Source organism: Pristis pectinata, chromosome 21 (genome assembly GCF_009764475.1).
Source record: "Pristis pectinata isolate sPriPec2 chromosome 21, sPriPec2.1.pri, whole genome shotgun sequence".
Taxonomy (NCBI): domain Eukaryota; kingdom Metazoa; phylum Chordata; class Chondrichthyes; order Rhinopristiformes; family Pristidae; genus Pristis; species Pristis pectinata.
Window position 1 is genome coordinate 31629482 of NC_067425.1, and position 144179 is coordinate 31773660.

The window sequence follows — 144179 nt, forward strand, 5'->3', positions numbered from 1 at the left end:
TGTTCACTTTTCCAACCAAGATGGATAATTTCATATTTTCCCACATTATACTCCAGTTCTGGATCTTTGCCCATTCTCTTACCCGACTGATAATCCTTTGTGGCATCCTTACCTTAATGAAGCACATGGAACTCTGGGCTTTATAAATAGAGGCAAAGACCTCCCAAGTCAAGATGTTCTGTTAGACCTGTACAAAGCACTAAAATGGCTCCAGCTGGAATATCGTGGCCAGTTCTATGTGCCACATTTCAAGAAGGACTTGAGAAGTATAGAGTTCGAATAGGATACAGAAGAAATTTACTGGAATGATTCCAACCAAGAGGGATTAGATATATAGATAGGTTGGAAAAGCTGGAATGATTTTCCTTACAGCAGAGAAATATGAAATCTGATGGAGTTATTCAAAACGTTAAAGGGTTTGGAGATAGAAATCTGCTTCTAATAATTGGAGGAGGCAACACGTTATGGTGATTGGCAAAAGAATCAGAACTAATATGAGGAAGATCTTTTGCATGCAAGTGGTTAGGATTCCAATTGAACAGCAGCCCTCAAAAAGAAATTGGATGAAGACTTGGAGGGAAAATTGAAATTGAGTGCCAATGTGTGGGATAACTTGGATTGTACCTTAAACGAACTGATGCAGATGTAATGGACTGAATAGCCTCTTCTTGTGTTGTATTGATGTGTGATTGAGCCCTTTTGCATGGTGAATAATTAATCTCTGCTCTATAGCCATTAACTATCTTCAAGTCATTTCCTTTGACAAGATGAATCACTCTCTGACTTTGCACAAATTGTATCTGTACCAGTTGGAGGCTGGTAAAGTATTATCAAAACTAATATTCGAGAATATATGTTGATTGACAAGATAACTGATGAGTAGTTTAGAATAACCCATGAGTAATTTGTAAGTGTCTGTGCAGGGACAAACCCTGTCCAGAGACTGGTGCAAATTCCCTGTTTCTTCTTTGAATAATGCCTCTGGAGCTTTTATGTCTCTTGAGAAGACATCGGCACTCCCTCATTACTGCCCTGGAGAGCCCAGCCAGATTATGTTTTTAGATCTCAAATGTGAGTGCTACCAGGAAGCGCAGGCTGTCATAGGTAGGTTGCTTAGATATGACATGTAAGCCTGGTTCCATAGCTAGCGGAAATGTTACACAAATGTGAACGTGGAAACATTAAAAGAAAGAATCAATTTACTGGCCCCTTATCAGTTCTCAATGGCAATAACAACTTGTATTTATACAGCACCTTTAAGGTTGCTTCACAAGAGAAATATTTTGACACCAAACCACAGAAAGATTTATTAGAGTAGATGACTAAAACATTCGTAAAAGAGGTAAGTTTTAAAATATATGTCCACATATTTCACTCTTCACCACCCTAAGCATTTTCACATTGTAGGAAACAGGGCATCAATTTCCTCATAGCACCATCGGACAGTTAATCTCTTCTTGTGACGTGGATTGAGAACTAACCATTAGCCAGGACTTTGTAACTTCACCTTTGTTCAAGGTACTGATGTGGCATCTTTTACACCCTCTTGAGAGAATAAGTTGGTCCCAGTATAATACCTTATCTGAAAATGCAACGCTACTTCAGTATTGCACGGGAATATCGAGCTAGAATTCTGCACTTGAGTCTCTGGAGTGTAATTTATGAGCTTGAATGTGATTTACCGACTCAGTGCAAGGGGAAGCTTAAAGGTGGAAAGAGAAGTAGAGAAGTCTATGTTTTATCATGCATTTCTCATATGTTTCTGCTTCCTTCCAGGACCAATGATAGGGTTTGCCCACTCCCCACCTCCTGACCACAGGCCGCCACATCCAATGAATCATCCCGCCATTTCGATTCGAGGTAATTAACTGTAGTGTATTTTATCAAGGGTTGGTGGTGGGGATGGGGATGGGGGGGTGAAATGGATGCTTTGGGTGGGGGATGGAAAACAAATCAAATAGGTTGCTTTCTCCTTCACTGTGTCACACTTGTGTGTTGATGATCCTGGACCCATTCAGGCAAGTGGAGAGTATTCCATCACACTCAGACTGATGGGAAGTCAGGAGGACCAAAGGACTCATTTTAATTTCAAAAATTTTACTTTCTTTACAAAATTTGCAAATATGTAATAAAGTATATTCATTTGTTTGTTATTCTTAGTACAAGACATATTATTCCATTTATTTTATTTCAATTTTCCTTAAGCAACTAGTCCAAGGGTTTTCTAACACAGTTCCAGCCCCTCAATGTCCCCTTCGAGCCTTTGTGGTTGCACCAAGCATCAGTGTGCCCCTCATCACATGGTGCTGGGCCAAGGTGATGTGCCAAGACATTCAGTCACGGTCAACTCCTTGGACTGGATAAATCAGCAAGTTGTGGGCGTGGGATACCAGGCCTCTGACTTGGTCTTATAGCCACTGTGCTTATGTGGCTGGTGCAGTGGAATTTTGTGGTCAGTGAAGACCCACAGGAGGTTGATGATTGTTGTACACACTTGTGTACTATTATTAATCATGATATTACGCTGCTAACCCTGTGTCTGCGTGGGTTTCCTCCGGGTGTTCCGGTTTCCTCCCACATTCCAAAGATGTACGGGTTAGGAAGTTGTGGGCGTGCTATGTTGGCGCCAGAAGCGTGGCGACACTTGTGGGCTGCCCCCAGAACACTCTACGCAAAAGATGCATTTCACTGTGTGTTTCGATGTACGTGTGACTAATAAAGAAATCTTATCTTATGTATGGCTGTGTCCAAATGCCTTGGGTCTCCTACACCTGTACTTTTAAACTGTAAATGTTGGAAATCAAAAAAAAACAGAGAATGCTGTAAACACCCAGCAGATCAGCTAGCAGTTGTGGAAGGGTCAGATGAAAGCTCTTCGAGATGGGACGTTAATAGTTCTTTTTTCTGCCTGACCTGTTGAGTATTTTCAACATTTGTTTTTATTCCTGTAAAAAATATACTTAATTGGCTGCAAACCTTTTGAAACATCCTAGGGTTATGCAGGTTGCAGCAGACATGACCAGCAACTGGGCTGGAGCGCCCGGACCGGCCCAGCAGCCGCAGCCTGCCGTGGGCTGGAGCGCCCGGACCGGCCCAGCAGCCGCAGCCTGCCGTGGGCTGGAGCGTCCGGACCGGCCCAGCAGCCGCAGCCTGCCGTGGGCTGGAGCGCCCGGACCGGCCCAGCAGCCGCAGCCTGCCGTGGGCTGGAGCGCCCGGACCGGCCCAGCAGCCCAGCAACCGCAGCCTGCCGTGGGCTGGAGCGCCTGGACCGGCCCAGCAGCCGCAGCCTGGAGCGCCCGGACCGGCCCAGCAGCCGCAGCCTGCCGTGGGCTGGAGCGCCCGGACCAGCCCAGCAGCCGCAGCCTGCCATGGGCTGGAGCGCCCGGACCAGCCCAGCAGCCGCAGCCTGCCATGGGCTGGAGCGCCCGGACCGGCCCAGCAGCCGCAGCCTGGAGCGCCCGGACCGGCCCAGCAGCCGCAGCCTGCCGCGGGCTGGAGCACCCGGACCGGCCCAGCAGCCCAGCAGCCGCAGCCTGGAGCGCCCGGACCGGCCCAGCAGCCGCAGCCTGCCGTGGGCTGGAGCGCCCGGACCGGCCCAGCAGCCCAGCAACCGCGGGCTGGAGCGCCCGGACCGGCCCAGCGAAGCCCCGCCCCTGAAACTGACACACCGCCGCTTGCAGCCCATTGGCCAAAGCCCTGCATGCGCATTCGGCGGCGATTGTTCCCCCTGCGGTTCCATTGGGCAGGGCAAAAGAGGGCGGGACCACTCCTTACAGCCTGCGACCGTGATTGGTCACCGCGTCCTCACCCGGAAGCGGGCGGCCTGTTTTGTTTTGATGTAGCGCTCCTGTGGGAAAGGCGCAGCCGCAGCCAGGTCCGGGAAGGGGATCCGGAGGGAGCGGCATGGCTTTCCAGGAGTGTTGGGAGGAGTGGGAGCTCCTGGATAAGGATTACCAGACGTTGCAGGTGAGGACAATGCGCCTCCTCCTCCCCGGGCCGCGCCGCAAGCCGCCGATCCGCTCCCTGACCCGGGATTCAGAGTCACTGAGTCATCGGTCCCGCCCTCTGCCTGTCTCCCATTGGTCAATCGCTGGAGTCCCTTCCTCCTGATTGGCCGCACTGCCGTCAGTCCGGAACTGTGCTGATGAGGCAAGGTTGCTGCCAAGGGGCAGAGTTTATGGAGTCTGGTTTTAGAGCTGCAACGTGTCCCATCTTTAAGGGGAAAGCAACCCCTCAAATACTTCCTCTCCCCAATACACTGTCGTGTCGTCCCATCTGTACAGTTCGTTTAAAAATGCACTTGTTTTAATTCAGCATAACTAGCAAAAACCTGCATTACTGTTAAATTTCATCCTCCATTTTTAGTGATAGCTATACTTTGCCTTTAATGAGAGTTGTTAACAATCATCTTAATGCAGACTTAAATCTTTATATTTTCCTATCTTTGTGCAGTGACTTATTTCTGTCAGAGGCATAGGCAGACTTGTAGGCAGGCAGGGAGTGTGACTGATTGAAGTGAATTATATTAGTGTATAATATAAACATTTATCGTTTAGCACTTATGATGTATGTTAATAAAAAGATTGTGGGGAAGAAGTTGAGTAAGATCCCTGTAAAGGAGAAAAGCTGGTTGGTCTAGTTTTTTAAAGTATCAATATAAATTTATCTGAAATGCCATTTTATATGTTATGAATAAATTTACATTGACTATGTACATCAACATCTACCAAATAACACATTTTTACAGTTTAACAATCTGTGTCTTCTAGTGGTACTAATTTTAGGGGCAAAAAGAACTCGCTGTTCTTCTTTGAATGACATGTCAACTTATTGGATATCGGTGGCCATTATGTGGTAATTCATTTCACAAATCTGTTATCCTGATTTCCCGACTTCCCCTTTGACATTAGACTTCCTTTCTGTATTGTGTATTTTCCTGAGAGGCATTAAATAATTTTGCTTCCATTTGACTGCCTGGGGATGAGGTGAGTTTCAACCAGGCTTCGATAATGGGATGAAGGGGAACTTTGTTGATTGTAGTCTCCCAGATAAATTTACTTGCATTCCTATTGCTGTTGGCTGCTATTTAGACATGTACACCTCATCATGCACATTTCATGTTGTTTACGTGAAAGTTCAATCATTAGTGTCACCTCAGTAGTAGAACTTTTGCATTCAAATTTGAAGACTATAGACTCAAGTCCTCTCGGACACCGATATAGACTGGTGTATATTACATATAGAGAACCACATTGAAGGCGTTGACTTTCATTGAGGAGAAATGTTGGTCATGGCTCAGACAAAGTTTTGGTGGAAAGTGTCATTGAATCTTTTACATCCACCAGTGTAAGCCCAAAAGGCAGCATCTCTGGTTGTGCAAGTCCCCTTCAGCACTGCACTAAAATGTCAGTTTTAATCTTATGCTCATGTTCTGGAATGTGTCTTGAAGCTACAAACTCCTTTAACTGTGACTAATCTTATTCAGGTCACAAGAAGGGCTTTCGTGTAAAATAGAAAGTATCAGACTTGCATAATAACAACTATCCTTCTGAAGCAGGACCTAAGGCAAGTTGCAAAGCAAACCACAGGAGCTTTGTGATGCCTCTTTTACTCTAGCCAGAAGTGCTTGAAGCTGCAAGTCCGAAATGGGAAACATTTGCTGCAATCTACTTGATTTAATGTCTAACAAACATGTGATAATGTTTGGGATAATTTGCCCCATCTTTAGCATAAAAGCAAGCTTATGTTGGATGTTGATTGTATGTTGGCAAGAGATCTGTGATCTCTCAGACAAAGTAGAAAACAGAGAAGGCAGATAACAGAGGAACTTTGGACAAGAGGTTGAGTTCGAGACTGAGAAGCTGCTAAAGTTCTGCATCTCTAAACACTGACAGCACATGCAGGAGGCACATTGGTGCTGAAGTAGAGGGCCAAATATCAGCTAAATTTAAAATTTAGCAGACAGCAAGTTTGAGATTTATTCCAAATTGTATTGAGTAAAAGGATGAAACTTGTGCAAGTTAAAGTCCCAAGTTGTGAAAAATTCTATTTCTCCCATTTTTCTTGTTCCTTTCATCGCTTTCCAACACCACTTTTTTGGGGGGGGGGGGGGGGGTTGGGGGGGAGCGGAGGACTTGCTTTGGTTTGAAGTTGAAAATTTTCCTGAAGGAAGATTTGTTTGTGTGATTTTGTTTTTGTTGTTTTATATTTTTGTTACCTGCTTCCTAGTAGTGAAGTATATCACACGTGTAATCAAGGTAAAGCTGAGAGATCACAGATCTCTTGCCAACATTCAATCAACATCCAACGTAAGCTTGCTTTTATACTTAGGATGGGGGCAAATTATCCCAAGGCTATATACAGGAGCATTATCAAATGCTTGCTGAGCCACATAAGTTATGTCAGTACGGGTTACCACAAAGGTAAGTCATTGAGGTTTTCAAGAGAGAGGAGGGATTGGTAGGGAACATTAGGACATTGCAGGTCTTGGAGTCTCAAACCAAGTGTGGTGGAGGAAACTGGGGATTAGAAGAGTGTGAAGATCATGGAAAATTGTAGGTGCACAAGAAAACTTGCCTTTTCCATTTCTCTGCACCACTTATTCATCTGTGGGTTGAAGTTAAGTTGTCAAGCAAAATGAAGGGTCTGCAGCTGGTAAGTTTACAATAATATTTTCACTTTCTCTGGATCTGCTCCTCAGGAAACACACAAGCTTTACAAGCAGCAGTTAGAAGAGGTCATCAAACTTCAGAATTCCTGCCTCAGTTCCATTCAACGTCAGAAGAAGAAATACAAGGAACTCTCCAAAAATCTTGGACGGTAAATAACGTTTTCAGTAGACTGGTTTGTTTAGCTTTATTCTCAGGTGTTCCTGCTTCCTTTTCTGTTTCATATAGTGTTGCTGTCTTCCAGGAGCAAGAAAGGAAACAAAGTTAAGTGTGAAAAGAACTTGCATTTGTACATTGTATTACACGTTCTCCCAAAGTCCTGGACACTCTATTCTACGTGTTTAAATAGTTGTGAATCTTTTAACATAAAGGAGAAAATAGAGTTGACAATATCTGTGTTCATTGAGGGATAAGTGTTTTCCACAGTGCCTTATAATCTTCTACATCGTCTCAAACTGTGGTGCAATCTGCCCTCTCAACGTCTTAGCCAAGAGACAGCACCTCCGTGTTCAGGCTGTACTACATTGTCAGTCTAGATCATGATCCAGGAGTGAACCCTTGATCTTCTGACTAAGACTGAGGATGCAGCCGACTGAGCCAAACATGTTGCTGTACTGTCTCAGTGGCCCTCCCACACTGCGGTAGGATCGGGCAGTGTTTGTCAACCTGATTCCTGATGCAATTCATGTTCTCGCAGATGTGAGCCGTTAGACAGTGAGGAGCATACAAGAGACACAGAGTTCATCAAGGAGTTGATGAAGGAAAGGCAAAACATCTTCTTTGAAATGGAAGCTTTTCTCCCAAAGAAAAATGGGTAAGCACTGATTACGGAGAACCTTTCTGCGTGATCCTTTGGGAATCGTGAGTGAGTTTGTACTGTGGGGATGGGGACCAGCAATCAGTCTCCACACAATGTTACTTCTCACTTCCGTGCTCACTGAAGATTGATCTGGGGCACACCCTTAAGTCCCGCAAGTATTTGCTTGGAACCTGGGCAGTTGACCAGCTGGAAAACTACATTAGAACAGATCATCTGCCAAAACATAACTTTTTAATTGAAAACTTCCACCACTTCTATTTTAGAAGCAAAGAATTGAAGTTAAACATTGCAATAGGGAAGTAAACCTAAATGTACCCAGGCCACAGCTTTGCATGTGTCATCCTTTCCCCTGAGTTAATGGGAAAATTTCCTCTTATTATTGATTGTAATGAACTTCCTGACCATATGAACAGGGGTGATTGGTCAGGAAGGGATCCCATACAACAGCTGGGAATTTCGGTCCACACACTAGGATTGCTGCCCAGTTTACTCGAATATAATGCACTTCACTGATCCATCTCTTGTGTTTGCAAGAGAGGAAAATCTACCAGCAAGGTCCTGTCCTTGTCAGTGTGAAAAGCCCCCTGTGTTCCAGAGTGGGGGTAAGGTGAGTGGGTGGGTGGTGTTGCAGATTCCTGGCGTCTATGCAGCTTTGAGAGCTGCTGTGGGTATCGCCAGTGTCTTACCCACGCGGTGCATTATTGGTTTGAAAGCTGTGTCACTGCTCTAACTACTTTGCCTCGTTTGAGGGCCTGTATTCCCAGACACCCACTGATCGTCTTCTTCTGTTGCAGGTTGTACTTAACTCTGGTACTGGGAAATGTCAACGTGACTCTGCTCAGCAAGCAGGCTAAGTGAGTATCTGCGGGGCCCAGATCTGGATTTGTTCATCCCTTTGAACTTGCACGTGACTTTCTGCTGGTTTTCCACACTCCTAGGTTTGCCTACAAGGATGAGTACGAAAAGTTCAAGCTGTGTCTCACCATCATCCTCCTCCTCATCTCCTTCAGCTGCAGGTTCCTGCTGAACTCCAGGTGAGGTGTTGGTTGGCACGTAGTGTTGCTCCAACAAGTGTGGGGGGTGGCTGTCAGCCCAACGCCTGCACTCCACCCCCTCCTTCCACCACCGCCTGTCGGTGAAGATTGATGCCGGGATGTGTCGGATCCGGTTACTTTTGAACCTGCAGGTTCTTTCAGGGGTCCAGGAATGAGTTGAAAACAACTTGGTGCTTCACAAAGTTTTGTTGGAAAAGTTTAAAACAAAGAAACAGTCACAGAGCACATGGCACTAGCTTTACTACTGGGAGATGAGCTGAGACAAAAGGAACTAAAGAACTAAAGGCCTGGAGCGGGGGGGGGGGAGGGCAAGAGAGCGATTAACAAAAAAAAACACATCTTATACCTGAGATGAGAGGTACTTCTTAGATAATAATAGTCCAGTCAGGAAACCTATTAGATACCTGTGGCTAAAACCAACCAATGAGAAAACACGTATTCACCTGGTGGACGAACCAATAAGCTAGGAAGTGGCCATTCCTTGTGCAGCCACTTGAGGTGCATTAAACACTATACATGTTTAAAAAAAACTACTTAAAACAGTCGAATCCAACAGTTGCTCAAGCGTCTGCTTAGATTCTGGGCTGTCGAGCAGTTGGAAAACAACATTAGTGCAGATTATCTGCCAAAACAGTTTTTTTTATTGAAAATTTCCGTCGCTTCCACTTTGGACGGAAAAGTTTGAAGTTATGCATTACAGTGGAGAAGATGCTGGAAGGAAACTAAATGCTCTTGGACTACTGTGTTTGTGTGTTTGTGTGTGTGTGTGTGTGTGTGTGTGTGTGTGTGGAAGGTTGCCCTCCCCCTTTGCTCCAACCCCCACCTCTCAAGCTGGAGGGGCAGCGGTTACTGGGCATGATTCCAGGCCGCCATTTGCTCCTTGGGCACCTCCTTCACGTGAAATGTGCAACAGTTTGGTTTCAAGCTGTGCCAGACCCCGTCCCTCGCTCAGCGTGGGTGCTATCCTCTCAACCATGCCCCAGGGCTGAAACGCTGGCAGACTTCGACCTTCCTAACTGTGGTAGAGCGAGGAAGGCTCGGGGGTGCAGCTGGTCGAGCTGCTGCCTCTAGCTGCATGATTCAACCCTGATCTTGGGTGCTGTGTGCAGCAAGTCCCCCCCACCCCCATGACCACATGGGTTCCCTCCAGGTGCTCCAGTTTCCTCCTGAGTCCCAAAGGCATGCTGGCAGGTTAATCGGCCACTCTTTGGTTTAGTTAAGTGGCAAAGATTGAGGGGAGTTGATGACTAGGTGTGAGACAGAATAAGCTGTATGGCTACAGGGGAATAAGGAGCAGAGGGAGTGGGACTGACACAGCTAGCATGGACCCAATGGGCCAAATGGCCTTCCGTGTCTTAGCAAATAATCCCTGCCACGATAACATCAGAACTTCACTAACTTGGTCGGCCTGGGGACCCAGCCTTCCTGCCTGAGTAGCCCTCTGGATAAACCTGCAGAGCTGTTGAGGGAGGTCTGGTACTGAGCGGGTTGTGTACCCTGGTTCAGTTTGTGTTCTGATGCTCCACAAACCCAGTGACACTCATTCAGATTTTACATGTACTTAAATTCTGCGTCTTCATTCAACCTGGTGACTCAGTTGACAGGGATATAGTGCAGGTGATTAACTTATTACCCTTCGGATTTATTCCTGTGCAGGGTGGCAGATTCAGTGTTCAACTTCCTGTTGGTGTGGTACTACTGTACTCTGACGATCAGGGAAAGCATCCTCATCAACAATGGATCCAGGTAAGGCCATCTCCACCCCTCTGAGAACTGCATGAAGATCTCCTGTTCTCTGCTGATACATTTCTCACCTCTTCTGTTTCACTGCCTCAGTTGTACCCTGGATAGTCACTATCGTGTTGCTGAACTTCTCGATCACTCCAAAGCCTTGCACCGCCCATAAACCTTTAACCTTCCTCCTTTCCCATCATGATGAAGTCAAGACTCTTGCTCTTCAAGCTCTCACTGGCATAGACTACCTGAAGAGGCAACAGCATTTGCCATCATTACACTGTGAAACTGACAACAACTTTGTACTATGTATAGTTTAACATAGGAATCCCAAAGTGGTTCAGAACTTCTCCGTACACCGCTGGATTTTGAATCCTTCTCCAGAGTAGTAAAAAAAAAGCAATTAACAACATTTTCATTTACAAGCTAGTCTCACTTTAAAGTACAGTGAAAAACATTGCACTTTTTTGAGTTTTCAATGGCATCCTTCTTGGCAAAGCTCTGGCCCTAAGAAACTAATTTTTTTGTAGGTGGACTGTAATTTTCTCCCAGTGCTACAGTACTTACTGGCACAGATTTTGCTAGTCAAACACTGAAGTAGGCACCATATGTGAAGGGCTTGAAAGGCAAATGGGCCTGTGGAACTGTGCTGAATAAGTCTGTGTACAGCTCAGTCCTGGTGAGATTCCCGAGGCACGCACTGGGTGGGGTATCGACTCTCACATCCCGCACCAGGTTAGGTTCAGTGCGGGATGTGTGACCCCACACTGGGAAGAAAGGAAGGGGAGGTAAAATGAAACAAAATAATTCTAAATAAAATAATGATTAAGTTTTATTTATTCTTCTGTAACAGTTTTTAAATATTATTGAAAACCCAAGACCATTATATTCCTTTGTAGTCCTGACGGCCAGCAAAGCTGGGGGCAGGGCTTTGGGTCAGAGCCTCAGTTGGAAGTCCTGCAGCAGCTCGGCACGTCCGAGGTACTTTGGCCCAGTGCAGTAGGCCCTCCGTGTCTGGACCAGGTACATTAGGGTGTGGGGTGATTGTGGGCAGTGAGCCTTGGCCCACTGGATTTTGAAATAATCTCTTTTTTCAAAAGTATGTTGGCTTCTAAAATAACTGCGCATCTTTTGCAAACTTTATTTCACCCAGTTAGTTAAAGATTGCACTTTTTCCTTCATGCTTTGCTGTCCATGAGAATTCCTCAATGTGATTGGTTGCTCAACCAGCTGAATGACATCGCTGTTGCTGGATGCCAGTGATCCCTCTTGCAGTGGGGCCTGATAGCTGTAGGTGTTGGTAACAGATCGCTAGGTCCTCAAGGCTGTGAGCAGACACTCACTTTGTCACTGAACACATCCTCCAGGTTATTGCGTCTCAACATCCCTTTTGAAATCTGCTGAGCATCCTGCTTATTTTTGAACTTCACTCTTGTATTGTGCGTCTTCTGCTCAGATTTTTGATTTTTTTAAAGATGTGGGGAAGTAAATGCAGATCTGGGTAGATTCATATAGACTAATGGGCAGTTTAAAACCTGTTGAAATCTCAGAAGCACGAAGGTTAACCCACCGGACCTCTAATCCAGCAGCCAGGACTAACGTTTGAGGGACACGAGCTGATCCTCTGTGGATGTTGTCCTTGGTCTGCACCTTTGGCATCGACAGGCCATCCTACTTGACCCGTTGCCCCTTTGACAGTGTGGCCCACAGCCACCCCTCCACTGGCTTCCAGCTGTAACTGGAGGTCACCGGTAATGGCTCCTCGTCCCATTCCCTCAACCTGGTGCCCTGCAAGGCCCTCTCCTTGTCCCTCTCCCATTTCCCGTCCTCAAGCTGCCTCTCAGCAATATCATTTGAAGATCCAGCGTTACCCACCGTGTGGACATTGATGCTCCGTCTCCACCCCACCACCCTCCATCATGTCCAGACTGTCAGAATGCTCGCCTGACGTCCAATACCGAGCGAGTCAAAATCCCCTTCGGCTGGACACTGGGAAGAGCAGATTGTCCACCCTCCCTAACATCAGCTTCATTCATTAGGCTCCACCTCCATCCCTTTCCCTGAGGTCAAATCAAACTGTTTGCAGTGCTGGTGTTTGACCTGAGACCAGCCTGGGACCCCCCCAACCAATCCATCACCCTGTTAAACCTCCTGTGGTCAGACCCTGTCTCTGTTCTCATTTGCTGCTGGAACTCTTATTCTGCGCTGAAGTGCTTGTTGGCTGCTCCTGTGCACTCCCAGCTCTCCTGCCTCACTCTGCCCTCTGTAAACATCCAAAACTCTGCTGCCCATGACTGTTTTCCAACTCGTACCTGGTCGTTCATTAGACTCGTGCTCACCGGACTTGTTTTCACCTCCCTCAGTGGGCCTGCCCTCTGCAACCTTTTGCTCACCTGCTGAAAGATGTGGCTCGGTGTTGTGTTTCCATTGTAAAGTCCACTGTGAAGCCTCTCGAGGTTCAAGCACTGGCCGTTGTGATTGTTAAACTGTGGAGGTATCACAGCCCGGTCCCAGTGCTGTCTGCAATTGGAGCATCTCCACCAGGGGCCGCTGTTTCACCGCTCTGCAGTCAGGTGTACCCCAGATGTTGTGCCTGACGCACTAGAGACATTACTGACAACTAGTGAACTTAGCTTTTATTCAAACACTTCAAAGACAAGTATTCACAAAGAGACACAAGAGACTGCAGATGCTGGAATATGGAGCAACAAACAATCTGCTAGAGGAACACGCCGGGTCGAGCAGCATCTGTGGGGGGGGGGGGGGGGGAAGGGAATTGTTGATGTCTCGGGTCGATACCCTGCCTTTACTCCCGACTTCCTCCAGCAGATTGTTTGTTATACAAGCACTCACAACTTGCACAGTATTATTCCCCTTCAAGGCCCGTTCAGTCTAGGACTTGAAGTTCCCTTGTCCTCTGAGGCCCAAACGTGGGGCATCTCCTTCTGGTCCAAGGTCCTCACACCGAGTTCCAGGGTTCGGTAAGGAGGTAAATCCTGTTTCCAAGACCCATCTCCCTCTTGTCCCTTCTGTTCTCCTCCATTGAGATGATGGCACATTGACAGTCCAGTCCTGCTCTGACCCATTCCATCCACCTTCGTCTCATTACTACTGGACTATTGGATGTTACATTGCCATCTTCACCTACCACTTTAATTGTGAAGCACCTTGGTTGTTGGTAGTGAGCCAATCAAGTACACCGAAGCACAAGATTCTCCTGATAGCTCAGCCAAGGCCTTCACGCCTCGAACTAGGAACCAGGTTAGCTCTTCTCCCTGCTGTTGATGTCCTGGATTCCAACCTCATTACAGCCAAATTGCCAGTGTCTTCGTGTGTGTCATTATTTGGCCCTTGGTTGTCCTTTCACTTGTGCTAGTCTGGTTTATCCTGCAATTGAGTCATTATCAGTTCCTTGCTGGTAATTACTTAGCATCTTCAGAGTACATTGGGGGGCCCTTACCCACATTCTGCTACTTGCCCACACACTAGGGGCAACTTAGTGTCCAGTTAACCTTCCAATCTTTGGGATGTGGGAGGAAACCGGAGCATGGAGGGGGGCGGGGGGAAGCAGGAGGGGTTGGTGGGGGGAGCCACTGCAGTCACAGATGGACCATGCAAACTCCACACAGACGGCACCCGAGGTTGGGATTGAACCTGGGTCTCTGGTGCTGTGAGGCAGCAGCTTTACTAGCTGCGCCACTGGAGGCCGGTGTTCTGCAGCCGACGGGTCACAAGCCTTCTGCGTAGCAGGGGACGGGCCGGTACGTGTTCAGTAACCCTGGCTGCTGCCCCACAAGTGCATCAGTCTGGGATCAACAGGTACAAATGGACAGGGAACCCAACCATAACAGCTCGGTGCTGCGGGGGCACGCCACTTCTGTGGAATGGCAGTTGTTGCTGAGGTTTTATCTTGCTATATTAATTAATTACGGTTCCACATTTTCCTCAGGATTAAAGGCTGGTGGGTGATGCACCATTATGTTTCGGCTTTCCTCTCAGGGGTGATGTTAACCTGGTGAGTACAGCTTCCTAAAGTGTGGTCAGATCGGAAGCAATTTCTCCGTCTCCTAATGCACTTCCCGTGGGCCACAGTGCCATTTTTTTTAAATGATGTGCCCCTCACCAGAGTGTGTGGCGGGGGGTAATGGGTGTGTTGACAGTGGGGGAGAGGAGTTGGGGTGTGTGGGGAGTGGGGAAGGGGTTGAGGTGAATAGGAGAGACACAGAGCAGTGTGGAGATCCTGCTTCTGCTTTCCCTCTGAGCTCGGGCTAGGGCTCGTTACATTTTCCCCACAATATCTACTTCATCCAGGAACAGTCTGACCAAAAGGATTTTAAAATTCTCTTCCAATCTCTCTGTATCGCTCAGTCTTTTCCCCTGTTTACTTGTCACTTTTGTGTCTGACTGTTTATCTTATTTACTGGTCCTTTCTCTCTCTGTCCTGATGTAACCCCGACGATTCCTCCCCCCCCCCCCCCCACAGATGCTGCTCTGTTGCTCTGTTTCCCAATCACTTATTTCCTGCACCATCTATCTCTGCCACTGTTATTGCTGACGATATCTGTGCAGGAGCAGGGGTGGATTTTGTGTACGATCCCTCAGTGACCTCGGGAGATAGATAGATTTCTTTATTGAATGGAGGGATGTACATCGAAACACACAGTGAAATGCATCTTTTGAGTAGAATGTTCTGGGGGCAGCCCGCAAGTGTCGCCACGCTTCTGGCGCCAACATAGCACGCCCACAACTTCCTAACCCTTACGTCTTTGGAATGTGGGAGGAAACCGGAGCACCCGGAGGAAACCCACGCACACACGGGGAGAACGTACAAACTCCTTGCAGACAGCGGCCGGAATTGAACCCGGGTCGCTGGCGCTGTAACAGCGTTACGCTAACCGCTACACTACAGTGCCTGCCCTATGACAATGTTTGTGCAGTGGGCACTGGATGCATTTGCTTCCACGTCCCCTACACTGATCTGGTGGCATGTGGAGCTCCATCAGCGGGTGATCTTGCTGGAGGGGCTTTAAATTTGTCCAGTCCATAAATTACAGGCAAAATCTTCACTGCTTGGGACCCATAGAACAGTACAGCACAGGAACAGGCCCTTCGGCCCGTGATGTCAGTCTTAACCATGACGCCAATCTAAACTAACCCCCTCTGCCTGCACACTGTCTGTATCCCTACATTACCTACCTGTTCCTGTGTCTATCTAAATGCGTCTTAAGCATTGCTATGGTATCTGCTTCTACCACCTCCCCTGGCAAGGTCTTCCAGGCACTCAACACTCTCTGTGTAAAAACCTGCCTCCTTTAAACTTTTCTCCTGTCACCTTAAACCTATGCCCTCTAGTACTTGACATTTCCAGCAAGGTAAAGAGACTCTGACTAACCCCCCCCCCCTCCCCCACCTTAATGCCTCCCATAGTTTTATATACAGCAACACAAAAGGTGCTGGGGGAGCTCAGCGGTTCAGGCCGCAACTGTGGAGGGGAGTGGAAAGTCGACGTCGGGTCCTGATGAAGGGTGTCCACTCAAAAAGTCAACTGTCCATTTCCCTCTGCAGATGCTGCCTGACCCGCTGAGCTCCCCCAGCACCTTTTGTGTTGTCTGGGTTCCAGCATCTGCAGTCCCGTGTGTCTCCATTCTCTCAATAGACGTGAGGAGAATCGAGGTGTACGGGAAGGTAGAGCTGAGGTACAAAGATAAGCCATGATCTTATTGAGTGTAACAGTTGGCAGCTGCTTCTGTTTCTTGTTCTTTGTGTAACTGGGCATCTAGTTAAAATCCTGGAGTCCTCTGTGTCCAGTTTTTACACGCTGTGCAAAATTACCAATTTAACTTTCTTGTTTTCAGGCCTGACTCGAAGATGTACCAGCTCTTTCGTAACCAGTTTCTCTCCTTTTCCATGTACCAGAGTAAGTACGTTATTGCTGCACACTGAGTGCCGCAAGATGTCCGACATCTCCGGTACCCGGTCCTTCTGGCCTGTTGAGGCCACCACGTGCCCACCATGTGTGCTGAACTTGAGTTCTTGCTGCTCTCTCATTCTGTGTACAGTTCCTGGGAGGCATGGGGAGTTGTGTCCGGAGTTGCGTGATTCAACCTGTGGCATCTGAATAAGCTGAATAATCCAGTTGAAGTTCATCAATTCATCCCTGCAAAATTGATTCCCTTTTAGAGACTCTTCATCCTATTTCTGAAACAGCCAGCTGCCGTTAGTAGATCTTCAGTGTGTTGTCACTCCTCGTAATCCAGTCATACAAACATACATTCAAACGGGTGAACGTACAAGTTGAAAGTGGCCCATTTGACCCCCTGAGCTTGTGTTGCCATTCAATAAGATCGTGGCTGATCTGATCGTTATGTTTCCACATACCTGCCAACTCCCCCAGTAATCCTTCACTGCTGTTCCTCTCTCTACCCATTCAGTAGCCAGAACTACTGTCTGGCTCCGTGTAGATGTGCTGTGTTTTCCTTTGTCTCTGTGAATGTCACATTTCTGGGGGATGTTTCTGAGGGGATGGGACAAGGTTATGTGGAACGTCAAGGCTGAGCCATGTAATTCTATGGATTCGACTTGATCCTTTAGCCGAGGCTCGTGGTGTGGCCTTTGAGCTCCTGACTGGAGGTCTGGCACCCACAGGTGACCCACAGTGCAGGTGACAACTCTTTGGGGACACGTAAAAGGTTCCGTTACACCATCGCGAAGAAAAGTACATGGATTCTCTCCTGTTGATTGCTCAACCAGAGTTGACCTGTACGATCGGTATGCAAGACAAGTTTTTCACTGTACCTCGGTACAAGTGACAATAATAAACCAATTCCAATAATTGTACAGGGCCGGATGTGGGACTTGCTCTGTGCAAGCTGTCAGCTGAGTTCCCTGAGCTGTGATAGTACTGTGTCTGTACATGGACTGATAATTTTATCTCTTGTAACATTGAAGCCACATGTTTAACTCGCTGTGTGGAAGGGGACTCAGAGACACTCTCCCTCATGGTACAGTGGTACAGTAGGACCTTTTAAACCATACTCTTTGCAGTAAAAGATACACAAAGGTTATATTTCTTGGCTGCCTGTGGTCCTGACCCATTAACTGCTTGTGTTGTGCAGGCTTCGTGCAGTTTCTGCAGTACTATTATCAGAGTGGATGCCTGTACCGACTCCGAGCCTTGGGGGAGAGACACAACATGGACCTGACTGTAGGTGAGTCCACTCAGCACCAGCTCAGGTAAGGGAGTCGGGGGAGGCTTGTGGAGGATAAAGGCAGTGGTAACAAGCTGAATACTGCTTGCTTAAAATCAGTGCAATTACCTCTGTTTTGTTTATCAATACATTTAATTAACTGCATTAACATTCAAAACGAATTTACACATTTTAGCGGCTAAATAATCTTTTGAGTCTCTGTGCCTCGATTGTCTAGATAAGGGTGGTGACTGGGAGTGATGATTTCACAGACCTGGATAAAACTCCTGGAATTTTGCCAATCACTTAATTGATCACTTTACATTTCTACCTAGTTCCTTTAGATAACATGACCTTATGAAGGAGTTGTATCGTGCACCTCGGCAGTAATTACTGTAGAGTAATAATTTAACCACCAGTTAACACCTTCAACCTGTTGCTAAATCTTAGTTCTGGAGACTATCTCATTTCCTGTATAATTCCTGGAGTCAAACAGCACAGAAATGGGCCTCTCAGCACACTGAGTCCACGCCAACCAAGCATCCCTTTACCCTGTTCCCATGTTCCCTTCAGCTTCCCCCCCCCCCGATTCTACCCGCTCCCCTAACACAAGGGGCAATTTACAGTGGCCCATTAACTTCCCATACACCCAGGGAGCTGGTAAGTTGGGTCAGGATGTGTGCAGTCGAACCTGTGGCTTCTTAATAAGCTGAGCACTCCCGTTGATATTGACCAGATCATCACTAGAAAGTCCATTCCCTTTTAGAAACTAATCCCATCTCTGAGTGATGGTCAACCTGCTGCCTGTAGGTCTTTAGCTAACAGTGAGTTCGGCTGGTGTGAACGTGTAAGTGTCCAGTGCAAGGACTATCCTGGGGCAAGGTACCCATCGCAGTTTCCCCACCAAAGGGCTGGTCTTGTGCTTGTCCTTGAGAGTCTGCAGTTGCGTGTCGAGTGAACCTGTCCCATTCTCTGCAACTCCTCCCGCCAATCCCTGTCCCATTTCCCCACACTGTGGATGTCACCGTTGACCTTGTTGCAAGACTGATGTCATTGGATTTTAGCGCATGAAGGTGAATCAACAACAGTGCTGAGGTGGAGGATTCAAAACAAGCCTTGTGCATAATGGCGTGGGTTCAAGGGTTTGCACGCTACCTCTGTCCCTGTTACATAATTACAGCCGGGAGCTGGTTTAGTACAAAATCAACATTTTATAGGCCACAGTCTCTGTGATGATACAAAAACAGAACTCTCTTAAAGACAGTATTGGGTTCAATCCAACATGAAGTGTGTTTTGGTTCTTGGTAAGAGTGAGCCCTTATCCAAGACTGACTGGGTTCTGGGGTTTGTCTTTGCAGAAGGATTCCAGTCGTGGATGTGGAGAGGCCTCACCTTTCTCCTCCCATTCCTGTTCTTTGGTCATGTGAGTCGTTTTGAAATATTTGGTATTGTTGGATCTGAAGCCAAAGCCAAGTCCCAAGTCCAGTCCCTGGTTGGCCTTGGCAGCAGGGAGATTCATCCAAGCTTTGGACAGGGTACATCGGCTGAAGTTGCCCCACCTGGTGGCCAGTGCTGGGAAGTGTGCTCCATGGCTGAGTCAAGATTGGACACATGACTCCATGGCCTTGTATACAGCCAGGGGCTGTGTCCTGCGGTTGTGCACAGAAAACAGTCACAGGCACAAAACTATAGAAGGTTATCAGCACTACAGAAATGTGTGAATCAATAGCTCCTGAGAGGAGACGGGAAACGCAACGAGAAACAATCTGCTGGAGGAACTCAGTGGGTTGAGCAGCACTTGTGGGAGGAAAGGAACTGGTAGTGTTTTGGGTCGAAACCCTGCATCAGGTGTTGGATCTGAGCCCCAAAATGTCGATCATCCATTTCCCTCCACAGATGCTGCCTGACCCGCTGAGTTCCTCCAGCATCTTGTGCTTTGCCCCCCCCCCCCAGCAGATTGTTTGTTGCTCCAGATTCCAGCATCTGCGGGCTCCGCTCTGGACTTTTGGGGTAGTATTTCAGCAACTCAGCTGAGTGCAAAGGATGTGGGTCCCATGTGTCTAAAAGGGGGAGGAGTCCCTATGTGCCACAGGTATCCAGGCCCTGTGTGCAGTCCCCTCCCAGTGGGGAGAAGTTGTAGGCCAACCCCAGAGCACTGCCAATAGGCCATCTGCTAACCTGATGCTTCTCTTGCTTTGCAGTTCTGGCAGTTATTTAACGCAATCACCTTGTTCAAACTAACAGACCATCCAGACTGTAAAGAATGGCAGGTAAGCAAAGCATGAGGGAGATTTATCCATGGGTTATATAGGGGAAACATTCTGTATACAACCTGAGCTCCATGCAGTGACTTCATAAATACTTTGAAACCATGCTGTAGGTTTTACTGTAATAGGGAAAACCTCTACCAATAATTTGGGACACAAGTTCAGAGAGTGCTACACAGTCAGTGGGTGAGGTCTGGTTATGGAAGACTTGCCTCTTTACACAGAGGGGTGGGAGTTGAAGTCTTAGACTATACATTTAGCTTTGTCCCAGCTTATTCCTCATTAAGACAGCTGAGTGTAATGTCTTGTGCTGGGTGTCTCCTCCTATTGTGAGGGCAGTAAAGCCAATGTTGTCACTTTCTGCTGCTAGTTACCGAAATGTTGAGAGCTTCTGTGGAAATATGGATGCCCTGACCCAGCACTCTCTTCTGGGGATGGAGATTACTGTTAAGAAACCACAGTGTAGAAATTATCTCTGCGATTTTTATCAGACAAAAATTTAACATCAGTTCAACCATCTCCAGTTCTGATGAAGGGTTGCAGGCCTGAAACATTCACTGTTTCTCCTTATACAGTTGCTGCCTGACCTGCTGAGTGTTTCCAACACTTTTTTTTTACTTTTGTACCATCTCTGGAAGATCTAAAAAGAGTAAAACATCTAAATGTAAAAGCAGTACTATGAGATTCTCCAGTTAATAACCTTCCCCCTCCCCACCCCCGTCCTACAATCACCATCAGTATTTTTTTGCACCATTAGCTTGGCGATGGATGTAGGATCTATCTCTTTAACTGGTCATTGACCACGGGGATTGTCACCAGCTTCTCTTGGTCCTTTAGCAAGATTCTATGTGAGAGACACTCAGCCTTACTACTAGCCCTGATGCACAACAGAAATAGAGGTGGCAGGAGCCTGGTTGGTAATGGCAGGGTTACAACTCTCACTAGTTCAATAACAGAAGGAACATTTGGCTGGAGTTGTGTCTGCTGCCCAGCTAACCCTGGTGATAGTGCACTGATGTCAATGTGGAGTATTGTGTGCAGTTTTGGTTCCCTCGCCTAGGAAAGGATATACACGTCACTTGAGGGAGTGCAGCAAAGATTCTCTGGAGTATAAAAGAATTAGTGGTGAGCTCATTGAAATTCTCAAGGTTGGATGCAGGAAGGGTGTTCTCTCTGGCTGATGAGTCTAGAAGCAAAGGTCAGAGTCTCAGAGTAACGGGTAAACAATTTATGATTCTGATGTGGAGACATTTCTTCAGGGGCTGGTGAATATTGGGAACTGTCTACGCTGGATGGCTCTGGTGACTTGGTCATTATTTTGAATGAACTCTGGGCCAGAGCTTTCTGTACATTAAAGAAATTGAGGGATGTGGGGATAGTGCGGGTAAATGTAGCCGAGGTAGGTCAGCCATGATCTCGAAAGTCAGAACAGGCCTGAAGGGGCAGATGGCCAACTCCTGTTCGTAATCTGTATTTTCTTGTATTCTTAAAACTGCACATTTTACAGAACATTCTAAGTAGTTAATTAAGGCAAATACCAGTGCGATTTCTGGGATGAGTAACACACAGAATAGATGCTTAATATAGTCTTTCAATCAATCTTCTGGAGGAGAAGACCCCTATAAACAACCACCTCCTGCCAGTGCCCTGGGTGAGTTGTCACTGGGTGTAGATGTATGAACCGTCTACCCACAAAGTGGCCCTTAGCCTTTTACTTGCTTCGTGAGAATCTTACACTGCAGGTCTCTTCTAGTGTTCTGCATTTGGTACTGGTAAGTGATTAGCTGGTCCCCTAGATACCTTCTGCAATGGAGAAGGCAAATACCTGACTGTTGTTGGGAAGTGCATTACTTTTTTCTCTGCAATGGGTGGTAGTGCTGCATCCTAGTGGCGCCTGAGATGTTTATGTACAGACTGTGACTCACTCGAGGCCAAGTGCATTGCCTTGCAAAGTGCCACAAGGTATTTCCAACAGACCTTTGTTCAGTTACACAAATGCAAATGCATTGTTACTTCATTTGGACAGCTGTTCTGGGATGGGGAGTGTGGCTGGGGGCCTCGGGTACAGAGTGGGGCTGCTTTACTTGCCGTGCATGAATTAAATATAATGCTTGAACGGTAACCCAACACTGAACAGAGCTCCGCTTGATTTCTGCAGCTGATAAACAGCTTTACTGATTTCAGTAGGGATCACTCCTCAGGCAGTGAGATTGAAGGGTCTAATGGGATCTTGTACACGAGTGAGAGTGAGCTGGTACACCTACTAGTATGAAAGTGGCCCAAGCAAATGGGTTGACAATGTTAGAGTCATACAGCACCAAAATGGGCCCTTCAGCCCACCATGTCTGTGCTGACCTGATATGATCGTGCTGACAAGTTGTCACTTTCACCCTGTTCATACAATGGCTCCTACTTTAACCCTGCTGCTTGTTCTCCCCAACCTCCAACTCCCAGTATCGAGGATAACTCGAGCCTGTTTCTGTAGCATGACAGAGTGATGAATGAATTAACCCCAATAAACAGAATTAGTTGAAGGTGCAGAGCTGCTTTTGCCTTCAAGGGTAGAGTTTTTTTAAGCCCCCGGTTGTAGCTTCAAAGGACATGATGTCTGTTTCCCCTCAGTTCCCTTCAGTCTAACCCTCTACACTCTCCTTGTTGCAGGTTTCCATGTGTGGCATTACCTTTCTCGTCCTCTTCCTTGGAAATTTCCTTACAACAGTCCGTGTCATCTACCAAAAGCAGAAGCAGAGAGAGGAAAAAACCAACAAACAACTGTGAGACAGGAGAGAGCGAGAGCTGATCCAGTGATTGTCATGCACCCGTTTAAATACACTGTGTTGTGTTGTAGCTTTTTCTTCACTGCCCCGCACCCATTCTAGCCAGGTCACACTACAGCTGGTGTGTGGAGTATATCAGTTCAGGAACTGACTCTTGTTTAAATGATCACAGAATAAAATTGTGCAGGCCCACTCAAGAGTACATCAGAAGTACAATCTAGTGTTTCTGCCACATTATTTATAGTTACATTGCTGGAGAAAGGATTGGCAGTGCTACTGTGTGGCTAGACTTAGCCAGCAATGTGTTTTCAGCCATTCCACATCCAGTACCATTTGGACTTCCACACGTGTGCATTGAAGTGTGAAGGTCCGATTCCAGAGCACCCAGCTTCCACCCCACCTCCAGACTTTCCTTCACTGTGGCACTGAGGAGAGGGGCTGGATGCATCTGATCTAGTTTACATTAGGAATGGCCAGGCTCAGTTGTTGGAATGGTGTTGCTGCCATGGACTTGAAATCTAAAGTTGATTTGAATAGATTTTAATGTCTCCTTCTGAGTTATTTAAAACTGTTCACAAGCACGTGATAACCTGGGGCACGTGCCCAGCTCTCCTCTGAGCACACTCTGCCTCAAGACACTTGGGTGCTAAGGGTTGGCTTGTACCTTTGTCCCTTTCTAGAAGGGTAGAGGAGACTAGGTGGTGGGCCAGTGCCAGGTTGTCTCCTGCACAAGCCACCTAATGCTGGAAATCTGACAAAAACAAACACTTGAGGGCAGGTGCACCTGTGGAAAGAGAAGAGTTAACATTGCAAGTCAATGGCCTTTCAGCAAAAGGGGACGACTAGATACTGCTTCACCTAGAAGAGGGAAGGCTGTCGCTGAGGGAAGGTCTCCTCAATGGATTAGGGGTTTGTAATTGCTGAGTGACCTAACAACCTTGGATACACTGGCAGATAGGTGGAGAAAGGATAGATGGGGAGAATTTAAGTACTTCATTATTTCACTCTAAATTAGCCCTTTCAAAGGTAAAAAAACAAATGGTCTTTGACGTAAAACTTAGCTGGTTCTCTCTCCACAGCTGAGTGTTTCTAACATTTTCTGTTTTTATGTTAAGTAATTTTTTTTAAGGAAAGGCCTGGATTTGCAGATCATGGTCAAAATAAAGATCTGGAGCTGAGGTTTTGTTAACAAGGTTCTTAGCTGGATTTTGATAATTTAATCAATGGTCAGATTCAAATAAAGACTTTTTTTAAAATAAAGAACTTCCTGGTTAATGCCTTTGTGATTTGCATTTGTATTTGCAAAACAAAAAAACCTTGCATTGATAAAGTACTTCAGCAGGAAGCTCTTTAGCTTTGTCTTTATTTATAAGCAGTAATTCTGGGAATTTCAACACCTTTTTGCTTTTTTGAATGCACCAACATGCCTGTACAACTAAAGTGTTTCAGCACCTCTTTGCAGCTGGCAGGCAGTGGTCTCTCTGGAACACCAGGTGCAATGGACACAATCTTGATGCCATCTTCATAGATCACTACAGCCACAAGCAGCCAGTGAAGTGGGTTACAGCACCCTGGGCTCCATGTGGTCAGTCAAGAAGTCAGTCAAGGATTTTTGTAAACATTTTAATCATTTTGAAGACAAATTACATGATAACAGGTTTACACACAAAGCCTTATGGAAACATTAGAAACCAGAGCAAGTGACTAAATTTAGAGAGGGATAACGATTCTACATTCAGTCAAGGGAAGAGATTAGGAAATTTACAATGAATGTTGTGCTTGTGTCTGGAAAAATAAATTCATTAGTAATAACATGACTGAGGCTTTACATTAATGTGTATTGGCAATTTCAATAGATTCTAATTGATGTACAAAAGGTTAATGAGCCCAAGGCCAAACAAATGTCTGGAATTCTACATTTCATACAGGGCCACTGTGGACAATGCATCAACAACATGTACATGTACCCCAACTGGCTCAGCATGACTGGCAGTACTCTGGTAACAGGGAAGTTATTTTCTTAGTTATCATTAAATTGGGTGCAGAAGGCCTACAGATACAAACTTGAGCTTCCCCAGTGAGCATTGGCAGCTCCCTCATAGATTTCTGCAGGCTGCATGTCTCATTCAGAATGAGCAGGGGGGGGGGGGGGGGGGGGGGAGGAGAACAGCAATGCTCAAACACTCAGACCAAGTCAGTCAAGTGGGCAGCTTTAGGTACCATAGCATATAAACCAATTGAGCAGCTAACCCCGACTTTTCACAAGGAAATGGACACAGTTTGGGTTATCTGCCTACAGTACTTGCAAAAAAAAAGGTAAAGCACCATGTGAAGAGTAGCATACACTGGCTGAGCTCCAGCTTTAAAATGAATGGACTTGTAGCCTGTGAAGTTAATTTTAGTAATTTGCTTTGCTGAGCAATGCCCTAATCTCCCAGTCATAGCCCGAACCAGCAGTCTGACTGCCAACCCAGCCTATGCAAGGTCTGGGATGACTCTGCTCATTAAGAGATCCAAATGCATCCTTCTACACCGTCCAGTCAAACAACATAATCAGAGCCTCAAAGTAATGAGGCATTCTGAACTAAATAAGGGATGTAGGTTATTTTACTGTGTACAACAAGCCTCAGTGGTCATATGCAAAGTTTCCTCCAAGTTCCCATTCATGTTAAATTGAAGATGCATTTCAGATGTTCACTTAGGGTTTGATTCCTAGTTCTTTAAAACCTCCAGGCCCACAGAAATCAAACAGGACAAGTCAATACAAACACCAGTACAGAACTAGCTGGGCTGAATTCCTAGGGTGTGTACAGATCACTAAATCCTATTACAATCTGAACATTGTAGTACTAGTAATGGGCATTTATTTGGGCCACCTCAAATTTTGTCTTTCATCAATCAGAAAGGGCTTAATTATTTATCTAGTTAGATTACAGCTGCAAGGTACTGGACAAAATTCTGCTCTGCATATTATTAAAGTATGGAAAGCAAGAAAAAATGACAATGCTTAAACCAATGTTTTAAACATTCATTGACAATTAAACAAATTGGGGCTCTTTTTTAGACCCAAAAAAATCTTTTAAAAAAATGTTCAAGGTAGATACCTCTGAGCAAGTCCAAAATTAGCTGCCATAAATGCAAGTTACAAGAGATTGAGCAGAAACTTTACTCAGACTGGTGAGAATGTGGACTATACGGATTTAAGATGGAGACCAATACACAAGAGGGTTATAGAAATATGTTGACAGGGTGAAATGCCAGCTGCTGACACACAAGGGTGCAATCACTGAATGGACCATGTATTCTACTGCAATACGATACAAGTTGAGCTTACTTCCTGAAGGATAGTTAAGGAAAGACTAAGATGCTGCAAACAGACGGCCAGGTTTTGTGTTCTCCAACAGCGCTGGTAGTGAGGATGGAGGGGCGGGTCTGTCCATCCTACTGGCTGTGCATATCAAATGGAGGAATAATTTTTTTAAAAAAAGCTCACTAATCCAACCATTTCAAAACAAAAAAATTAAAATCATTTACATTCTGCTCAAGAGTCATTAGAGATTGTACAGCTGCTTGTCACAATACTGCCAAATGTACTGTGCTCCTGTCACTAATTCAGGTCTACCTTTCACAGTTGACATCTGGAATGGAAGTCCACCCCCCCCCCCCTCCGTTTTGGCAGAAGATTTGGTACAAGACACCTTCTCATCCGTGCTTGCAGCAACCATTACGCAGGCAGAAGGCATCACCCCTTCTCATACACCTTTAACAATCAGCAGCCAAAAGTTTACAACCCCTCCTAATGCATTTCATGGCCCTTATTAGTTTCCTCCCCCTCAACCATCTTTCATCTCACTGTAATTTGATCAATTGGTTTGATTTTTGGTCCCTTTGAAATATACTCATTTGGTGCATGCTTAATTTAGTGAAGGTGGTTAACAGAATTGTTACCCTGGGAACACGGCCCATTTTCAGACCCACAATTTCCTACATTGTTGAAAATTGCATTTAGAAGGATTTCTGTGCAGTCAATGAAGTGTACAGTAATGGATGCATACAATTCTACTCATTGGGTCTTGCCTAATTAGATGTGGTATTCAATTAACTAAACCTGATCCCAACTATGAACAGATGGGTTACCACCCCAAAGACATTCGATTTGCCCAGTGAAGTTTTTTCAAAAATGAACACTACAGAATTCAGCCACCTCTTTTGCTCCTGGTTTCTTCAGTTACTGCATTCACTTTTTCCACCAGAGATTGCATCGATCAACTTTTTCCCCTCCATGTTCTGGAGAAGTTGACCACTGTCTTCATTAAAGTAAAACAGGAAAGTTTAGCATTCCTTGCCTGGTGATAGGCAGAAAGCTAAAACAGCACTGCTTTTTGGCACTTTTGAGAGAGAAACCTATCAGGTGCTAGGTGGTGGACAATGACAGGTTAGCTAATAGTCAAAGAATCAGCTAAGTATAGTATGTCTAATGCATGACAATCACCAATGAGAATTGAGGCAATATGAAAGACCATGGTAGAGCTCATTGAGCTCCACAAAATCTTAATACACATAACAAAAGGTTCAATAGACTTGCCAGCATGTTGAAGCACAAATAGGTACGATTCCATTCTTCTACACACAGAAAGGCTATTCAAAGAGCTAACCATTTTGTTTTAGTTCATCAACACAACCCACATTTAAAAGGCTGACCTACAATAAACAGACGTTGGTACAAGGCACTCATATGGACTTTGTTTAGTGAATGATCCTAACCTACAAAGCAAGTGCCTGTTCAACTTGAGTCACACACCTTTGATACTGAATCTACACAAAGCCAACAGGCTTGTTTTTTTTGTTGAGACAGGGTTGCAGCGCAAGTAATACTAAAGTGCTTGAGAACAAAGTGAGCACAGTTTAGAGGGTTAAAAGTTAGGTGTCCCTCAGTTCAAGTACCCGCGAGTGCAAAGTTACACCATTAAATCACAAACAACCACTCCAATCTGAAAGTTTATAATATTTTAAGATAATGAAATATTTAGTAATGGCAAAACATTATACATTTTGGTCTAAGAATTCTAGTTAAAATGGTAAATATTGGTACTAAATTTCTACAAGAATAGCAAATAAATAGTCAACCAGTCGCTGTTTACAGACAGTGTTCACAATAACCATTCCTCATCCCAATCATTTCATTAGTTTCCTGATGAAGAGTTACCAATCAGTTCAAAAAATGAGTGTCAATCAAGTCCATCCTTAGTTTTAGAAATATCCTATCTTTCTTTTAGAACCTCAATGCCCAAAAGGGGCTTAAACATTAAACCAAAGGACTGAAGCTCTGAAAACCATGACAACAATTTAAAATTGGAGAGACTGAGCAGAGGGTGCAAGATGCTGGTGTTGAGAAGTTAGAGGCAGTGAAAGAATGAGAAGTGGCCAGAACTTACCCTGAACGATAGCAAAAACGTGCACACAAAAATAGGACGAGTAATTCAAGGTCGAGACTCAGGCTCCTAGCCGTCAACTCTCAGAGAAAGTATTGGCAGAGACCCAATCACAGAGCTTCTTCTTTAAAAGGCAATTTGAAAGTGGGACAAAAAACACGAACATTTGATTCCAAAAGCTTCAATTTTAAAAATGGAATTGTTCCTCATTTGAGGAAAAGTATTTAAAACTTGACTATAAAAGTTAGTGCCTCTGAAGGTATTCACCAGTAAAAGATTACATGTGCAGCGTAAGATGTGAGCTGCAACAAAGAATTGTTTTTTGTTAAAAACTTAATGCTGCCAAAATTTTTTTTTAAATCCACTAAGAAATGACTGCCAACAGTGATGAACTAAATCTTGACCTGCTCTCTGATGTTTGCCATGTTTCACCCTCTCAAAGATCAGTGATTCAGAGATTTAATGTTTCAAAGCCAAAGTTGATTTTATATTATAAACAGAAAAATGTGGGAAATGCATCACAAGCCAGTCAGAGCGTGTATTGATGGGGCAGACTTTGGGCAATAACCTTCATTAGGATTGTGTCTGCAAATTTCATTTGTTGTTGCATCACTCCAGCCTTGCCACACTTCCATTCTACTTCCTTTTAATGCAAGGAATGGACTTGGGACTGAGATGCTTGTCAGAAGCCCTGGAGGTCTCTGGCATGTTCTGTTGAATGGACATCTTCTGTAAAAGTACTGTAGCAATGCAGTAGGGACTAACATCAGGTTACAGATTTTATGTTTGGAATGGGGGCTTCCAGGTTAAATTTTGGGTTGGATATTGCATTTGCTAGACTTTGCTATTCTCCAGTTGACTTCTTAAAAAGTTCCCAAAGAAAAATCCTTAATCTTATGAAGCTACTTAGGATAATAGGGAACAAAACATTAGAGACAACAATTCTACATTTCAATCTGAAGATTAGAAGCTAGATTAATGTTCATAGATCCAAGTACACTGTAAATCAGCATAATTTAGTAACTTTTCTATTTAGCCAAAGGGCGTTAAATAAAAATTTGCAGACTGTGCCAAATTGAAAGGACTGAGAAAGCTAAGTACTGCAATCTGATCACCTCACCCAGCACTCACTTTCCTCTCAAAAAGAGAAAAAGAACAAGGATATATAACTGAGTGAATGAAAAGGCCTGTGAAATGTGTGCAAAATGATTCTCTCTATAGAAAACCTGGAACTATTTTCAATGTAACTAGTCACATTTTCCCTATAATATCATTTATTTTTGAGACATTAAAAAATACAAGACCAATACAGGAGAAAGAACTACTCTGTAACTAGCCTCGGGAGTCGTACTCTACTGTGTGTGGCAGCAGACTGGTTAAACAATTCCCATTAAAAACAATTTTGCCAGAATTTGAGTACTTGTAATTCGGAATAACCTTTAAAAGACACCTATGTAAAGTATCTACTGTTAAGTATTGTATCAGTTCTGATGGAGCACAGCATTGAGTATAGTACAAAGCTTTTCCTCCACAGATTCCATATTATATTGTTAAAAAATCATTGCCTCATTGTTTAGTTTTAATGATCTTTGCATTGACTACTGTAAGTCACCAGCTGTGATCTACTGAAATTCTGTTCATTTGCACACTGCAGCAAAGGCTTACTGCCCCTCGTTTCCACTTTAACTCCACACATCCGAAGAGTAACGGCCTTTTGTCATCAGTTTCTTAATGTATTCAACAGCCTGCTCGTGCTTCATGTTTCCGAGTTCAGCGGCAATTTCATAGAATGTGTTCTGGACATCTCTCGCCATATTCTTTGCATCACTGAAATAAAAATAGGAAGACTTCCATTTACATTGTACTTTCCCCAGCCTCAGTAGATCCTAAATCACTTTGCAAACATTTAAATATTTTGTTTTAAAGTATATTCATCACTGTAATGTCAGACACATTATAAGCATTAAGCAAAGTCCAAAGAACAGCAAAATGATAAGTGACTTAGTGTTGCTAGCTGTGGGATAAATACTCGCCAGCACAGAAAGAAAAACTTTCATTCTTGCCCTATGAACTCAGTAACATTCACCATTACTCTGCAGTAAATTTGTGAAAGTGGTATCTGTTCCTCTCAATAAAAGAACTGAAGTTGCTGCCCAATTTGCCCTGCTCTCAAATGTATCAGAACCTGTGAGGTTCACACATTGAACTACATACAAGGACCCTCACTGCCCATTAAAAACACCAGAAGTTAGGAACTATACATTCAAGTGTCAGTCACTTTTGTAAGTGATTTTTAAGTTTTAATCTTTGTCAAAAAACCTGGCACTGGGAATGAACTTTTACATACTACTCTTCCCAATTAGCTATTGGAGTCTGAAGAAATATTTCCAATTTTGCTTCATCTTGCATCTCCTATGCCAAGTTTGCACCTCATAAATTTTGTTTTATATACACACAATTGAATATCATAACTTAGACTTTGACCTAGCTGCTGGCTAAGATATTTAAGTGGCATAACTTAAATATAATATAACTTAATATAACTTAAGTGGCACATTACTGCAACCGTTTCTATATCGAACTGTGTTGGTGGTATTGCCCCCTTCCAGGTAACTCGCGAGTACTCTGTCATGCTCCTGCCCTGTACCTTTCAGATGGTGGAAAGGCTTTGTCAGGAGGGGTCTTCTGTCATAGGATAACCCTGCCTCTGACTTGCTCCTTTAGTCATGGTATTTGTATAGCTGGTTCAGTCAAGTTTCCGGTCAATGTTAACCCGCCAGGATATTGGTGGTCCAGTCTCAGCAAAGTAACGCCACTGAATACAAGGGTAAGTGTCTAGACTCCTTTTTGTTAGAGGTGGTCACTGCCTGTCAGTTTTGTGGCACCAACATGACTTGCCACTTATCAGCCCATGACTCAATGTTTTCTAGGATATGCTGCGTGTAAGCATGGGTTGCTTCACTTGCTGGGGAGTTGCAAATTGTTCACTGACAATTGCACAACATTTATCTCCACTTCTGCCCTTATGAAAGAAGGGTGGCTGATGAAGCAGTTCATGGTCAGATGGCCCAACCAAGCACAATGTCCCAAGAACTCCTGCAGTGATGTTCTGGCGCTTGTGCTGATGGGAGTACGAAGAGGAAGGCTTCTCCCCCACTGCGAGGCAGCACACAGAGCATGGATGTTTGGCCAAATGCCCTGATACATGTTGTATATTCTATGTAATCCATATTGTTCCCCTACTTAAAACAGAAATATATCTAGAATTTCCACTGCTCCAGTCCAAGTGCGGAACTGCACATACCTTGCACGCTTCACTTACCCACAGATGTAAATATGCCCATTCTCCTTCTGGATCAGATTCCACACATGCTCTTTATTTTGTTTCAACAAATGTTGGACATACACCTAAAGTTTATTAATGGAGTGGGGGAGAAGAGAGGGGAGAAACAGTGAGATAAAATGAATCACCTAAAACACAATGTACAAATGGACACCACCACTGGCTCATCTCTGTCAAGGGTATCCACCCCTTGAATGATTCAACTTTTCTCCTCCAATACCTTATCTAAAAGCTTATTCCATCAATAACTGACATTTATGTAGAACATGAAACACTAAAACAAACACATCCCAAAGATATTTCACAAGGCCATTATTAAACAAAACATGACCAAAAGGAGAAGATATTAGGAGTGGTGGTTAAACATCTGGTCAAGGAGCTAAAGACGGTTAAGAGGTAGATATGTCTAGAGCTACTAATTATAGTAAGTGAAATTACACTTTCTGAAATTGTCCCAAACTTGGTTTTAACTAACTTCTCTCAACTTTTCAAATCTTACATCTGTGGTTGACCAAGCGATTAAGCTTTCAATTACCCTCTTCTATTCAAGTTAGTTTTCATCTACAAACACCTCTCTCATTTTTCATTGAGGAGTCCAAGTTTTTCTCACCTCTCCTCCACACAAAAAAAAAATCAGTCAACTGGGTTTCAGTCTTAGCCTCTGGGTTTGGGAAATGGCACTCAATGTTTTTTTGTGTGGAGTCAGTACTCAAGATGAAGTCTGAGACACCAGCATCCAACTTCAGCACAATGGTACTGATTTGCCAATATAATTCGGCAATATGTTTGTCTAATTTGCAGCAGGGGATAAATTTAGGTTTTGCGCTCAGACCTCAGCTTCTATTAGTTAAATACTTGCATCAAGTCTATTTTTTTTGTTTATCCTTATTTCATCTATCACAATTCTTTCTATATACAATCTGTACCTAGGTTCTTGAGTACCTTAATCTTTCAAGAGTTCCAATCATGCTTGTCAACACTTCTGTTCTGATTGGAAGCAGTGGTCATCCTCATCCCATTCCCCAAGATTCTGCTCACAAAACTCCAGGGATTTATGCTGAAACCCTACTTCCTACATTCAGTTTGCATTAGCCTCTGATCGATTTCATGGATGGGATCAGTCAAACACTTCCTTCAAAACAAAAATCTATTCTTGCCTCTTTCAATAAGCTCCTTACCCACCTCCAAATTTTACTTCAGATATTCCATACCTCAAGCCTTTCGTATGAAGATGCACAAGCAATTGATTTTAAAAAAAGCGATCAGTGGATATCAACAATGGAAAGAATACTTGATTTTCAGATATATAGGAGTTGCTTTGAGATTCCAAATACAGCTTCTTTAAGAATGTTAATTGAGGAGAACGTGATGTCATTGGCAAGGCTGGCATTTATTGACCTCTGAACTGCAGAGGATTTAAAGGGTCAACCATGTTGATAGATCTGGAGTCAGAGGTTAGCAGATTTCCTTCTCTGCAGGACAGTTCTGCACCATATGGGCTTTTAATGACAATTATCCTTACTTACACTAGCATTTTAAATCTCTACATTTATGTACAACCAGAATTTAAATTCCCTGACTGCCAAACTCATGCCTTTGGACCAAAGGTCCAAAAATCTGGCTGCTTGCCCAAGTACTCTGACCCTTAATGGCAACCAATCCCATAACAACTGTTATGAACAAAAGCACCAGAAGCAAACCCTGGGAGATAGCATGTTAAAGCTGAAGGACCCACTTCAACAGGAGCCTTAAATGAGAAGCATTGTTTTTAACCTGTTAACAGAATAAAATCAAACTCCCAAAGACAATTTCCAAACTTAGTATCACAAGGGTCTTAAATAATAATGGACTTCACAATTTCTTAACACATGGGGAGGATAAAGATCAAAAGCCCCAACTTGGTCTTAGTCCAATTTACCTTCTCCTCCTGGTCCCTGGAGAATGCTACATTAAGCTGAGTGAGGACACCATCCTTCTGGAAGTGCTCCAGCTCTTCCTGATACAGATAGTCTTCATTCTTGTGTCGGCAGCCGTAGTACAGCACAGTTTCACCAACCTCCTTCCCTGTAAAGCCAGGTGGACAGGTCTTTCATCACAAATGCCTTTCATGATCAGATATAAAAAGCCTGAAAAAAGATTGAGGTGCAACTGCATTTGAAGGAAAAGGCAGCAAAACAGTAAGCAACAACAGCAGAGCCAGTGACAGTAGACAGCAAGAGGCCTGGTGGAAGGTGAACAGTGATGGGCGAGAAGCAACTCCAGGCAGTCAGCTGATTTTGCTGGGACATTCAAAACTTATTTTGGATTGGGTTTGTGCTTATTTGTTTAATCTTTTAAATAGCTCAGTCACCATGGTGACACATGGATACTTGATCCAGAAGTGAAGAGGGATGCTGTGTGGCTTGGCATCAATCTCCCATCTGATGCAAATGAAAAGTGTCACAGAAGAGCAAGCCAGCATTTAAATGAATGATTAAGATGGTGAAATGAGTTATGTGGGAAAAGAGCAAGGGCAGTTCTAATGGAGAGAGCAGCACTCGATGAGCTGAATGCACCCCCCCCCCCATATTAAAATTTAAGCAGCATTCGTATGTTATTAGGTCCTATTGCAAAGCTCTCAGCTTGCGTGATATTGATTGGTAGCAGATTCTGTTACAAATGACTTCATACTGCACTGCATCACCTCGCTGAGGAAAAGCTTAGTATTTCACAAAATAAATTGCCCCAAGTCATGTCACAATCAGAGCAACCACTCTGCATACAGTAAGTTACGACAAAGAATGGGACAAGCACTCTTATTGACGGTGCTGATTAAGGAAAAAAAATGTTGGCAAGAACGCGGGAAGCACTTGTGGTTAATGTGGGCCCCCGACAGACTGATACAGGAGAGAATGCATGTTGGAAATAAGGAAATGGAAGAGAAATTAAATATTTCGTGTCCATCTTCAAGGAGGACAACACAGAAAACCTCTTGGAAACAGTGTAAAACTACAGGTCCAGAGTAAGCAAGGGCTCAAAGAAATTAGTATTAGTATTGGAGAAAATAGTAAGACCAAAAAAGTGTCACCCAGGAACCAGAAGCTGCATCCTAGGGCTTTGCAGGTGGCAGCTCTGGAGAAAGTGGGTCTCCTCGTTGCCACCTTCCAAAGCTTTATCGGTTCTAAAATGGTTCCCACAGATTAGAAGGCAGCAAATGTAACCCCACCATTCAAGAGAGGAGAAAGAAAACAAGGGACTATAGACCAGTTAGCCCAACATTAACAGTAGGCAAATTGCTGCAATATATATTACTAAGTAGTACTTAGAAAATATAGAGAAAATATTAGAATTAACATGGATTTATAGAAAGGAAATCACGATTGATAGATCTGTTGGAATTTGAGGTTGTTGCAGAACAGGCTGGCATATCAGGACCAGGTTCCACTGCAGATCATTAAACAAAAGTTAGAACACGTGGTATTGAGAGTAATACATTAGCACAGATGGAGAATTAGCAAATAAGAAAACTAAGAAGTGGGTCATTTTCAGGTTTGGAGACCGAGTAGTGGTGGGCTGCAGGGATCAGTGGAGGGTCTTGTTAATTTACAATGAACAGTCTGAATGAGGGGACAAAGCACAATATATCTAAATTTGCCAATGATACAAGGCTGGACAGAAGTACAGTTGCAGAAAGGCTTTGGGGCATACAGGCAGCCTGTGACTAGGCTAAGATGGACTTTAATATGGAGAATGCAAAGTCATCCGCTTTGGTAGAAAAAATTGAAAGTTTTTTTAAAAAAATGACAAGTTTGCATTCGAAAGGAACTTGCACACAAATCACTGCAACATGCTGGTACAGCTGTAAATCAGGAAGACAAATCAAATATTGGCATTTGTTGCAAGAGATCAAGCACAAGAATAGAAGTAAATGGCTCCAATTATAAGACCATGGTGGACCACACCTGGCCCATTGTGTACAGTTTGATCTTCCTACCCAAAGGAGGATATGCCAGTGATTGAGGGAGATGAGTAAAGGTTCATCAGCATGGATCCTGGAAGTGCAGGCTTGTTGTATGAGGAGAGGTTAAACAGACTGGTCCTTAATTCTTCAATTTAGAAGAATGAGGGCTAAATCTCATTGAAAAAAATGCTTATAAGGCTTCATGGGGTAGATGCAGAGGTACATCTTGAGTTGGGCATCCAAAATAAGGGGATGCCGATTCAGGACAAAAGTTTCTTCACCCAGATGGTGGTGAATCTTTAGAATTATCTAACAGAGCTGTGGAGGCTCAGTTGCTGAGTATGTTCAAAAAAGTGATCAATAGATTTTTAGATCTTAAGGGATATGGGGTAAGTGCAGGAAAGTGGTGCTGAGGCAAAAGATCAGCCATGATTGAAAGATGGAGCAGGCAGAAAGGATAAATGGCCATTTCCCGCTTCTCCTGTTCTAACTTCCTTCAGATAGTGCAATGAGGCCTCTAATGATCAGCAAAATATCCATCCCCTGTTTTAATATTTTCAAGGTCAGCCACAAAGACAATGCAGTGTTCCCTCAGTTCTGAAGTAATCCCGATCGAGATCGGGTGTTCCAGTTTGAAACTAGTGTCTTGTTAAATGCAAATCTTTTGATTCAAAGCAAAACTACCAACTGATACAAACAGATAGATTTAAGCGTCTAGTGTGAAGGCCGAGTAATGAAAGTGGCAAGCAGAATTCTCAGTAGGAAGAGAGTCATCTTGCGTCTACCCTGTTACATAAATGATTGAAAAATAAAAATCACATTTCAATGCACCGTACCCCACTTGGAGCTATCCTGCAGTGTGCCAATTCATTATAGCCCGTGGTCCTGGAGTATGAACACATGCAGGTCTTTAAGCCTCCTTGTACTTTAACACCCACTTGGGCCATGTACTGCTGTGCCAGGAACCTGGCACAGAGGCAGCTGATCTCCACTGGGACTCAGACACTAAGAAAACAGCATGGCCCTGTGTGGAGTGAACCACTGCGGCAAAGTGCAGAGGCTGCCTGTGAGGGTTGGTCCAGCCATTCAGTGCTGGGCTTGAGCTGCATCCTGACCAGTACAGTGGGTGTGGGCCATTAGTAGCAATGCTGTTGAGGGACTTTCCAGGCCTTAAAGTTACACCATGCACATCTCAGCCACACCAGCCTGCCCAACACCAGCTCTGCACACTGCCTTGGTAGCTCATTTCACAAGGCATGCAGTGATGAGATCAGGTTAATCACTCCTTTGTGGTGGGAGCTCCAGTGGAGGGGATCAGCATGCAGCAGTGGGGTTCTCAGCACAGTCAGCAACACAAATAATGCACGATGCCCCCATTAGCACAGACTGTGCAAGTGTTCCCACTCCTAGTGCTAAGGCAACAGCATGCAGGAGTGTAGAAGCATCAAGAAACATCTCAAAAGGAGCTAATAGGGATAAGGAATGTCACAACTGGCACAGGGTCACCTACAGTGCAGAAAGCACAGGTGTCTGCAAACATTAGAAGTATGATTTTGATCCTGTACCTTGCTGCTTCAGCCAGGCTCGTTCTTGAATAAAACCAATGAAGGGAGCGATGCCTGTGCCAGGTCCGATCATGAGAATGGGTGTGCTGGGTTTGTAGGGCAGCCGGAACTGAGATTTCCTTACGTACATTGGGACAGTGGGCTTGTGACCGTTATCCGTTGGCACTTTGTTGCGTAGCCAGGTTGTTGCAACACCTCTGTTGATGCGACCAGTTTTAGATACATACTCCACCACAACCGCACAGATATGAACTGAATTAGAGTGAACCTAAAAACAAACATTTTAAAACCATTTAAAAATACAACATTGAAATATGCACACTCATTAGCAAACCATACAAAATTAACTTACTAAATAAAGCGATGTTGGTTGGTATGGGATAAATAATCCAGTGTTGAACGTATGGAGTTTGCATGTTCTACCAGTTACTGTGGGTGCTCAGGTTTCCTCCCACACGCCAAAGGTGCATAGGTTGGTAGATTAATTGTCTACAGTAAATTACCACTTAGTGTAGGTGGATAAGGAGTTGATGGATGTAATAATAGCTTACAGGGAAACAAGTGGGGTAATAGAATTGCTTAGAGGTGGTACAGACCCCCTGGGTCAAATGGGCTCCTCCTTTGTAGTAAGGGAACACAAGAAATATTGGCCAGGGAAACAAATCCTTGGTGTTCAAAGTAATGCTGCAGGACCTATTCACCGAGAGAGGACAAACAAGACCTTAATTTTATACCATAAAGATACTGGTAAGTAAAGCACTCCCTGAGCAGTGCATTGGAGGGCTAAACTTGATCATGTCCTCAGTTGTCTGGAGGGAGGCTTGAACCCACAACTTTCCTCCATCTGGGGGTGTGTTGCTTTCATGAGACTGCAGGCAGAAGCACCCACCTTAGCTCCAATCATCTCTTCAGGTCACAGCAGGAAATTAAGGCAATCAGATATCCCCTTTGGCGTGCAAAGTTTCAAAAGGGGAGTTTTCCCAAACAAACGTCATTAATTATCATTCAGCTTCCAGTCCTGCAGAATAATGTTACTGAGCTGCAAATTCACAGTAATATTTCAGTCCTAGGTTACATGCAGTACCAATCATTTGACTAGATGAATTCAACTTGAAAGAATCATTATTCAAACAAAAATAGCTTTTACAAAATGATCAACTTGCTTTTTTTAAAAAAATAACCTGAGGTTTAACAGAAGCAGTGAAGGAAATGTACGTGTGATGGGGCAAGACTGTGTACAAGCTTTGTGTACAGTCTTAAGTGGGTTAACTGTTGCACAAGTAGCCATACATGCAGCATCCCATCCCTTAATCCTTTCACTACGAAACACTAGCCCAGCTCAATTTAAATGCAGTTGATGAGGCATTGCAATCAAAATTCAAAGAGATCGTATGTCCATGTATTTTTTGAAGTGAAGTTTTAAAATTGCCAATGTACTGCACAATGCCATGTAGTAACTGGCTTGCACATTATATTTTTAGCCATTTCTAAGTGCACAATATTCATTTGTCAAGGCTACTCAGCTAGTCTCACCTTTGAAGACGAAGCAATGGAGTAGTAGCGGGCCTGTAACCGGGGCAACAACTCGCAGAGATGATCAATCGGAGGGCGTAGAGATTTCAAGTCCTCTAGGATGGCCAGAATGTTCCTTCTGTCTTCTACCACCCACTTTAAGTATTGTGACTGAAAGACAATACACAGTCATCTTTACTATTGAAGAAAGCCCTCGTCTGAGTCTTACTGTGACTTGTAGAGGAATAGATAGAGTGGACAGCCAGCACCTCTTTCCCAGGGCACCAATGCTCAATACAAGAGGGCATGGCTTTAAAGTAATGGGTGGGAAGTTCAAGGGAGAAATCAGAGGAAGGTTTTTTTTTTACCCAGAGAGTGGTTGGGGCATGGAATGCGCTGCCTGGGACGGTGGTGGAGGCAGGTACATTGATCAAATTCAAGAGATTATTTTAAATTCCTTCCTATGCTTATCTAGTAGAGGGATATGTGGAAGGAAGGGGTTAGATAGTCTTAGGCGAGGTTTAAAGGTTGACACAACACTGTGGGCCGAAGGGCCTGTATTGTGCTGTACTGTTCTACATTCTATTCAGGACTTACCAGACCAGCAGAATTGCTGGTCAGTAGAATAATCCATAAAATACAGAAAGATAAAAATGTTTAATAAATAACATGAGAGCTGGCAGAAATTTTATGGGTCGAATGGCAGCCTCTCGTGTGGCCATTTTTTTTGGACCCAACTATTCAAAAAAAATACAATAGCCTACATTTTACTGAACCCTACCTATCACATCACACTAATAACCACAGGGTATGCATTCATTTTGTCATGCTGGTCGGTGTCACACAAACAGAACAAAGACTGCATTTTGACCATTTTTACAGGACCTTTAATACCTTATAGTTTTCCAAGACATTTCACAGAACTACTGACTTGAACCATATATTAGGAGAGGTGCATAAAAATTAAAACAAATGGGTTGGTTTAAAGGAATCTTAATTAGGGAGAGAGATGAAAAGGTTTTAGGGGAGGAATTACTAAGTTTAGAGTGTAAGAGTATTCAGAGCAGATCAATAAAGAAAAGGTAAATGCTGTAACTAATGATGGAAAATACAGCAAGAGAGGGGGAATGTAAATACAGTAAGTCAAAGGTGAATGCTCATTTGGTATCCAAACAAGGTTTGCCTAACTAGGTTCTTTGTAATCACTGGTGTACTCTACCTTTCCTTCTGGGGAGGAGGAAGCCATTTTCCGTAGGAAATCTTGCTCTTTGGGGTCCGATGCATACTGTGCCAGCTCATAGAGGACATTAGTACGTGGAGGATTGGTGATATCCAGATAATGTGACAGTGCTGTGCGGTACGTGGTTGGGCATGGAAATGGATGAGTTTTACTGGACTCCTCTGGAAGCATACAACCACAAAGGATAAATTAACAGCAAACTCATTGTTACGGCAGAACATTCATCGTAATGGGAATTAATAAAGATGCACATTTGGAACAACTGATCTCAAAAGAAAAGTAAGGTCCAGATTAATGTTTTAAAATTTCTTAGCAGGAAGGATTCCAGTGCTTCTGACCAGATTCATTGCAGGTTGCATGCTTATGTCCAACAACTTATTTTAGTTGATTGTAACTACTAATGGGCAGATAGTCAGTAAAATAGAAATAAGGTTGGAAGTGCAAGAAAGATTTAAGTGTCACTGCTATTGGAGAACTACTGCAGTTAGCTATACCTCTGCTGCAAACTCCAGGTACACAAGGACTGAATTTGAATTATTTTCCCAATGCCTCATTGTGACCAAGTCTGAGATCTAATAATCAAATCACAGTGAACTCGATGTTTACACAGCCGGTGGCTTTCACTGTCACATTTTGGTTACATTTTATTAACATGTAAAATTGGTTACATTACATTTTAGTTAAAGCCCCTTCCCCTAAGAAATGACAGCAGATTTCTCTACTTGAATAGGAGCTGTTAATATACTGTCATTCAACAAGCATTCAGTTCTTCCATCTACTTTCCTGTTCCTATGAATTATGAAGTTTACTTTCCACTTACCGTCAAGATTTTTTAAAGAGAAGACTGTATCCAAGTCAGAGTTCAGTATTTTGCCAATTTCAGACACGATTGTGGAATCGTTAGTGGGGAACACTGCCACATGATCACCACTCTCATATCTACAACCGAGAAAGCAAGCACAAATGAGTATGGAATACAAGTATAAATGACCATCTACCTACTTAGCTGGCCTCAAAGATCAGAAATGCTCTTATTTCCCTCAGACTGAATCTTTTGCTAAGAGGTTATGAATATTGCTACAGTAAATCAAAAACAGAAAATGTCAGAAGCACACAGGATATCAGAGAAGCAGAGTCAACATTGCAGATCTAAAGGATGAAGGGAGCAGGGGAAGGATGGTGATTTGGGGTCAGTGACCTGTAATTTCTCCCTTCACAACTGCTCAAAGGCTACAGATTAAGATTGCCAATTGGTGCCTAGATTTGTGATGTCATTAAAGTGAACTAACTCAGCACAAGGTGAGAATTAGTATTAGAGCCATTGACCTTAAATTATTCAAGTCCCGTTATATCAATACCTTCCTGAGAACAGGTTCTAGCTTTTTAAAATCATCCCATACAAGACAGTTCATCGCGACATCTGTGCTTTCATTTTGAATCTATGGCCTTTTATACTGGTATAAAGGTACAAATTCAGAATTAGCTTCTCCAGACCATAATTCTGAGGATTAGCTCTCAATATTCACTCCCCACCATACCACTACTTCTAACAAGAGTCTACCAGACTTTCTTTGCTCTAACCCAGTTTGAGTTTAATAAAAGGCATTTCACACAAGTTGTATTTAGAGAAATATGCCATCATAGGACTATACAGGATCCACTTGAAATGTTACTGAGTTGAGAAGGTCCTTCAGATCCAATGTACCCCTTCATAATTCATGCTGGCTGCTTTTCATTTGGTGATTTGCACAAATAATCTTATTTTTTTCATAATTCTGTTAGTTAACATGGAAATGAAGCAAGCCCAATAGGGTTTTAGTTGGAAGTTGTTGTTAACCAGCTAGTTAAATATGGCCAGCATATTCACTGAATGGCCTGCCACCCCCTGATACTACCTCCTATCAGTGGTTCAGTAATCTCATCCTCATTGCATGCTAGGATTTGTAACATCCAATCTTGGGAATAGTTTTCAGGATTGTTGTCTCACCTCCAGCTCATCTATTTGGCTTGCATTAGTTGTTTGGCGTGTGTTACATATTACAGTAATACATCAGTATGAAGCTCCATCTACTGAAAATTTGATATTGCAAAGTCTGTACAAGTGTTTTTCCTTTCTTGCATACAAAATATCCATTATATAATTTCCTTCTATAACAAAATTGTATTATGAAGTTATTCCCAAGAATGTTACTGTTCTTTGAGAGGACTTGGAGAAATAATAATTCCACATATTAATCATCCTGTGCTCAACTTCAGGTTCAAGCATATCATAGCACCAAAAGGGACTCCCATTAAGATGACCAAAATAATTGAGAAATTAATGCTGGATAAAGGGGAACCAGTGGATTTGACACATTTGGATTTCTGAGAGACATTCAATATAGGGCCACATAAATGGATGCTGTGCAAGGCCTCAGATTGAGAGCAGTGAGCATGGATAGACGATTGGTTAATAGACAGAAAACAGTAGGGATAATGGGACATTTTCAGGTTAGCAATGTCTTGCCTTAGGGATCAGTGCTATGGCATTAGCTACAGTGGCATGCAAAAGTTTGGGCACCCCAGTCAAAATTTCTGTTACTGTGAATAGTTGAGTAGAAGATGAACTGATCTCCAAAAGTCAAAGTTAAAGATGAAACATTCTTTTCAACATTTTAAGATTAGTGTATTATTTTTGTTTTATATAATTTTAGAGTGAAAGGAGCACCATGCACAAGTTTGGGCACCCCAAGATATTTGAGCTCTCATAACTTTCACCAAGGTCTCAGACCTTCATTAGCTTGTTAGGACTATGGCTTGTTCACAGTCATCGTTAGGAAAGGCCAAGGGTGATGCAAATTTCGAAGCTTTATAAATACCCTGACTCCTCAAACCTTGTCCCAACAATCAGCAGCCATGGGCTCCTCTAAACAGCTGCCAAGCACTCTGAAAATTAAAATGATGCCCACAAAGCAGAAGGCTATAAGAAGATAGCAAAGTGTATTCAGGTAGCCATTTCCTCAGTTCATAATGTAATTAAGAAATGGCAGTTAACAGGAACGGTGGAGGTCAAGTTGAGGTCTGGAAGACGAAGAAAACTTTCCAAGAGAACTGCTTGTAGGATTGCTAGAAAGGCAAATCAAAACCCCCATTCGACTGCAAAAGACCTTCAGAAAGATTTAGCAGGCTCTGGAATGGTGGTGCACTGTTCTATTGTGCAGTGACACCTGCACAAATATGACTTTCATGGAAGAGTCATCAGAAGAAAACCTTTCCTGCGTCCTCACCACAAAATTCAGCGTTAGAAGTTTGCAAAGGAACATCTAAACAAGCCCGATGCATTTTGGAAACAAGTCCTGTGGACTGATGAAGTTAAAATAGAACTTTTTGGCCACAACGAACAAAGGTGTGTTTGGAGAAAAAAGGGTGCAGAATTTCATGAGAAGAACACCTCTCCAACTGTTAAGCATGGGGGTGGGTAGATCGATCATGCTTTGGGCTTGTGTTGCAGCCAGTGGCACGGGGAACATTTCACTGGTAGAGGGAAGAATGAATTCAATTAAACACCAGCAAATTCTGGAAGCAAATATCACACCATCTGTAAAAAAGCTGAAGATGAAAAGAGGACTGCTTCTACAACAGGATAACAATCCTAAACACACCTCAAATCCATAATGGACTACCTCAAGAGGCACAAGCTGAAGGTTTTGCCATGGCCCTCACAGTCCCCTGACCAAAACATCATCGAAAATCTGTGGATAGACCTCAAAAGAGCAGTGCATGCAACACTGCCCAAGAATCTCACAGAACTAGAAGCCTTTTGCAAGGAAGAATGGGCAAAAGTCCCCCAAACAAGAATTGGAAGACTCTTAGCTGGCTACAGAAAGCGTTTACAAGCTGTGATACTTGGCAAAGGGGGTGTTACTAAGTACTGACCATGCAGGGTGCCCAAACTTTTGCTTCGGACCCTTTTCCTTTTGTTATTTTGAAACTGTAAAAGATAGAAATAAAAAAGTAATCTCGCTTAAAATATTAAAGAGATGTATCATCTTTAACTTTATGCCTTTTGGAAATCAGGTCCTTTTTTTTACTTGCTTAGCTATTCACAGTAACAAATTTTGACCAGGGGTGCCCAAACTTTTGCATGTCACTGTACTTGCAAACCATATTAACAAATCAAAAATGTCATGCTAGAACTAAACACACAATTTGTTAAATACATGAGTATTGTGTACAGTATGGGTCATTGATTTGAAGTAACTGCATGGAATACAAAAAGGGAATGCGAGGAAAAATCTAGTATGTGAGGGATTGGAACATACTGCTTGAATGTGTGGTACAGAAAGAAATCCTCACCAAAGGTAGTCACTTAAGTAGCTAGTCACAACTCTAAGTTGTATAATGTGACAGATCAAGTGCTGCAAGGCAGAATTAGGCTGAGTAACTCTTTTGATCGGCATGGACAACAATCTGAATGGCTTCCTCTGTGTCATAATTTTCTATGGTTCTATGGCATTGAGGCAGATTATGTACAAAGATGAGAGATGGAGTATATTACAGGGAATGTTTGGTAGGAAGAAAAGCAGTATTATTTACATATTGCTAGGCTGTAAAACAGTATTCAGAGAAATTAGATTCCCCTTAGACAACACAATTGTTGTACTTGCATAGAAACTAAGGAAACAAATTGAAATGTTGGCCTTTATTGCGACGAGGATACAGAACAGAAGTATGAACTCTTGCAACAGACGCGCCAGGCTTTGGTGAGACATTACAAGTGGTTTGCTTTAAGGAAGCACATACTTGGAGATGGTGCAATGTTTCATAGAACCATAGAACAGTACAGCACAATACAGGCCCTTCGGCCCACAATGTTGTGCCGACCTTTAAACCTCACCTAAGACTATCTAACCCCTTCTGCCCACATATCCCCCTATTTTAAATTCCTCCAAATGCTTACCTAACAATTTCTTGAATTTGACCAATGTACCTGCCTCCACCACCGCCCCAGGCAGCGCATTCCATGCCCCAACCACTCTCTGGGTAAAAAACCTCCCTCTGATATCTCCCTTGAACTTCCCACCCATTACTTTAAAGCCATGCCCTCTTGTATTGAGCATTGGTGCCCTGGGAAAGAGGCGCTGGCTGTCCACTCTATCTATTCCTCTTAATATTTTGTATACCTCTATCATGTCTCCCCTCATCCTCCTCCTCTCCAAAGAGTAAAGCCCTAGCTCCGTTAGTCTGTCCTCATAATCCATACTCTCCAAACCAGGCAGCATCCTGGTAAATCTCCTCTGCACCCTTTCCAATGCTTCCACATCTTTCCTATAATGAGGCGACCAGAACTGGACACAGTACTCCAAGTGTGATCTAACCAGAGTTTTGTAGAGCCTCGTGGCTCTTAAACTCGATCCTACAACTTACGAAAGCTAACATCCCATAAGCTTTCTTAACTACCCTATCTACCTGTGAGACAACTTTCAGTGATCTGTGGATATGAACCCCCAGATCCCTCTGCTCCTCCACACTGCCCAGAATCCTGCCATTAAGCTTGTACTCCACCTTGGTGTTTGTCTTTCCAAAGTGTACCACCTCACACTTCTCCAGATTGAACTCCATCTGCCACTTGTCAGCCCAACTCTGCATCCTATCAATATCCCTCTGCAATCTTCGACAGTCCTCCACACTATCCACAACACCACCGACCTTTGTGTCATCTGCAAACTTGCCAAACCACGCTTTTACCCCCTCATCCAAGTCATTAATAAAAAAAAAAAAATCACAAAAAGTAGTGGTCCCAGAACCGATCCTTGTGGGACACCACTAGTCACAGCCCTCCAATCTGAATGTACTCTCTCCACCACAACCCTCTGCTTTCTATAGGCAAGCCAATTCTGAATCCACACGGCCAAGCTTCCCTGGATCCCATGCCCTCTGACCTTCTGAAGAAGCCTACCATGTGGAACCTTGTTAAACGCCTTACTAAAATCCATGTATGTAGACCACATCTACTGCACTACCCTCATCAATCTGCCTGGTCACCTCCTCAAAGGACCCTATCAGGCTTGAGAGACATGATCTGTCCTTCACAAAGCCATGCTGGCTGTCCCTAATCTGACCATGATTCTCTAAATGCTTATAGATCCCATCTCTTAGAATCCTTTCCAACAGCTTGCCCACCACAGACATAAGGTTCACTGGTCTGTAATTCCCTGGACTATCCCTACTACCTTTTTTGAATAAGGGGACAACATTCACCACCCTCCAATCCTCCAGTACCATTCCCATGGACAATGAGGACTCAAAGAACCTAGCCAACGGTTCAGCAATCTCCTCCATTGCCTCACGGAGCAGCCCGAGGAATATTCCGTCAGACCCCGGGGACTTATCTGTCTTAATATTTTCTAACAGCTCCAACACATCCTCTCTCTTGATATCTACATGCTCTAGAACAGTAACCTTACCAACACTGTCCTCAGCGTCATCAAGGCCCCGGTGAACACTGAAGAGAAGTATTCATTGAGAACCTCACCCACTTCCACAGCTTCCAGGCACATCTTCCCACCTTTGTCTCTAATCGGTCCTACCTTTACTCTAGCCATCCTTCTGCTCTTCACATAGGTGAAAAAAGCCTTGGGATATTCCTTAACCCTACTCGCCAAGGCCTTTTCATGTCCCCTTCTTGCTCTCCTCAGCCCCTTCTTTAAGTTCCTTCCTTGCTACTCTATATTCCTCATGAGCCCTATCTGATCCTTGCTGCTTACACCTTATGTATGCTGCCTTCTTCCTAACTAGTTGTTCCACCTCTCGTCACCCATGGTTCTTCCACCCTGCCATTCTTTCTCTGCCTCACCGGGACAAATTCATCCCTAACATCCTGCAAGAGATCCCTGAACAACCACCACATCCCCATAGTACACTTCCCTTCAAAAATGTCATCCCAATTTACACTCGCAAGTTCTAGCCTTATAGCCTCATAATTTGCCCTTCCACAATTAAATATCTTCCTGTCCTCTTTGCTCCTATCCTTGTCCATGACAATGCTAAAGGTTAGGGAGCAGTGGTCACTGTCCCCCAAATGCTCACCCACTGAGAGATCTGTCACCTGACCCAGTTCATTACCTAATACTAGATCTAATATGGCATTCCCTCTGGTCGGCCTGTCAACATACTGTGACAGGAATCTGTCCTGGACACACTTAAACTCTGCCCCATCTAAACCTTTGGGACTAAGCAGGTGCCAATCAATATCTGGGAAGCTGAAGTCTCCCATGATAACAACACTGTTATTCTTGCACCTTTCCAAAATCTGCCTCCCAATCTGCTCCTCAGTATCCCTGCTGCTACCGGTGGGCCTATAGAATACTCCCAGTAGAGTAACTGCTCCTTTCTTGTTCCTAACTTCCACCCATACTGACTCTAGAGAGGATCCTTCTACATTATCCACCCTTTCTGCAGCTGTAATAGTATCCCTGACCAGTAACGCCACACCTCCACCTCTTCTCCCCCCCTCCCTATTCCTTTTAGAACACTGAAATCCAGGAATATTCAATATCCATTCCTGCCCTGGTGACGGCCAAGTCTCTGCAAGAGCCACAATATCATGGTCCCATGTACTTATCCAAGCTCTCAGTTCATCACCTTTATTCCTGATACTTCATGCATTTAAGTAAATGCACTTTAGCCCATCCACCTTTCTACTTTTATACCCTATACTCTGATTCTCCTTCCTCAAAGCCTCTCTACATGTTAGATCTGACTTTACCCCATGCACTTCTTCCACTGACCTACCCCTCCAGTTCCCATCCCCCTTGCAAACTAGTTTAAACTCTGCTGAACCACACTAGCAAACCTACCTGCAAGGATATTGGTCCCCCTTGGGTTCAGGTGTAACCCATCCACTCCGTACAGGTCCCACCTTCCCCAGAAGAGATCCCAATGTTCCAAAAACCTAAAACCTTGCTCCCTGCACCAACTCCTCAGCCACTCATTCATCTGCCATCTCCTCCTATTCTTACCTTCACTATCACGTGGCACTGGCAGCAATCCTGAGATTGCTACCCTTGAGGTCCTGTTCTTCAGCCTTCTGCCTAGCTTCCCAAACTCGCTCTGCATTCCTCTTCCTACCTATGTCGTTGGTACCAACATGTACCACGACTTCTGGCTGTTTTCCCTCCCGCTCAAGAATGCTGTGGACCTGATCAGAGACATCCCGGACCCTGGAACCTGGGAGGCAACATACCATCCGGGATTCTTGCTCACGTCCGTTTCCCTGACTATTGAGTCCCCTATCACTATTGCCCTCCTCTTCTCCTCCCTTCCCTTCTGAGCAGCAGGACCAGTCCCTGTGATTGATTCCTGGGATGAGGGCTTTGTATTATGAGGAAAGATCAACTTGAATAGGCCTTTACTCTGAGATTTAGAAGAATGGTCCAACGGGAGGATACTTCACTGGTGGGATGGCTAGAAATGGGGCACAGAATAAGGGCTTTTGGGTTAAAGGGTAAGCACTTTAGACTTAAACATGGAGGCAGCTTGTGAATCTTTAGAATTCTCTTCTTCACAGGGCTTTAGTTGTTAAGTATATTTAAAGTTGAGTTAGTCAGAATTTCAGACTGCAGGGAAATCCAGCATTAAGGGATTAGGCAGAAAAGAGGCACTAAGAACAAAGGAGATTAGCATGATTGCATGCAAAGGCAAATCAGGCTTGTGGGGCCAAACAGACTCCCCCTATTAAAGTTCTCATTTCTCATTCAGCAGCAAAAGGGCACCCACATACCTGAAGTTCTCACGTTACCTTATCTTTGAGCCACTGATGTCCAGCTCCAAGTGCATGAGGTGCCGCTCCCCTCCTTTATTCAGCTTCCGATTTTCTGTCACAGGTGCCAAAAATGGGTTCTTGGCATCAAAAGGCCTGAGGTGGACATAAAAGTTTTGATGAAAAACTCAGTCTAAAAAGAACATGTTCATATGTTATATGGGAAGAAAGGATGCCAGGAAGACTGAATTTTCAAACTGCATCAGTCCAGCTATCTTCTGATTTAAGCAATAAATGTTACTCTCCCCTCTCTTCTTCCTATAATCAACAGGCTTTTAGAATTCAAATTACCCTAACTTGTGGCCAAATTTTGTTTTAAAAACTTACTTAACTTTTTCTACAATCACATTAGTGTTCTTCAATATGGATCTTACAATCTTAGCTTCTTGGAGCAAAAAAATAGATCATTCATTGTGCCTGTGCAGATCTATCCCACTCTCCAATTCATCGGCTGTGGAATCACACTTTGCTTTTCCTTACCCAAACATGTATCGTCTTTTGAAAGCCACTTTGAAAAGTGATTTGAATATCTAGCTTTTCAAATTGCCTCAGAAATACATTGCTCTACCCATTGTTTTTCTTTATACCACCACCTTATTCTGCATTGGTTATTGCTTTCCTTTGTAATATCTCAACGTACTGTTGTAACGAAATGATCTAAATGGATGGCATGAAAACAGTTTTTCCACTGTATCTCTATACATGTGACATTAACAAACCAATTTAACTTACCATCACCTTCAATAGATCTATTTAAAATTCTAAATTGAGGAGCAGTGCATCAGTTAGGACCACAACAAGAAAAAACACAACATTGTTCGACTTGTCTCAATTAGCACTGGTTAAATAACACATAATATTTTGTAACAGTGACTCATTTATCAGGAATCTGCCAGTGCAATTCAATGACAGACTGAGCAAAATAGATTCTCAATGCCTTCCAATTCAGTATTAAGACCTGCAACACTCCAAAGTGTCAGAGACCAAGGGGAGACCAGATAGAAGTTTATAAAGAGAGGCATAGATATGGTAGGCAGCCATAATCTTTTTGCCAGGGTAGAAATATCAAATACCAGAGACCATAGCTTTAAAAAGGTGAGAAAGGGAAAGTTTAAAAGGTGATGTATAGGGCAAGGTTTTCTTTGTACATAGAGTACTAGTGTGCTGCCAGGGGTGGTGGAAGCAGATAAGGTAGAGCATTCAGAAGGCATTTAGACAGGCACGTGAATATGCAGGGATGGAGGGATATGGATCAGGTGCAGGCAGAAGGGATTAGTTTAATTTGGCATCATGCTCAGTACAGACATTGTGGGCCGAAGGGAATGTTCTTGTGCTGTACTGTTTTATGTTACAACATCCCACCAAGGGATTTTAATCTACACTTCAGCTCAATAAAGATTAGGGATATAGCAGTTCACAACTTGCATAAGAAAAGCTGAATGTGACTGAAGTGTGGATGGAGTTACATGTACATTTCTAATGCAACCAAGGTCTAAAGTCTGAAATTCTTGATGCAAAAACCTGATACTTCAGAAGAAAGTGTTCAAAAGTTCAGGTAAATTGGGTTTCATATGCGTTATTCTGGAGAATCTTCAAAAAGTGTGAATTACAGTACACCCTTATAAACATGCTAGTGTTACATCAGCTATTTTATGCAGAGCCATAAAATGTTTTGGCTTCTTGACACAACACAAAATCAAGTTTTAATCTTAAATAGTCTCAACCTCTACATCACATTCACTTTATAGACCATAATAACTCTGTGCTAAAATAAAACACTGAGAATTTAAGAGCATGTCAAAGACTTTCAGGGCTTTGGGTGGTGTTAGCAGGGATATTAGTCAAGGGTGTGAGGAGCTCAACCATCCTAAGTGCAAAGGGATATATATATTTATTTTAACATGCCTTGGCTTAATTCATTAAGATAGCACTGTACTCAGTATTGCATTAAATACCAGCACAGATCACGCGCTCATTGAATGGGCTTGAACTAAACTGTGCTACTAAATGAAGTCAATGGGCCACATTATTGCAGTTTTGCTTTCACGTGCGAGACGTACATTCCACATGCTTCGTTCAGTTTATCAACATGATCAGCTGTCCATATACCAGAATTAGCTTCAGTTTTCATACTGCCAATTCAATAACTAACCTTTCATCTAGCTGTATCTTGTCCTTAAGGATAGGCAGCAACACGTCCGCCACAATTATCCTCAACACTGGATGCCCCAAAAGGCTCTGTTCTCAGCCCCATACTCTCTACACACAACTGCATGGCCAGATTCTGCTCTAACTACAAGTTTGCAGATGATGCCACTGTAGTGGCCTGGATCTCAATAACGATGAGTTGGAGTACAGGAAGGAGAGAGAGTCTAGTGGCATGGTGTCATGACAACCACCTTTCCCTCAATGGTGTTGAGGGTTGAGAGCTTCAAGTTCCTTGGAATAAATGTCGCCAATAGCCTGTCCTGGTCCAACCATGTGGATGTCACGGCCAAGAAAGCACACCAGCACCTCTACTTCCTCAGGAGGCTAAAATTTGGTATGTCCTCATTGACATGGCAACTGCTCTGCCTGAGACCGCAAGCAACTGCAGTGAGTTGTGGACACAGCTCAGCACATCACGGAAACCAGCCTCCCCTCCATAGACTGTTTACACTTCGCTGCTTAGTAAAGCAGCTAACAAAGACCCCTCCCCACCCTGGACATTCTCTCTTCTCCCCTTTCCCATCAGGCAGGAGAGGCAAAAGCCTGAAAGCACGTACCACCAGGCTCAAGGACAGCTTCTATCTCGCTGTTATAAGACTATTGAACGGTCCCCTTGTATGGCAAGATGGACTCTTGACCTCAATCTTTCTCATCGCCTTACACCTTATTGTGTACCTGCACTGCACATTCTCTGTAACTGTAACGCTTTATTCTGCAATCTGTTACTGTTTTCTCTTGTACTGCTTCAACGTACTGATGTGATGAAATGATCTGTATGGATAACATGAACAGGTTTTCACTGTACCTCAGTACATGTGACAATAATAAACCAATTTCAAATACACTAGTGAAGGATAACACTAAACTAAATTCTCTTCCTCTTCTCATTTAAAGTAGTGCAGTTGGGGGGAGCTTCAAGTTATTGAGCTCCACTTCCATGCCTGATGCATAAATGCTAGGAATACAATCACCAGTGGAAGTCACATTAGATGCTAAATTATTCACAAGATATTATTCAAAGATTTCAGGAGACTGTGCTGAAATATCTCAATACACAAACAATCCACAAGACTACTTTGTAACTTCAGTAGGGCCACATGTAATCAATCAGGTTTTTCAGTTCAAAGGATGTCCTCAACACATTTAAAATGTGAACTGTATGGAAACAGCCAGACCAAGACAGGTGGAATAGATAGAGCTCCTCTCCCATTTGTTTTTGGGCAGAAGGAACTGAACAACTGCAGGAGTTACAAGGGTCAAACACAACGTAACTGCTAAATTTACATTTTAAGAACATAACTAGGAGGCAGCCATTCCACACTTTGTGCTTGCACTGGCACCGAAGATAATGGCTTACCTTTCACCCAAGCGTCACTTTCCTACACTACAGCCATATTTCTCAATTCCCTTAGCATCCAAAATCTATCAATCTTGAATATACTCTGTGACTGAGCCTCAAGTAGGAAATTCCAAAGATTCACTAGTCTCCATGAAGAAATTTCTTCTGTTGTCCAACTCCTTATTTTGGAACTTCACGAACCCTGGTCTCAATACCCCAGCCAATGGAATCATCATCCCCATATCTACCCAGTCAAACACAAAGAATTTTCTACATTTCAGTGAGATCACTTCTCATTTTTCTAAGCAGGAGTATAGGACTAGCCTGCTAAACCTCTCCTTATACGACAAACCAACCACCTCTGGAATCAATCTGGAGAACCTTCACACACTCCCTTAATTGCAAAGAAGGGAAACCAAATCTGTGTACAATATTTCAGATGCAGTCTCAGCAGGGCCCTACATAATTGGAGCAAGGCATCCACTCAAACTCTCTTGTAATAAATGCAGTTATCTTTCAGTGATTCACATGCAATGTCACCAGGGTCCCTCTGAACACCAACACCTTTCAATCTTTCTCCATGCAAAATACACATTTTCTATGAAAGTGAATCAGACTTTTCCCCATTATCCCATCTGCCATATTCTAACCCATTCACTTAGCCTGCTTATGTCCCCATGAAGCCTCTCTGCATTGCCCTCAGTTACATAGCTTTGAATCAGCATCAAACCTTGATCTCCTCACCCAAATCGCTGACAGGTTCTCACCAGCAGTTTAGATTTTTCTATGAAAGAAACAACGAGCAGATTTCTCTCAAAAGAAAACTTTGGGCACAAAGCAACACCTGTAAAGCAAAGTTTACCTCAAATTGAGCACAAGGAGTTGAAGGTGATGGTAAGGCAGGAGCATGGATCAACCAGATTTCAACACTTAAAGAAACCCAACCACAAAAACTAGTTTTGTTCATAGGGTAACAACAGTTCAAGATGTTTGTAACCATAAGATCATTGTGGAATCACTTCTGTTGCAAGCTATGATCCAACATCTCCATGACATGCTGCACCAAATTAAATCAAGTAATGATAACTGATGGGTATAATTTGGACAGCCAGTAATCTATTGTTTGCACTGAAACTAGGATTACTGTTTATGAAATTACACAGAAATAACAGCAGCTCACTTCATTGCAAAAACAGTAATAACTGTGAGATTACAAAAAACACTCACGGTTTCTGAATTTCATAAGCTTTGAGCCGTCCCATTTCTCCAGTGTAGACATTATTCATGTTGATGTCATTATGCAGCACCAGCTCATATTGACGAATACTGCAGAAAAATAAAAAAAGTGCATGGTTATCTTATTACAATATTGTTTATTGTAACAACACAGATGGTCCAAAGTTGAACAGATAATCCATAACAACTTCTGCTCATAACCAACAATTTACATAATGCAAGTGTGCAATGGAAACACATGACATATGTGCAGCGTGGGTGGAGAGAGTAGAGTGAAGATACATGTGCTTTAGCAGTTCTCTGTATCTCTTAGATATTCTTTATATTCCAGGCACAACTTCAGTTCGAAGAAAGAATCTATAAGTACATTCCGTTTGGTGACAAGGAGAGAAAGGATGAAATTACATGAAGGAAATAGAACAGACCAACTCAAGCAAGATAAATTATCCTACAGCACTGATGACCACAACAGCAATTGAGGCAATGCTGCTTAATACAGCTGCAGCTAACCTTAAATGACCAGGGCCAAGAGTCTCAGGTCATCTCTGCAGAAAGGGGAATGGGACGGTGAGAGACCTTTGGGTAAATACTTTGGGAGAGGACCAGCAATTCTTTAGAAGAACAAGGCTGCAGATACTGTGCAAAAAAGATTACTCTGACTACATTGAGGTACATCTTTGTACGTGTGAATATTTCAGCTTGTTCCTAGACAGTATGGAAATGTAGTAGAGGAATAGTGAAAATTGATGGTAATGGCAAAAAAATTCACCTGCACAAAATAACACAGTGCAGGAGCCAAGGAAGCCATTTTAATTGAAATAGGTTCAGAAAATACAGATTATCAAATCTTCCCAGGCAACAAAAGAAAAAAGGAAAGGTGATTTGTTTCATGAAGTGATGCAAAACTTGCAGATCATTTTAAGCAAAAGCATTCCAACTACAGAGAAGTACAAATTTGAAACTAGAATTCAAAAATAATATAGTCAGCTAGTACATTGCCTTGTACCTGGGCAATAGTAACAGTAGTATCAACACCGCAACCATGTCACTTTATTAGAATACATGCAGCATGAAACACTTTTTTAAATATAAAAGGCTTAACCAATAAGCAAATTTGATTAACGTTACTGAATGCACAGAATCATAGAAACTCACATTTGACCTTGCAAGTCATCGAAGAACCCTGAAAAATTTTGTCCAGTACAGGAAACAAATATGATTGTAGTTAAAGCAATAGCAAAACTATAGATTTCAAAGAAGAATCTGAAGCCCACGGGCAAGAATGGCACAAGTTGTTAAATGTACAGATCATCCCAAGGTTAGGGCAGGGTTCTGTTCCTGTGAACTATTCGTAACCCAAGCAGTCTACAAGGCAGAAATGTGGTCATGAACCGGGTTCACAGGTGGCAGAAAATGCCAGAAGCCCCGCAGTAATGGGCAAATCCATTCCGCTAGTCTCCCAAGTGCTCGTATGTATGGGCTGTACGCAAGTCAGACATTCGTAACCTGGGGAGGACTTGTAGCAGGAGCCTTCTGCAGTTGTCAATTCAAAATGGTGAAATATTTTAACTATCAGATGAAAGGGCACCTATCTTCAGTGCAAGTTTAAAACGAAAATAGTTAGCCAAAGTAACGTTGGTGCAATTCCTTTACAAAGTAGTTCCTGCAATAGAAAAGTTGTATCAAAGCCAGTGAAAACAATGGTGCTTCTGACAATGTTAGGAGACAGAACTTCAAGACAAAAATATAGTTATATGGTCAGTTCATCAAGATAGCAACAGATAATTAGAAATGAATAGTATATGAATATTTTAGGCCAGATGAAATATTTAATGAAATACAACGGACACCAAGTAGAACTACCAGTAGTTGTAGCTGATTACATTAATTGAACATTGTTGAAAAGCAAAGGTACATTCACAGAACTGAACTAAACTAGAGAGGGGCTTTTTAAATAAAAAACTCTCAGACATACTATCGGAAAAGTATGCAGAAAGGCTCCAAGGATACTAATACACATATTACAGGTTGTAATGGCCATATTTCAATTAAGCCAGTAAAAATCAATCTACTTTAAGTCTCGCCCTGTCTCATATGCATTAACTATCTAGGTGGAGCAAGAGCAATGAACACAAAATACTGGAGGAACTCAGCAGGTCAGGCAGCACCTATGGAAGGAAATGAACAGTCGATGTTTCAGGCTGCGACCCTTCATCAGGACTGAACTTGATGAACTCTCTGCCTGCAATGTCGACTGTTCATTTTCCTCCATAGATGCTGCCTGACCCATTGAGTTCCTCCAGTATTTTGTGTTAGTTGCTCCAGATTTCCAGCATCACAGTCTCTCGTGTCTAGGTGGAGCAGGAGTTAGTCAAGTTTGAACAGCTGTTAAACCAACCAAAGATCCACTAGGCAATACCAATGGTAGGATCGTCTAAAGCACACAAAAACGTTTGACTGCGTGACGACTACAATGTGACATTAAACTGTTCATTGCCAGTTGCTGATTAAATTAAGTACCTTAAAGGATTCATAGGCAGAATTGGTAGAAGACAGTTTTCATTAAACTGTTATATGTGAAGACAGTTGATTGTGGATAGACAGACAATATCTGGCAGTCACTACACAAATGCCTGTATTCCTACACAATATTTTCTTATGGTTTAAAATGTCTCCGAAGATCTTTTGATGTACAGACATTCATCTATGCAATAAAGATAATGTACTAGTAGCCAGACGTACCAAATAAGAAAACCTTGGAAGAGTCCACTTTAATGTAAAGCCCAAAAAAATGTGCATTTGTACAGAAATTATTTTTATCTTGGGCAAAGAGTAAATGCAAATGGATGGAAACCAATTAAGTAGAAGCCAACATGAAGGGAAATAAAAACCTCAAAAACTCTGCAGGTCGTATCATTAGATCAGATGCTGCAGCACAGATCAACGAGAATTGCTAAAATAGTACTTTAAAACAATTATTGCAACAGAGCAAGTTTAAATTAGATATTGATTAGCAAACCTTTGCAAAATTTAACCTGTGGTGGATTGTGGCATTATTCCATAGTTGGCAATGATGCAAGATTCTACCAAATTGAATTGAGTGACACTATCCTCAACTTTAACATAAATTCCTCTATCAAAGAGACTCAGCAAACTTGCAGAGGTTAGATCTGAGTATACGAATCACTGTTTCGGAAAGTGTAAAGCAGTATGGTTTAAATGCAAGGCAAAACAATATGCACAAATGCACATGTAATTGGAGACGACATAGCTGTCTCTATTTCTCTTGGTGATTTGTTATATTCCAGGCATCACATGCAGTTAGAGTTACTCAAACACCACAATATGCTGTCAGGGATGCAGCTGATTTTACATCACATCATTCGCACTTATCACCAGTGACGGCAGAGTGTACACAAGTTAGCATCTTGTAAAATTAAATGTCAGTATTTAGTAACAACACAAAATAGAGCAGTTGAAAGGTTCGTAAAGGTCACATTAATGACCATTGGCAAGAACTATCATTAGAGTAAATAACAGTTCAATAAGATGAATATCCTGAAGCAGAATAATTGTATGGGTTCACAGATTGTTTAGAATGCAGGAGTAAAACCCCTAAATCTGCTGACTAGTTTTAATCTGTTCTCCATGGTTCAGTTCTTTCTACAAAACATTGGCATATTAAGAATTGGCCTAAGAAAATTCTTAGTGGGAGACTCACCTGGAATCATCACCAGTGGCTTCCACCCCAAAGTACTGACAGACCGCTGGCCAAAACTGTTCCCGCCACATAATGAAATCCTCCTCCAGGCTGAGAGATTTGAAAACAAATTCCAGATATATCATTATAAATCAATGCCAAAGTTTATGAATTAATATTTTAGAATTTAGACATGTCATGGTATGCCCCAAATAAATACCATGCTGTGTAATATGTTTTAGGTTTGCAGGTACCTAGTAGTGGGAGAATACAAAAGCAAACAATGGCAACACTGAATATCTATAACTTAGTCCTGCATTTCAGAGCATGCACCTTATTACCCCACCTTCAACATTAAAGAATGAACTACTAAACCACACACATCCCTGGACCCTTACTTGTTTTCTAATCAAGTCTTTTAGCCAAATTTGATAAGGCAAAGCAATGCCACCTGAAAAGTCAATTCCACTCACTGATTTAAATAGAAATGCAATCAACCCACTGCAATATATTAAGAATATGAATATAGTGTGATATGGAGGACGAAATTGTGCCAGCTAAGCCTAGTTTTTGGCATGTCAACATGCCACAAAGATCACAACAGAAGGACGCGATCTGGTGCAACCTCTAACATTAAAGATCTGTGTGTTCAAAAGAACGAACAGCTCAACTGTTCAGACTTCATTACTTAGTCTCTGCTCAAGGTTTTATCACTGCTTCACTGGCAGCAACAAATCAAGATACAATTGTCAAAGCCTTAAGTTCAATACCTTGGATTCAGCCTTGAAAGAGTTATTCCACGTTGTGCTAATTTTTTAAAAAAACATTTTAAATGTCAAGAGTTCCCGTCTCCAAGCATATGCAGCAGCATTCCAGGATAAAACCTCGAATATGGACCAATATCATAGCAAGTGACCATATGCTCAGTTGAGCTAATTAAATCCTTTACTCTTTTTATTACAACTAAGAAACCCTGACAAGAAGAGCATCTTCTATGAATGACATGTTCATAAAAGGTTTTTGTGCAATTACACTCACTTGCCATCATCATCTCCCAGACCAAGCTCAAAGATCCTTTCTGCTCCCAACTGCTCCATTCTTTTGTTTACATATTTTCCCATTGCATTAAAGTGTTCGTAAGTTTTATTTCCAAGCCCAAAGACCTATGAGAAAACCAATTTAAATTATTTTTTTCAGACTGATAACCTTGAATATACAATTTAATAATATTCATTGACAACAACTGATTATCGACAAAATGTATTTTAAAGAGTACACAATCAATTTACTCAGGAATCAGTCTGCTTCAGGAGCAGAGAAAACAAACAACAGTAACTACCGAAAGAAATTTTCCATGTAAATAGTTGGTAGTAGACAGTTACATATGAATTGTGCACATAAAAGTAATTTTAACTATTTGAAGTAGTGTAATCACCAAATATGACCGAGAAGGCAATTACCCTCAACCTATCCAACCTTTCCTCATAACTAAATCAAGTATTCTTTGACCATCATGGTTACCTACTCAAAAAGTGGAAAAATGGAATAAAGAAAAAGACATGGCTTTCCCATAAAGACACATTGACCGTCCTTAACAAATCATTCTAAGTGAAGGTTTATACCATGCCCCAGAATTGCTTTCAATACTTTGCCCAGTACTAAAATTAAATAGTCTGGCCTGTAATTAAATTTTTTTTCCCTCCTTTTTTAGACAGTGGTCAAACATCAGCAATCTTCTAATCCCCCAGCACCTCCCCTCTAGCCGGGGAGGATAGAAAAATGGTCAGAGACTCCAAAACTATCTTCCTTGTTTCTTTTCACAGCCTGGGATATTTCGTCGAGACCAGTCAATTTATCCATTAAATAACTTTATTCCATTAAATAGCTTTAAGATTTCATGCCCTTTTATTTAATATTGTTTTAATACAAAAGCAATACTCTAAAGTTATCTGATTAGGGCATCACAAAAGGGTTTATAAACTGCAAATGACTTCCCACCCCATAATACTTACTGCATATTTTACACCAGAGAGATCTGTGTCAGTCTCCTGCATCCAATCATAGAAGTCTTGTGCATTGTCAGTAGGATCTCCTTCTCCATATGTGGCCATACAAAAGATTGCCAAGGAGTTTTCTACTTCAGTAAGTCGACTTAATTCAGACTGAAAGGAATAGAAAATTGCATCCCAATATCAATTATAAAATACAATTAATTGCAATTAATTCAGGACAATATAAAGTCTATTTCACAACCATTGGATTACTAACAAAGTACAACTACTGCCACCAATTTATAGGGGGAAAGGTCTCACAAGCACCAAATAAATAACCAAACTATCTTTGAAGGTACTAGCTGAGGGCAAAATGCAGTTAAAATTTTCTTGCATAATACACTGTGAACTTTTCCATTATCTGAACATACCATGACCAAGGACAATATTTATTCTTCAATCTAAAACACAGAGTTTGTGGGTTTCATTGCTTGCAAATCAACTTTGTCTCTTACAACAATGACTTCACTTCAAAAATACTTCATTTGCTGCAATATTTTTGAATTCCAAGATTGCAAAAGTTCCTGGACCGCAATGAATTTCTCCTTATCCTGATGTGATTGCACCTCTGCACACGTCAACTGTGCTACACTGAAGTGTTAGTCAAGTGTCCTGGACTAGGACTTGAAGCCACACTTAAAGCTGCTAACATGGTTTATCCCTCTTGAATCTGTTGAAGCCTTCACAATCTGAATGACCAAGCCCAACCTCCTTGCTTGCTGCTTTGTCCTCTTTGGCTTTTATGCAATGGACAGTTTGAAGAGGACATGTGTTTACATAATGGGTTCATTTAAGGGGAGAATGAAGATTTGAGGAAAGTTTTTCTTTACATAGTGGTTGATTTCTGGAATCAGATGCAATCACTATATTTAAGAGCGAGTTAGACAGGCACACAAATAGGCAAGGCCTAGAAGCATACAGTCCCAATGCAGACAAATAGGATTAGTACAGATGGGCATAAAGGTCATCATGGACATGGTGGGCTGAAGGGCCTGTTTCTGCACTGTACAACTCTATGACAATGACTTAATTCAAGCTGCGAGAATCCTGCTGAAATCAGGGTGACATTTAGTGGTTCAACAAACAAAGAGAACAAAAATGCAAACGTGTGACAGTTCCAAACACCGAATATTTTAGTTCCTACATTTCACTATGGTGCACCAATTAATCAGTGCACTTACAGAAAAAAATGTAGAAGGATATACCTGACAAGTAATTTAGGATGAACAAATCCCAACCTTTTAAAGAAATCATTACATATGGGCATCAGTGATGGGGCTGGCCTGTTACTGGCTGCCCTTTTAGTAGCTAACTTGGCCATTTCAGGTGGCTGTTAAAACCAAACATATTGCTGAAGGTTTGGGGGTCACATATAGGCCAGGGCAGGCTTGGACTGACCTCTCTCTGAAGAGCAGTGCACTAATATGGCTTTCTACATGCCAATAATTTCATGGCCACTACTGCCAAAGCTAGCTTTTTATTCCATATTTATTCAATTAAGATTTCCCATCTGCCCAGGTAAATTTGAACTCTCATCTCCAGATCATTAACACTGGGCTCCAAGTTATTATTGAACACACCAACTATGCTACTGTTAACAGTTTACTGAAATATAGGGATTCATAAGCAAAGTAGAGCTATAGCATTAACATAACCATAATTGTTCTAGCAGCCATGTTACATAAATTGTCAGGCACCTACAGCAGATCTGCCCACAGACTTGAAGTGCAGTTTTGTTTTGTGGCTGTTGCACTGTAGATTTAGCTCCTTTGCCCTTTACAAAAATCTGTCTCAAATAGCTTACATCAGGATTCTAAGCATATTTCACTGCAGATGGAAAGAAGAGGCAACCAAGTGGGAAAAAAAGATTGAGGAGACAACTTGTTCCCTCATTCTACATTCACGATCAGAGTGCACGCACTGGGAATAGATTTTTTGCATTAATTGAAAGCACAGTATTGCCAGGCATGGTCAAATCTTTTCTACTGTTCCCCTACTCAAATCCATCTTCTCCCACAATCCCCATTTCACTAAAGTCCTTAAATTTCAACTTTCCTTTTATGCCTCTATGCTGGCTAATATTGCAAATAGTTCCTTATCTTGATATTTTTCCCCCAACCCTCAATGATGCAATTTGCTGTATCTAAACATTTATGGGAGGAAAGAAATGGGCTCAAATTCCATTTATGCCACTTTCAAGATGGAGGTTTGCAGCCAGGCACTTCTGAAGTGCAGTCACTATTGTAATGCAAGAAATGCAGCAGATAATTTGTGCTCAGTGAACTCCCACAAATATTCATGTGACAATGATCAAACTTAAGAAATGTTCCCTTGTGGATAAATAGTAATCAAGATCCAAGGCGAACTCCTCACCCTGCTTCCAATCAAACATCATAGTGCAGGTAGGGCTTTACTTATTGTTCCATTCAAAAGATGGCACCTCCAACCATACAGATCCCTATGCAGAACATTATAGAAACAGGCCCTTCAACCCAATCAGCCTGTGGTGTTAATGTTATGCACGAGTGTTCCATTGTCTTTTTATTCTTATTTGCTCATATTTGCACCCAGTTTCTTTTTGAAAGCATCTCAGCTAACTACCAGCAACACAAAGCGCTGGAGGAACTCAGTGGGTCAGGTAGCATCTATGGAGGGAAATGGATAGCCAATGTTTCAGGTTGAGACCCTTCATTCAGCTAGCCACCAATTATTTTTTTGTTTCGAGTGCTGTATTCTAACCATTCTTCGTTTGTCAAGGGGTGATCTTATTGATTTTCTTCTGATTAAATGGTGCAAGTTAAAAAGGACATTGTTCTGTTTATCTCTACCAGTGGAAACAATGAGGAGTTTTAGCAGTGGCAGTTATGTGCAATTCACCAGACAAAAGGCTAGTAGGAAATTTAAATATTCTGAAAAAGTCACTGAAAAAGTTAAAAACAATTGATCGATAACTACTTTTGTTATGGGCAATGGTAATGAAATCAAGGCAAAATATCGATCAATTTGTAACTAAACTCCAATATTATAAACTGTGGAGCCAACGCAAAAGAATGAATGGTGTACACTTGCCGTTGCTATGTTTTTCTGTTGGTCTCCAACACAAGCCACTAATCAATTTTGTATAATGAACTAGGGTTTCACTAGTTAACAGGTTAACACAAAAAAGCCTTCTGTAAGAACTAGGCTCCACCCTCGGCATTCTGCTCCCTTTTGTCTACGCAAGGGGCAGATTTTTACCTGGAACTTGCTGTTCTGATTTGTTTCTGCAAGGAAACCGAACTATTGCTGAAGTCTCTGAAGTTGAAGCAAGATTTTTTAAGCAAGCCCAGAGTGATGGGAATGAGAAGTCAAATGCAAGAATGCTGCCAGTGACAATATAGCCAATACCTTTGAATGCCCCTTTACACTGTGCACTATTTACCTCGCACATTTAAACTCATAATTCAATGAATGCAAACCCAACTGTTCACAGCCTTAAATTTATTTAACCACAAGCAGTGCTTCAAGTATTGACTCTCACCTCTAATATACACTTAACTGTTTCGCTCAGCTGCCAAATTCTGCAATCCTGCACAAGTCACATTCTAATATCCTGCACTGTAAACTCCCTGAATGGACATAAAAAATCTTTTAATTTAAGTACAAAGAATGTAGACCTGCCCAATTTCCAGAACTCCAAATATGACCTTTTAGGTAGCTGATCAAACTCTCAAAGCAAGTACTTTTTAAATGAGACAAATATTACTGCCTCAACCACCATTTCTGGCAGCCCATTTCAGACTCCAGCTCTGGGCTAAAGAAAACTTGCCTCAACATCCTCCTAATCCTGCTTGTCACTTCAAATATGCATTTTCAAGCTACTGAATTCCATGCCAATAGAAATAGGGCAAACAGAACACAAACAATCTCAATTTTTAATTTCTTGGCCTTTGCTATCATACTCAGCAGCAGAGTACTATATATCTACCTGACATGCATACACCCTGTAGATACCCTAATAAAAGGTCACTTAACTCTCTCCATAGCCCTGACCTGCAGAATATTCCCAGCACTGTGTTTTCAGTGCAGATAACTAGTTAAATGCAACCATGCACATATCTGAAACTCCTCACTATTAGACTCAGAGGAATACAGGCCCCTTGGCCCAACTCATCTATGCTGACCAAAACGTCCATGCAAGCTAGTCCCATTTGCCCACATCTCTCTAAACCTTTTCATTCCATGCACCTGTTCAAGTTTTTTTTTAAATATTATTGTACCTGCCTCAACCACTTCCTCTGACCTATTCTTTCTCCAATTTGCCCCTATTAACATCACCAGCCCTTGAGACAAGTAATTAGCAATTCACACTCTGGTTGGGCATGTCAATGCTGCACCTACACAATGACCTGTACAATTCATCTGCTGGCTGTTTCCCATTGTGGTGCTTTCTATGAAGCAGCCACGCTATCCAGAATGCATCTCAGAAAATGGAGGTGATGAAATTGCAATTTTTTTTAAACCAAAATAAACTTTATTCATAATAAAAGACAAACTATATACAATTATAAAACAGTGCAAGCCTTTACATTCTTGTACAGATCATTCATTAGCGTTACCTTTTTATACACAAAAAAAAACTACCGATGCCACAGGTGTGGCTCTCTGGGGCCTACCCAGTCCCGTATTTACAATATTTAGGGGCTTTCTCGCCTGCCCCTCCCTCTCCAGTGGCAGAAGAACCCTAAACTGTAGTCCTTTCCCACTGAGCCTTTGTGTTGGCTGTACCCTCAGCACGTACTCCTGCAGCCTGGAATGTGCCAGTCAGCAGCATTCCCCTATGGACATCTCGCAGTGCTGGAAGACCAACAAGTTTCGGGCCAACCAAAGGGTGCCTTTCACCAAGTTGATGACCTGCCAGCAGCAGTTGATGTCAGTCTGTGTGTGTCCCCGGGAACAGCCTGTAGATCAGAGAATCCTCTGTTACGCAGCTGCTGGGGATGAACCGTGACAAGGACCCTTGCATCTTTCGCCACACCCTCCTCGCAAACCCACAGCCCGCAAAGAGGTGGGCTACCGTCTCGTCCCCAGCGCAGTCCTCCCGGGGGCAGCGCGCGCTGGGAGTGAGGTTCCAACCATACAGGAAGGATCTGACTGGGAGGGCCCCTCTCACCGCCAGCCAAGCGAGGTCTTGGTGCTTGTCGGTGAGTTCTGGCGATGAGGCATTCTGCCAGATGGTCTGGACAGTCTGCTCAGGGAACCACCCCACAGTATCCATTGAGTCCTTCTCCTGCAGGATGTTTTTTTTATTCAAAATAAACTTTATTCATAATAAAAGAAACTATACACAATAATAAAACTGTTCAAACCTTTACATTCGTGTATCGTTCAATTCTTAGTGTTACCTTTTTATGTATAAAAACACAGCACCGATGCCACATGTGTGGCTCCCTGGGGTGATACCCCAATCCCATATTTACAACATTTGAGCGGCTTCCTCGCCTGACCCCGCCCCTCCTTCTCCTGTGGCAGAAGAACCCTAAACTGTCGTCCTTCCTCACCGAGCCCTCGCGCTAGCTGCACCCAGCTTCAGTGCAGGATGTTAACCCCCACCCATTTATCTCAAAGGCGTACTTTGAACAAGGACCGCATGCAATGATCACTGGTGTGGCTTCTGTTCCAGCTTTTTCTACTTGTGGTGACACACAGAAGTTGTTATATATTGTTAAGGATAGTCTTCTCAGTAAACTAGAGGGCAGTAATAATAACACTGAACTCAACAAATGAGGCAGTTGCTTGTGTGTGTGCATATATGCATGTCCTAAGTAAACATGACTAAATCTAAGCATCCTCCATTCCAAGAAAAATTACCCATCTAGCCCAATTTCCTGTTTCACCACCCAATTCCTGCTCCACAGCCTTACAAATTGTTCACCGCCACTTGAAGGCCACAATGCAGTCACCACATCTGCAGTCACATTCCAACCATTTTTCCCCCTCCAAGTTTTGCCTGTCACTCTTAATCCTTTTCCCTTTCATTTTATACCTGCAACCTCAAGTCTTTAACCCCTCTACTAAAATGGAACAGCCTGCCACTGCACAGTTTCAAAAAATTTAAGCATGACCCCTACAATTATGTAATGCATTTAAAAAAAAAACCTGGCATTGAGCACAAGGACAAATGGTTGCAATCAATTTTCCAGTGACGTGCTCTACAGGGAAGTGCCAAGCTCTGTCCTCAGCATTTGGTGTTAGTAGCTCTCAGCTTAATGGGGAAACAGTTGGCTTGCAGATGGCAGGGGCTCTTAAGTGGGAGAACAACTCTCTGCCCTCAAATACAAAATTACCCGAAGTGAGAAAATAAATGCAGAGTGGAGACAATGAATTTACTTAAAAATTCCAGATATTCATGCAGCAAAAGGACCAAATACACCAAGAGCCTGATGATAGGTTCAGAGCTTGTCAGTTTTTTTTCCTCTAATTGCTAGTTGATGGAACTTGGGTAAAATTTTCAATTAATTAATTTAAACTATTCAACTTAAAACTACTCAGCACTGAATTTTTATATTGAATATGAATGATGATTTTGCCAGGGCAAATCTTCCAGCAATATGTGTCCTCGCCCCTTTACTCTTTCCTAGTTTGTGCCTTTTTGCCTGTCCTCGTTTCAAAAGGATCCAATACAGAAAATATGGAGGTTCATTCCTTCCCAAAAGATTAACTACCCTGCAAATTTCACATGGTTCCTTCAGTTTAGTTTGGTATCCCGCTGTGGCCCAGAAACCGGGGTACTAACCATACTGTACTCCTCTGGATCAGTGGCCATCCCTCGCATTCCATAACGTTGAGCATCTTTTGAGAGTCGGTTGGCAAACTCTTCTGCTGTTCCTGTTTGAGAGCCATAAAATACAACTACATTTTTTCCCTGGAGAGAAAAAATAGAAAATAGGCAAAAAAGGTTCAGGAAGTCTGAAGACAGAATTTGGCATACTAAGCCTTCAGGATAGTCTTCACGTGTACATAGAGTATTACAGTTATAGTGCCGAATGTAAAAGGAATTCTAAGCTTTAGGTAGAATACTACAGACAGTATTAAAATATGTTAAGAATAAAATTAAACCATAATTGTACAGTTTTCTATTGTCACCAATGAGAAAACTATTTGGTCAATATATTGGAAGCTTGACTAGGCAAGAGGTGGTGGCTTAAATGAAAGGGAGAACAGGAGGTTTAAAAAAAACTCATGCTGGGACACCAGCATGCAGAATTCCCATATGGAGATCCTCCTATCAAAACAATACAGTAAAACTCCATTAATACAGCATGCTTGGGACTCTGGTGGAGCCACACTTGCAGATTTTTTGGACTACTGTATGCTTTATCCCAATACACCAACATTCTTTCAATTTACTTTTATTTTCAGATATTGCACAGTTAAGAGTGTTCCACTGAACCCAGCGAGTAAGGGTGCATGGCAACCATCACCTGATCAGCCAGATGCCGAACCTTCAGAATTTCCAAGTAGTCAAACAGCTGGTTATCTGAGATTTATCACACAAGTGTGGAGAAACAGGTTAAACGATGCCCCACTCAAATGATACCTGGAGTACAGTAGCCAGATCAGAAGAGGATATGAAGACAAGCCTAACGTCCGTGGTGGGGAAATTACTGGAAGCCATCACGGACAAAATTTGAAAAGGCACACACAGCCTGCTCAAGGAGACCCTTCTTGGATTTATAGAAATAAATCATTGAAACTGAATTGATTGAACTCTGGTAAGGCAACAGAGCCAGTGCATCAAGTTGTGTGTACTATATATGGACTTCTGGGAAAAATTAACAAAGTGATACAGACAAGTTGATTAAAATGACAAATGCTCATGGAATTAATGGCAAAGTGGCAGCTTGGCTACAGAATTGGCTCACTGGTGGAAAAAAATGTTTTTCCACGTGGGGAGCAAGTGGTATGCAATGACTTTGCCAAAGTTCATCTTGGATATTCAGTCTTCTCATTTTTTTAAAATTATAAATGCCCTTGATTTGACCACAGGAATCTGCAAATAGGAGTAATGATTATAGCTTCAGAATCAAACAAAAACATGGGAAGTTCGATGCAATGTAAACACGCACATTTGGAGGACCAATATGGAATGACAGTTAATGAATAGGAAATTATACATCACTAATCTGACACAAGTCAACACAGTTAATTTTAAACACGCCTCAGGAGAATCATTAGAAGGGTACAGAAGAGTATTACCCAGGTGGTTTCAGGGGATAAAAGCTTTTAATTTGCAATCAGAGGTTGGAAAATATAGTACTGTTCTCCTTAGAACAGAGAAGGTCAAGATCAGAATGTACTACGACTTTATGCTTCAGAGGTGATGTGGGGAAGGACACAGGACTAATCCATAACATCACAGTACTGACTAATGTCAAAAAACTGGAGTTTTTGTTTAAAAGCTTACCAAGGTGGCTGAAAGAGGTTCAAGTTCACAAAACAGCAATGAGTGGAGAAAATAAATCCAGAACATAGGCAAGTTTAAACCACAACAGTTGAGGAAATTTGAAGTGGTGAAGGGTAATTTGGAATTAATCTCAGGGGATAGTTCACCAAACTGATCAAAAAAAGTGGACTTTACATGGAGTAAAGAAAAATTTCAAATCATAAAACACTGGAATCTTGTGAAAAATATATTTCTTTCCCTATAGAGAAACATAAAGAAGACAGCTAACCAAACTGCAGCAGAGGGAAGCAATTCAACAGTCTTAAATGACTATGATTGTATCAATGTATCAGAATATATATCAAAAGTTAAAAGTGGACTTACTGTTTTCTTCATTTTTTCAATGAAGCTGGTTTCTCGTACTGTTGGTGCTCTGAAAACAAATTAATTTTTTTTTAGACATGAGATCTGATCAAGAACTTCTGCAACATTTGAAGGTTTTAGACTCAGCCAGCTCCATCACGGGCACAACTCTCCCCACCATCGATGAGATCTTCAAGAGGCAGTGGCATCCATCATTAAGGACCCTCACCATCTGGGGCATGCCCTCTTTGCATTACTACCATTGGGGAGGAGGGACAGGAGCCTGAAGACCCACACACAACATTTTAGCAACAGCTTCTTCCCCTCTACCAACAGATTTTTGAACAGTTCAAGAACCCACGAACACTACTTCATTATTCCTCTTTTGCACTATTTAGTTTTGTAATTTATAGTAATGATTATGTCTTGCACTGTACTGCTGCTGCAAAACAAATTTCATGGCATGTCAGTGGTAATAAACCTTATTCTGATATATTTCTTTTTTTATGCATGTCTTAATAGTACCTATTCAGTGACTGACAAGATTTCTTTCAACTAATCACTGTTACTAGAACAGACTATAGTAAAACCCAAATCACATACAAAACTTGCTTAATCTTGTCTTGAGATATGCTACCAGATGTTTTGATCAACTTTAATCATTTCCCTATTAACTGTGTTGCCAAGGAGTGCAATTCTACTCAATTACTACCCTGTTTAGTGCTACCCAACACAGAGCTAATTTGTTACAACTCTCATTCTCCGATCTGATCACTTACAAGTACTTGCGCCCTATTCCCATGCATTTTAAAAAAAAGCATCACTGGGCTGCACTGGGAACTTGGTGAAAATCTCTGCCCTCCATTCGCACTCCCCCACCAATGAATGGCTGCATGGTGCTGAAAAACTACTCGAGGGGTGGTGTTGGGCTGACCAGAGTGAGCATTGTGGCCTCTCATTGCCAAGGTGTGGGGCTCAGGGCAAGGCAAAGCTGCAGACCCATTTGCAAATCATTAATCTTGTGAGATAACCTTCCCTACTCCTTTGAATTACTGGAACCCAAAATTTAAGTTTAAGATCATCGCCTCACTAGTGGAAAAAACATTGACCAATTCCTTTCAAAATCCCCAAAACTTCAAATCAAATCACCACTAACCTTCCACATTGTATTTTAAGAAAAACAAGCTTAGTTTGTGCAATAGATCAGAATCATAACACAGGCAGTTGCTCAGACCACCAAGTTGCTTTGAATTATTTCTTGTAAAGAGCCAATTAGTCCCACATCCATGCTCATTCCCTAGGCCCCCTTTATCTACTGCCTTGTTTTCTGTCTTTTGCCAACTATCTCTACTTATTCCATTTTAAAAAAAATCTTGCATCCTTTCAGCCAATATTTTTCCAGAGCAACTTGCCAATTAAAATGCAGCTCATTTCCAATTTTTTTTTACCAATTGCAGTAAAACACCACTATTCCACTATCCTAATATTTAAAAATGGCAATGGTTTGGCATCCAGCTCACCTGGTGACTTGCTGCACTCCCCACCACACACCAGAGTCCCATTAGCTGTGCTCCCATTAAACTCACCTGGTTCTGCTGGCTATGCTCACTTGAAATTTACCTGGTTGCTTCCCATGCTCCCTTTAAACTTACCGTGTTCTCTGGAAAATTTATTACTCCACTGTATCACATTTGAAAAAGTGAATTAAATGTGTGCTGGGGCATCAATAGTATAACATCAAAGAATCAGACTTACACCTCTTGAATGCTAGTCAAATCTCAGTTATTCTGAAAACAAGGAGTGTGTTCATTGAGAACAGTTCTGGAACCACTGTGTGATTAACCCAAATACAGGGCCTTTTCTTTTTGGCAGATAATGGAAAAATGAGCTGAATGACCTGATCCTGTGCCATAAATCTATCAGATTCTGTGAAATGAGCCCGGTCAGTGCTGGGTATTTATACACCACACAAGTCTTCTCTCATTCCATAACCAAATCTCAGGTTTCCAGAACATCTTTCATGTATCTGTCTAATTTTATAAGCACCTACATTACCTGCACTTTCTAAGGTGGCAAGTTCTACATTCTAAGAAATGCACCTTTCAATGTGTAAAATAAGATTATTAAATATTATAGGTTTTTCCTCCAGTGGAAGTTAAGAATAGAGGGTGTAACCTGAAAATGAGAACTAGGCTGTTCAGGAGTGATGCAAGTATGTCACAAAGAGCAGCTTAAAATACATAAAATAAAAACAAAGTGTTGGAAATATTCAGGTCAGGCCACATCTGTGGCAAGAGAACAACATTTCAGGCCAAAGACTGTCAGGACTGGGAAGGAGACAAGAGCAGTTTGTTAAGCTGCAGGGACGGTGAGGAGGCGGCCATCTCTGATGGGGTAAAACCAGGTTGACCATAGGGACAAGTTATTTGGTCGATGAATGAATGGGAGCAGTTGGAGAGTGAGAACAGACAAAAGAATGTAGGAGTGCAAAATGCAGAGCAGGAAGTAATTCACTTCCTTCTAAAGGAAAAAGCTTAGCTACTTAAAAATTTCAAACACTGGACAGATTTTTGTTAGGTGAGAATATTAGGAGTTACAGAATCGTGGCAAGGAGGTACAAATCACCTATAACCTCAGCAAACAGCAAAGAACCTTGGGAGGCTACATGACCTACTCCTGTTCCTATGTTTTGCTGACACTGATTAGTTGTTATATAATGAACAGGAATTTCACTATTTAACTAACAAATAATGTTAACACTAGATCTGCAATAAAAAGCCAAGGTCTTTACAGCCATTCTTCAGCAGCCTTCCAAGTAAATAGAACTTGATATCCAAACGTTGGATCAATTCCAACATGCTCCGGTTAGCACCTGCAAGGAAACATCAGACACTTCCTCTTCTCATTCTGACCTTGTAGACAATCTGCCAGTGTGTACTAATCCATTAACGTAACTTTCACATGATCAACTTTGTACTCTAATACAGCTGCAGCAATGTGATGAAACGAATGAATGAAACAGATAAAAGTGATGATTTAGAAGTGTTCATCTCCATGACGCAGAACAGAAGGATGCCAATAAATATTAAATAAAGCACCATATTTCAGACAATTATGAACTACAGCTCACTTAATTTTGTAATTTAAAATGTTATTCTTCATTTTATAACATTCAAATTGTTTTGATCCAGTTAGCAATTATTTAATTTTGGGGAAAAGAGACACCATTTTTGAGAGCACACTAACAATGACATTTTAATCAGCTTTGTAATGTGGAACAGAAAATTAACAGTTGGCCATTTGGCCCATTGTTGACAAGAGCCAAAGAGCTACCCATCCTAATCCATGTGCTATGTCAGTCAAACTCCAAGTACACATACACACTTTTAAAAAATGTGATGGGAGATGTGTCTGTATCTCCCTTTCAGTGAACAAGTTCCAGACCCCCATTAGACTCTGGGCGAAAACATTTGTCTGCCCATCTGATCCTTCAGGCAAATGCTTTAAATCTATGATTCCTGGCTTTTGACCCCATAATAAGGGAAATCGAGCCTTACGGTCTAGACTCCTTAAATTTATACACCTCAATTAAATCTCCTGCTGATCCAAAGAAAACTCTAGCTTATCTGATCTTCCTTCACAGATATAATTTGCCAGTCGTGCCAACATCCTCCCAAGTCTGCATGGTCTCTATCACAATTAATCACTCCTGTACATTATAACCAGAACAATACACACAATACTCAAGATTTATACTGTCCGTTAATAATTTGTCATTGAAGCTAAACTGGTCTTTTTTTTAAAAACTTGGTTTGTCCTTTCCTTCGGCAGCCCCCCCAACCCTCTGCTACCACTCCTGCAGCCAGTGACGATTGTAAAATTGCAGTCAGAGCCTGCACAATTTCTTCTCTTGCTTTTCTTTACAAAAAAAGTACTGATACATTTCCTCCTGGTGCAGTGATTAATCCATTTTCAATGATAAACTCCCTTAATATCCTCACTTAAATTGCTTATTGCATCCAATATTTCACCCATCTGCCTTAATCACAACATCAGCATCACACACCTCTTGTGGAGACAGTTGCAAATTATTGGAGAACCTTATCCACGTCCTCTGTCTACAAACAGATTACTATTTTAGTCCCCAACAGGCCTTACTCTTTTACTAGCTATCCTTTGACTATGTACATGAAACAGGTTTTTGAATTTTCTAGGTTTTACTTGCTCATAATTTCTGAAACCATCTCATTTCTCAATTTCACTTCTAATTTCACCCATGCACTTTGTATATTCTTCCTGATTTTCTGCTGCACTGGGTATTTTTAATTTAAGCACAATTATAACATTTTCCCTTCAACGAGGTGTGACACTTCGTGGAATGTCCCTTCTACTTATGAAGGGAGTGCTTACTATAATATCTTGGTATTCTCCAAGATCAAAATACACTGTACTGAAATACCATAATGTATTGTGCCCAGTTTTTTGGTTTTATAAACTTTTGCTTAGGAATGCTTCTCTTTTGTAAATCAAAGAATAGCTGTATTCAGCTCTTGGACTCCAACAGATTTGCTTTTCTTGTCTTGTACTATCCCTTGATGCATCTAGTCATCCAGGGGGCTCTAGGTTTGGCAATCCTACTTTTTTTGATGAGAACATTTGCTCTGAACCAATTGAATCATCTCAGTGCCTCCCATTGCCTGAAACCAATTTATCCTTGTATCAGTTTCTGGTCCCCTTTGGCTAAATCATTTGTCAATCCAACAAAATTGCCCTTAACCCAATATACCTTTACTCCCATTTTATCTTTGCCCTTTTCCCTTAATTATGTTAAATCCAACTGAATTAGGACCACTGACTCAAGAACACTCTCCCCCTAATACTCCTTTCACTTACCAAGCTTCATTCCCTTAAACAAAATCCAGAAATCCCACCCTCTTACCACACCAACTTTTTTGTCTGACATAGGATGCTGCCATTTGGTCCATCATGTCTATGCTGTCTCTCAGCAGATTCCCATCAGTCCCATTCCCACGTAACCTATACTCTTACGTGACCATCAATTCTTTTCCCCTACCCACCAATTCTTCAGCCAGCCACTTACACTAGGGAAAATTTACAGTGGCAGAATCTGAAACACCCAGGGGGAAATCCCAGTATTTACAGAGAGACTACACGTGCTCCACATAGACAGCACCAGAGGTCACGATTGAACAGGGGGTCTTGGGATCTATGCAGCATTTTTCCAAAACTGTTGGCTACATTGCAGTTCACTTAACTTCCATGCTCAAAGTTAAGCAACTCCTCACCTTCTAATATCTCATCTGTGCTTACAAATCTCTTATGTCTGATCCCACTCCTTACTGCCCTGTAGTCCTGCAACTTTCTCACACATGCTTATCAACTCCCTTTTGTTATTAACCTACACCAAGGGGCAATTTATAGTAGCCAGTTAAGAAACAGCACATCTTTGGGATGTGGGAGGAAACCCAGAGTAACCCAAGGAAACCTATATAGTCACACAGACAACAAAGTCCATAGAGAACATAGTGGGTCAGAATCAAATCAGGTCCTTGCAAGTATGCCACCTTACTGACCTTCTAATTTTCCAAGAGGAGAAAGACAGAACGCCCATCAACTGCTCTAAATATTCACTCCCTACATGACCAGCACACAATGGCTATTGCGTGTACCTTTTTAAAATCAACCATCCTTCCAAAGGAAATCACAAAACACATTCAAAAAAAAGTTGAACCTATATCTCTAGTGTGACTTGCTGGGGGAGGTAGGAATCTTCAAAGAAAACTGACGTCCAACTCAGACCTCATTGCAGTCTTATTTATTCTAAAATACCTAAGTATGATTTAAAATCAATCTCTGTTTCAGCACAAAAGGGTGCTTACTTAACCTGGTGCTACTTCGCATGATGTGGTTTTACAGAGACAAACCTCTTGAAGTCCTATTGTGACTTTAACAACCTGCTTTGCAGGTGTCTTTTAAGTTGAATGAAAATACACTCCTTGCCGGAGACGAGCAATTTAACATTCCTTTTAAGGTTTATCTAGCAGCAACAAACCATGACACATGCTAACTGGAGAAATGTCGAATTAAAACAAAATATCCTTTAGTTCTCAGCTCAACTACCAGGATATTACCTTCAAACTTCAATATAGCAGCTGGTGAGGTGCCTAGACTTGTTGCCCCACACAAGATGACATTGGATGGGCTGCTACCACGTCCAGCATGTTGTGCAAGCATAATGTAGTTCCTATTCATAGAACTAGAAATCAGAAACTCCAATGAAAATTCATTGGTCTCAAGCTTTAACTGTTTCTTTCCATAAATGCTGCCTGACATGCTGAGTATTTTAAATAGAAACAAAATGCTGGAACTAATCAATGTCCCTGGAAGTTTTTCATACAGAATATCCTCCAAGTCATCTCAATATTGTGACTGCACTTTGCTCAAGATGTTGCAGCTGCAGATTTACATTTTGATTTGACGGTGGGAAAAGCCTTGTAGTGTTAACGACAATGTGAAAGTTATATCATTACCAGAAGACAGATTTTTTTCTTCCCAGATGCTGACGTACCGAGTGATAGGGCCAGCATTCTCCAATTTCAGATTTCCATTCACTGCAATACTATATTTTTTCCCTCTTTCATGTCCTCGTTAATCTTCTATATGCAATTAAAAAACCCGCAGCATCCTCAGGTAGCAGCACCATTTTCATCAGTCTCTCTCGTTTCCACTTATCAGACATTCTTTTAATGATTTCCGGCTCAGTGTATCACTGGCAAAAAACAAGCTTTATTATCCAAGATGATGGCTTATCACTGCAGTCCTTCTGGTACAGATACTCCCACAGTGCTGTTGAGTAGAGAATTAAACAATTCAGACTCAGTGACAAAGGTCCAGTGATACATTTCCAAGTCAGGATGTGTGTGATTTGGAGGGGAACCTGCAAGGCTGGGGTTCCCATGCACCTATTGCCCTTGCTTTCTTGACAGTAGAGGTCTCAGTATTGGGAGCTGTCAATCTAGCCCAGGGAAATAACTGCAGGCCAGTTTGTGGAAGGTACACACTGTGCTGATGGCATAGTGAATGAGTGAGTATTTAGAGTGATTGGGTGCCAATCAAGCAGGCTACTTTGTCCTGGATGGTGTTGAACCTTTGTGCCGCTGACAATCAACACAGGTGCACCTCAAGGATGTATGGTTAGCCCACTGCTCTACCCTCTCTGCACATGACTGTGTGGCTACGCACAACTCAAACACCAACTATAAATTTGCAGATGACACCACTGTTGTTGGTAAAATCTCAGATGTCGACGAGACAGTGCATAGGAGTGAGATAGTTTGGCTGGCTGAGTGGTGTCGCAACAACAATCTTGCACTCAAGGTCAGCAAGACCAAGGAATTGATTGTGGAAGGAAGGGGAAGTCAGGAGAACACACACCAGTCCTCAATGAGAGGTCAGCGGCAGAAAGGGTGAGCAGCTTCAAGTTCCTGGGCATCAACATCTCGGATGCTCTCTCCTGGGCCCAGCACAGTGATGCAATCATGAAGGCAGTACACCAGCGGCTCTACTTCATTAAGAGTTTGAGGAGATTTAGCATGTCACTAAAGACTCTTGCAAATATCTGTAGATGCACCCATAGATATTCTGACTGGTAGCATCACAGCCTGGTATGGAGGCTCCAGTGCACAGGATCGCAAGAGGCTGCACAGTGTTGTAGACTCAGCCAGCTCCATCACAGGCACAACCCTCTCCACCATCCAGAACATCAAGAGGCAGTGCTTCAAGGCAGCAGCATTCATCTCCAAGGATTCTTGCCATCCAGGACATGCCCTCTTCTCATTACTACCAGCGGAGGTTGTACAGGAGTCTGAAGACCCGCACTCAATGATTTAGGAACAGCTTCTTCCTCTCCACTATCAGATTTCTGAACAGTCCATGAACACTACTTCATTTTTTTTTGCACTATTTAGTTTGTAATTTAGGTCTCTGCACTGTTCTGCTGCCGCAAAACAACAAATTTCACGACATATAAGTCAGTGATAATAAACCTGATTCTGATAATGCACTTACCCAGACAAGAAGTGGGTACTCCATCACTCCTGATTTGTGCCTACTTTCCAACCTCCTTCATTCTCTACAGCACAAAATGTGCTCATTCCCCAACTTTGCCCAGTTCCCATGAAAGGACATTGGCCCAAAATGTAAACTGTTTCTCACAGCCTGATCTGAGTACTTTCAACATTTTGTTCTGGATTTCCAATAACCACAGTTTTTTTTGGCTCTTCTCTTACCAGTTCTCCTTTACCCTAACCTCAAGGGCAGTTCCTGGCAGCAACCAGGCAAATACTGCCTCTGGAGACAAATAGCCTTGCTGCCATGGTTTTCCCAGAGACCCAGCCTCCACCTCCACTGTACCACAAGTTAAACCTGGAGCACTGAATACATGAGTACAGAATTAACAAGGGCCAAGCTTCAGGCCATCTTGCATTAGTATTAATGAACAACATTAACTAGCAAATACCAACCTGCTTAGATCTGTTTCCTGCTGGCGAACAGAGTACATGCAGCCCATAATTTCAGTTGCAAGTTTCCCAGCTTATCATGGAAGCTGACAAATTAGGCAGAATTCCCTTGCATTTATGCCACCTTGTGTTTTAATTTCCCCCAATGAACTATTCACTCTGTCACCAATCCACAACCAAGATCTTTGAGTACAATAAAGTATAGCCTCACAACTCTTCAGTGGAAATCTCAGCTAACCTAAATTTGCACTGTCACTGTAGCCATACTACGATCGGCTGACAATGTAGCACTTGGATTAAAAATACAATTTTCTAGTTGTTGGAATCCTTGTCCATCTGTATAGGAAATCTTTTTGCAATCCGTTTCTCTTCTGCACTGGTGTTTCCCTTGGCAACAGCAGCATCACATCCAATGCCCTCTCAAGGAGACTAGCTGAGCCCAAAGGCAGCTGTTGCAGGACTGAACTGAGCCAGCCTGCTGCTATGGTTACCTAATCTATCATAAAAGGTCTGTACTCATGACATATCCCTGTTCTTTTCACTTCAAATGAATGCTGTGTTACATCAAACAATCACAGAATGCAAAAATTAGGTAACAATCAATGTTAGTCCTTGTTAATTATAATGCAAAATTGAAAGAAAGATTGTTTTTAATATACAAGTGGCACTTACCAAATTGTATGATAGTAAACATTTGCAGAAAATGTGCATAAATTCTAATCAAATGTCAGCTAACTCACACCACACACAACAGGCAGTCTTTGCTCCCTTTTCACATTCACTTTTAATTATTTCCCAACCAACATCTACGATAATCTGAAGGACAGCTGCAAATTTGTTTTCATCCTGAGCAGGGGGGAAATTGCAATTGAACCATAAGCCAGAAACTGAATGACAAGATTGAACTAAAAAAAAATTGATTTTTCTTTAGGTTCAAGTTTATTCGATTATACCATTGATGACCCACACCTCAAATCTACCTGGCAGCTTTGGTTCTAATATGCTGGATATTCTTGCCCAACAAAAATATACTAAAAGCAAAATATCACGGACTCTGAAAATCAAAAATAAAAACTGTGCTAGAAATGCTCAGCATGTTAAGCAACATTGTAGAAAGAAAAAAAACATCATTTCAGGTCAATGACCATTCAAAAAATGCACTTATGTCACTCTGAAAGCACCAATTGTTCAAACAACCACAACCTTTTGGGGTCAGAGGATTACAGATTTCTATTCGCCTGTCAGAGAAGTGCTGCCTAGCTTTTTGCCTGCCATGGAGTTGGCTCCAAAAAACTATCCTGTGGTTCTCCACCACTAGATGAAATAGTTGCTGTGGATTTGCTTGATAAAGTTTATTTAATCATCTCAAACAATTCAATTTGATCACTCCAGATTTTCTAGACTCGAGGCAAATATGGACCTAGTTTAGGCAATTCTCCTCAAAATGCAACCCATAATAAGGCCTTGCCATTGTGGCAAATCAACGATGCACCCTCAAAGGACATTACATCTTTTCTCTTTTAATATATATAATGATCCTGACAAAACGCAGCACTCCAGATGGAATCTGACTGAAGCTCCAGACAAACTGAAATGTAACTGCTTCATTTTATGCTCAAGCCCCTTTGAAGTTAAAGAAAATCAATGTTTTATTAATGCATTTTGATTGTTATTTGTATTTGTTAGCTTTATACTAGCTGTATACCTGGACTGCCAAAATCCCTTTTTTTCCACCATCTAAACATATTTGCATTTAGAAAACCAATTTAATGATTGAGATCCACTTCCAATTGCTTACATTAACTTCAACATCTTCCCAGCATCTTGAGCAGCTCAAACATTATGGGAGGGTTAGGGGGTTCACTGGGAGAAGTGGATATGGAGTGGAAGAATTACACTACTAGAACAAACATTTGTGAAGCTATCTGGAATTGTAAAACCTGATCAGATTAACTAACAATGGTTTTCTACAAAATTATTAGTTAAGCACATCATAAATTCAATGATTTTTCAGCTGTTTATTCCAAAGTCAAATAGTTTTATTTTGGATAAACTCTGTCCCAATTGCAATCCAAGTCATGGGGAAAAAAATTGAATGGAAGCAGCTTTTAATTCAACTTTGGCTATTCATTCAGAACCCTCCAGGGGGTAAATTCAACAAACCTCCAGAAAAGGATGCAGTTGTCACAATATGGTATTAACCCATGACTTGGTTTCTAATTTATCCACCTTGCTGACTGTGTGTTCCTGGCAATTACCCCAAATCACAATGTGAATCAGCTTCTGATGACTCAATACCTTTTGATTAACACCTACAAAATCTAGAGTCTGATGTAAAATGCACTCCCACCTCCCCTCCCCACCAATACTTGCTGCTCCAAATCACTACAAGCAGCTTAATACTATCTAGTATTAAGACGGATACTATCTAGGACAAAGCAGCCAATTTGATTGGCACTCCATCCTCCATCTTAACATCTACTTCCTCCAACACTGGCAGTGCGGCTACAGATGTAACATTTACAAGAGTGTTCTGCAGCAACCTACCAAGGCTTCAACACCACAACTTGAACACAACCTGTTGCAAAAGAAGCAGGTTCATGGGAACACTACCAATTGCTAAATTCCTCCTCCATCCCTTTGCCCAAGTAGAACATACTGGTAATTATAATTAGTATTTCTTCATTAATGCCCAAGTTCTAGAATTTCCCCAAAGGACATTTGGAAATATATTTTTCCTCCCCCACACAGACTACTGTGGCTCAGGAAGAAGGCATCCCAGACAACCAGCAATAGGCAATAAATGCTGACCTTGCCAGGAATGCTCAAATTCCTTCCGTGTATAAAAAACTGACATTGTAACTATAACTATTTAAAGCTACTCTATAGCTCAAAGTCAGCCTACATTTCAAAATAATGCAGGCATGTAAAGGAGATTTACCAGGATGTTGCCAGGCCTCAAGGGACTGAGTTATGAAGAGAGGTTGAGCAGGTTGAGACTTTGTTCATTAGAGCATAGGAGAATGAGGGGTGATCTTATAGAGGTGTATAAAATTATGACGGGCACAGATAGGGTGAATGCACACAGTTTCCTCCCCGCCCCCCCAACCCAGGGTTGGGGAATCAAGAACAAGAGAACATCAGCTTAAAGCGAGAGGGAGAGTGACTTAATGAAAACCCGAGGGGCAACTTTTTCCCACCCAGAGGGTGGTCTGCATATGGAATGAGCTGCTGGAGGAAGTGGTTGAGGCAGGTACATTAATAACCGTTAAAAAAGGTACTTGGACAGGAAAAGTTTAGAGGGATATGGGCAAAATGCAGGCAAACAGGACTAGCTTAGATGGAAATCTTGGTCAGCATGGACCAGTTGGGCCAAAGGGCCTGTTTCTGTGTTGTTTGACTATGCTGCAAGTGGGGAAGTGATATAGAATTTGAAACAACAGCACATGGATGAGTGTGATCTTTAAAACTTTACAGCACTGTTCTGATGGATACTCTATCCACTGTAAGAGACTCATCTATCAAACAGTGAGACCTGATAGCAGTGGCAATTTATGCCAGAAATCAAGTCATAAGCACTGTAGCACTGCACTTTCAAATATTCAACCCCATCAGTTGTATCACCAGCCCCAGCAACGTTCAATGCACCACATTCCAAACCCTAAACCCCCAATCTCCATCAATCAGGACTTGTGCCTAACATTCAAGTGCTCATGTGACAATGGTGTAAACACTTCAACTTGTACATATTGCCAACTAAACCATGATTAGCACATCACCCAACTTTGACTTCCACCTCCATGTTGGATAACTAGGTGGCAACAGCAGTTATGCTTACTTCAAGTAATTACAGTCAATCAAAATGCTGACGATAAAGCAAGTGGGGAAATCTATGCAACTTCACTTAGGGTGCTCAAGTTGATTACAAGGAAACAGATCATAAAAAGGAACAGAAGCAGATGCAGTTCAAAATTAGGTAATGTGGTTAAAAGAGCAAATTGGCATTGCATCTGGAAGCCCTGAATATAAAGTGATGAATTTAGTACAGCCACATTTAGTGGCATTGTGTACTTTAAGTGTTTATTAAATTGTATTGAAGTGTGCTTTTATTAAAGCAATCACCAGGCTGATTTAAAGATTAAAAAAATTAAAAAGGTTAAGGGTTTATCTAAGATATGACCATGAAGTTAAATAATACACAACTTCTTAAGTCTTACCAGCAAGCCTACTGACTATGTATCAAAAATTAAAGTTTAGGAAAATTAGATTGATTTTGCAGAAGGAACAGCTCTGTGCAATAACACAGAAGCTGCTGTCAGTCATTCCCTGCTGCTCCACTGATTGTTACACTGGAGAAGGGTGCATAACATTACAAACAGAATCAATGAACTGAAGCAAGCAATCAGATGTCTACAAACCATTCATGCTCTTAAAACACTTGCATTTTGTTGCATAAGTTACTGATTATCAATCCCATGGGCTCCAAAGTCTATGGATTGTCATAAAATCATATAGCATGGAAACAGGCCCTTTGGCCCATGCTAACCGAGATTCCCATCTAAGCTAGTCCCATTTACCCAATATCCTTCTAAACCTTTTCTATCCAAATACCTGCTCAAGTATCTTTTAAATGTTGTTAATGTATCTGCCTCAACCGGTTCCTCTGGCAGCTCATTCTATATACTATATACAGTTGCCTGTCAGGTTCCTACTAAATGCCAACAAGTCCCAACCTGTGCAACCTCTGTCTGTAATTCAGTCCCTCAAGTTCTGGCAACGTCCTCAAATCTCCTCTGCATTCTTTCCAGCTTAATGGCATTTTTCCTGTAGCAGGGTGACCAAAACTGAACACAATATTCCAAATAGAGACTCACCAATATCTTGTACAACTGCAACATAACATCCCAATTACTACACTCAATGCTCTGACTGATGAAAGCCAGTGTACAAAAGCTTTCTTCACCACTATCTACCTGAGACACCACTTTCAGGGAACCATGTACTTGTAGAACAGAGGGACCTATGAGTACAACACTCCCCAGGCCCCCACCATTCACTGAGAAAGTTTTACCCTCATTTGTCTTCCCATAATGCAACACCACACCCTTATCCAAATTAAACTCCATTTGCCACTCCTTACCCATTTACCCAGCTGATCAAGATCCCTCTATAAATCCTGTTAACTATCTTCACTGTCAATGACACCACCTATTTTAATGCATCTGCAAACTTACTAACCATTCCCAAATTCAATGTTTACTTTCAAAAATATGAAATTTCAACTTCCATCTTAATCTCACATGCATGTTTGGATCTTTATTTTACACCTCTGTAAGACACCAGTTAAACTTTGTGCTTTTTCACTTCTAGTTTGCCATCTCAGAATTCTTCAGTGTGATTGGCTACATGCTCTGCTCAATGAATTTAGTAAACACCCAACAGCAACCAATACTGGAGAAAATGATGGCAGAGGTGGCTAGATGCATGTTTTCTTTTCCATGAGATATTCTGCCACTTACTAAATAGTAAATTAGATAGGTGGCTTGGTAACAGCATTTACAGCTTAATCTGATGTTTGTGGTGAAATTCATCTATATGTACAGACCTAATGCAGGCAAATGGGATAATTGTAGTTGGGCAAAAAGACCTGCATGGATGTGGTGGGATGAAAGACTAGGATTCTGTGACACCCACCTATGCGAGAGCAGATTTACTCACTGCAAACAGATCTGCACTCAGGAATTTTTTATGGCATCCCCTTCTTTGGGGGGAAAAATAAATTTGTTTTCATACACAATAAAAGTAATCCTTTCATTCCAAATCTAACTAGATCACTGTATGCCTCCAGAGGCAGAGTCAGGCAATACTACAGAAGTAGGTAGCCTTAGTGACAGCACCGATATGACACTGATATGCAGGATTAAATATGATACTGTAGCGGCCCGGACCTGCAGGACTCAAACTGCCATCAGCGGCCGCATGCGCGGGAGTGCGATGCGAACTAACTGCGACGCGGGCCTTCCGGCAGGGACCGCATGTCACGTCCGCCAGAGAGGCTCTCGGTTACTTTAGCGAGTGCACGCGCTGTCTCAGTCAGTAAAGTGTGCTCCAGTCCAGCCACCAGTCTTTGCGTTTTCTTTCCTGCCACGTGCTGTGTTCGGCTACAATATAATACCATTCTTACTAACAGCCCAAAAACTTTAGAAAGATTCTATTGATGTTCACCAACCACAGGATGCCAACCACAAAACACCACCCACCCCCTCATGGAGAGAACAAATCAATTCCCAACATCTTTCTCAGAATTCTTGTTTAAACACTTACAGTGGCTGTAATGTTTTGTAGTCAGGGACATCAATATTTTTCTTCCTGAAGACAAACCAATAGATTGCAAACCCAGCAATGAGGGAGAATAGAAAGATGTCCAATGTACTGAAGAGCGATCCTTCCACTATGGAAGGATCAGCAGCACTCTCTGCTGAGGGCGCAGTAATCTCTGCTTCAGAAGAATCCATGCTCCTCACTGACGAGGTTGCTAAAAAGAAAAAGAAAGATTATTGGTCTTGGGAGAATTAAAAGCAGAGTTTCCCCAACTACGACATATCAAATACACAAACACCCTTTCCCAGAAATGGATTTATTGTTAGATGTGAAATACATCAAAGATGCTAGCTGTTCAAGATACGAACACCTTCTTCAAAAGTGATACAAGGTGGTGTGGCAGAGGGAAGAAACAGATTCCAAATACAGTGTGTTCACTTGTGAGGGTGACAAAGTCTCACAGTTATTGAATATAAAGGTGCTAATATGCTCAAGTGGAAGAGAAGTACCCTTAATCAGGTAATACCTTTAGGTAGTCAGTTGAATTTATGGAGCAGCATTTAGGAAGAATGAAGCAGAAACGTATAGGATATTCTCAAAGCAGATGAAGTGGGTGGGAAAAGCCTCAAGCTCTTGCTAAAATTGCTGAATAGTGGTGAAAATATCTGCATCACAATGACCTCAAGCTTGCACCCATCAGTGAGTGACTGCTAAAGTTCTTTGCTGGGTTCAGGTGTGGAATGGGAGATGAATTCATCCCAAGGCAAGAGTTGAAAGTTTAGAAACAGAAAATATGAGGAGGCCATTCAGTCCTCTTAGCATGTTCCACCATTTAATACAGTTAAACCTGATCTTCTTGCTCAATACTGTATTTCCACCTGCTTCTCATTCCCCTTGCTACATTGTGTCCAGAAATCTATTCACTTACTTGGGCTTCCACATTAGATGATTCCACAGATCAACCCCTCTGAAAACATGTCTAACCCCATCTCCTGGGACCATGACCCTTTGTTCTGAAGTGCCACCAGAGGAAACCAGTCTGGAGACATCCTCTTCACATCCAGTCTGCCTAAATTTTGTATGTTTCAATGAGATCCATCTCATTCTTCTAAAATCTAGTGAATATCATCCAAGTTGACCCTATCACTCATATGACGAGCCTTCCATCGCAGGAACCAATCTGATGAACTTTTGCCATACTCCCTCTAGGGCAAGTATATCCCTCCTTAGGCAAGGAAATCAAAACTGCACATAATATTCCAAGCATACCTCAGTAACTTTTTAATGCAAAATGAGACAATGCCATTTCTCTAAAATACAAAACAAATATTTACAAGACCCAATCATTGCCTAAAATTTTAAAGGCATTCATAAAGCCACTCCTTTCACATAGGTCGAAGTGCCTTCGGTATAGTGGAGTGAACTTAGACTCTCATACACAAAAGCAAAAATACAGCTTGGTTTCCTAGAATAACATTAAACTTTGATGAACATCATCAGAAACAACTTCGCATTTTTGCAGCCGAACTGCAGAACCGTTTTCTTTAGTTCACAGTTCATGGGCGTGAACAGCAGAGGCGGCATATAATCCCCAAATGGCCCTTCAGCATTGTATTGTGGGCTGCCACCTTGAATCACTGCAGTTGTTCAAGATGGGACACTGAGGCACTCGGTAATGAACTCTAACAATTGAGCACAGCAAGTCAGTGGAACATGCAATGATTAAGTTTTGTTCATGCACCTGGGAAAGGCTTTAAGCATCTTACTGACGTGTATTTTGTAAACAGTACACATTCAGCCACTATACTGCAATGAAGGAGAGGGTAAATGTTTAGGAGGGTGCACAGGATGCTACTAAATAGGATGGCTTCAGCCTCATTCTTATCAACGCCAAACAGTGATTACAGCTTGCACCATCTACAACATGCACTGCAGTTAGTCACCTAGACTACTCTGACAGCACCTCCTAAATCTGCAATTGCTACCACCAAGGGCCTTCAGGTGCATAGAAAACCACCAACTGAAGATTCCCTTCAAGGCACACACCACCCTGTTGTGCACAGAAAACACAAAGCTATTCAAGAAAGCCATCTGATAGTTGTGGTTACTGTACTTGCAATAATGTGCATTTCTTAGCAGTTATCTTTAACCTGCACACAACTTCACAGAGTCCATTCAACTACAGGACCAACACAAATAAATTACAATTAGCATAACATTTAAACCAATACCTTAAAAAGCTTTCAAATAACCAAAATATCTTCAACATTGCTTGTCTGCTTTAATGTAGTGCTATCTCCTACTTCAACAGGAACATGCTGGTGAAAATCAATTCAGCAATTGTTTAAATGCATTGGCTACTATTACACCCTGCCAATGCTCTCTTCTTCTAATGGTGGGGACTTTGGGTTCTAAAATTACAGACAAAAAAAAGTAGCTCAGACATCACCATCATAGAAAATGTTATACAATAATAACTGCACAGCATCTATCCCACAGAAACTACTCAGATAAACATCCATGACAGCTCAAAAGATGGAACATCATCCTACAGTATATGGACAGATATCACAATCACGTGTCACACCAGAATGACCACTACCAAAGTCATCGTTTGTCCCAGGTCAGAAGAGAAATTGCACACCTGGCATAAGATTTAAAAAAGGAACCTTTAACATGGAGTTTGCTCTACCATTCATTCAGATCAGAACTAACGGCCATTCATATTTGAAATGACAAGATACAAAATAATTTGTCCCTTTGAGTGGTTGAAGTATACTTGACAATAGGCTTTTCACTGTACAGAATTTTCTCATTTGCTCAAAAAAGTTAATGGAAATCTGTTCTACATAAATTAGTCAGAGTCATAGAGAAATACAGCATGGATACAGGCCCTTTGGCCCAACCAGTCCATGCCTACCACGGTGCCCACCCAGCTAGTCCCAATTTCCTGCATTCAGCCCATATCCCTCTAAAACCCGCCCCTCCATGTACCTATCCAAGTGTTTCTTAAATGATAGCATTGTACCTGTCTCAACTATTTCCCCTGGCAGCTCGTTCCATATACTCATCCCTCTGCATGAAAAAGTTGCCCCTCCATTTCCTTTTAAATCTTTCCCCTCTCACCCTAAACCTATGCCCCATAGTTTGGGACTCCCCTACCCTGGGGAAAAGATTGTTACCATCCACATTATCTATGCCTTAAAGACTTCTAAGTTTGTCCCTCATTCTCTTATGTTCCAAGGAATAAAGACCTAGCCTGGCCAACCTCTCCATATAACTCAAGCCCTCTAGTCCTGGCAACATCCTCGTAAATCTTTTTTTTTGCACTACTTCCAGTTTAACCACATCTTTCCTATAATATGGTGACCAAAACTGTACACAATACTCCAAGTGTGGCCTTACCAATGACTCATACAACTGCAGCATAATGTCCCAACTCCTATACTCAGTGCCCTGATTTAAGGTCAGTGTGCTAAATGCCTTTTTCACCACCACGTGACACCACTTTCAATGAATTATGCACTTGTACTCCTAGGTCCTTCTGTTTCATTACACTCCCTAGTGCCCTACCACAAGTCCTACGCTGGTTTGACTTTCCAAAATGCAATCCAATTACTCTATTTTTTCCTATCAGATTAAACTTGTGCCTATTTAGTTTCATAACTAGGAATATGAGGCAATGATATGGCAGATTATATTCACTACACATGGCAAGTTGTTGAAAGATTGTCATTTCTATCTAATGGAAATGTATGCTGCAGAAATACCAAATGCCCTCTGATGCCTTGCAGAAATCCAGGCAGATGCAAATGAGAATATCAATGTTTCATGATATTCATTAATGACTGGACACTAATATTCCATTAGTTTAATTATGGATAGTGTTAGAATGATTATTTAATGAAATGAACAAATTTTAGCAAGTGTACAACTGGAACTATAGAAAACAGACACTTCTAGCTTGGAGAAATTGGTTATGGACAGTTCTCAGGAACTAAACCCTTACGCAGTTTGTATATATGCATGTAAATACTGCCTGTACACTCAAGCAATTAAACAAAACAAACTAACATTTTGTCACTTGCAGCTGGCCCTTTCCACTAAAACCAAAGGAAAGAATGTTCCTGGGACATGTTTAAGATGGTGCAGGTTGTTTGTGTGGATTCCCTATAGTAAATGATGGTGAACAGCCCAAACTAAGAACTTCCTCACTGAAATAATCCTGCAGAAAGCATTCAGGGGAACAACAATGAAAAACTGACCAACTTCGTGATTTCCACATTTGTATGCACAGAAACGTGAACATTTCTCTTAGTAATGCAGAATAACATCAGTGAACAGTGGCAGTTTCACAGAGATTCCCCTGCAAAATATAGGCCATCACAGCTGCAGTGTGGCTCCCAGTTCCAGATCAGCAGCTGATAATGGAACGTTGTGACATTATATCCATAGAAGCAGCAGAGTGGAATAAACACAAGGCCAGCAAAAGGGAAGGGTTGGGTGTAGCAAAGGAAGCCACTAGTACCCGCGTCTTATCAGCTGTGCAATGCCAGTAACTACTCCTACTAGCAGAGTTTGAGAGAAAGGTACAAGAAAATATACCTCATTACAACCAGAACTTACAGTCCACAGTTGCTCAATTCCACATGGAAGCCCAGAAAAAAAACCAAGCCACTGCCTGAAACCACCAATGCTACCCACATACTATTTTTTAATTCCAGGCTTTTTCTCCACTATTCTAGCACTTCCAGTTCATGTGGGAAAACTCACCAATCTCAATAAAAAATTGTACTTGCATAAGAGAATTGTTGACTTAACCCTACAAAGCTGTATTTGCCCGAATGTTCCTTTAACCTATTACCATGGTCTCTTCCCACCCCCCCCCCCACCATTATTTTGCAGTGTGGATTCAGCACAGTACAAAGCAACAGAAAAGCTTAAAACGGAACAGTTGATAAATCAGAATATGATAAATTATATGATAATATTATTTGGCAGCCCAGTACGTGCAAAGATTTCACTCAGACTACACTAAATGGGCTTTAGCTCAGCTGGCATAACTTGGTAATGAGATTCCATAAAACCACCACTGAAGTTATAGTAGCAGAACACTGGACACTGTGGAAAGTGACCGACAAAAGAACACCTGTATTAGTACTCAGCATCCTCCTACCTCAACCAATTGAGCTTCACCCACCAGGAAGGTCAAAAGTTCATTTCCTTGTTCATAGTAAACTCTGCTAAGAGGATGCAGGGTACCATTAATGCCTTCAAAAATGAAATGGAACTTCCTTACTTTAATTGACTGGTGGTCACCAATATTTACTACACCTGTTGGGCAAATGCATAGGATTGTACTTTATGAAATCGATGCACAGTGAATTGGCTTGCGTCCCACCATCAGGCTCACGTGCGGCTACTGATACTTGAAGAATGTATCAGATGATATCCGTCAAACTCACATTCCAAGGGCAAGTTAATGTTTGAGGATGGGGAAGGAAAAGCTCAAGGAAAAAAATCTTTAGATGACAAAGCCAGACAGGTCCATCAAGTACCTTTAAATACACCTCCAGGTAGTCCTTCCTCAATTCTTCTCCAAAAATCTGCCTCAGCATTCAACTCAATTTGTACAAAAGTCTGACTGGTAGTGAGCTACAGTACTTATGTTTCCACTTTGTTCTAATTAAAACCATAAGCTCTGTTATCACATAATAAAAGAACATTTTGCAATATTTATAACAGTTATCTAAATTGTGTTTATCCCCAAGCCTGCCTTTGTAACCACAGATTTAATAATCTTGCATAACCCACCAGAAAGTATATCAATGTGACAACCTTTTCTCTCAACATCCACTCCACTTTTATCTGAGAAGTTTTAAAGCACAAAGTAACATGAAATGGCTTTTAAAATGAAATATACTGAATAACCAACTCAGTGGCTCCTGAAGCATAGCAAATTGCCCAAAGGCATGGGCTTATTCTTAGCTATCTTAGCTAGTCTTTCACTTAGGAGGGCACACAGTAGAAATGTTACCCTCAAATCGGTCAGCTATTGTTTAGCCTTGAGAACTGCAAACAGTTTCAACCCTAGAAACTTAAATATTTCTGATTTAACTGGAAACAGCAGAGGTTGGAAGAGATCAGGGCACCATTGTACATGAAGTAAAATGTTGTGGCAGTTACAGAAGTCAGAATTTAACGGAATGCTAGCTTTTAAATGTCGAGAGACTGGAATTAAAAAGGGGTAGAAGAATTGTCATGGCTGTACAGAGTCCTGATTAGATATCAAAGTTAAGGAGCATCACATCTCAAGGATATGTTGGCCTTGGAAGGAATGCATCTTAGACTTATCAAAGTCAACTACACTCCATTATGAGGAAACATTACACAAACCAGGGTTGCAATCCCTACATTTTAAACAGTTCTTAAAATGTGAACCTTAACCTTCCAAGTCAGATAAAGGAAAACTATCTCTGGCTGAAGGCTCCAGGACAAGGTGCAATGGTCTAAAAATTAAGTTCAAGAGTGAAGCTAGGATATATTTCCACAGAGGGCAGTAGAATGCTATTAGTGTACAAACCAATTACTGCTGAGTCAATTATCAATAACTTTTTGTTAATAATAGTTACAATATCCTGTAGTCTACCAAACGCTTGTTCGTATGTACGAGCTGTACATAAGTTAGACATTCGTAAGCTGAGGAGGACCTGTACTACACCAAGATAGGAGGCAGTGAAAGTGGCATTGAATACACATGGTTAAGCTGATAAAATGTGTTGGGGGTGGGAAGAGGAAACAATTAAAAACCAGCCATGTTTCAGGCAATGTGCTAACCTGAATGAGAACATCTTTATTTTCAAGCCACTTTTCCCAAACAGAGCTAAAAGATAACATACTAGTGCGAGCTGTACTAGTATCTCAATATCGCATTTCCAGCATTCACAACACTTTTTAATACAAGTAATTAATGTTTTGAAATATCATGTACAATATGTATTTGGATCAATGCAACAACTCAGGCAGCACAATTTAATGGCTCTACGTCAGTGAAGAGCCAAGTAGAACAAGGAACTATCTGAATAGATAAAAAGCAGACAACACAAAACAGTTGGCAGAAGGAGCAATTTCTTGAACAATCTTTTTTAAATCACTATCACAAAACCTGCTGTCAAGGATGCAGAGTTTCATCCTGGCTGTCTACGAAGCGACCTCATTTTCCAACTCATTCCAAGTTTAGTAAGGTAAACAGGATTTTCTACTGAACAAAATAAAACATGCATCAATTGATACAATACACGAGTTAAAGTGAATGGCAATCTGGTGATACTCGGAATGGGAAACCACTGATCCAAGCATGAACAAAAAAAATACATAGTATCCATACTGGACCATAAAACGTAGGAGCAGAATTAGGCCATTCGGCCCATCGAGTCTGCTCCACCATTCCATCATGGCTGATTTATTTTTCCCTCTCAACCCCACTCTCCCAGTAACCTTTGACACCCTTACTAATCAAGAACCTATCAACTTCCGCTTTAAGTATACCCAATGACTTGGCCTCTGCAGCTGTCTGTGGCAATGAATTCCACAGATTCACCACCCTCTGGCTAAAGAAATTCCTCCTCATCTCTGTTCTAAAGGGATATCCTTTTATTCTGAGGTTGTGCCCTCTGGTCTTAGACTCTCCCACTACTGGAAACAAACACTCCATGTCCACTCTATGCCTTTCAATATTCAGGTTTCAATGAGATCCCCCTTCATCCTTCTAAACTCCAGAATACAGGCCCAGAGCCATCAAACACTCCTCATACGTTAACCATCTCATCCCCAGGATCATTCTCCTAAACCTCCTCTGGACCCTCTCCAACACCAGCACATCCTTCCTTAGAAATGGGGCCCAAAACTGCTCATAATACTCCAAATGTGGTCTGACCAATGCCTTATAAAGCCTCAGCATTACATCCTTGCTTTTATATTCTAGTCCTCTCGAAATGAATGCTAACATTGTATTTGCCTTCCTTACTACCGACTCAACCTGCAAGTTAACCTTTAGAGAATCCTGTACTAGGATTCCCAAGTCCCTTTGCACCTCCAATTTCTGAATTTGCTCCCCATTTAGAAAATAGTCTACACCTTTATTCCTTCTACAAAAGTGAATGACCATACGCTTCCCTATGCTGTATTCCACCTGCCACTTCTTTGCCCATTCTCCCAACCTATCTAAGTCCTTCTGCAGACTCCCTGCTTCCTCAACACTACCTGCCCCTCCACCCATCTTTGCATCATCTGCAAACTTGGCCACAAAGCCAATTCTGTCATCCAGGTCATTAACATATTACACGAAAGTAGTGGACCCAACACTGACCTCTGTGAAACACCACTAGTCACTGGCAGCCAACCAGAAAAGGCCCCCTTTATTCCCACTCTTTGGCTGACTGGCAGAAGGCAATCTTCTATCCATGCTAGTACCTTTCCTGTAATACCATGGGCTCCTATCTTATTTAGCAGCCTCATGTGCAGTACCTTGTCAAAGGCCTTCTGAAAATCCAAGTAAAAAAACATCCACTGACTCTGTCTATCCTACCTGTTATTTCCTCAAAGAATTCCAACAGATGTCAGGTAAGATTTCCCTTTAAGGAAACCATGCTGACTTCAGCCTATTTTATCATGTGCTTCCAAGTACCCTGAAACCTCATCTTTAATAATAGACTCTAAAATCTTACCAACCACTTAAGTCAAGCCAACTGGCCTACAATTTCCTATATTTTGCCTTCCTACCTTCTTGAAGAGTGCAGTGACATTTGCGATTTTCTTAAAGGGTGGAGTGAAAGACAGAAGCCCAGAAATCTGCAGGGACAGGTGGGGGAGATTAGAGTTAAGACTTGTTTTAGACTAGTGAACAGGAAGTTCCACTGAGGAGTCCAGATGAGGTAGTTATAACTGGAATTAAAAGGTGTTTAGGCAGACAGCTGTAGTCATGTTATGGTTTCTCAGAAAGCAGCTGAGGCACAGACTTTCTACCTCTTTAGGTAAACAAAAAAATCAATCTTTGAAAGCAGAGAAGAACTGTGGGATCAATTTTGGATTACTCTAGCCAAGAACAGCATAGACAAATGGGCCTAATTGTTTCTTTCTATGGCATTATGTGGAAAAGAAAGAAAATAGCATAAGGAAATTCCTCTCCACTTGCAGAACATCGTCCTGTGCATATTATGCAACATTTTTCCTTGACAAGCCAGATCTAGTTCCTCAGTGAGTGGCTGACTATTTCGAGCAGAGACAGAACACAATTGGGAAGTTAAAAACTAATGAAAATTACAGTGCTCGTGTTGGTAAAGTTCTCGTAGCTTTGTCAATTATGCACATCCAATCCATGATCACCTCTTAAAGCAGAATAGAGTGCTGGACTCCACGGGCAGACTGCATTATCATCTGCAACTAGGATTCATCTAACAGATCTTATGCTCAACCTTCTACTGGGAATTGACCTTTAGTTGAAAAGCCAACAAGGAAGTGAAACAATAAAACAAACAGCTGCTTTCAAGATGAACCCTGGAGTGGCAGCTATTAAATGAGTTTCTTTGCCATCTTCCTGGAAATCTTCCACTTTGAAGAAGTTTTAGATCATCTGATCCACCATCTCCATCCATGACTTGGGTCAAATTTTGTTTTCCTTTGGAAGAGTAACATTAAAGACACTAAACAAATGCAAAATGCTGTCCTGGGGGGTTGAACTTGAAAACATAAGCACACTGATAACTTGTACCCCGTAATTCATTCTAGTGCAAACCATTAGGGATCCTGTTGCTCATTTGTACGGAAAGGGAATCATGCTTTATGCAAGAACTTCACTCAAGACCTGGCAGCCTCATCAACTTTGCTGACCATCCAAGTTCGTCCTCTCTCGACCTGACATCACAAAAGCAAACTTTCCAACAGAAATCCCTGACAGAATTCCTCCTAGAACAGTTCCAAGAATAAAGGGGTTAATAGCAATATCAATTTCACTGCAGACCATACAACTTGTATTTATCTAGTGCCTTTGAAGTAACAAAAATATCCCAGGCCACTTCAAAGAGGGTTTTCAAACTAAAATATTATACTATTAGGAACTATTTCATCAGCTGACAAAACCCTCAAGTTAGATGTTAGGGAGTCCCTTAAAGGAAAAATATAAAATCAGAAAGAATAGGGGAGTAAATTCTAGAGTTTGGGATCTTCCCAGCTGAAAGTATTGCCAATCATAAGGAAGCACCTAAAAACCAGGGATGATCCAGGGACCAGAATTAGAGCAATCCAGATGCAGAGTTTGAAGTGATAACCAAGTTAGGAGTGTCGAGGCTCTGGAGAGACTGAAAATGAAACATTTTTCTCAAAATGCAACATCAATAGATCTCAGAATTGATAAAGCACTACTAGAATGGAATACAAAAGTTAAATATTGGTGGAGGCTGTACACCCAAAATATAAAGAGTGCTGGAGGTAATTAGCCACATCCATTGAGAGAAACAGAATAAAGATTTCAGGCTAACAGCTTTATTGAAGAATGTAAAAGGTTAAAAAGCCTTAAGACGTTGGCTTATTAGAAAATAATTACAATGGATTCTTGGGCATAGTTAACAAAGTGCCTGAACAACATTCCACTGCAAGCCTAGCCTCAGCTATATACAATTTCTTTTTCAATTTATCAAGCTATAGAATTAGAAATGCAACCCTCTCTGCTTTCATGTAGTTTACATCCATTGCCTTCCTCAGCTCACACCTGCAAAGACAAAACTATTTCATAGTACTAAAAATAAGTGACAGAACTGCCTAACTTCAACTTCATTGAACGCGGCGCGGGCAGTTTAAAAAGGGGGAGAAAAAAAAACCAGAGGCTTCATGGGCTTCGCTTCGGAGGACTTCGGAGCAGATAAGTTTTTCTTTTTCTTAAGTTTTAAGTATAAGGCTTAGTTTTTAATAGGGTTATAATTTACTAGGGTTAGTATTTTTATAAGTGTTTTAAAAGTTTTTAGTGGTCGAGTGGGGGCTGGACTGCGCAGGCACGACGTGGGCAGTTTAAAAAGCCAACCGCCTATACAACGGGCAGCGGAGTGAATGGGAGCAGAGTGTTCTGGGCTTTGGCTCAAGGGGCTTCGGTGTAAAGGGGTAAGGCAGGTGAGTGGCTGGTAGGTAGGCAAAGGTAAGGTTACCTGTTATCTGTGATAAATATTTAAGTAGAATATCAGGAGGGGTAACTAAGAGGAGCGGCCAGTGTTGTGAGTGCTCAGGGTAGGAGTGGAGCCTTGAGGCTTTGGCTCAAGAGGCTTCAGCGAGCAGAGGCTGAGGAAGAGCTAGCACCTGAGAGGTAAGGCTGGTAAGTTCCTTTAAGTTAAATTAAGTCAGATTCGGTAAGAAGGCAGCAGCTAGGGCAGTTGTGTGCTCCGAAATGCAGTATGTGGAAGTCAGGGAGAGCACGCTTGTCCCTGATGACTACACCTGTAAAAGGTGCATCCAGCCTGCAGCTCCTGGCAAACCGTGTTAGGGAACGGGAGCTGGAGCTTGATGAACTTCGGATCATTCGGGAGTAGAGGCAGACATAGATAGGAGTTTCAGGGAGATAGTTACACCTAAAAAGTCAGGAGGCAGGTAGCTGGGTGACTGTTAGGAAAGGGGATTAGACAGAAGGAGCAGTGCACCCCTGTGGCCGTTTCCCATCAACAATAAGTATACCGTTCTGGATACTGCTGGTGGGGATGACCTACCAGGGACAAGTTGTAGTGTCAAGTCTCTGGCACCGAGGTGGGACCCTCATCTCAGATAGGAGGGAGGGTAAAGAGGAGAGCAGTAGTGATAGGGATTCAATAGTTAGGGAGACAGATAGGAGATTCTGTGGGAGAGATCGAGAATCCCGGATGTCTGTTGCCTCCCTAGTGCCAGGGGTCCGTCATATCTCAGATCGAGTTCTTGTTATTCTCAGGAGGGGAGGGTGGAGCAGCCATATGTCGTGGTCCATGTTGGGACCAATGGCGTGGATAGGAAGAGGAGGAGGTCCTGAAAAGAGAGTTAGGGAATTAGGTGCAAAGTTAAAGGACAGGACCTCCAAGGTTGCAATCTCAGGATTGCTACCAGTGCCACGTGCTAGTGAGGCTAGAAATAGGAGGATCATGCAATGAAATACGTGGCTAAGGAGTTGGTGCAGGAGGGAGGGCTTCAGATTCTGGATAATTGGGCTTTGTTCCAGGGAAGGTGGGATCTGTTCCGAAGGGACGGTTTACACCTGAACTGGAAGGGGACTAACATACTTGCGGGTAGGTTTGCTAGTGCTGTTTCGGTGGGTTTAAACTAGATCTGCAGGGGGAGGGGAACCAGAGTGTTAGAGAAGAAAATGAGGAGGAAAATGATCATGCGAGGTCTGCAGGTATGGACAGAAATCTAAAGGTTTGTACATGATAGTAATGTTCTCAGGTGCATCTATTTCAATGCAAGGAGTATTGTAGGTAAGGCAGATGAGCTTAGAGCGTGGATTGGCACGTGGGATTACGATGTTATTGCTATTAGTGAGGCATGGTTGAAGGAGGGGCAGGACTGGCAGCTTAATGTTCCGGGCTTCCATTGTTTCAGACGTGATAGAGGGGGAGGGATGAAAGGGGGAGGAGTGGCATTACTGGTTAGGGAACAGATCACGGCTGTGCCTAGACAGGACAACCTGGAGGGATCGTCTACAGAGGCCATATGGGTGGAGCTGAGGAACAGGAAAGGTGTGGCCACACTAATAGGGTTGTATTATAGACTGCCCAATAGTCAAAGAGGATTGGAGGAACAAATCTGTAGGGAGAGAGCAGACCGATGTAAGAAACAGAAAGTTGTAATAGTAGGGGATTTTAACTTTCCACATATTGACTGGGACTCCCACACTGCGAAAGGGTTGGATGCCTTGGAATTTGTCAAATGTGTTCAGGAAAGTTTTCTAAATCAATATATAGAGGTACCAACGAGAGAGAATGCAATACTTGATCTCCTATTAGGGAACCAGGCAGGTCAGGTGACAGAAGTATGTGTAGGTGTGCATTATGGTCACTGGACCCAAAAGGCTATTACTTTCAAGATAATTATGGATAAGGATAGGTCTGGTCCTCGAGTGGAGGTTCTAAATTGGAGAAAGGCCAATTTTGTGGAAATGAGAAAGGATCTAGGTAGGTTGGATTGGGATAAGTTATTTTCTCGCAAGGATGTGCTCAGTAAATGGAAAGCCTTCAAAGATGAAATTTTGACAGTGCAGAGTTTGTATGTTCCTGTCAGGATTAAAGGCAAGGGTAACAAGCATAGGGAACCTTGGTTTTCAAGGGATATTGGTGAGCTGGTTAAGAAAAAGAGAGAGGTGTATAGCAGGTATAGGCAACTAGGAACAGATGAGGTACTTGAAGAGTATAGGAAATGTAAGAAAATACTAAAAAAGGAAATCAGGAAGGCAAAAAGAAGACATGAGGCTGCTTTGGCAGATAACGTGAAGGTAAACCCAAAGGGTTTCTACAGGTATATCAAGAGCAAAAGGATAGTAAGAGACAGAATTGGTCCCCTAGAAGATCAGAGTGGTTGTACATGTGTGGAGCCTCAGGAGATGGGGGAGGTCTTAAACAGTTTTTTTGCATCAGTGTTTACTCAGGAAACTGGCATCGTGGATATGGAAGGAAGGGAAACAAGCACTATTGTCATGGAACATATAGAGATTAAAAAGGAGGAGGTACTTGATGCTTTACAGTGAATAAAGGTAGATAAATCCCCAGGGCCTGACAAGGTATTTCCTCAGACCTTGAGAGAGACTAATGTAGAAATTGCAGGGGCCCTGGCAGATATATTTAAAATGTCCTTAGCCACGGGTGCAGTGCCAGAGGACTGGAGGATAGCTCATGTTGTTCCATTGTTTAAGAAGGCTCGAAGAGTAAACCAGGTAATTACAGGCCAGTGAGCCTGACATCAGTAGCGGGTAAATTATTGGAAGGTGTTCTGAGAGATAGGACATATAAGTATTTGTAGAGCCAAGGGTCGATTAAGGATAGTCAGCATGGCTTAGTGCGTGCTAGATTGTGTTTACCAAATCTTGTGGAGTTTTTTTTGAGGAGGTCACTAAGAAAGTAGATGAAGGTAAGGCTGTGGATGTTGTCTACATGGACTTTAGTAAGGCCTTTGACAAGGTCCCACATGGGAGATTAGTTCAGAAGGTTCAGTCAATGGGTATCCGTGGTAAGGTTGTAAACTGGATTCGAAATTGGCTGAGTGGGAGAAGACAGAGTGGTTGTTTCTCAGATTGGAGGCCTGTGACTAGTGGTGTGCCTCAGGGATCTGTGTTGGCACCATTGTTGTTTGTTGTATATGTCAATGATCTAGAAGATAATGTGGTAAATTGGATTAGTAAGTTTGCAGATGACACTAAGATTGGAGGTGTAGTGGACAGCGAGGAAGGGTTTCAAAGCTTGCAGAGGGATCTGGACCAAATGGGAAAAATGATCCAGAAAATGGCAGATGGAATTTAATGCAGACAAGTGTGAGGTGTTGCATTTTGGAAGGACAAATCAAGGGAGGACATACACAGTAAATGGTAGGGCACTGAGGAGTGCAGAGGAACAAAGGGATCTGGGAGTTCAGATACATAATTCCCTGAAAGTAGAGTCACAGGTAGGCAGGGTTGTAAGAAAGGCTTTTGGCATCCTGGCATTTATAAATCAAAGTATTGAGTATAGGAGTTGGAATGTTTTGGTGAGGTTGTACAAGTCATTGGTGAGACCAAATTTGGAATATTGTGTGCAGTTCTGGTCGCCGAACTACAGGAAGGATGTCAGTAAGATTAAAAGAGTGCAGAGATTTACTAGAATGTTGCCGGGTCTTCAGGAGTTGAGTTACAGGGAAAGATTGAGCATGTTAGGACTTTATTCCTTGGAGCAGAGAAGAACGAGGGGAGATATGATGGAGGTTTACAAAATGATGAGGGGCATAGACAGAGTTAATGCAAGTAGGCTCTTTCCACCTAGATTAGGAGAGATAAGTATGAGAGGACATGGCTTTAGGGTGAAAGGGGAAAGGTTTAGGGGGAACATTAGAGGGAACTTCTTCACTCAAAGAGTGGTGGGAGTGTGGAATGGGCTGCCATCTGATGTGGTAAATGCGGGCTCGCTCTTAACTTTTAAGAGTAAATTGGATAGATACATGGACGAGAGAGGTCTGGAGGGGTATGGGCTGGGGGCAGGTAAATGGGACTAGCAGAATAATGTTTTGGCACAGACTAGAAGGGCCAAATGGCCTGTTTTCTGTGCTGTAGTTTTCTATGGTTTCTGGGAAGACATATGGGTTACTGGCCTTCATTGGTCAGGGCCTTGAATATAGTAGAGAGGCTATGCCCCAACTTTATAAAACCGTGGTCAGAACTCAGCTGGAGTACTGCAAGCAGTTCTGGTCACCAAGGCATGGGAAGGATGCAATAGAGCAGAGGGTGAAGAAGGGATTCACCAGGATGTTGCCTGGGATGGAGCAGTTCAGTCTGAGAGACTAAAGCTAGATTTGTTCTTCCTGAAGCAGAAGATTAAGAGGGGACATGATTGAGGTATTGAGAGTTATGAGGGGTCTAGATAGGATAAGACTACTGAAAACATTTCCCCATAGAGATAGATAAAACCAGAGGATATCAGTTAGCAGAAGGGGAAAAAAAAGATTTAGAGGGGACATGAGGGAGACCTTCACCTAGAGGGTACCTAGAATGCACTGCCTGAGAGAGTGGTTGAAGCTGGGTCACTGATAGCATGTAAGAAGTGTCTAGATCAGCACTTGAATCACTTGGGTAGAGGGCTATGGACCAAGTACTGGGCAATGGGATTAATACAGAAGGGTGCCCACTCATCAGTGTGGACCAGTTGGGCCAAATGGCCTCTTTCCATGCTGTACGTTTCTATGATTCTAGACAGAAACGAAACGCATGACCCACGTTTGTACTTGTATTACATCAACCTTGAACCACCTCATCTAATCTTACCTTTCTACATGTAGCTCATGCCTTATTCATAACAGAAGGTACATTTCCTTGCATCTTCCTGACAAGCTGCTTATTTCCTGAAGGATGCAAGTCCCTCAAAACTACTTTCATATTTCTTTTGCCCTTATCAGTTTTAAAATCCCTTCTGCACACTAAACTATTCTCTAATATGCACCTTACATTTGTGATAAAGCATCCTATAGTTTGAGACAGTGGAAGCTTTATATACTTTAATGTGATACAAGAAAACTGATCTTAAGTGTAAATTAACACCCACAAACAGATTTTAAAAAAATTGTGCCAAGTGTTATTATTAAACTGTTTACCGGAGCAGATCAAAGTTTAGGAAATTCAGGCACAAGAAAGCAAGTTGTAGTAGTGGTTACAGGCAAGAGACAAGGTTCTTTGAGGAACTGACTAAATAGATTTTGCAGAACATATTGCAAAGCAGCAACTAATTTCTTCACAATCTCACCAATAATGATTTAATGGCCAGCATTACTGTGAAGAGATTGTTTAACTGGTCAGTGCAGAAGACAAGCAAAAAGAAAACCGAGCACCCTCAACAAACAAAACATTTGATAATCTTGGTGCTGGGATTACACTGCTGGACAAGTTATGCAAAGAACAAGTGTCAAATCCACGCCAGCAGTTTGAAAATAAAAACCCAGAGCCAATAATTAAATGCTCACAAAGCCAACAGATAATTGTTAAAAAAACAAATGTTCCTCAGAAATGTAATCTGCCTTCTCTTGCTTTGTGACTTCCCTCAAATAGAAAAAATAGTCAACCCTTGACTTATGTGGGCAAAATAGGGACAGACAATAGATTCCCCCACATTAAAAAATATCATATGGTACTTAGAACTGGAGATAGAAAAAAAGTATTCTATAACTGATGCTTGTAATATCGATTCCGTTCAAACATACAGAAGGTGAAATCAAACAGGCTGAGCTCCAAGCTACTATGCAGAGGGACAGAGTAAAACAACCTTCAAACTAACTAAGTGGGAGAAAGCAAGGAAGCAGATGAAGTTGAAGAGCCATGGGAAACACTTTGATTATTGGGATATAGAAATATTTGAACAGAAGTAGGCAATTTAACCCCAGAAACCTGTTCCACTATTCAATGAGATCATGGCTGATCTGTAATCTCAATCTATACATGAACTTTGTACATGGTTAATAAAATTCCATCATTGTCAGCATTTGAAAACATTAACTTGGCATTAATTGTTTTCAGGAAGCGTTCCAAATCTGCACATACAATTGTTTCCCATTAAAACAAGATCAGCCATGAATAGTGAAACAGGCTCAAAGGACTGAATAACCTAATCCTGAAATTTTCTGTTTTTAACTTTGAATAAACTCATGGCTCCAATTTTGAAACTGTTCCCCACAGTTAAACCTTACTGTCTGAAATAGAATGGAACCAGTACCCATTTTGAAATTCAGTCACAGCACTCTTCTAAAGTCTGGGAAACGCAACCCATGTCTGTATAGCTAATTCCTCAGACTACAACTCTTAGAATCTATGAACCATAATGGTAATTTAGGCTATTATCTATCCAAGGCCAAATTGCAGGGTCCAAAACTATATATTTACTAGAACTATTCACAGTTATCATAACTACAGGAAAAATTACAAAAGCCCTGCTTAAAAAGTATATGCATATTATTTTTCAAAATTCAAGTTCTGCAACACTCCAGTTCCAAATATTTACTATTCTACAAAAATAACTACTGGAAGAAGAAACAATCTGCTGGAAGGACTCAGCGGGTCGAGCAGCATCAGTGGGAGTGAAGGAATTGTCAATGTTTCGGGTTGAAACCCTGCATCAGGACAGAGTGGAGAGGTGAGGTGGCCAGTATAAAAAGGAGAGTGGCGAGAAAGGATTCCGTTATACTGGCCATCTCACTTCGCCACTCAGTCCCGATGCAGGGTTTTGACCCGAAACGTCGACAATTCTTTTTCCTCCCACAGATACTGCTCGACCCGCTGAGTTCCTCCAGCAGATTGTTTTTTTTTTACTGCAGGTTCCAGCATCTTCAGTCTCTTTTGGCTCCAGCTACTGGAAGAACTCAGGCAGGCAAGCAGCACGAGGAGAGAAAGAGAAACCAGTTCACATTTTAGATAAGGGACCCTTCCTCACAACAGGGGTAAAGAGTGGACAGGTGTCAGTTCTGAAAATAGAGCTGGGGAGACGAATGAGGTGCAAGCCAAAAGTCTTTATGAAGACTGGTTAACTGTTTTCTCTCTCCACAGACGCTACTTGACTGGCCGGGTTCTTCCAGCACTTCTGTTTTTGTTTCAGATTCTGATGTGTAGGTGAGTGGTAGAATACGAGGAGATTGGATGAGAACGTAAGGAAAATTAAATGTAAGATTAGTGTAAAAGGATGGCCGATGCAGACTTGGTAAGTGGAAGGGCTTGTTTCCTGTAACACTGCATTTTATTGTGAACCAGTCTTTCTATGACTATGTGGTTCACAATAAAATCCAGTGTTACAGGAACGAAGTTCAGGGTAAACCTTCTAAAAGAATCATTGGAACCCTAAACATTACAATGGCTGAGGTGTGCTTGTGGACAGGAGGTCATATCGTTAAGTATTTAATTAGGCCATAAACGCATGCATAAAAACAAAAATGAGTCTTCACTTCTGCTTGATTTAACAGCACATTGAATATGATAGAAGAGATAGACCATTCAGCTCATGTAGCCTGTGCTGGACTTTATGCTCGACCTGAGTCTCACTCCATTCCATTTACCCCATCTCTGACTTTCAACGTTTATCCTGTTCTCCCTTCTCTCACACAAAACCCATCTCTTTCTGGATGCATCTCAGATATTCAATTTAACCACCTTCTGTCGTATCAGTCCCAACATTCTAATTTCACTTCAAGGGTTATCTAACTGATACTACACAAGGTGATTAAATGGTAGTAGGGTAAACAAGGAACTTTTTTAAAAAATCTGATAGAGGTATAGAGAACAACAATCAGAGTTGTGTGATTCAGGTGCAATACCCAGCAGAACAACTTCAGGCAAAGAGTGGAAATTTCAAACACCAAACTAAAACACTTGGAAAATTTCAAAACAGAGCTTTTGTTGAAGACAAGGATGACAAAATTATGACAGGAGAATAGAGTCAATCCACAAATCAACGAGCTTATTGAATGGCAGATTAAACTTGACAAACTGAGTGGCTTACACATCTATAATACTGAGTAAATCCTTGATCCTTCATTTTGAATACAGCAGAGCCCTGTGTTACCGGGGTTACATTTCCAGAAACTTTTCCACAACGCAAACCCATGACAAAAATTGCATTTTGCATTTTGTTATTTTTTCCTCAAGTTCCATAAGATCGAATTTTTATTCCAATCTCGAATATTTGGTAGTGATGCAAATTTTGAAAGGTGAATATCCATTACCCAAACCACCATAATGTAGGAATACACTGTCATTGAAAAACTGATTGCAAGGCATGATGCAAGACCAATGAAGTGGGTTAAAGAACTGTGTAGTAACATGCAAAACGTAAATGCAAATGGGATAAAGATCTCCGGTTTTGTAATTACTCAAGATGCTGCAGATCAGAGATAACTACAATAAATTTTCTGTGCAGTGACCATTGCACTTGGTTGTCTGTTACTTAGAAAAGGCAAACAAGAAACCTACACCAAAATGTCACAGTTAAAGTTCATAGAAACAAGGGAGTATGAGCAATCATTCAGGGGATTGGACATCTGCAGGAAGAAATGAATGCCAATAGGGCACGAGTATGGTATTGGAAAAGCAGAAGCAATTGGACTCTGCATTACAGGTCAAATTAATTCAGTTGTCACCAGAATTGCACACACACAATATTTGAGATGGAACATGCCAAGTGAAGCTGAGATATCATGACACATTTGAAACTGAGACTACAGGCAAGGGAACAGAGAAAGAATGGATGGAAGCAGTACTCCCGAGTTTGGAAGCACAGATATCAGTACTGTCATGCGTTGCTGATAATTTTTGCTGTTGTTTAACATATTTTCTCTCTATACCTTAGAGGAAATTAACAAAATAAGTTTAATGTGCAACTTATTAAACTTATTTTATTAAGTGCCAATTGAAACACATGTTGACAGGAACCCATACATTTGGGACTTCTATTCCCGTTTACCATTGGCCTCAAAGTTGAGACATTCTATGGATAATGAATTGGAAGTCACCGCTTATAACAAATGAGTAATACAATCCTGCTACAAGGCAGCAGCGTCTACAATAGCCAATCTCCTGAAGCCATCCATGCAATTAAATTGGGGTCCAGGACAATGTCAACATACTTAGCTTCTTAAGGGGTGACTCAAAATGCAATACATTTTAATTCCAGCTGCAGATGACCAAGCACAGTTTTTGTTTACGGGTCTGGAAAGTCCTAAAGAGGTTGTTGTCTTGTTAACAAGCGTGTCTCAAGTGAGAACTGAGCTCCTTTTAGTTTGTGCAGGGAGAGACCCTGAACAAATCAGAAGGGACTAGGACTAACCCAATGCTGTTAGGACTCACCTGGACAACCCATCTGGAAGAGCTGAGTCTCAGATCTCCCCCTGATCCACAGTAGGCCCAAAGGGAAACCAGAACATAGAACGCTACAGGCCCTTTGGCCCAGAATGTTGTAAATCTTTTTAAAATATTATTTACAGCATGATAACAGGCCCTTCTAGCCCAAATAGTTGGCGCCGCCCATTTTAAACCCATATTTACCTACCCATACGTCTTTAGAATGTGGGAGGAAACCAGAGCACCCGGAGGAAACCCACGCAAACACGGGAGAACGTACAAACTCCTTACAGACAGCGACTGGAGTCGAACCTCAATCGCTGGCGCTGTAATAGCGTCGCGCTAACCACTACGCTACCGTGCCGCCCACTGTCAACATTTTATCCTGCTAAGATCTATCTAACCCTTCCCTCCCACGTAGCCCCTTATTTTTCTATCATTCATGTGTCTAAGAGTCTCTTAAGTATCCCTAATGTATCTGCCCCCACAACCTCTGCAGGCAGTGCGTTCCACACACCCACCACTCTCCGTGTAAAAAAACTTACCCCTGACATCGCCCTTATACCTTCCTCCAATCACCTTAAAATTATGCCCCATCGTGTGAGCCATTGTCACCCTGGGAAAAAGTCTCTGACTGTCCACTCGATCTATGCCTCCTATCATCTTATACACCTCTATCAAGTCACCTCTCGTCCTCCTCCTGTCCAAAGAGAAAAGTCCTAGCTCACTCAACCTATCCTCATAAGACATGCTCTCCAATCCAGGCAGCATCCTGGTAAATCTCCTCTGCACCCTCTCTAAAGCTTCCACATCCCTCCTATGAGGCGACCAGAACTGAACACAATGCTCCAAGTGTGGTCTGACCAGAGCTGCAACATTACCTCACGGCTCTTGAGCTCAATACCCCGACTAATGAAGGCCGACACACCAGGAACTTGCAGGCGAGTCTGCGGGCTGTCGAGCGCGCTGTGAGGCAGGCGGCTCCACAGCTGCAGCCGCTGCGGTGTCACCAACCCTTGGGGCCAAGGGGAGCCGATCAGCCCCCCCTCCCCCCCAACCCCGGGCTGGCGAGGCAGCAATCACCCGAGCGGCGTTGGGTCCTGGGGCCCAAACCCTCCCTCCCTCCGGCCCGGGCGGGCAGCCCCGAGAGCCGCTCCAATGAGCCGACCGACGGTCCCCTCAGCGAGAGCGGGCGCCGCTCACCGTGAGGTGTCGAGTCGAATCGGGTCGGGTCCGGGCGGCGCTCACCGTGAGGTGTCGGATCGGGTCGGGTCCGGGCGGCGGGACGGGCGGCGGGACGGGCGGCGCTCACCGTGAGGTGTCGGATCGGGTCGGGTCCGGGCGGCGCTCACCGTGAGGTGTCGGATCGGGTCGGGTCCGGGCGGCCGGACGGGCGGCGCTCACCGTGAGGTGTCGGATCGGGTCGGGTCCGGGCGGCCGGACGGGCGGCGGGACGGGCGGCGCTCACCGTGAGGTGTCGGATCGGGTCGGGTCCGGGCGGCGCTCACCGTGAGGTGTCGGATCGGGTCGGGTCCGGGCGGCCGGACGGGCGGCGCTCACCGTGAGGTGTCGGATCGGGTCGGGTCCGGGCGGCGGGACGGGCGGCGCTCACCGTGAGGTGTCGGATCGGGTCGGGTCCGGGCGGCGGGACGGGCGGCGCTCACCGTGAGGTGTCGGATCGGGTCGGGTCCGGGCGGCCGGACGGGCGGCGCTCACCGTGAGGTGTCGAGTCGAATCGGGGCGGGCGGGCGGGCGGGTAGCACTCCGGCCCACCGTCAACACCTCGGCAACCACCGGGGGGGGGGGAAGCGCCGAGCAACACAGTCACACCCTCCCACTCAATGAACCGTACTTTCATTCTCTAGAATAACAACACATTTATTTAATGATTCTAAATTAAAATCCAAGCATTCGGATTAAAACACGGTGCTTTCTCTTCAATAAATATTATTCCTAAACTAAATCTTCCCTCTTTAAAATTGTGGTACATTCCAGACGTGAACTTGGCCCCGCCCCCCTGACTTTGGAATAGCCGGAGAGGGGGGTTGCATACAGATACTGAGGTGGCAATAGGCATCCTCCGCAGGGATAAACCTTAATTTTAAGCATTGTAGTAATATGTATAAATTTAATTATCAACCTGGGAGAAAGTTCTTTGCAAACTGATGTCGGGCGATCCATTAAGAGTGACGTGAATTGATTTCTCGCCCCCCAGCCCGCTCATCATCTGGGATGCGGGGGCGGTGACGTCACGCGGGGCTGGGCTGGGCTGGGCTGGGGCGAGTTGCTGGTTAATGCTGAGTGTGGGATTCCGGGACGTTGCCGGGCTGCGGTGTAGGGGCCGGACAGCTGGGGTCTATTTGCTCAGTGATAAACCAGCAGGCGTCCAGATATTCAAATATTTAATCAATGATTTGAGTAGTTTTCCCCTCGGGTGCAGTTGCACGCATGCATCATTATTCCTGCTGTTCATGAGTCATCCCAGGTTCAAATCCCTGGAACAGCACCAGTGCTGATCTGTGGGCAGCAGCACATTCTGTTGCCCAACCTCCTCATTGCTTATCCGGACGCTGCATCTGCTGACCTGAATGAGCTTGGATTCCATTTCCAACTGGGTTTGCTGGTAGACTGTTCCCATATCTGATCCTCTAAAACCTTGCAGACTACTGCTCTGACAAACTTTTTGGCAACTCTCAATGTTCCAATAATGCTTGCTTGGAATCCAGCTGTGCCTGTGAAGCTTGGTACTTAATAGATAGATTTCTTTATTAGTCACATGTACATCAAAACACACAGTGAAATGCATCTTTTCTGTGGAGTGTTCTGGGGGCAGCCCGCAAGTGTCGTCACGCTTCCGGTGCCAACATAGCATGCCCACAACTTCCTAACCTGTATGTCTTTGGAATGTGGGAGGAAACCGGAGAAAACCCGAGCAGACACGGGGAGAATGTACAAACTCCTTACAGACAGCAGCCGGATTTGAACCTGGGTCGCTGGTGCTGTAAAGCGTTACGCTAACCGCTACACTACCGTGCCTGCATATGCTAAATGTAAGAAACAAAACTAATGCTCCCACCAGGAGCTCACAACTTCTACCCTGTCAACTCCACTAAGGACATAATATGTTTCAATAAGATCATGTCTCCAGAGACTATAGGCCCATTATACTAAATCTTAAGATGATAAAATGATGTGCTCAGTCCAGGAGTCAATCTAGTAAACCTTCACTGCATTATCTCTAAGGCAGCTGTAAATGAAAATGAACAAAAACTGCGGATGCTGGAAATTTGAAATCAAAACACAAAATGCTGAAAACATTCGCCAGTTCTGTCAGCACCCCTGTGAAGGAAAACTTAAAGGTTTCAGATTGAAGATCCTTCATCAAAACTGGGAAAGAGAGAAAGCAAATTAGTTTTTAGTTACAAAGAGTTTGGGGGAGGAAAGGCCACGCTGATGCCACGGCCAAGAAAGCTCACCATAAGAACATAAGAAATAGGAGCAGGAGGAGGCCATCTGGCCCGTCGAGCTTGCTCCACCATTCAATAAGATCGTGTCTGATCTGGCAGTGGACTCAGATCCACCCACCTGCCTTTTTCTCTATAACCCTTAATTCCCCTACTATGCAAAAATCTATCTAGCTGTATCTTAAGTATATTTAATGAGTTAGCCTCTACTGCTTCCTTAGGCAGAGAATTCTACAGATTTACTACTCTCTGGGAAAAGCAGTTCCTCCTCATCTCTGTCCTAAATCTATTCCCCCCCTGGTTCTAGTCTCACCTACTAGTGGAAACAACTTTCCTGCCTCTATCCCTTTCATAATTGTATATGTTTCTATAAGATCCCCTCTCATTCTTCTGAATACCAGCGCCTCTACTTCCTCAGGAGGCTAAAGAAATTCGGCATGTCCCCTTTGACCCTCACCAACTTTTATAGATGCACCACAGAAAGCATCCTATCCCAATGCATCACAGCTTGGTATGACAACTACTCTGCCTGTGACCACAAGAAACTTCAGAGAGTTGCGGACACAGCTCCCCACATCACGGAAACTATCCTCCCCTCCATGGACTCCATCTACATGTCTCACTGCCTTGGTAAAGCAGTCAATATAATCAAAGACCCCACCCACCCTGGACATCCTCTCTTCTCCCCCCTCCCATTGGGCAGAAGATACAAAAGGCTGAAAGCACGTACCACCAGGCTCAAGGACAGCTTCTATCCCACTGTTATAAGACTATTGAATGGTTCCCTAGTACGATAAGATGAACTCTTGACCTCACAATCTACTTTCTTATGCCCTTGCACCTTATTTTTGCCTGCACTGCACTTTCTCTGTAACTTAACATTTTATTCTGCACTCTGCTATTGGTTTGCCTCAATGCACTGTTGTAATAAATTGATCAGTGTGATCGATTTGCAAGACAAGCTTTTCACTGTACCTCGGTACATGTGACAATAATAAACCAATTTACCAATAAAGGGAATATCCCTGACAGGGTGAGGTTGCCATGGTGACAAGCTGTTGGTGAAGCCATCTAGTTCATACGTTAATGAGAAAGAAAAATACAAACAAAGGAGTATGTAAGTGCTGTGAACTGCAAAGCTGTAAGAAATGCCCAGCAGGCAAGACCATGTTAATGGCGAGAGAAAAACAGAGTCACTATGACAAATGGATGACCTGCAACAGGTCTGGCCAGTTCCCATAGTAACAGAGAAGGCAGGTTATCCAAAATTGTTGAATTTGATCTTGAGTCCGGAAGGCTGCCGCGTTAGAAGATGAATTGCTATTCCTCAGGCCTCTGTTGGGCCTTGTTATAACAGTGCAGGAGGCACGGACAGATGGTCCGAGTGGGTGTCGGATGGTGAATTGATGTAACGGGCACTGAAAGCTCACAGTTGCCCCTTGGACTGATCGCAGGTGCTCTGCTAAGCGATCATTCAATCTGTGTTTGGTTTCTCCATTTTCAGAGAGACTGCACTATGAACACCAAATGTAGTACATCAGATTGGAAGAAGTGCATGTGAATTGCAGGTGATCGAAACCCAGTGATGATGAAGACGTGACAATATTTTCCTAATCAGGAAAGTAGGTATTGGAAGAGGGAGCGTTCCACCTGCTACCATTGTCCTACTTGATGGTAAATGTTGTGGGTTTAGGTGACACTAAATTGATGAGTTACTGCAGCGCTTTTTGTGAATAGTGAACACTATAGCCAAGATGCATTGTTGGTGAAGAGAGAGAATGTTTGGGGTGGTGGATAGGGTACCTGTCAAGTGGGCTGCTTTCTCCTACTTTAAGTAATCCCCATCCCCCTTCCCCACAACCCCCCACCCCCACGACCGTGCTTCTTCTCTTCTTCCCTTTCCTAGCCTATCTCCCTTTCTCTACCCTTTTTTTCCCTCTCTCTCCTTACCTTTGACCCATCCCCCAGTGGATCTGCTCTCCCCTCCTCCCTGCACCTTACTATCACTATCTCTTACCTGCATCTGCCTATCACCACCCTGTGCCCACCCCGCCTCCCCTCTTTTGTCCACTTATCACTGCTCTGCTTTTCCCTCCTATATATCGGGCTTCCCCTTTCCCTATCTTCAGTCCTGAAGGAGGTTCCTGACCCGAAACGTTGACCGCCTGCTTTTCTCCACGGATGCTGCCTGGTCTGCTGAGTTCCTCCAGCATCATAGTGTTTACTTACATGGCTGTTCAAGTTGTATTCCTGGTTAGTTACATCTGCCACATCAGGGGTCTTGGCAAGGGTAATACTGGTGAATGTGAATTGAAGGTGGTTAGATGGTTTCTTGCTGGAAATCACAATGCATAGTTTATTTTAGTGTATTATTTATGCTCAAAGTTCATTATTCATGAGGGATGGGGCAGAGACCTCATGGATAACAAAATATGTGGATATCACTAAGGTCGCTGGCAATGTCTCTAAGGCTAGAATGACATATAGTGATTAATCCCTCCATGGACATAACACTTCTATGTGAGTTTCAGCTTGTAAGTTTCAAAACAAGCTGAAATATACAAGCACTTCAGAACCCAGCTTCAGTCACAAAGCTACGCATGTTCCTGATCTTTGGTGTTCCCCACACCTCAACCTCGGTCCTGATTCCAGTCACACACTGTCCATTGATCTTTCACTACTTGCCAGCACAAAGCATCAAATACAATCCATCTCTGGGTAAACAGGATTCACTGTGACCAGGAGAGGGCTCTGGAGGAACATGCTATATTTATCAACACTCCCTGAAATACACATGCAACCTAGCGAGTATATGCATCCATGGGGAGTAATTCAGTAGAAAGTAGTGTCAATTATAAAGGATGTGATAACAGGATACTTAGAAGATATCAACAGGACAAGGTAAATATGGACTTATGAAAGTGAGCTTGAGTTTGACAAACCTAACGAGGTAGAATAGCTTAGGGTGAACCAATGGATGTGGTGTATTTGGATTTTCAGAGGGTCTTTGATAAAGTCCTATGTGAAAGGTTAGTGTGAAAAATTAAAAGTAGCAAGGTTTGCAGTCAAGATGAAGGATCTCAACCTGAAATGTCAGCTGTCCATTTCCCTCCACAGATGCTGCCTGACCCACTGAGTTTATCCAGTATCCTGTTTATTTGCAGGGAATATACTGTCATGGACTGAAAATTGATTGACAGACAGAAAACAGAGAGTAGGAATAAATGGGTCTTTTTGAGCTGGCGGTGGTAACCAGTAGGAGACAGCAGGGATCAGCGCTTGGCCCTCACAATATACATGTCAATGACTTCAATGAGAGAACCAAATGTATAATATTTCTAATTTTGCCAATGACATGGAACTGGGTGAGGTTGTGAGGAGGTTAAAGAGGCTTCAAGCTGATTAAGACAAGTTGAGTCTGTAGGCAAATACTTGGCAGGTGCAATTTAAATGCGAAGTCATCCAGTTTGGTCAGAAAAACAGAAAGGTGGGATATAATTTTAGCAGTGGCAGATTAGGAAATGTTGAAGTACAAAGGGACTTGCGTGTCCTTGCACAACAGTCACTGAAGGCTAACATATGGGTGCAGCCAGCAGTTAAGAAGACAAAGTGGTATGCAAGCAGTTTTGAGGACAGGAGGAAGGATGTCTTGCCAACATTATACATGAACTTGGTGAGACCACACCTGGAGTAGTATGTGCAGTTTCATTCTCCTTTTATTCCCCATTCAGTTTTACACTCCACTGAACATGTTCTTGTTAAGTAAGGATCAAACTCAAAGTCGAGTTTATGATCATATGCACAGGTGCAATGAAAAACTTACTTGCAGCAGCATCACAGGCACATAGAATCATATAAGCAGCATTCACAGAAAAAACATAAATTATACACAATTTTGACAAAAAAGAGCACAGCTAGAACAAAAAAAAACACAACATCCATTTTAGTGCAAAGTGATCAAAGTGGTCATAGTGTTGCTAAACTGTGGTGATTGGGGTTGTGCCGGTTGGTTCAAGAACTGAATGGTTGAAGGGAAGTAGCTGTTCTTGAACCTGGTGGTGTGGGACTTCAGGCTTCTGTACCTCCTGCCCGATGGTAGCTGCGCAAAGATGGTGAGAATGATAGAAAGTAAATTGAGCAAGTGTGGCAAAGTGAAGTTTTCAAAACATTTTTAATAGAGTAAAACACTTTGCAGGAGTGCTAGCAAATAAAGTTCGACCATGTGCCACAGAAGAGGAAGAAGAAGATTTTATGCAGCAAGGGCCAGTGAGACAGCAGTATCTGGGGAGAGAGCTCTGTAGCTCAGGGCCTGGGCAGCTGAAGACATGCTTCTGATAATGGACCAATTAAAATCAGACACTCTCACAATGCTAGAATTGGAAGAGGGTTGTAGAACTAGAGGAGATTATAGGCCATAGACACACTTGGAAACAGATGGAACTTTTAAAATTGGAGCATTGCTTAACAGAGAGCCAGTGTAGGTCAGTGAGCAGAGGGTTAATAGGTGAATGGGGCTTCATCAAGATGGCACCGATCAACTTGCGACGCCATTACAGCGCCAGCGATTGGGGTTCGACTCCCGTCGCTGTCTGTAAGGAGTTTGTACGTTCTCCCGTGTCTGCGTGGGTTTCCTCCGGGTGCTCCAGTTTCCTCCCACATTCTAAAAAAATGTACGGGTAGGTTAATTTAGGTTTAAGATGGGCGGAGCAGACTCATTGGGCTGGAAGGGCCTGTTACCACGCTGTAAATAAAATTTTAAAAAAAATTTTTTAAATTTAGCCCACTGTTTCCATGCCAGACATCAAGTACTTTCTATCTATATTAATCCCATGTTCCAGAACAACTCGCAGCTATCCCAAGGCATTTCAAGTGCTCACTGAAATACTTCTTAAATGCTGTGAGAGTACCTGCCTCCAACACCCCCTCAGGCAGTGGGTGATAATCATGTTATATTTGGGTAGACACCTTTCCAAATAAAGTAGCACATTCAGCATCAGGACAGCAATAATAATATAAGAAAGTGGGAGCAAGGAGCACTTGGTCCCGCAAGTCTGACCCACCATTCAATACAATCATGGAAGATCTGCCCCAGGCCTCATCTTCTTCTCTGTGCCAGTTCCAAATAGTCCTCAATTCACTGATCTTTCAAAAATGTATCCGTTTCCTCCTATATACCTCCAATGATCTAACCTCCACATCAGTAGAGAGTTCCTGAGGTTTACCATTTTCTGCATATATGGGGATAATGCAGCCTTATTGTGAGGTATGATACGAGTAGCAGAGTTTTGTTTGACCTTAAACTGGGTCGAACAAAGAACTCAGCCAAGAACATATCGGAATTTGAAACAGATCAGAAAATGATGGAAACACTTAGCAGGTCAAGCAGCATCTGCAGAGAGAGAAAACAAATCAATCTTTCAGGTCAAAGACTCTTCACTGTGATTTCAGATTTCCAGTATTTGCAGTTATTTTGATTTTCTTGTGTTAGACTGTCAAATTTAAAGATAAGCAAAGAGTTTTTGCTAACAGACAAACAAATTAGGAGCAGGAATAGGGCCTGCTATTTAATAAGATCATGGTTGATCTGATTGCAACTTCAATACCACATTCCTGTTTACCCTTGGTGATCTTTCACTCACTTGCTGATCAAGAATCTATCTACATCTGTCTTAAAGATATTCAAAGACTGCTTCCACAGCCCTTTGAGGAAGAGAATTCCAAAGACTCATGATGGAGAGAGGAATGAAGTGCTTCATCTCTTTATTAAATGGGTGCCCCCATAATTCTGCGTTCTCTCACAGTAAAAAACATCCTCTCTGTCTTGTCAAGACCCGTTAGGACCTTATATGTTTCAAGCAATTCCTCTTGAACTATTCCAAGCATCAACAGGCACAAGCCTAGCGGGTCCATCCTTTCCAATAAGACAACTTGTCTACTCCATGTATCAGCCTAGTAAACCTCTCTGTGCTGCTTCTAACACGTTCACATCCTTACTTAAATAAGGAGATCAATGCTGTAAAGGAGATCAGTACTGTAAATAAAGAGATCAATACTCCTGAATAATCTCACCAATTTCATATTTCCATTATGACACTTCCACATTTCCATCTCATACTCCATTTGCCAGATCTTTGCCTGCTCACTTATCTGTTTGTAGCCACCTTATCTCCTCTTCACAACTTTCATTCCTGCTTATCTTTGGGTTATCAGCACATTTATTAGCTATACCTTCAGGGCCTTCATCTAAGTCATTTACATAAATTGTAAAAAGTTGAGGCCCCAGCACTGATCCCTGTGGCAGACCACTTCTTACATCTTGTCAAGCAGAGAAAGACAAATTTATGCCTACTCTTAGTTTCTAGTTCTCATACTTCTTACTTCCTCACAACGTTGAAGGATGCCATTTGGCCCATCAAGTTTATGCTGGTTCTTGGAGCAATCCCATCAATCCCATTCCCCACATTTCCCTGTAACCTGTTCTCTCTCACTTATCCGTCAGCTCCCCCTCTGTACCATCTGTACACTGAAGGAAATTTACAGTAGCCACCTACCACCTAGCTAATCTTTTATCCATTATCTTTCAAAATTTTAGTTCTACAGCATGAGCACTTATTCACTTCAATAACCTTTAATGCAACATCTTATCGATTGCCTTCTGGAAATCTGTATACTACATCTACTAGTTCTCCTTTATCTATAGCATGTGTTATTTTTTCAAAGAACTCCAATAAACTGGTCAACAATCATTTGCCTTTTACAAAATCAGCTTGACTTTGCCCACTCTAGCTTTGTGCCTTCATAATTGATTTACTTTAAGCATACCATTATAGCAACTTAACCATTATAGGAAGGATGTGGAGGCTTTGGAGAGGATGCAGAAGAGGATTGGAGGGCATGCGCTATAAGGAGAGGGTGGACAAACTTGGGTTGTTGTCTCTAGAATGGCAGAGGCTGCAAGGAGACCTGATAGAAGTTTATCAGATTATGAGAGGCATAGATAGAGGAGACAGCCGTATCCTTATCGCAGGGTCAAAATGTCTAATACCAGAGGGCATGCATTTATGGTGAGGGGGTTAAGTTCAAAGGAGATGTGTGGGGCAAGTTTTTTACACAGAGAGTGTGGGGTGCCTGGAATACGCTGCCAGGGGTGATGGTGGAGGCAGATAGAGGTGTTTAAAATGCTCTTAGGACAGCACAGGAATATGCAGAGAATGGAGGGATGTGGACTTGTGTAGGCAGAAGTGACTAGTTTAGTTGGGCATTTAATTACTAGTTTATTTAGTTCAGCACAACATTGTGGGCTGAAGGGCCGTTTCCCGTGCTGTACTGTTCCATGTTCATAAAATATATTCCTGCGCTCATACTTCTCTCCCTCAACTGAATGTAAAACTCAATCTCATATTATAATCACTGCTACCTGAGAATGCCTTCATTATAAGATCATTAATTAATCTGACCGCATCACACAATACCAGGTCTACAGTGTGAAAGTTGTCCCGCACTCTGTAATAAATCAGACAACAGCAGAACCAAAGAACTTACAATCAATGCTTTATTAGTTTAATGCTAGCGGGAGTGAGGGATACAGAGAAACAGTAAGCAGTGTAACCTGAGCTCTGTATTAGACCCACTCAAAGATCCCCTGGTTAGTGTGTACCTTTATACACACTTCATGAGAAACCTTCGTGGGAAGTTGCACTCACTACGGCAATTGCTTACAGCAAGCTTTAGCAAAACAAGATACAGGAAGTCCCCGGGTTACGAACGAGTTCCGTTTTTGAGACTGTTCGTAACCCGATTTTGTCTGTAACCCGGAACAGTGTCTGCGCATGCGCACTTGGCCCGGGGATCGCAGCCGCGCATGGTCCCAGCCGCACATGCGCACTTGGCCCGGGATTGGGCCAAAGAAGGTGTACCACCGCCGTGGTAGGATCGGGGGCCGGGCCCACTGACGAACCGAAAGTCATTAAGACCATGAAGATCGGTTCGTATGTACGGGCGTTCGTAAGTCGGGCGTTCGTAAGTCGGGGACTTCCTCTATGTCTAAAAAAAACTTCTTTCTCACCCACACTTGGCCTCACTTCAGCCATTACTATAATCACCCCATGGCTGAGGTAATTCTTTACCATGGGAAGAACGGCTGACTATCAGGAAAATAGCAGCACACTATTAACCCTTACATTGCCGGTCGTTAACCCTTGCATTCCCAGTTATCTTTTACAACGGTCTGCTCTCTGGCTCACTCCTGGACACATTATTCTTAGAAACCATTCTGAAATTTCTCATTCACATTTTCTTTACCCTTCTTTTTTCTCAGTCTGTATTAAAATTCTCCACGATTATTGCTTTCTCTTTCTGACAAACTCCCGTTATTTCTTACTTTATTCTGTTGTTATTGTTAGGGGGCCTGTATGCCCACAAATGACTTCTTTCCTTTAGTACTTCTTATCTCCACCCAAACCACTTTTCCTCTCCTGAACATTGGTCATCCCTCTGTATTGCTTGAAGACCATCATTAATTAAGAGCTCTACAAATTATACTCTCTCAGTCATGCATTTCAGCGTTCCTTTGATTCTTTTTGCCATTACCCTGCACTAAGGGATAACTCAAGTTGCCAATTAACCCACCAGCATGTGTTTGGGATGTGGGAGGAAACTGGAAAACCCACGTGGTCATGAGAAGAAATACTAACTCCACACTGAGCACTTCATAGGTCAGCATCAAACACAGCTCTTGCGTGGCAGCAGCACTGACTGCTGAACCTTCATTGCTGCCCAATATTTACCAAGAGGAGATTTAAATCTGGAGACCCAAGAGACTGCAGATGCTGGAATCTGAAGCAACCAACAAGATGCTGGAGGAACTCAACAGGTCAGGCAGCATCTGTGGAGGGAAATGGACGGTCGACATTTCTGGCCAAGATCCTTCATCTGGACTGAAAGAGTGGAGGGGAGATGGCCAGATTTACCTTTACCTATTATACATCTCCGTAGGTTGTGCTGCTTTGGAACTCATGGAACAACAACCCCTAATTTTATATCCAAATGGAAGAAAAATTGAAGGCTGCAGGCCTATAGTTAGTTGACCAGTTTTGGCACAATGCCCATCCTCACAGGGGCTTCCCGTGTAGGAAGTCATCCATTTTACCCTGTACGCTGCAGTGGGACGGAGATTGGAAAAATTGGTTCAATTAAACATTGGCAAACAAAAGCAAACCTCATGAATTGTTATTTTAGGAGATTGTCCAACTGGATTGACACCAGTAACAAATCATTCTTAGGAATTATCTATGCTTTCTGCAGTAATTGTGAGGTTGCTGTACATCACAATACAGCGGTGGGAGAATGACATCAGACATGGCATGGATCTCTGAATCTATGTAATACAGCTTAACATAACCAGTTTCTGCTTGGCTGGCAAATGCTTCACAGAGCTTTAGTTGGAAAGCCAGCAATTATTTATTTTCAGTGAGGCTTGACCCGTTCATTGCTACATGACCCTCCTCCATTTGTCTGCTTTCAATTGCCCAGTTGTCCTTTCCACAATCAAACACAGATGAGTTTGGGATTTGACTGGCCTCAGGGTTGCTCACCTTTTCTCGGATCTGCAGAGGTTGATGATCATTAAGGGTGTTTTTGAGCTTGGGTTTTCTGCAAGAATGGGTTACTTGCACAGTAATGTCATTGATAAGATTTTACTGGGGTCTGATAAAGTATGCTTTAAATATGCAGAGCTTATGTCTACAAATAATAAATCCAGCACAGAAATTTACCTGAACGTGTCACTATATCACATCATTAATATACACTGAATATCAGCTAAGTATGTTGGAATAATTGAGCATATTCAAAACTTATCATTATATTGCATATTTTTGCAGTTTATGAAAGTATTAACTAGGTCTGTTGAACCAGCTTGCCCGTTAATGAAAGTATTTGCATTTTGAATTAAAACATTAGTCAAATATGTAAGAACATGTTATAGCCAAACACGTAGGATATTTGCTAAGTTGACTGAAGCATTAACTGGGTTCATTGAAATTTAGGTCAAATGTATAAGTTGGGTATGTTGGTTACCAGTGGCTTCTTGAAGCAACAGGTTAAAGTACAGACAACTGGCACTGTGCATTCTATGTTCTGATTTGCACCATCTCATTCACCCATTGCTCCTGTGCTTTTTAAAAAAATTTTATTTACAGCGTGGTAACAGACCCTTCCGGCCCAAAGAGTCCGCGCCGCCCATTTTTTTTAAACCCATATTAACCTACCCGTACGTCTGTGATGTACAACAGCAACACTTTGATTTAAAAATTCTCCTCCTTGGATTAGATTCCTCCATTGTCCTGCTCCTTTCCTCTGTATTGTCCTTCAGTCCTACAACCCTCTGATATCAAACCTTCCCTTTCCTTCCTCTACTGAAGACCCACACTCTATGATTTAGGAACAGCTTCTTCCCCTCCACCGTCACATTTCTGAACGGTCCATGAACCCATGAACACTACTTTATTTTGCAGTATTTATTTATTTTGTAATTTATAGTAAGTTTATGCCTTTATACTGTACTGCTGCCACAAAACAACAAATCTCATGACATACAGTGATAACAAATCTGATTCTGATTCTGAGTCTACTGCCGGTTGCCATGGCTGCAGCCAAGAAGCCCCCCAGCTTTGGAATCGCCTCTCCAAACCTCCATCTTCTGAGAATGGCGTCTTTATATTACAATTGTGAGTGATTTTGGTCAAATGTTTTCTGACATCAAAGGCAGTCACTCTTACCATTAGAGTTCAGTTTTCTGGTCCATGGATGTGACAGTGTCTAGAGCTGAGTGGTCCTGGCATAATCCAAACTGGGCATCGGTGGTTATTGGTGAGTAAATACAACTTCATGCATTGTTAATGATGCCTTTCATTACTTTGCTGATGATTTAGAGTAGAATTGTGCTGGGATAGGCTGGATTGGATTTGTCCTGCTTTTTCTGAACTGCACATGCCCTGGGCTATGATCTGCATTGGGTAGTAGAATGGAACTGTGGTGGAACACTTTGGCTAGTTCTGGAGTGCCACGGTCAAGGTGTCATCTAGTCCAATAGATTTTTCTATATTCTGCCCTCTCAGCTGTTCTTTGTAAGGAGTTTGTATGTTCTCCCTGTGTCTGGGTGGGTTTCCTCCAGATGCTCCGGTTTCCTCCCGCATTCCAAAAACGTACGGGTTAGGAAGTTGTGGGCATGCTATGTTGGCACTGGAAGCGTGGCGACACTTGCGGGCTGCCCCCAGAACACTCTATGCAAAAGGTGTACTTCACTGTGTGTTTCGATGTACATGCGGCTAATAAGGATATCTTATATCATGTGGTGTGAATTGGATTAGCTGTAGATGCTTTCTGTGATGGTGGAGACCTCAGAAGAAAGCTAAGAAGTTTCATCCATGCAACACAGTGGCACAGCTGGAAGGACTGCTATGTCACAGCCAATAGCAACCCCGGTTCAATCCTGACCTGTCTGTGCGGAGTTTGCATGTTCTCCCCGTGACCCCGTGGGTTTCCCTTGAGCGCTCTGATTTTCTCCCACACTCTGAAGTGGTGCGGGTTGATAGGTTAACTGGCCACTGTAAATTTCCCCCTAGTGTGTAGGTGAGTGGTGGAATCTGGGGAAAGCTGATAGGAATGTGGGGAGAATAAAGTGGGTTAGGGTAGGGTTAGTGTAAAATTGGGTACTTGATGGTCGGTGTAGACTTGGTGGGCCAAAGGACCTGTTTCCATGCTGTATCTCTCTGTGACTCCGCTGTATGGCACCTTTGGCTGAAGACAGGTTTGAACAGTTCAGTCTCGTCTTTGGCAGGTTTGTGCTGAGCCCTGCCTTTTGTGGGGACGGCAATGTTCTTTGATCCTCCTCATCGTACTCGACATTTAATTATCCAGCATCCATCAGTACCGGAGCTAGGAGGATAGGAACTCACACAGCGCTGTCTCATACATGATGTACAGCCATGTGGAACTTGGGGGGAAAGCTGAATTTGGATGGCCAGCCATGAGCATGTTGAATGACAGAGCAAGCTCGAAGGGCTGAATGTCCTACTCCTACTCCTAATTTTGATAATTCTATGGACATTCCTCTTGATCAGCCTCTTCTCTGCCACAAACCTACTTCTTTGACCAGACAGTTAGTCACTCCTCATTAATTTCAGTCAGTTTTGTCTAATTACATTCTTGTAGTGTGCTTTGTGGAATTTCATTGATGGGGTACCACACAGTCAGGAGTGCCACATTTCAGACTGCACAATGGCCATCCGCTCTCCCAGATGGATGCAAAAGATCCAACTGCCAGTGTCCTGAACAACAGTCATTGTTCAATCAACATTTCTAAAACAGATTATCTAATCATCATCGCATCACAATTAGTGGGAGCTTGATAACCGTCAGATGTACTTCACTGGCAGTAGACTGTTTAGGGGCATTTAGAGCAAAGTGCAAAATGTGCTTCTTAAATGCAAGTTTTCCTTTCCTTTTCAAAGATGCTTTATGTATGCACAATAGTTTGTAGAGTTGCTTGTGCTATTAGATGAGTATTCCATATATTAGCTAAGTATGTTGAGCATTAATAACATTGCGGCTGAGTTAGCTGAAGTATTAAACTTGCATGTTCTTTTATTAATTGAGTCAAGTGAATTATTAAGAAATAGTGTACTGATGTAACCAAAAAAGCAATTGTTATATGGCTATAACTTAGCTATGCCTTAATGGGCTATTCATAGCTGAAATGTGTTAAAACTGATCCAAATTTAAGTTTTCCAAAATATCCAAATTTGTGTAATTATAAAAATAAGCACCCATTTCAAATTGAACTTTATATTTGTATAATTATAGCATGATTCTATGCATCTAAAGGCATGTCCTAACAGAAGGCAGCTGACCGTGAATTGAGTGCAGCTCCTCTCCAGATTGAGAAATTGAACTGGATTTTGGGTCAATAGGAAGAGCAAGAAGAGCGGCCTTACAATGAGAAGCTCTGACCCATATTTCACAGCTTTTACATCTCCCTTTGTTTGTTTTCTTTCTCTGTCTCGCTCTGTCTCTGTGTCTCCCTGTCTCTCTCTCTCTCTATCTCTGTCTCCATCTCTCTGTCTCTGTCCCTTGTCTCTGTCTGTTTCTCTGTCTCTGTCTCTCTCTCTCTGTCTCTGTCTCTGTCTCTCTGTCTCTGTCTCTCTGTCTCTGTCTCTGTCTCTCTCTCTGTCTCTTTCTCTGTTTTTGTTCCAGAGTGAGGCTCTGCCCATTGCCAGTCAAGCCTTCTTACAATTGCTTCCATAGCTGTAGACAGCTACGTGTTACATGTGCACACAGTATACAGGGAGTACTGACAGATTTTTTGGGATGTGGGAGGAACCAGAGGAAACCTACACATTCACAGGGAGTATGTGCAAACTCCACACAAAAAAACAGTAGAGGTCAGGATGGAACCCTAGTCACTGGAGCTGTGAGGCAGCAGCTCTACCAGCTGTACCCTTGTGCTCCCCTCAAAGAAATTTCTGAAGGGTCTTGGTCTGGAACTTGGAATGATTAAAGAGCTATTTCAGTGCAGCACCACGAATATGGCAAAGCATCCCTTTCACACTTGTCTTTGGTTATCTTCACACTCCTTCTCTCTCACTTTCCTCATTAATTTATTAACCAAACAGCTTTGTAAACAGCTTATCGCCTTGGCAACCCTAACCTCACTCAGTCAGAGATATTCCCTCTGTCCTCTCCACACCACCCCCCACCCCCCACCACCCCCCCCCCCCCAACGTCTCCAAACTGCATGATGAAAAAGCAACACAAGGTCTGAACCAGGAAGCAAACATTGAAAAAGTGAATTCGATATCGAATCAAGCACAGAAAGTCAATTAAAATGCGGGAATGAAAGATATGCATGGGAGAGGAAATTCAAAGATAATTTGTTAATTCCCCTAGAGTAATTACATTTTGAAGGAATAAGACTCCACTTGTAAAAAATTAATGTTATGGTGCAAGAGAAATGATGACTGATTTGAGCCATGCACTGTTTAGATTAAGGCTTTAATTATTGTAAATTTTAACATGTTTTCTCTTTTTCTTTCTTTTTATTAATTTTTTTTCACATTTTTGGTTTGTATCATTTAGATGCCTTTAATATTTTCAGTAAAGTTTTACCCTATATATTTAGGGGACAAGTATTGAGTTGCTCATTGGTCAGTACCACTGAGGTGGTGAATTTAGCAAGTGAGCTGTAGGAGGGAGCCACAATGATCAAACTGATGATAAAAATGCAAGCCATAAGAATTCTTCATTGCCTTGGTGAAAGTGTGAAACCACGCAAATATGAGGTGATTTTCTAAAGAAAGTGGGGAGTGAATACCCTTGAACTTGTAAAGATAGCTCATGGCATCCAGCTCAAGTGCAGCATAGACATAGAGTCTGGCAGCTGACAGCCTAACTTTGGTTAGGAGGCATTGAATGGCTTAACATGTGAAACAAGAATGGATGTGACTATAGCGGTGAATTCGGTCCATTTTCAGGTTGCAGGTTCTAAACTGGAAGTTTTTTGAATTTATTTTTATTGGAGGTGGTATCATTGGCAAAGCCACCATTCATTGCCTACCTTTAAGTGCTCTTGAGATGGTGGTGGTGAGCCCTTCTTGTGATTCCAGCGTGCTGTTGGGTAGGGTGTTCTGGACGTATTCAGAATATATATTTCCAAGTCAGGATGTTGTGTGACTCGGAGGGGAACCTGCAGGTTGTGGTGCTCCTATGTGGCTGTTTCCCTTGTCTTTCTTGGTGGTTAAAGTTGCTGGTTTGGAAGGTGGGCGAGCAACTGCATTGTATTTTGTGAATGGTATGTACAACGGCCTTGGTACAGCAGTAGTGGAAGGAATGAATGTTTAGGGTGGTAGAGAAGGTGTCATTCAGGTGAGTTGCTTAGTCCTAGGTAATTGATTTGTTGGAACTGTGTGCATCCAGGTAAGTGGAGAGTATTTCATCAGGTTCCTGACTTATGCCTTGTAGATGCTTGGAAAGGCTTTGAGACACCAGGAGGTGAGCCATTCTGCAGATTACCCAACCTCTAACCTGCTGTAGTACCTATGTGGCTGGTCTAGTTGAGTTTCTGGTCAAGCGTGATGCCCAGGACATTGATGGTGTGGGACTCATTGATGGTAATGCTGACAGTTGGTGTTCTATTCTCTCATGTTGGAGACGGTCTTTGTGTGAATTTGTCATGAAGGACTAGATGTCTCTCAGCATCTACAATTTACTGCTATTCTTCCTGAAACTTTACAGATGAAAAACACTCAAGGCAGAAAGACTCCAAGAAATAAGAGAAGCCAGCAATCTGCAAAGGTAAATTTCTTAGTTATCAATAATCCTGAGTGCTGTATGTGTCAAAGTTACAAGGGATTTTGCAGTGAGTATATCCTGTGTGTTTCCCATGTACTCTTCCCTAAATGGTGAAGGGGTGTGATAATAATTCTCTTGTGTCTCCCTGATAATAATTTGAATTAGTAATGCTCCATTTTGGGCATCTGAGTCAGCATCAGGGACTCCCAGCATCCAGCATCCAAAGCCAGGGAAGGTTCTCATCTCATCCTGGAGCGTAAACCAATGAATAATATTTCACTCTGTCCAAGCAAGAGAGTGATCCTGATCCTATCCAGGAACCAAACTTACGAGGAACTTGAGTAGGAGAGAGGTCATTGTGGGATTCGACACTAAGCCCTCCAAGCTGTGCTTGGTGTGAGCAGACCTCCTTGCTCAAGATCTAGGATTGTGGAATCACTCTTCAAAGTGAAAGCTTAGTTACCTGGAATGTTCTAGACTTGACCGGTGTGAGTTAAACAAGTGTGCTGGTTAACCCAAAGTCAGCCTGGGTGCTCCCCCTGAAGTGCTGGTTACTGGAGTGTACTAGTTAGTGAAGTACTAGATAATCAGGCTTTTACTGTCCATCCAGAAGTAAATAAAACCATGATTTTTGTACCTTAAGTGGGCCATATGTTTGGATGGATGTCTAATGCTCCCCTCTACTGATTGGGAAGTATGTAGTTAGTTCTCGGCTGTGGTTCAGTTGGAAGTGCTCTTGCCTATGAACCTTGCTGGTTCGGGCCCAGTTGCAGATACTAGAGCACTACCATCCCGAACAGCACTGAGGGGGTTTTCACTGCTGAGGGAGCTTTACTGCCATAGCTGGGGTCTTTTGGATAAGACATTAGACCATTAAACCATCTTCCCTCTCATGGGTGTAAAAGATCTCACAGCCACCGAGGGACCATCTCAAAGAACAACAAGTGAATAATCCCCAGTGTTTTGGCCAACATTATTCTGTCATTCAGTATCACTAATAAAACAGATTATCTGGTCATTATCACAATACTGAGTGTGGAAGGTTGCTGTATCTAAGTTGGCTGCTATGTTTTCTATGTTACATCAATTACAGAAGTACTTAATTGGCTGCTCTGAGATCCTCTGATGCTGTGAAAGATGCTGCATCAATACAAGTTTTTCCTTACTCACAGCCCTAGTTGCTAATTATGAATGTAGATATGAATTAGAAGCAGGAGTAGGCCACTTGGCCCCTCAAGTGCACTCTGCCATTTGATAAGATCATGATGCTGAAGTTGGTCAAGGGAAAGTAAGGTGGATCAGTGTTAAGAACAACGTCATGTTTCAGAATGAAAACTGAGGCAGCTGGAAATGATACGGATCCATCATCCAGGCAGGAAGATGACATCAGTTTTTCTCAATGGCCTCCAGTCTCTTCTGTGTCATCAGATTGTGGCTTCAAACCCCACCCCAGAAATTGAGCATATAATGCATTCTGACACTATTAATCTAAGACTTCTGCTGGGTGTAAAGATTCCCACAGTCCAGGTTACAGAAGGAGTTTGTTTTAACAAAGTACCTCCCTCAACCAGAAACAGATCACTGTGAAAGGTTCATTGGATATGAAACTTGACATGTGTGATATTAAAACAGGTATGGATTACACGTGGCATTTAACAAGTCTAAATTATGCAAGGCAGCAGTCAACAAAGTTAACAGAATTTTAAAACCTCGGGATTTGGTACTGTCCAACCCAAAAGCGGACTGTCTGGCATGGGCATTGTGGAGTACAATAAAGTGTCTACGGCTGGAGTCACATGGACACCAATGGAATGTTTCATTTCTAAAGGACATTAGTGAATCAGTTATGCTTTTGCATCAGTGTAATAATTTCATGGTGATTGTGACTGAAGCCAGCTATTTCCTTCAGGATTTTCAGAAGCTGAATTCCAGTGTTCAAACAGCCATGGTAGGATTTGGATCACTTGGATTATTAGACCTTCTGGATTACTGGTTCAGTAACATCACCACCACTTTCCAATAATGTACATTCAGGCAGAAATCTGAACTATCACATAGCATGCTCCCTGAGCTGCAACATATTACATACTAGGATTCAGCCTTCCCATAGGTTAGTCAGTAAAACAGAAAGATGATCGTAAAAGGGGAGGTTAAAATGGTGGTGCATCCTCTCAGCATGGTTATCCCAACTGCTGACATTAAACACTGCCTTTTGTTTGTCGTCTTACATTTCAAATCAATTAAACTTCGGTGTCGACAGTGTGGACACGGCTGACTGACTGGTGAGAGGCTAAGGCTCTGCCTATTCATTGCCAGGTATGGTATTGAGTATTACGACTATCATCCTCTTCATCAAAGACTCGCTGTGTAATTGATGCAGGGTGAAACTCATGACAATGGCTGGCTCCTCAAACAAAACTGTCATCATCCCTCGCTCTTTATCTTAAAACAACTAAGCACAGGAGAACATCCCATTTGATTGGCACCCCATCAATCACCCTAAACATTCGCTCCCTGCATTGGCTCACAATGGCGGCAGTGTGCACCATCTACACAGTGCACTGCAGTAACTGAGATCACAGTTCCTCTGACAGCACTTCATAAACCTGCGACTTCCACCACCAAGGACAAGGGCAGCAAGTGCATGGGAGCACCACCACCTCCAGGTTTCCCCTCCAAGTCACACACCTTCCTCACTTATTGCTGGTTCATCATGGTCCCGGAACTCCCTCCCCAACAGCACAGTGGTGCAGCTGGTAGAGCCGCTGCCTCACAACATCAGAGCCCGGTTTCAATCCTGACCTCAGGTGCTGTCTGTGTGGAGTTTGCAGGTTCTCCCTGTGACTGTGTGGGTTTCCTCTGACTGTTCCAGTTTCTTCCCACAGCCTAAAGACTTGGAGATGGGTAGGTTAATTGGCCACTGTAAATTGCCACTAGTGTATGGATGAATGGCAGAAACTAGGAGGAGTTGATGGGAATGTGGGGAGAATAGAAATAAATGTAGGATTAGTGTGAATAGGTCACCGCTGATTGGGATGGACTCGGTGAGCTGAAGGTGCCGTACCTCTCTATGGCTGTAGAACTCCAGAATTGTGGGAGGACCTTCATCAGGAGCAGATCAGGAAAGTGGCTCACTATCACCTTCTCAAGTGGGAATGGGAAGTGATGCCCAGATTCCAAAAATGAATTTAAAAAGCAGCCCATCCATACTTCCCCCTCTCTGAAGACTAGGCATGGCACAATCCCACCTCTTGACTTCCCCTTCGCCCCTCCCATCCACCTCCAATTCAGCTGATGAAACCACTCATCCCCCATTTTCCCCCCAACTAACGTAGCCAGGAACATGAGTGCATTAGACTCTGCCCCTTCCCCTTTTTCAGGCTTAATATCTACTTTCTACAGAGGTTGGACCAAGGAAAACTATTGGGTGGAAGTGAGAATTTGGAGTGGAATCTGTTAAGATTTGAGATCCATGCTACGTCTTTGTTCCTATCGGTAGTGGGGTGACTGGGTGACTCCCCCCTGCTGCTCCATCTCATGAGGCCAAGTTGCGGACAATTCTCGTTGGATGTCTTTAGTGGCTCCCAGCTCCGGGATTTGGGATATGGCTGGCAGTTTGAGTGGACGGGAATGTCCCCTGATACATTTGCGCTCACAGAGTGGACTCCTAAGGATATCTCGGTCAGGGGGTCTAACATAGTGTGAGATATCTTCATTCTCCATCCCTACACCATAATACCCTACCTTACATTGCTTACGTGTGGGCATTAAGAAGTAACAGAGAGCTTTCCTCACCAAACCTGCTGAGGCCCCTGGCATCTGTTGCACCACATGCCTCAGATTGCAAAGATGTCACTCCATGTGGTTTACTCAGTAAGGAAGACATTTTTAAAGCTTCTTTCACATCCCCAAAATTTCACAAAGCACAGTACAAGCAGCAAAGTATTTTTAACTTGTAGGCAATATTGTAATTAGGAAAGGTAACAGCCATTTAGATGCAGGGTCTCGATCTGAAACATAGACACTTCCTTTCCCCTCCACAGACGCTGCTCGACCCATTGGGTTCCTTCAGAAGTTGTTGTATGAGCCATGTTGACAAGCAAGCTCTCTCAAACAGCAAGCGGATAAATCACTGAAATCTGTTTAATGACGTTGGATGAGCGAATCACTTTGACCATCAGTTTAGATTTTGTACTCAGGCCGATGTGGGATTTGAACCTCTGAGCACTGTTTTAGTGCAACGGTGCCACCACAGAACACAGGTGATAACAGTTATGGGAAGTGGAACGATATTGCTCAGGTACGCATAGCTCAAGGCGTATGTTGGGAGAAGATAAACGGATCACAGATGTAGCAGAGGGAAGAATAAGTGTTGCCTGTACACGTTCCTGGTGAGTGAACCAAGGTAATTCATTCTGCAGTGGTTGATGCAGGGAACTACCTCACACACATAATACTATAATAATCGAGTCATTATGTATCTGCAGGAGAAGGTTGCCAAGAGAACATGTCCCAGTTATTGCTGCAAATGTCTTCCGATCATCGGTGGATTCATTCTCCTCATACTGATAGCAGGATCCATTACGCTGATTCGTGGTGTTCTTAGTGAGAAAACAATTCAGTGCATTGAACTTATCTTTCAACATGTCTGCAAGCACAATGTTAACACAGCACACCATCCCATTATCAGCTCCCAAACACTCTCACGATAAATTTAATTCCTGATAACTTCACAACGAGGCTCTCAAGTGTAAAGGGAGTGGATAAGTGGACTGAGCACAAGCTGGTGCTGTCCACAAGGCTCTCCTCTGACACAGGATCAGCACCAGGACTAGAAGGTTAATAATGCAAAGAAATCACTTTGTACTCCAGTGTAGAATTTCATATGATGGGACCCCCGGCTGGGGTGCAGATTTGGGAGAAGGTGACTGGGGGCTTTAAACTAAATCGAAAACCCAACTTACCTCCACAATATTCACTTCTGGCTCTGGTTTAATGGTGGAGCTGGTTGACTGGCAACGTGGGACTCTCCAAGTTGAATCGATTGTTAAAACATTTCAATTGTATCCATTTAACGTAGATTGGATCAGTTTCCTGCATCTCGGGAAATCCAGGAGGTGTTGGGTCAAACAGCTAGGAGAAGCTTCAAACATCTGAGCATCAAATCTTGAGGCCCAGGGTGGGGAGAGTGAGAGTACCTTCTCGATGACCCCAGGCTCTATCCCCGCCATTGAGCACACGCTCAGCAATCGCGTTCACTCTGAGATTGGGCCCATGCCATTAGCACATGCCCTTGTCAATCAGAGCCCATCTCCGAGATCAGACTCCTCCAATGTTGGAAGCCGCCTCAGTCAGAACACTCCAGCAATCACATCCCACTCTGGGAATGGAATCCCTCAGTGGTTGACACCAGCTGTATTAAATTTTTATTCACCATCCAGATTCTCACCATTTTTCATGTGCAAACTTTTCTCTTGAGGCCCTTCTCTTCACTTTGCCAATCACTTTAAATCTGTGCCTCCAGGTTCTGCAGGGTTGACACCTCTAAGCAAGGCCAACACATTCACAATGGACCAAATTACCTCTGTCTGTGTCATACATTTTCTGTGATTCGCTGTGCAACACGTCATCCTCTCTTGAAACCGTTTCCAGCATGTGCTGCTTCAGGCCTTGTAGATAAACATATTTATTTATTAGTCACATGTAAAACAATGTCTGTTCATAGTGATTGAAGAACAGCTGAAGCTGGAAATCTGATATAAAAACAGAAAAAGCCAGGAACACGCCACACATCAGGCAGCATCTGCGGATAGAGAAGCAGAGTTAATGTTTCAGGTTGAACAATACAAACATTTTCTTGCCATCTTCTATAAAGGAATCTAGGGGTCCTAGGACATGAAACAAAATGTTAGCATGGACTATATTAGCAAGGGGTATGAAGATTAAAAGTAGGAAGTTTTGATGAAACTCTACAGGGCACTGGTAAAAGGACACCCGGAGTACTGTGCACAATTTTGGTCTCCATATTTTGGAGACTGATATACTTACAATGGAGACAGTGTAGAGATGGAGCACTAGATTGATTCCTGGGGTGAAGTGTTTGATGTATGATTGAGCAGGTTGGACTGTTGAGCTGAAACACCTTTCCACAAATGCTGCCTGATTTCCTGAATGTTTGACCTTTCCGGTTGATGGTGATTTAAGAATGCTTAAATGAGGAACGTCATTCAGTTTCTATCAAAAGAACAAATGAAAGCAGTGACCTAACTAAAGCTCTGTGCTTTCTTTCAGAGGTCCCATAGATCATTAATGGCTTTGCTCCCAATCGGCCTGTGACTACATTAGCCACAACCGTCCTGAGCAACACAATCAGCAGCACCAGCCAAACACCCAACTTCACCGACAGCCCCAATAATGGCTCCAGTTCAACAAACACTACGTCTGGTTCAGGTGATTACAGTCCAGGAGCCAAATGCTACTTTGTGGGAGAGATAGAGGTAAAGGGGAATATCTCCATCGAACTCACAGCGACCCCAGCTCACAAGAATATTTGAAGATCACAGAAGCTGCAGAGAAGATGGTAAGTCTTCTGGGCTTTTAAAACTGAAAGCAGATGGGGGTGGTGTTCAGGTGAAGAGAAATATACAGGTATTTTTTGATTTATGAAAAGGTTGTGCTCCTTTGTGTTTCTGAAAACATTTCACCGAGGGAAAATTCATAAATCGAAAAGGCTTTCCCCAACAGTTTCAATGTAGGAACTCTGATTACTGTATATTCCAGGACTCAAGAATTTCAGTCAAAAGCCTAAACACATAAAACTATATCAACACAAGCATCTGAAATTTAAAAAATCATTTTATTAATAATTTTTTAAAATTAATATGATAAAGTAATATATAATGTAGTGTTATCACCAATGAAACATACAAAATACTGAGGAGCCTTGGCAGGGTAGATGTGGAGAGGATGTTTCCTCTTGTGGGAGGACCTCTAGGTCACTGTTTAAAAATAAGCATTGCCCATTCAAGGTAGAGATGAGGTGATTTTTTAAACTTTCAGAGGGTGCTGAGTCTTTGGACCTCTCTTGCTCAAAGGCTGGTAGAGAAAAATTTTTTTTCTTTGAGGCAGATTATTGATAAGCAAAGGGGTGAAAGGTTACCACATGTAGGAGGAAATTCAGAGTGCTGGGTTGAGTTTGTAGTCAGGTAAGCCTGATCTTATGGAATGATGGAGCAGGGTAGAGGGGCCAAGTGGTCTACTCTTGCTCCTAATTCATTATCGTCAAGTTGGTGGTGGAGGAGGTGAGAGGCAGGGGCTGTCACTAGTGTTTGGCAGTGGTGAATCTCAGCTTGTTGGCATTTAGGACAGCTGATTGTGAGAGCTTATTTCACCTGATAAAGCTTCTTACGGCAAGAACTCTGCATTTTCCATGGTGGACTGTGCTTCACGTTCGGACTTTTGTCTTTGAAGGCGGCTATCACTTTACAACGCCACAGAAAGCATTTGAATAATGAACTGTTTTGGTGGTGGTGTTATGTCAGTGGCTTCTTAGTCCTACTGCGGTATCTGTTACTCAAACTCTAACAGAGTGTTGTTTGTAACCTCTTTGACACAGGATTCCAATAACTCTTCCACTTCATTCAGGACTATGTCACCTCATTCGCCAACCTGACAAAGTCTCCAAGGAGATTTTGTCGGTTCATAAACCCTCAGCGGTCATGCGCACACCCTGATCATAATTTCCTCCATTCGCCATTCTTTTTGAACGGGTTACATAAGCTTGTTCCTTAACAAGATCAGCCACGATCTTGACGAGTGGCAGAGCAGGCTTCAAGAGGCTTACGGCCTACTCCTACTCCTAATTCATACGTTCTTATGTCCAAAAGGCACAGTGGCAATCTTGATATTGTACCTCTTCCAAGTATCCTGAATGGTGGGTTTGTTTTTGCCCTTATAGTCATACGGTCATACAGCATGGAATTAGGCCTCTTCAGCCCAACTGGTCCATGCCGACCAACATGTCCATCTAAGCTAGTCCCATTTACGCACGTTTGGCCCATATCCCTCTAAACCTTTCCTATCATTGTACATGTCCAAGTGTCTTATAAAAGTTGTTAATATACCTTCCTCAATCGCTTCCTCTGGCAGCTCATTCCACACACAGACCACCCTCTGTGTAAAAAAAAGTAGCCCCTCAGCTTCTTATTAAATCTCTCCTCTCTCACCTTAAACCTATGCCCTCTAGTTCTTGATTCCCCAACCCTGGGAAAAATATTGTGTGCATTCATGCTGTCTATGCCCCTCGTAATACAGCTCTATAAGATCATGCCTCATTCCTCTACGGTCCAATGTATAAAGTCCCAACCTGCTCAACCTCTCTCCATAACTCAGCCCCTCAAGTTTCAGCATCATCCTCATAAATCTCCTCTGCACTCTGCAGCTTAATGGCACCTTTCCTATACTTGACTAGAAAATGACACATCTCATTACATGCTACAGGTTGAAAGCCTCAAACATAGTGATAGGACTGGTTCTTGGCTTGCAACAGTGAAGTTGTGCTGGGGGCAAAAATGCTTCCTAGATATTGTCAGCCTTATCTTCATGTTAACCTAATATCTCTGGGCAATGGCGATGAAGATCTCTGAGTTATCTGAGTTATCCTCACACCGTATTGTTCCATGGGGCAGAGGAAAACTCAAAGAATATGCCTTTGGAGGCCTTGGGATCTCTGTGTGGCAGATTAAGGGATGCTTAAGCTTATAGTAACCCTTAGCATTGCCTCCAAGGAGATCAAATCAATCCTTGGCTGATGTGATGTCTGAAAGTTTTCAGGCCCTTGGGATGAATGTGCATGAGCTCATCCTCTTCCAAAAAAGTTCCGTTTCTCAACATTAAGCACCTATTTAGCAGAGTAGCCACCTTCCTTCAAGGTTCTTTCCAAGAAGCCTCCTGCTGCCTCCTTCACATACAATGTAGGTTTCCACATTTCTTGAAATGTTCAAGGCAACTGTGGCTGGACGAAGAGAAGGTCCATCACCATCCTTGTGTTCTTTTGAGTTTGGCCATAACTACCATGTTTTTTTTCTTGGATCATCCTCAAACTTGGTCACTTGTCCTTGATTCTGATCTTCTAACCACACATGATCCTTTTTTCCTTCTCTCCGTTATAACATCTCTGCCCTATAAAATATTTTGCCCTCCCGGGGTATAACATTTTAGGCACTATCTTTTAATTTGTCCACATTATTAAAGATGAATCACACTGTCAAAACTGCAAGATTTAATGATTTTCACTCACCTTTTTCACCTCTATTAACAACAACCAGCTCAGTGTTGTTGTGTTGGAATGTAAACGTATATTAGAGATGCTGGTGATGGGTACTGTATACCTAAACATTTAATCATGAAGCACATTCACACCTTGCACAGTATACTGCTTTTCAAGATATGAAGTAATAAGTCTTGGAGATATTTATGACTTTCCTTTGTTCTCTGAATCCCTTCTTTGGAAGGGTTGGACCTGGGCTTTCTCTGCAATTCCAGTTCCTTGTGCTTTTTCAGGGTTCGGTAAGAAGTTGACTCCTGTTTACAAGACTCATCTATTCCCATTGTTCTCCTCCTATGAGACAGTACCACATTGATGGTCAAGTCCAGATCTGGCCCATTTTGTCCATCTTCATCTTGTTGCTGTAGTACCATCTCCATTTTCCATTTCACCAATTGTGTAGCATCCTGGTCATTAGTACTGAGCCAATCAGGTACAGAGGGGCATGGAGTTGATTGCTTCTGATGCATTCCCCACGTACTTCTCATGTCCAACTTGCACCACGTAGGCATTTTACTGTCTTAACCTAGGTTGCTAGTTATCTCTGTTGTCAACACTTCCAGGCAAATAATTGCACTCAACAGAGCTCTGTTTCCAAATTACTTGATTAGTACATGCTTATACTGATTACCTAACATGCACCGTTACATTTACTTTCTATTGCTAAACTGGGATATTACCCACGCACTGGCCAGGTTCATGATAAGAGGTTTTCCCCACTCCCGGATGTGGGGGATCACCTCTTCCTTGTGATGGTTGGTCCCTGGAGTTGTTGCAGCCAATACCTCAAAGTCTTTTATACGTTCTTCCACATATTCTTCAGGAGCCTCCTGTTCTCTTTACAACCAAGCATAAGGCTGTAAATCCTTTCCAAATGCATATTTGTTTTTCTTCTTCTTCACCTGTTATCTCCACTCCTGACCTTGAGGTTATCTCTCATCTTCGCAGTCCATCAGTTGCCCATTCATTTGTAATGAGCTCAATAGACAAGATACATCTGTTCTATCGTGCAGCACAGATTACTCAAGGTCACTCCATGTTTCTCATAGCTCTGTGTCTGAAGTCTCAATCCAGTCAACTCCTTGACCAGAGAAGCTCTGGTCCTAGAACCTGTTGGGATACTTGACATCTCTCTGTGACTACATCTCTGAATACCATGGTACAAGTCAGATCTTCTGGCCATCACTGAGGCTTTGGATGCCATTGGATGTCTTAGAGTAGACCCATGGTTTCTTAACTCACCACAAGCAGATGGCTGTTGTCTTGCTTGTTGCTTCCAATTTAATAGACCTCTGCAGCCTTGAATCTTAGTAAAGAGAACAACTTTCCCAATTCATCGCTGCCACTTGAGGAAACTGAAAGAATGCCAGTGTCCCTTATCTCATACTGGTCTGGTTCCAGCCTGTAATCAGTCAATCCTGGAGTCAATTAAGTCATCACCAATCTCCTTGGTCATATTTTCTTGACAGAGTCCTATAACAGCGAGATAGAAGCTGTCCTTGAGCCTGGTGGTGCATGTTTTCAAGTTCTTGTTTCTCCTGCCTGATGGAAGGGGGGAGAAGAGAGAACGTCTGGGGTAGGAGGGGTATTTGATTATGCTGGCTGCTTTTCCAAAGCAGTGAGAAGTATAGACAGAGGCCATGGAGGGGAGGCTGGTTTCCGTGATGTGCTGAGCTGTGCCCACAACTCTCTGCAATTTCTTGCCGTCACGGGCAGAGCAGTTGCCATACCAAGTTGTGGTGCATCCGGATAGGATGCTTTTCTATGGTGCATCTGTAACTAGCAAGGAAAACACAAGGTAAAGTTCTCCACTAAGGGGCAAGTCTATAAAATTACTCTTAATGTTTCAGACTTCAAATAAATTCCAAAATGGACTTTGAAGCTTTTCAGAGAAATTAACCTTAAATCCAAAGGGATAAGGGTAATTTTACAGATTTTCCCTGGTGAATATTTGCCCACCAGGAACACTTATTCTGGATTTGCCTGCCTTCTGCTGAGCATTTCCAATGCCTACTGTTTTTGAGTTTGGATTTTGGGTCAAAAGTCAAGGAATTTTCCCCTCCAATAATTAACTCCTTCAACCTAGAAGGTGAAATTCCATATGAGGGGAGTGAGTCTATAAAATGTACTCCACTGCGCTTGTCTGTTGAATCCTTTCATTTTAGTAATTATTTTATCAGCATTTTGTGAATAATCTATTACAACCTTTTTTCTTCCTGTCAGATAAATACTACATACAAAACATCAACATTCAACACGACGTATATGCCTACTAAACTCATTGGAATAAGGTGAGGGGCAGATACCAGAAAATTCACATCACGGTGAAAATTCCCACAGTGTAATTGAAGTAATCTGAGTCGGATTCCATCATTAGAAGATGAACACAGCGCTCCTGGAGACAACAGCTTATGGCTGGATTGCACCCTTTAAGATAACACACAGAGGAGTGCAAGATGTGTCCTCGAAGCAACATCATCCAGATATCAATAACTTGCCTTCTAAACACACCCTCTGACATGACTTCACTGAACCACAACACACAGACCACAGAACAATCAAACAATAGTTACAGCTGCTAAAAAATGGCAATGATTATGGCACTGATATTAAGGCATGTCCACTTGGGTACATCCCCTCTGTGGGAATGGAGGGAGAGAGCATGGCACAATAGGGAACTGGGGATTGGCCACCTCTCCTCCCCCCTCCCCCCCCCCCCCCATTTTTTTCCTTACCCTTCCCTTCCCATTCTATTTCCCTGGCCCTTGCCACGATATCTCCCCCACCTCCCCCATCTTGCTGCTCCTCACCTTCCCCCCACTTTCCAGTGCTGCTCCCCCTACACCTCCCACCCCACCTCCCCCTCCACCTTCCACTCTGCTCCCCCGTACACCTCCCACCCTGGCGTAGCAGGATGTAACTAAGCAGATTTTGAGGATTTGGACCAATGCTCCTCAAATTTTCGTGGATCCACCGTCAGTTGCCATATTTTCACCTGCCTCTGAATTCCTTCCCTAGATCTCCCCACCTCACTCTTTCCTCCTGTAGCAGTTAGCGTAACGCTTTACAGTGTCAGCGAACTGGGTTCAATTCCGGCCGCTGTCTGTAAGGAGTTTGTACGTTCTCCCCGTGTCTGTGTGGGTTTCCTCTGGGTGCTCCGGTTTCCTCCCACATTCCAAAAGATGTACAGGTTAGGAAGTTGTGGGCGTGCTAAGTTGGTGCCGGAAGTGTGGCGACACTTGCAGGCTGCCCCGAGAACACTCTGCGCAAAAGATGCATTTCACTGTGTGTTTCGATGTACATATGACTAATGGATGTGTAAAGCCTTGTATGGGCTTGGCCTGCTGAATGAGTATTAGCTGATGGAGGCTCTAAATCACAATTTGTAGGAGTGAGTGGAGAGTGTGGGTTTATGAATCCTGATCGTGTTTTAAAGGATGCAAAAAACTTCACTAGGACTGGACGGCATCTTTACCAGCACCCTCCCACCCCCTTTGCCCTGCTCACTGTCAGGTAATACTTTCTGCTCAAAGCTGTGGCCAAACAGTCAACCAATGTCAAAATGCAACACACAAAGTGCTAGAAGAACTCAGTGGGTCAGGCAGCATCCGTGGAGAGAAATGAACGGTTAACGTTTTGGGTCAAGATCCTTCATCTGGACTGCCCAGATGAAGGGTCTCGACCCGAAAACGTGAACTGTCCATTTCCCTCCACAGACGCTGCCTGACCTGCTGCGGTCCTCCAGTGTTTTGTGTGTTGCTCCAGATTCCAGCATCTGCGGTCGCTTGTGTCTCCAATGTCAAACTGGCTAGGATCAACTGGACAAATGCTGCGCTTAAGTTAGCTCTTTCTCATTACACAGTCCTGCCAACTTTGCTATCCGGTTCTGGATGTACATCAGATGCAGTGTGAGACTCCAGGCAGAGGAAATTACTGCAGTCTTTCAGAAAGAAGAGAGGACAATCAAGTTGTCCAACAGCCAAGAGCTGAAGGTTCAACTCAGCAGCATGAGTAAGTCTTGTTTAAACTGGCCATATGTCTTGATCTCAATAGTTTTATCAATTACCAGCTGCTCCCACTCCACTGCCATATCTCCACTGTAAGTTCAGTGGAAACATTCAGACAGATAACTAGGGTGTTGTGATCAGTTGAGGTACTTGGAGGCACCTTCAAGGATTGTGTTTGCCCAAGTGAAGTGATTAGATTTGATGCAATTTGTTTTCATCATTTGTTTTCTTCTTCATCCTAATCCAGCAAAACATTTTACAAGTTGTTGACCATCTCAAACTCCCTTTACTGGACAGGTTATCTTCTTGCTTCCCAAATCTTCATGTTTCCCTCAAATTTCCAATAGCCCTTACTAAGAAAGATCTGGCTGCTTGCTATATCTTTTAGTAGTGACAATGCTATAACTAGGCAGGCAATGCAAATAATTGAGTGGTGAAGAAGGTGTTTGGCACACTGGCCTTCATCAGTCAAGCCATTGAGTATAGGAGCTGGGACATTACATTGAAGTTGTAAAAGACGTTAGTGAGGCCACACCTGGAGTATTGTTAACAGTTTTAGTTACCCTGTTATAGGAAAGATGATATTAAGCTGGGAAGAGCGCAAAGAAGATTTACGAGAATGTTGCCAGGATCGAGGACCTGAATTATAGGGAGAGATTGGGCAAGCTAGGACTCTATTCATTGGAGTGCAAGAAGACTGAGGGGGTGACCTTACAGAAGTGTATAAAATCATGAGGGGCATAGACGGGGTGAATGCACTACAGTCTTTTTCTCAGGGAAGGGAATTAAAACTAGAAGGCATAGGTTTAAGGTGAGAGGGGAAAGATTTAACAGGGACCTGAGGGGTAACTTCTTAATGCAGAGAGTGGTCCATATATGGAATGAGTTGCCAGAGGAATTGATTGTGGGAGGTACAATAACAACATTTAAAGGTTTAGAGGGATATGGGCCAAACGTGGGCAAATGGGACTAGGTTTAGGTGGGTATTTTGGTCGGCATGGATGAGCTGAGCCGAAGGGCCTGTTTCCATGCCTGTATTAGTCTATGATTCTATGACTCTAAACGGACTGTCAGCTTCTACTCAAGGTCAGTAAATTATTGTGATGTCAAACTGGAGAAGTCATATTAAGAAAGTGAGTGTGCTTTGATTGCAACTTGTCAACAAGGAGCTGGAGGTGGTACAGGGCTCGTATCAAACAGGCTGACATTACAATAAATAAAGTCAACTTACTCTGGAAACTGAGTCTACTTAACCAGTGGAGGAAGCAGATACTATCACAACCTCTCCTCATAAAAGTGGAATCATTTCTCCAGAGAAATGCAGAGAGTGGAGGATAGTTTCATGTAAGTTATGAGTATGAGATCAATCTCAGTCATTTACAATGATGAGGGCCCCAAGCTTAATTGACAGAAATAATTACCCAATTGTTTGCATTGTCTGCCTAGTTATAGCATTGTCACAACTAAATGAGATAGCAAGCATCCAGATGTTTCTCAGTAGGTGGGTTGCTATAAACCACTCATTAGCCAAATGCATGCTAATTGAATATAAAACTGTGGAGTAGATTTATAAAGAGAATTCCAGGGAAGGTGTTGCAGAACCAAAAGGATTGGCACTACAACAAGCAATATTTAACTCCCTGACCAATTTGCTTTCTTTCAGTTATATGGTGTGAAGACAGCATGCCACGATGTTCCAGTGGATACTACATCAATAAACACAATGGATTTTGTGATGGCATCAAAGATTGCTGGGATGGAGAAGATGAAGCAAACTGTGGTAGGTTAGCTTGCAAAATGACCCAGAACTACCTTTCATTCCTCAGTGCACAGTGAGAGTAAGTTATTCATGGAGACAGGGGCTCCTTCTGATCCACTGTGACGTCAGCAAAACAGATGCAGAATAAATACCACTCCTCTGCCCATCCCCACTCAACCCAAACCTCGTCATAAACGGCACACAAGCCATTCACACTGGGATCTCAGCACCTCTTCCAACCAAGGGCGCCAGACCCTGAACCCCACCCTGTGTAGGCGATTCCGCATACCTTGTCCATGGTGTTATTTGTGCTTCACTCAAGCCTCCTCCCACCTCCTTCCTCTCGCCATTCCTGAAAAACCTTCTCATCCAGTCGTGGAGTCATACAGTACAGAACCAGGCCCTTCGGCCCATCGTGTCCATGCCAACCATCAAGTGTCCATCTACACTAATCCCATTTACCAGCACTTGGTGCATAGTCTACTGCGCCTTGGCAATTCAAGTGCCTGTCCAGACGCTTCTTAAATGTTGTGAGAGTCGCTGCCTCCACCATCCCCTCGGTGTGTTCCAGACTCCAACCACCCTCTGGGTGAAAAGCATTCTCCCTCAGATCCCCTCTAACCCTTTTCCCCCTTCCCTTAAACCTATGGCCTCTCGTATGTGACACCTTTGCTGTGGCAAAAAATTTCCTACTATCCACCCTGTCTATGCCTCTCATCATGTTGTATATCTCTACCCACCTCAGCTTCCTCTGCTCCAGGGAAAACAAACCCAGCCTTTCCCGTCTCTCTTCATAACTGAAATCTTCCATCCCAAGTAAAATCATGATGACTCTCCACCGCACCATCTCAATGCAATCAGATCATTCCTATAGTCTGACAACCAGAACTGCATACAATATTCCATCTGTGGCCTGACGACAGCTTTATATAGTCGTAACAAGACCTCCCTACAGTTACGTTCTATGCTCCGGCCAATGAAGGCAAATATCTTGCATGCCTTCTTTGCCAACCCATCTACCTGTGCTGCAACCTTCAGGGATCTTTGGACTTGTACACCAAGGCCCCTATGACCCTCAATGGAGGGTCCCTCCATTCACGCTATATGCCCGACCTGTATTAAATCCCCCAAAATGCATCACCTCTCACTTATCAGGATTAAATTCCATCCACCAATGCTCTGCCCAATTTGCCAGCTGATTAATACAATTCTGTAGCATAAGACTACCCTCCTTAATATTAATAACACCACCAATTGTTGAGTTATCTGCAAAATCATACCCCCTACATTCACATCTATGTCATTAATGTATATAATAAGCAGCAAGGGTCCCAGCTCCAATCCCTGTGCTCACAGGCTTCCAATTACAGAAGTAATCCTCCACTATCACCCTCTGTTTCCTATTACCAAGCCAATTTTGGACCCGGTTTGCCAACTTGCCTTGGATCCCCATGGACTTGAGCCTTTTGGACCAGCCTTCCCTGGGGGATCTTGTCAAAGCCCTTGCTGATGTCCATGTAAACCATATCAGCCACGTTACCCTCATCAATATAATCAGTTATCTTTTCATTTAAAGTCAGCAAGATCAGTCAGACAGGATCTCCCACCAACAATCCCTGCTGATTAGTCCTGATCAATCCCTGCCTTTCCAAGTGTAGACTAATCCTGTCCCTCAGAATTTTTTCCATTAATTTCCCTACCATATTGTCCTCAAGCTTCCCTGTAAATGCCTTTATACCACGTGATCCAACTGCTCCACATTCTAGCCACTCCCTGGGTCACATATATTTCTCCGGAATTCTTATGGAATTCAGGAATGACTGTCCTGTATTTCTGGTCTCTGGTTTTGGAACTATCTTTACTGTACCTACCAACTCATTCACCTCAGTAACATTAATGTCACTGTTGGGTCAAGGGAGCTGCCCGTTCAACCTGTACTGATGGTGGTTAATACTTCTCTGTCTGCTCTCATCCTTGCAAGTACTTTTCCACATTGCAACCAGCCTTCAAAGTACACGAAACTTCCTGGAACATCTCCAAAGTGCTGTATCCGCAATAGCTAACTGCCGGTTCTGGCCACGCGGTCCTGTACTTCAGCACACAACTTCTCCTCTCCTGACTCCTGCCTCACTGGCTCCTGTGGCCCAACTGTGCACTGATTGGCTGCTGGGAGTACCCACATGACTGACATTATGCACTTTTTTCACAGAGAGAGCAATGGGTATACGGAACGAGCTGCCAGAAGTGGTGGAGGCGGGTACAATTACAACGGTTAAAACACATTTAGACAAGTATGTGAGCAGGAAAAGTTTACAGGGATATGGGCCAAACACAGACAAATGGGATTAGCCTGAGGGAGACAATGTGGTGGACGTGGACATTAGGCAGAAGGACCTGTTTTCGTGCTTTATAACTTGATGACCCTATGACACTGGGTCTCAAAGGTGTATGGAAAAGGTACAAAGTGGTAAATCTCTCATCGTTTTATGGACTGCAGATGTTTTCAAAAGAAATCACGCTGTAGAGATGAGGCCATTCAGCCCATTGTGCTTGTGCTGGTCTTTGAAAGATTGCCCAATTTATTCCACTCTCATCTCTCTTTACCCCTCTCCAAACACGTCGCTATCATCGTCCCTTTGACAGTTACCACCTGTTACCACTACCTGTAATGTGCATTCTGGTTCACAAAATCTCATTGCATAACTTTGTTTCTCCTCTGGTTATTTTGATCGCTGTCTTAATTCCATGTCGTACTTACTACAACACAGTAAGCCGTTTAACCACCCCGGCCACGGATCAACAGTCTGTAGATGGCATGATGGTGTGTGCTGATGGCAACTGCGTAAATAAACACAGCGGCTTCTGCGATGGAGTTCGTGATTGTTCCGACAGAAGTGACGAGCAGAGCTGTGGTGAGTTTGCCTCCTTATTGTCTAATGCCTCTTTTTATGCTCTGTCCCTGGCTGTGGTTCAAGAGGGCAGGCCTCTCCTTGAAGCACTGACGGTGCCTGGTGGTAGCAACAAGCTGAGTTTTCCATTGTTAGCCCCCAGTTGTGCTTTACAAGCTTGCAGTATCATCACTCGATTGAAAGATTTAAGGTCACGACGGAGATCATCATAGATCATGATGGAAGCATTCTCCCTCAGATCCCCTCTAACCCTCTTCCCCCTTCCCTTAAACCTATGTATGTGACACCTCTGCTGTGGCAAAAAGTTTCCTACTATCTACCCTGTCTATGCCTCTCATAACGTTGTATACCCCTACCCACCTCAGCCTCCTCTGCTCCAGGGAAAACAAACCCAGCCTTTCCCGTCTCTCTTCATAACTGAAATCTTCCGTCCCAGCCCATCATCATCAGATTTTCCATCATCATGATGGAGTTCGTAGATGATCCTGGAGATGATCATAAGATCATCATAGGAGAGATGTGGAGTGGACATTTCTCCTTGTGGCAGAATCTAGAACCAGGGGTCAATGGTTAAAACATAGGAGGTCACCCATTTAAGACAGGGGCCAGGCAAAACATTTTCTCTCAGAAGGGCCGTGAGTCTTCACAGCTCTCTTCCTCAAAGGGTGGTGGGAGCAGAGTTAGATACTGGTATTGGTATTGGTTTATTATTGTCACTTGTACCAAGTACAGTGAAAAACCTGTCTTGCATACCGTTCGTACAGATCGATTCATTACACAGTGCAGTTACATTGGGTTAGTACAGAGTGCATTGATGTAGTACAGGTAAAAACAATAACAGTGTCACAGCTACAGAGAAAGTGCAGATCGTGAGGTCAGAGTCCATCTCATAGTATAAGGGAACCATTCAATAGTCTTATCACAGTGGGGTAGAAGCAGTTCTTAAGCCTGGTGATACGTGCCCTCAGGCTCCTGTATCTTCTACCTGATGATAGAGGAGAGAAGAGAGAATGACCCGGGTGGGTGGGGTCTTTGATCATGCTGGCTGCTTCACCAAGGCAGCGAGAGGTAAAGACAGAGTCCAAGGAGGGGAGGCTGGTTTCCGTGACGCGCTGGGCTGTGTCCACAACTCTCTGCAGTTTCTTGCGGTCCTGGGCAGACCAGTTGCCATACCAAGCTGTGATGCATCCAGATAGGATGCTTTCTATGGTGCATTGATAAAAGTTGGTGAGTGTCAAAGGGGACAAACTGAATTTCTTTAGCCTCCTGAGGAAGTAGAGGCGCTGGTGAGCTTTCTTGGCCATGGCAACTATGTGATGTGACCAGGACAGGACAGTTTGGACATTGTCCCTGTAACCACATGGGCTTCTTTTGAATGGTCTGGTTTCCTCCCACATCCCGAAGATGTGTAGGTTGATAGGTTAATTGGCCACTGTAAATTGTTCCCAATGTGTCGGTGAGTGGGGGAGCCGATGAGAATGTGGGGAGAATAATAAATAGGGTTTATGTAGGATTGCTGTAAATGGGTGGCATGGACTCTGTGGGCTGATTGGCCTGTTTCCCTGCTGTATCTCTTTATGACTTACCCCATCCAGCTGCCTACAGTGGGTGAGTAGAAGTGTAACCATTTGCTGGTAACCCAGCAGTCATTTACAAAGGAGCCAATTTAAAACCCATTGACTGCATTAGGAGTTCTCTAAGACTATGCTGATTCAGGCAACTTTGGATCTTCAAGCAATCTGATGGGACTTCAGCCTGAAACATTAACTCTGTTTCTCTCTCCACAGCTGCCTCCTGACCTGCTGAGAGCTTCCAGCATTTTCTGTTTTAATTTCAAACAGCTGTTGGCCACGATGACAATGCCCTAACCTACCGGACAAATGATGGTTACTTCATTATTTTATTTCACCATCCCCTTTGAATGTGAGATAAACTGAGCTAAAACCCGACACAGCCATTGCAAATTGAAAATCAAAAATCTACACGTGCTGGAAATTGGAAATATAAACAGAATATGCTGGAAATACTCAACAGGCAGAGAAATGGTCAACGTTTCAGGTCAGTGACTCTTCACCAGTTCTGAGAATGGGTCATTGACTTGAAATGGTAGTTCTGTGTCTCTCTCTACTGACCTGCTGAGCGTTGACATTTGCTGTAAGTTGTGGGAACTGTTCTCTTTCTGCTGTACCTGCTTTATTTAAAAGTAATTGTGCATATTCCAACTCGCCTGTGTCAGATTAAACTGATGAAGAGCAATGTGACCTGGAACCTTACTGTTAATCACCTCGACACAACAGTTTACGTGTTCCGATACAGCGCTTAGTAAAGTGACCTCCTCATGTCTTCTGCCGTTGAAACATTGGAATGTTTGCCTCCAATTTATGTCTCCAGTTCCTGAAATCCCAGCAACAACCCCAAATATATTGCTGGAGATAACAGAACATTCCCAGATTACTTCTAGGATGTAACGAGATTTTTATTTTGTTTTAATTTGAACCAGATTGTGAAAGTTCCCGTGACACTGATTGCTCGTCAGTAGTGACCCTCACCGGAAGGAGATATAGAAAACCTTGCCAAGGCTCTCTTATCTCCAGCAGATGGTGCTGACCACTGAAAGCTGTGCTGATGACAGGTATAAAGACCATTCTTCCTTCAATAACAGGTTGAGATGGTGCACTGACTGCCAGGTGCATTCTAGATCATGCAGCCAGACCTAAACAACATTCAGGCAAAAGGGTTAATAAATGGGAAATAGCAGAAGAATTCCAGCATTGATTACGATATTCAATGACAACACCATTCATAAGTCCATCATCATCAGCATCCTAGGGTCAACTTCAAGCAGAAACTCCATTGGACCAGTCACATAAACACAAGAGCAGGTCAGAGGCTGGGGATCCTGTAGCAAGTGACTCATCAAATTGTTTGCCACATTTCTGCATTACAATGATATTTCATTGGTTGGCAATTTTATTGGTATTGGTTTATTATTGTCACTTGTACCAAGGTACAGTGAAAAACTTGTCTTGCTTACCGTTCGTACAGATCAATTCATTACATAGTGCATTGAGGTAGTACAGGGTAAAACAATAACAGAATACAGAGTAAAGTGTCACAGCTACAGGGAAGTGCATTGCAGGTAGACAATAAGGTGCAAGGTCAAAGAAGGTAGATTGTGAGGTCAAGAGTCCATCTCGTCATATAAGGGAACCGTTCAATAGTCTTATCACAGTGTCCTTGAGCCTGGTGGTATGTGCCTGATGGGAGAGGAGAGAAGAGAGAACGACTTGGGTGTGTGGGGTCTTTGATTATGCTGGCTGCTTCACCAAGGCAGCGAGAGGTAAAGACAGAGTCCAAGGAGGGGAGGCTGGTTTCCGTGACATGCTGGGCTGTGTCCACAACTCTCTGCAGTTTCTTGCGGTCCTGAGCAGATCAGTTGCCATACCAAGCTGTGATGCATCCAGGTAGGATGTTTTCTATGACACATCAATAAAAATTGGTGAATGTCAAAGGGGACATGCCAAATTTCTTTAGCCTCCTGAGGAAGTAGAGGCGCTGCTGAGCTTTCTTGGCCATGGTGTCTATGTGGTTGGACTAGGACAGGCTATTGGTGATGTTCACTCTGAGGAACTTGAAGCTCTCAACCCTCTCGACCTCAGCACCATTGATGTAGACAGGTGCATGTACACCACCCCCCTTCCTGAAGTCAATGACCAACTCTTTTGTTTTGCTGACATTGAAGGAAAGGTTGATGTCATGAAACCATGTCACTAAGCTCTCTATCTCCTTCCTGTACTCTGACTCATCATTATTTGAGATACAGCCCACTATGGTGGTATCAGCTGCAAACTTGTAGATGGAGTTAGAGCAGAATCTGGCCGTGCAGTCATGAGTGTATAGGGAGTAGAGAAGAGAGCTGAGGAAGCAGCCTTGTGGGGAACCAGTGTTGAGAATAATCATGCTGGAGGTATTGCTCCCTACCCTCACTGATTGCGGTCTGTTGGTCAGGAAGTCAAGGATCCAGTTGCAGAAGGAGGTGTTGAGTCCCAGGTCTTGGAGTTTGGTGATGAGTTAGTGAGGTTGTGTAAAAAAGTCTTAATTTTTAATTCCTTTTTATTTCCTTTGCATTCTAAAAAGCAACAGCCCAAATGGAAGGATGCTGTTTATCGATTGAGGTATTTGCTCATGTTTCTTTTCAACACAGAAGGTGGCCATTTGGCCCATTGTGTCTATGGCAGCTTTCACAGTCTCATTACTCTCATTCCCCCACTTATTTCCCTGTAACCTATT

General features: G+C 42.8%; 2 protein-coding genes across 12 annotated transcripts; one reads left to right on the forward strand and one right to left on the reverse strand.

The window, feature by feature from the left end:
- The first annotated feature begins 3799 nt into the window (after positions 1 to 3799).
- tmem120aa (transmembrane protein 120Aa) lies at positions 3800 to 24666 on the forward strand. The gene is made up of 12 exons (XM_052035171.1): positions 3800 to 3966; positions 6701 to 6819; positions 7366 to 7482; positions 8283 to 8342; positions 8427 to 8522; positions 10200 to 10289; positions 14227 to 14292; positions 16133 to 16194; positions 17393 to 17485; positions 18823 to 18887; positions 19666 to 19734; positions 22393 to 24666. The coding sequence occupies exons 1-12, from the start codon at positions 3904 to 3906 to the stop codon at positions 22507 to 22509; spliced, it is 1017 nt and encodes a 338-aa protein (XP_051891131.1). The 5' UTR covers positions 3800 to 3903; the 3' UTR covers positions 22510 to 24666.
- A 2834-nt stretch (positions 24667 to 27500) lies between these two features.
- Positions 27501 to 104899, reverse strand: LOC127581137 (NADPH--cytochrome P450 reductase-like). 11 transcript variants are annotated; one of them, XM_052035161.1, is made up of 16 exons: positions 104742 to 104899; positions 82527 to 82737; positions 67684 to 67732; positions 65650 to 65778; positions 58836 to 58985; positions 57862 to 57986; positions 56845 to 56934; positions 53115 to 53213; positions 48320 to 48436; positions 40361 to 40479; positions 39520 to 39701; positions 38322 to 38471; positions 36789 to 37056; positions 33202 to 33347; positions 31263 to 31348; positions 27501 to 29767 (listed from the first exon to the last, which is right to left on the reverse strand). In XM_052035161.1, the coding sequence occupies exons 2-16, from the start codon at positions 82715 to 82717 to the stop codon at positions 29623 to 29625; spliced, it is 2046 nt and encodes a 681-aa protein (XP_051891121.1). In that variant the 5' UTR covers positions 82718 to 82737; positions 104742 to 104899; the 3' UTR covers positions 27501 to 29622. The 11 variants fall into 11 exon arrangements, with proteins under 11 accessions (XP_051891121.1, XP_051891120.1, XP_051891130.1 ...); XM_052035160.1 differs by having other exon boundaries at positions 104690 to 104827; XM_052035170.1 differs by having other exon boundaries at positions 104794 to 104812.
- Between the last annotated feature and the right edge of the window lie 39280 nt (positions 104900 to 144179).

Bases quoted from the DNA above. Each gene is read 5' to 3' on its own strand.
- tmem120aa (XM_052035171.1), top strand. From the start codon at position 3,904: ATGGCTTTCCAGGAGTGTTGGGAGGAGTGGGAGCTCCTGGATAAGGAT. The intron at 8,523-10,199 runs GTGAGGTGTTGG...ATTCCTGTGCAG, and splicing joins AGGTTCCTGCTGAACTCCAG to GGTGGCAGATTCAGTGTTCA. The intron at 18,888-19,665 runs GTGAGTCGTTTT...CTTGCTTTGCAG, and splicing joins CATTCCTGTTCTTTGGTCAT to TTCTGGCAGTTATTTAACGC.
- LOC127581137 (XM_052035161.1), bottom strand. From the start codon at position 82,717: ATGGATTCTTCTGAAGCAGAGATTACTGCGCCCTCAGCAGAGAGTGCT. The intron at 57,987-58,835 runs GTAAGTATTATG...GTTTTCTCATAG, and splicing joins TCTCTGGTGTAAAATATGCA to GTCTTTGGGCTTGGAAATAA. The intron at 38,472-39,519 runs GTAGAGTACACC...ATTGTCTTTCAG, and splicing joins CCTCCTCCCCAGAAGGAAAG to TCACAATACTTAAAGTGGGT.